Source organism: Chiloscyllium punctatum, unplaced genomic scaffold (genome assembly GCF_047496795.1).
Source record: "Chiloscyllium punctatum isolate Juve2018m unplaced genomic scaffold, sChiPun1.3 scaffold_81, whole genome shotgun sequence".
Classification (NCBI taxonomy): domain Eukaryota; kingdom Metazoa; phylum Chordata; class Chondrichthyes; order Orectolobiformes; family Hemiscylliidae; genus Chiloscyllium; species Chiloscyllium punctatum.
This window is the reverse complement of record NW_027309815.1, coordinates 60743-204921: the sequence shown is the minus strand read 5'-3', so window position 1 is coordinate 204921 and position 144179 is coordinate 60743. Positions and strand designations below refer to the sequence as shown.

The 144179-nt window shown below is 42.8% G+C and overlaps 1 long non-coding RNA gene, 1 other non-coding gene and 1 pseudogene across 12 annotated transcripts; 1 reads left to right on the top strand and 2 right to left on the bottom strand.

The window, feature by feature from the left end:
• Positions 1 to 64929: 64929 nt before the first annotated feature.
• On the top strand, positions 64930 to 65112 carry LOC140471417 (U2 spliceosomal RNA). The gene has a single exon (XR_011957019.1). It is a non-coding gene; the product is annotated as a U2 spliceosomal RNA (small nuclear RNA).
• Positions 65113 to 73734: 8622 nt separating this feature from the next.
• Positions 73735 to 129309, bottom strand: LOC140471414 (uncharacterized). 11 transcript variants are annotated; one of them, XR_011957009.1, is made up of 10 exons: positions 129245 to 129295; positions 128499 to 128606; positions 125681 to 125763; positions 123479 to 123580; positions 122438 to 122524; positions 118603 to 118707; positions 113925 to 114078; positions 101550 to 101656; positions 81247 to 81316; positions 73735 to 79049 (listed from the first exon to the last, which is right to left on the bottom strand). It is a non-coding gene; the product is annotated as an uncharacterized lncRNA (long non-coding RNA). The 11 variants fall into 11 exon arrangements; XR_011957012.1 differs by lacking the exon at positions 128499 to 128606 and having other exon boundaries at positions 129245 to 129309; XR_011957008.1 differs by lacking the exon at positions 123479 to 123580.
• An 8926-nt stretch (positions 129310 to 138235) lies between these two features.
• Positions 138236 to 141352, bottom strand: LOC140471416 (cyclic AMP-responsive element-binding protein 1 pseudogene; annotated as a pseudogene).
• Positions 141353 to 144179: the final 2827 nt, after the last annotated feature.

Genomic DNA, 144179 nt, shown 5'->3' with positions numbered 1-144179 from the left:
CAGAAAGATTAAAGTAGATGTGGAGAAAAGCGGTTTAGGCCGGCGGGTGTTGGAATTTGGAACACACAGTCTGTAAGTGTAAGAGAGGCAGCAACCCTTATAACCTGAAGGAAAATGCAGATGAGAATATGTTCTGCCAAGGCATCTTCGAGAAGGTAAGGCTATGGGCTAAACCATTCGGGTCATTAAGCAGTTGCTTTTGACAAATGCAACCACAAAAGGCTGAAGTGTCTCCTTTGAAACTGTTGTCCTTGCTGGTATAGTGGTTCGTGTCGCCGTATGTTATGCGGGAGTTAGGAGCTCAATTCCTGGCTGGGGCACTGGAAATGTTTTAAAACTGTCGCTCGGTTTCCAAGTGCGGGTTATTAATGCCTGTCCTTCCATTCTCCATGGGCAATGTCACAGGAAGGACAGTGCTGTCTGAATCAGTGTGGGGAAGGTCTGCAGCTCCCGGCGAGACAGAGTGTCAATAAAAGTACAAGCACGTGACTTCCGCAACCTGCACCTTGTGTCTGTACTGGAATCTGAACCATTTAATAGATAGAAGAAGGAAGCTGAGGAAGAAAAAGGGTAAACCAATTCAGATGTGAGTACAGAAACATTTTCCGCAGCATCTTGAGGAAAACTGACAAATGGCCCCGAGAAAGAGTTTGTCTTTTTGAAAAGTTAGTTCACAGAGATGCTTTTTGTTCCACTCAAGCCCTTAAGAAATTGAATAACAATTTAACTAAGACTTGAAATTTTCGAACACACCAGTCGATGAATCACGTGCTGGAAACTGTGTTTACAAGCCAGATGTTTGATAACTGATGATGATGCAATAGGCTGAAGGACCATTCGCCATGCTTTTAAAAACTCAATAACTGTCATTTTTCAACTGAACAAAATAGGCAAAAACAAAGTCATCAAGAAAAGTTCCAAGCATTGTATATGTCATCCTTGGTGCGAACGTGCTGAAATTCAGCTGTCTCACTGCTATTTCCCAATGTTGATTTCCAGTCAGGGAAAAAAAAATTGTTGTTCCTTATGGAAATCTTAAATTGAACATGATTTCCTGACATCACAAAACAGCAAAATTAGCAGTTCTGTCAGAGTCAGTGAGAATTGCATATCGGAGATGAAATCAAATGCGAAGAAGCGCTGAAATCAGTTGGACTGGGGTATGCAAATTTGAAAATCACACAACACCAGGTTATAGTCCAACAGGTTTAATTGGAAGTACTAGTTTTTGGACCACTGCTCATTCATCAGGTGATTGTGGAGTCCACAGTTGTAAGACACAGAATTTATAGCATATGTTTACAGTGTGATGTAACTGAAATTGTACATTGAAAAATGGCTTGATTGTTTGCTAAGTCTCCAATCTGTTACAATGACAATGTTAGCTTCACTTCTTTCACATGAAAAGTGCAAAACCTTTTTAGTTTAATGTTTAATTCTCAGGTGAAGTTTAACAACTGGTGTCTGCGCACCCCCCCCCCCCCACCTCCACCCCCGTGCTGCTGTCTGTTCCATAATGTTTAGACTGATTCTAGATAATAAAAATGAGTTCCCAGAGACATACATGGATCCATGCAGTTTTTGAGCAAAGTACAATGTAAATCTGCAAGTACAAATTCACCCCGCAGACGTGTGTGTGTGCGTGTGTGTGTAGGACGGTCTCTGTTTGTAGATAGGGCAATGGGACCACGTGTACAGTGAAATGAACCCAATGATCATGGGTACCGAATTTAGCTATCAGTCTCTGTCGGGGCACTTTTAGCTGCTGCCTGTTCCGAAGACCGCCTTGGAGGATTGTCACCCGAAGATCCGAGGTCGAATGTCCTGGATCACTGAAGTGCTCTCCAACTGAGAAGGGGCACACCTGTCTGTTGATTAATGCGTAGCGCCCATTCCCTTGTTGTAGCCTCCGTTCAGCTTCACCAATGTACCATGCCTTAAGGCATTCTTGCCTGCAGCGTGTTGTTTTTTTTTAGATTAGCGTCAGTCTAAACATTATGGCATGGACGCAGCACACAGGGACTAACACCTTCAACATATTATCTGTGCTGACACTAATTGGTAAAGTCCACCTGAGAATGTAACTGTTAAAAGAAAGTTTTTCGATTTACATAAGAAAGAAATGAACCAAACATAGTCATTCTAACAGATGGAAAACTTAACAAGCAATCAAGGTATTTTTCCAATGTATAATTTCAGTGACATTACACTGTAACCTTTCGCTATAAATTCTGTACCTTACCACTGTGTACTCCACAGCCACCTGATGAAGGAGCAGCTCTCCAAACGATATTGCTTCCATTAAACCTGTTGGACTGTGACCTGGTGTTGTGCGATTTTTAACTTTGTATTAGAATGCGGATCTCACAATTGATATAGAGATGAAGAAGCATTTATTCTCTCAGACAGTTCTGCATCAGTGGACTTTCTTTTAGCAGAAGGCTGTTGAGGAAGTGTCATTAGGTGTAATGAGGCTGAGATCGGCAGATCTTCAAACAGAAAAGACATCAAGCGTTATGGGGAAAGGCAAGAAAGTGCAGTTCAAGGTTATCAGATCAGATATGAAACCATTTAATAGAGGAGTAGACTTGATGGTCTGAATGATGTCTGTCTGTTCCTAAAATTGTTGGCCTTAATATGAAGCTGCAAAACCGACCTGAGTAAAACGTGCCAAATTTTAAAAAAAGTGTGGGCCCCCAGAGCACTGAACCGAGGTGAAATGTCCAAAAAAACCACACACAAAGGGCAGACAATATTGGGTAATTGCTCCGTAGTGATCAGTATACCAAGGTAAACAGGAAAACCGATATTCAGTATCTACGTTGAACCTGGCTCCACGGGGCATGTAGTTAACTCTCACAAACCACTATTCCCCTTCCGTTTTCCTGACGCCCCCTCCGTTCTTGTTTGAAACTGATTGAATGTCAGGCAATTGCCGATGACATTGCTGATGGGGAACTGTAGCATATAGAACATAGACCATTACAGCGCAGTACAGGCCCTTCGGCCCTCGATGTTGCGCCGCACTGTCATTCTAATCTGAAGCCCATCCCATCTACACTATTCCATGTACGTCCATATGCCTCTCCCATGACGACTTAAATGCACTTAATCTTGGCGAATCTACCACGGTTGCAGGCAAAGCATTCCATGCCCTAACTACTCTCTGAGTAAAGAAACTACCTCTGACATCTGTCTTATACCTATCTCCCCTCACTTTAAAGTTGTGGTCCTCGTGCTTGCCGTCCCCATACTTGGAAAAAGACTCTCCCTGTCCACCCTATCTAAACCTCTGATTATCTTGTATGTCTCCATTAAGTCACCTCTCTCCAACGAGGACAGCCTCAAGGCCCTCAGTCTTTCCTCGTAATGCATTCCTTCCGTACCAGGCAACATGCTAGAAAATCCCCTCTGCACCCTTTCCAAAGCGTCAACATTCTTCTTATAATGCGGTGACCAGAACTGTTCACAATACTTCAAATGTGGCCGTACCAGATCTTTGTACAGCTGCAGTATAACCTTCTGATTCCAGAACTCAATCCCTCTATTAATAAAGCCAAAACACTGTTTTCCTTCTTAACAACCCTGTCAATCTGGGTGGCAACTTTCAGGGATCTGTGTACATTGACACCGAGATCTCTCTGCTCATCTGCACTCCCAAGAATCTTACCATTAGCCCAGTACTTTGCATTCTGATTACTCCGTCCAAAGTGTATCACCTCACACTTGTCCACATTAAACTCAATTTGCCACCTCTCAGCCCAGCTCTGCATCCTATCTATGTCTATTTGCAACCTACTACATCTTTCGTCACGATCCACAACTCTACCGACCATAGTGTTGTCCGCAAATTTACTAACCCACCCTTCTAAGCTGTCATCCAGATCATTTATAAAAATGACGAATAGCAGTGGACCCAACATCGACCCTTGCGGAAAGCCGCTAGTGACTGGACACCAAGATGAACATATTGCATCAACTACAACACTCTGTTTTCTTTCAGCGAGACAATTACTGATTCAAACTGCTATGTCTCCCACAATCCCATTCCTCCGCATTTTGTATAATAGCCTACTGGGGGAACCTTATCGAACACCTTGCTGTATTCCATATACAGCAAATCAACCTATTTACTCTCATCCACCTGTTTGGTCACTTTGTCAAAAAACTCATAAGATTCGTTAAGCACGGCCTACCCTTTACAAAACCGTGCTGACTGTCCCTGATCAGATTATTATTTTCTAGATGATTATAAATCCTATCTCTGATAACCTTTTCCAAAGCTTTACCAACAAGTGAAGTGAGACTTACTGGTCTGTATATACCAGGATTGTCTCTACTACCCTTCTTGAACAAGGGAACCACATTTGCAATCATCCAGTACTCAGGCACTATTCCTGTAGACAATGATGATATCTAGATCAATGGCACAGGCTCGGCAATCCCCTTCCTTGCTTCCCACAAGATCCTAGGATAGATCCCATCTGGCCCAGAGGACCTGTCTATTTTCACACTCTGCAGTATTTCTAATACCTCTTCCTTGTGAACCTCAATATCTTCGAATCTAGATGCAAGTATCTCTGTATCTTCCTAGCCAATAGTTTCATTTTATATCGTGAACACTGTCGAAAAATATTTATTTAGTGTTACCCATGTCTTCTCTGACTCCACATACAACTTCCCACCATTTTTCTTGATTGGCCCTCATTTAACTCTCGTCATTCTTTTATTCCTGACATACCTATGGAAAGCCTTAGGGTTAACCCAGATCCAATCCGCCAACAAAGTCTAATGTCTCCTCCTGGCTCTCATGTCTCCTCCTGGCTCTTCTGAGCTCTCCTATTTTGTCATGCAGTGAAACGATTCTGTCTGCTGCACAACATCATTCTGCTTCGAAATATCAGGCAGCATTTCATATTGATTCCTGTAAAGGTTACCCTTTAACAAGCCGTGACAGTGAAATCACTGAATCGTCATCACTATACTACCAGGGAAGATTTCTGTTAAAATCACCCTGGACACCATGAGATTCGCTATTCTATTCTCCCATCCTTCTCTGCGTGATCCCCTCGGCCCTATTCCGGTCTTGTTGGTTGGTTTACAATACTGAGGCTATCCAATCATCTTTGCATTTCAGTTTTTAAAGGATGAGACCTTCTCTCTGAGCTGGCAATGTGCTTGCTCAGTGGCGATGACACTGTCCTTGTAAACTAGAAAAGTGCTTCAAATAGGCCATTCCTGTTTTTCATTCCAAGAACTTGAGGCAAACCGTTCAGCAGGACAGGAAATAGCGGGAGTGAGCAGTGATCAAGTTTGGCAGCAAGAACGAGGTGAGGCAGTATAAACTACAGAGTGATGGGGAAACAATGGGCAAGGAACACTGGGATTGGCGGGGCTGAATGCTTCCTTTCTTTGCTGTAACCAGACATTGGTGTTGAACTCTGAAATGGGACAACATCAGACAAGTCTGTGAAATCTTACATTCTCCTTGTTTTCTCCCGAGGCCTGCGTCACACTTGGGGAAATGTGTCTGCGTGCTTCAGTCTATGGGTAAAAATGGGGTTCAGTTGCATCTCAAACTTTAATCCCATTTATTGTGTTTTACGAGATTAAAACGTTCCAGAGAAATTAGCATTCAGGTGAAACGTCAGAGTTCACAAGGTTACAGACCAAGTGCTGGGAAATGAGGTGAAGGGGCCCATTTCTGTGCTGTAAACACTCGATAATTCAATCGCTTTTGAGGGGAAACATATCTGCAGTGATATAATTCCAAAAACTGTGTTATGAAGAAACGGTGCAACTGCTTCTGCCATCACCCCTGGTGATCTAGTGGTTAGTATTCAGCGCTTTAACTGAGTGGCCTGGGTTTCATTACCGTTCAGGAAATCAGGACCTCTTGTTCCTGATGCAGCGAGAGCAGCTCTACCAGGAATCTGTTTCATGCCTTAGATCAGTCAATACCCCAGCTCATCAAAGAAGGGAAAAGTGCCTTCCCTCTCTGTGCACAGTCGGACAGTTAATCCTCCATTCTCCTCTGATTCCACTTCCCAAAGAGTTTCAAAATATTGTCAAAACTGAGTCTCAGCTATTTCTTTTCTGCCTTTTGATGCATAGGAGCTGCAGCGATTGACTGCGGTGGTTTCTGAAAATGAAACGTACCTATGTGCAATGTATTGGGCTATTCCAGGATTGCCTTCTCTGACAACGGTGGGACATGGCTGATGTTGTCTATGATATGGAAGTGCCAGTGTTTGAGTTGAATAGACAAAGTTAAAAATTAAACAATATCAGGGCAGAGTCCAGCAGGTTTATTTGGAAGCACGAGCTTTCGGAGAGCCGCTCCTTCATCAAGTGGGTGTTTTTCTGCAGAAACTTGGTGCGTGTGTCAATATGCGCGATCTTTTGGAAGATCATCTGGACTTTAACCGACCGTTCGTGGTGTCGACGGTACCCATGACTTGGAGGTGTTGGTGTTGGACTGGGGTGGATACATTTAATAATCACACAAAGAAATTTTAGATTCCAACAGTTGACAAACACCTGATGACGAAGCAGTGCATGGAACACTGATGCTTCCAAATACGTCTGTTCAATACCATCTGGTGCTGTGTGATTTTTACTCTGATAGCATTTGGCAATGTTTAACTGATCGAAGACAGTGAAAGAATTTTCGCTCGTGAAGATGAAAATTTCAAATATTATCCACCTCAGCATTACAAAAATGATTAGGTTGGATGTGTGATGAATCTCCACAGTGCGCTTGCGCAAAGTAAAAGTCGAACTGACAACCGCCTGATCCGTAGCCAGCTATACGAATGGTTGTACCACTGGCCAGATGCACAGCTGAGATTTTACACGCTACAGAGCTGTGGTGTTAACAAGGACACGAGCAATAACAGTAACAGTCACAAGGTGAACAAAGAGCAAAGATAATCACCATCATTGATTCACTTCAAATTGTCCTCAAAAAACGACCATTCACAATCTGATCAGCCAATCAATGAGGTCACTGCTGATCTTGGAAATTGCAACTGACTTTGCTGCGTTTTCACCATAATTTGAGGTAAACTCCAGCCTAATCATAACATCGCATATTCCCATTAATTTTCAGATTCAGATTACGTTAATGACCTGTCCGTATTTGCAGGAAATGAATGAAAATGTCCTTCCGGTAATGTAATCCAGTGCAGAGTCGGCCAGAAAAGAAAAGACAAAGACATGAAACATCACTCCCATTTCTCTCTGTACCAATGCGTTTTCCTGAGTTGAATATTTTCAGGACTTGTCTTTACTATCTAAAGAGTTAATTATTTTCCCGGGAAAGATTCTTCGTAAATCAATTAACATCTGAGGTGTTGAAACATATTTTACTTCAGATTAAAATAGTTGAATATCTTTTCCCCCAGCCTAATGTCCCAATCCTCCCTCCTCTTCCATGTAAATACAAGCTTTGCCAGGTGATGTTGGAGCTCCCAACCTGACGTTCCAATGCTCCTTGCTGCTCCATGTCAATAGAAGCGGCTCTACTTGAATTTGGAGCTCCCACTCTGATGTCCCAATGCTCCCAGCTGCTACATGTCCTTAAACGCTGGTCCTTGTGAGGTTGGAGCTCCCAGTCTGATGTCCCAATGTTCCCTCCTCCATGTCAATAGAAGTCCAGTTGAGGTTGGATCTATCACTCTGATGTCCCAATGCTCCCTGACGCTACATGTCATTAAAAGCTGATCCAGGTGAGAGTGGAGCTCCCAGATGGATCTCGCAAAGCTCCCTGCTCCATGCTAACTGAAGCTGCTCCAAATGAGGATGGATCTTGCATTCGGATGTGCCAATGCTCCCTGCTGCTCCATGTCAACAGAAGCTGCTCCAGGTGTGGTTCGAACTCCCAGCCTGATGTCACAATGCTCCCTGGTCCACGTCAAAAGACGCTGCTCCAGATGAAGTGGGAGCTCCCATCCCTGGCAGCTCACATACTTCTATACCATCATAGAAATACTGCCCACTGAACATTTCTACCACTGGAGCCATTGGTGGAATATCTGCATCATGAGAACCTAATATTATTTTTAGTCACCACCGAATCATTATTTCCAAAAGTCATTCTTTCTTAAACCATAGTTAGCATGTGCATACTGCAGTCAAGCCGAAGTAAGATAATGGTGCTAATTGATGTTAGCTTAATAAAAATTACATCCTATTTTTCATGTTGAGTAACTGCGACTTAGCAAGGACAATGTTTATATTGAAATCACACTTTTATTCCAGGTGAGAGAATGTGGTTTGCATTATTTAAAATGAACTTGTTCACTGTGTAAAATGATCAAATAGATCTCAATGTCAAAACAAAATTGGTAACGTTGTCATCCATCTTGAAATGTGGTGTCTTCTTCTTTCAACCAGATGGGTATTATAACGAAAAGTCTATTAATGATATGCGTATAAAGACACTTTAAATCGCAAGGTTTATGAAGGTTTGTAGCTCAGGTTAAGGTTTAAGGTTTAGGTTTGTTCACTGAGCTGTAGGTTTGATATCCAGACGTTTCATTATCTGGCTCCGTAACATCATCAGTGGCGACCTCCAAGTAAAGCGAAGCTGTTGTCTCTTGCTTTCTATTTATATCTTTCTCCTGGATGGGGTTCCTGGGGTTTGTGGTGATGTCATTTCCTGTTCTTTTTCTGCGGGGTTGATGGCATTTAGATCTATGTGTTTGTTTATGGCGTTGTGGTTGGAGTGCCAGGCCTCTGGGAATTCTCTGGCATGTCTTTGCTTAGATTGTCCCAGGATCAATGTGTTGCCACGTCGAAACGGACTACCAAAAATCCATAAACGAGGAGCCCCCCCTCAGACCCATAGTCTCTTTACCCGGAACACCAACTTACAGACGGGCCAAAGAACTACACGCAAGACTGAAATGCCGCATAGAAGAGTCACAGCACTCCATCCACTCCACCCAGGAATTCCTAAAAATCATCAAAAAAACCAAAATAGAGGAAGAAGAAGCAATGATCTCATTCGACATAACAGCACTGTTCACCTCCATCAACATCAACCTGGCAAAGGAAACACTTACCACACTTTTAGAAGAGACCATCACAGACGCAACAACAACCATCAATCACATTACCAACGAAAACATAATGAAGCTCGTGGACCTGTACCTCACCACCGACTTCATTTTCAACAATATATCTACAAACAAACCAATGGCACACCCATGAGATCTCCGGTATCAGGATTCATAGCAGAGGCGGTAATGCAAAGACTAGAACAAACAGCCCTACCAACTATCAAACCAAAAATCTGGGTCCGCTATGTAGATGACACCTTTGTCATCACAAAACAAAATAGTAACGACATTTAACATCATCAACAACACCCTCACAGGCAAGAAGTTCACCAAGGAGGAAGAAACCAGAAACAACCTCGCATTCTTGGACGTCACAGTAGAAAGAAAGGACAACGGAGAACTACAAACCTGCGCATACAGAAAACCGACAAACACTGACCAAATACTTAACTACACCAGCAACCATCCCAACACATACAAACGAAGCTGTATCAGAACACTATTCCAATGAGCCACCACACACTGCAGCACAGACGAACTTCGAAAAACAGAGGAGAACCACTTATTCAACGTATTCGAGAAGAATAGATACTCAAAAAATACAGTCCGCAGATTCCTCAAGAACAAATCACGACAAGCAGACCAAACACAGTCAGAAACCCTAACCACCTTACCATACATCAAAGAAGTTTCAGAAATGACAGCCAGACTACTAAGACCCCTCGGAATCCTAGTAGTACACAAACCCACCAACACTCTCAAACAAAAACTAACAAACTTAAAAGACACACTTCAACCCGTGGACAAAACCAACGTCATCTACAAAGTTACATGCAAGCACTGCCACGAACACTACGTAAGACAAACAGGAAGAAAGTTAGCCACCAGGATACACGAACACCAGCTAGCCACAAAAAGACAAGACTCCTTCGTAGTCCTACATACGGATTAAAAATATCACTATTTCGACTGGGACAACACATCTATCCTGGAACAGGCTAAGCAAAGACACGCCAGAGAATCCCTAGAGGCCTGGCACTCCAACAACAATGCCATAAACAAACACTTAGATCTAGATGCCATCTATCAACCCCTCAGAAAACGAACAGGAAATAACATCACCACAAACCCCAGGAACCCAATCGAGGACAAAAATATAAATAGAAAGCAGGAGACAACAGCTTCGCTTCACTTGGAGGTCGCCACTGATGATGATGTTACCTAGCCAAGTAAAGAAACGTCTGGATATCAAAGCTACAGCTCAGCGAGCAAAACAACACCCTACATTTTAAATCATTTTTCATGTTTATGTTGCATGAATCTGCGGTTATTGATCCACAGTTTAGTTTCACTCCCTATTGGTAACATGCTGATTTCTCCAGTTGTTCATAGTTCAATGTGATGCATCCAGTGTGTGCATAACGAGAGGGAGCTTGCTTCCCACATCTTGTGTTTATCTGTGCCTTATGATCAGCATTCATCAATGGCGAGAGCAAGAGGCAAGGGCGAGACCAACGTGTAAGTCTCTCCGTGCCCATGCACGGCACCCACAGCGGCAATTCTCCACTGTGCATTTACAGCCAGTTCTCAGTGCCCCTACACCCACGCCCTGCCCCTTTTGAAGTATCGCCATCATTTTGTGCTGTCTCGCTGTGGTCTTCTCACCAGGATGAATTACTTCGACTCAACCTCCTCCAGATTTCATCTGACAAAACATTCATTAAGAATCCCTTTGCATAAACATTCACTTCGCAGCTCTCGGTATTTGATTTTCCTGGATGCCTTTCATACAAAAAAACGTTCACAGCAACTTGACATGAAAAATACAATCACGCTCTTTTTCATTATCCCAATGCAACCTAGATTTCAATGCAGTTTAGTCAACAGGCTCAAACTATGCTTTGAGATTTTGTAATAGCATTGATACATATAAACTGACCATTGGAGTCCCGATTTCAATTCAACAGCTGTGGTCTTTGGAGAACAGTCAATGACAGCGGGATTTGAACCCACGTGTGCAGAGCACAATGGACGAGCAGTCCATTGCCTTAACCTCGCGGTCATCTCGTCACTGACACGAGGTTGCTGATGAACTTATGAATAATTGAATTGCGTAAATTATGCAGAGCAGCAGATATTTCTCCCTGATGTTGGTGAAATGATAAATAACACAGTACAGTTCCAAGACAATGGTCTGATCTCTGGGTTTTGAGGCAAGTGCACTCCCATTGTCACACTCTGCACACAGTGATCTGAACAAAAATGAGGAAATGAATATGTAACAAGGTCTGTTGAATTCTGTGAAGATATGAAGTCAACGGAATGAAGAACCCGAGACAGCAGGAGGTTTTCTTTCAATAAAGCGTTGGATAGAGCTCTTAAGGATAGTGGAATCAAGGGTTATGGGACTAAGGCAGGAACAGGATACAGATTGAGGATGTTCAGCCATGATCATAATGAATGGTGGTGCTGGCTCGAATGGCAGAATGGCCTACTCCTGCACCTGCTGTGTATTGTCTATTAAATTGCCTGTGAGGAATTGTTTTCCAGACTGGAGGAGTGTGCATAGTGCTCAATGTCATTATTCGGAACACCTAACTTCCACTCAGATGTTTTTGACACGCACTTTTGTACAGAACAGACAATTTCAAAATCCAAAATAAGGCTAAACTGACAATTGAAGTCAACAATGCAAAAACCTTGATCTGTATCATTTTCCTGGGCCATCGACACCAAGACACTGTATGATCACAGCAACACAGTGAGCAAGTGTCAGAAGGAAAATGAGTGCAGTGCCAGAGCGCATGATGGGAGCAGCAGGTGACAGACGGGGAAGTGCATATCCCACAACAGGAACACTTCCCAAACAGCGGACTGTGGTGGAAGAATTCGGGGTGGGGGGGGGGGGTTACACTTTGGAATTTGATGCCAGAGACACAATGGAGATCTGTCATTGAGTCTGTTAAGATGAGGATTTTAAAATTTCTACAGATGCAAAACAAAATAAAAAGCTCATGGTTTATTGAAGGCAAAATATGAAATTGTACATTTCATCAATCTACCCATCTTTACAATGAGTACCTCACCACTTTCCTCACGCGGGGACAGAACCACTGGTGAAGATGATCATATAATCCCCGTTACTAGCCACAGAATCAGAGAAAGTCAGATTCCCAAACGTTAAAGTAAAACCAGGAATGTGGAGGTAAGCATTAATGTGTTGCTCCTGTGCTGAAGGTGACCAGTGCACGGTATCTCTGTTCCAGTATAGTTGGCTGTGCTGTGCCGAAGTTTTAAGTTTGAGTCTCACATGGAGCAGCTTCAATTTGTCGTCGTGTTGAGGGATACAGACAGAAGGTGATATTGAGCAAAGCCAAGTTTATGGGAAAATACCCGTGTTTGTGGCTTGAGAAACGACATTTTCTGGATAATGACTACTTGATCTACAAACATACTGCAAGTATCTAAACTTGAAGAAACGTAGGTGGAGAAAGAGCCAAAGGTGATTTTTCAGCAGATGGATAACGTTCCCCATGTGCACTGCTTTAAATTCTGGGAAAATAGATGTTGAACTGGTTTCATGTTATAGAGTTTGTTGCAAACTCACATAGGTTATTGCAATAATAAAAAAAAAGAAATCACATAGGACCGTTTGAATATTGTATCGAACTGAATTTTGGTCTGAGCATACTTTATCTTAAGTGGCGTGCTGCAGAGAAGTACAGAGGGTTAATAATACAAAAGGACAGAGTCTTCTTGGCGGATTTCTTGGGTGGAGTTAAGAATGTACGAAATATACATAACATCATGTGAATGTGGTCAAATCTTTAAAGTAGGTGTTGCCTCTCCAAGTGACGATTCAATTCCTACTCATTAGGATATAACTTCCGTCTGCAGTTATTTTAGGACATGAGCTCCATTTACAGAGATTCATCTTGAATAATACGCCAAAGCTTACCAATCCATGAACTTGTTATACTCAGTCTTATTCAGTTGTACGTGTTCATCAAATGTCTTTGTATCTGAAGTCAACAAATTCGAAATTGTTACGCAACCAAACTGACTTTCACTCAATGGTAAATTCTCTCCTTGTACGTTTGTTCGTGTATCTTTTAAAACACTCTGAAGTCAGCTTCTACGTTTTATTTCTGTAAAGCCGTTCACGATTGAAATAACTCTATTGAGTGGAAGAAACTCTCATCCAAACTTTTCTTAATCATTCACTAATGGTTTTGAAGCTCTGATGAAAGTTCTTGATTCACTCGAAAGAGGGACTTTCCCCAATTTACTCATTCAAACCTTGGGTTATGTGAAAATCTCATTTGTTTTAATCAAATTTGCGTGTTTTTGCTCCAGCATTTCCGAATCTCGTGAATAAACTCCTTCATTCTTTCTATCATCCCGATGAAACCGGTTGTATCTTTTCTGATAATTTTATGTCTCAGTAAACAACGTCACTTGGCTTTCTAATATCTTGCTATCTAGGAAACAGCGTCTGGATCCAAGCAAAATCCAAGGAAATGACGTCGTCCTTGGAAGGAATACCTTGTCCTTGATTTATTCCGAGTCGGAACTGTCTCAGAATGAACCAGAAAACATGAAATTCCCGTCACATTCACACGCACATTTCGTCTTGACGCATAATTTCTTCAGGCAGTTTCTCTCTCACGTGAAGAAGTATATATGGAGAGAGAAGTGAAGGTGATGTTTTAGCTCGATGGTCTTTCTCATATCGCTGAACCTGAACTGGGTAAAATTCCCGGAAATGCAGTTCTTTCGTTTCATTTTATTAATTTTGCTGCAACTTCACTCTGTTCATTCCAATGATCGGAAGTGAATTGGATTTATGTGATTGGAACGTTAAATGTTGCATTCAATTTTGCTCCGAATTTATTTCAGCTTAAAGAAAATACTCATAAGAAAAACAGAAGGTTGAACTACAAAACAAGATGGCAGTTTTGATGCTCAGTTACTTTGGCAGATTTCAGTGCATATCAAATGAATCCAACATCATGGCGATCGTCCTCCCATCTTTAAGACATGGGATTAAAGCAGGAAATCGATCTCTAAGAGACGGGTCACTTCCTATTCATTATGGAATAGCTTTCCTTGACAATATACCAAATCTGCTCAGTTCCATTTATAATGCTTCATGTGGAATATTAATAGAAATCTTTCAAAACTCTGAGGTTTTTTAGTGAATCTTACTTAGCAGCATTCGTTTCCGATATTTCTTTGCATCTGAAGTCGTCCAAATAAGACATTGTTTCCTCGCACCTTCTACCCCCTACACCCTCCTTTACACTTTTACCTGGCCACAGGCTGTCTCTCTCCTGGTGAAACTCACTGCTTCTGTGTCTCTAAATGTGCCTTTCCAAATATTTTGGAAACGGATTGTCTGAGTGACAGAAATTCTGCTCCCATCATTTATTTGTCCTACATCGATGGTTTTGAAATCTTGACTTGCAGAAATTTATGAACTTGAAAGAGTGAATTTACCACCTATTTACTCTCTCCAAACCTCAAATACTCTGGAAAACTTCCATTCGGTTTTCCTTGCTTTAGTTTCAAATTTTCCAAACCACAAATAAATAAAACTCCATCCCCACTAAACGCCATCAGCATCGTCTCCAATGTCTTAGCGGCCCAGTAAACGCTGGCAGTGTCCTCTCTGATAGAATCACAGATTCCCTCCAATGCAGAAAGTACAATTAAGCCAATCGAGTCTGTAGGGGCACTCTGAACAGCACCTCAACCAGACCTAGCTCTCGTCTCTATCCCCGCAGGTTTCTGGCTTGTGATTTCAAATAAACTGCTGGAATAAAATCTGACATCGTGTGACTGCTGACCTTATCACTGCGTTAACCATGGCTACATAACTTAACTTACTGAATTCACTCCATGTACACATCAGCGCAGTTTAACATGGCCAATCCACCTAACCTACAGACTTAACAGCAGTGAGAACCACTGAGCAAACGTACCATCTCATTGAACACTGTCTGTATCATGTGTAATGGCTTTACACACTGGTAACTCCGCCCAGTGAAAGCAAGCTGCGCCCACCAACCCGAATTCAATGCATCCAAACGCGGTTCTACGCTGTATAACCTCAGTAGTTCTGCTGGAAATGTTTCTGCACTCAGATCTGAATGGGTTTACTCTGTTTTCTTCCTCAGATTCCTGCTTTAATTAAACACATCAGTCAGGAACAACTCTATATAATGGTTTTCATTGCAACACAAACACAATGTGCAGTTGGCTGAAGTTACGTGTTTGCACTTTCACTGACACTCTCTCTCCCCAGGAGCTGCAGTCCTTCCCCAGCTGATTCAGACAGCACTGTCCTTCCTGTGACATGTCCCATCGAGAATGGAAGGCCAAGCATTAATAACCTTCATTGGTGAACAGAGCGACAGGTTTCAAACCTTTACGATGCCCCCAGCGGAGAATTGAGCACAATGACAGGCGGGGACACTAACGACGATACTGTGGAGGACAACAACATCGAAGGAGACCCTTCAGCCTGTTATGGCCACACTTGTCCAACACAACTGCTTAACGACCTGAATCAAGTTTTTCATGATTTAGCACATAGTCTTATATGTTTTACCATCACAAATTCACATCTCTTTTTTTTCAGGTTAGAAGGATTTCCGCCTCTCTGACCCTTTCCGAAAATCTATTCAAACTTTTCTGCCTTTTCCCGAAATCTCTTGGCCCCAGTGTTCGATCCCTCCATCAATAAGAAACGCTTCTTTCAGTCTATCCTATCCATATCCCTCATTATTTTGTACATCTCAGTCATGTCTTCTCCAATCTCCTCTGCTCGGCGACAAACAACCCCAGTTTGTCCAATCTCTCCTCACAACTGAAACTCTTCAGCCCAGACAATATCCCAGTAAATCACTCCTGCATTATTCCCAGTGTGATCACATCCATGCTCTTCTGTGAGTTGCAGGACTGCACACAGTAAGCTAGCTGGAACCGAATGAACATTTTTTTTAACGATTCTGTTACAGTATGAGGGCGTCGCTGGCTCGGCAGTATTTATTACTTTCCCTAATTGCACAGCGGGTAGTTGAGATTCAACCATATTGTAGTAAGTCTGGAGTCACATGGAGGCCCGAACAGGTAAGAATGGCTGTTTCATTCCTTAAATGACGTCAGACGGTTTTGTTTTTTTCAACAGTTGGCTATAGATTTACAGGAGTTATTAGATTCGTGTTTCCAGATATTTACTGAATCCAAATTCTACCACCTAGCATGGTCAGAGTCAAACCCGAGTCCGTGGTGTCTGAATAAACAGTACAGTGGCCAGTGGTAATAGCGCTCGGCCATTGTCGAAAAGCAGTGAAACTGATCTTATCCAGTGAAGTCGCTTTTCCCCAATACTGTCCTGTGCCATTTTCCTGAGCTTGACCGCACCCCGAACACACCCCACCCCACCCCACAATAATATCTGGTCCATATCAGTAAAAGCTGCTACATGAGTATTGATCTCACAACAGTGGTAACCAAATGGATTAAATGGTCTGTAGGTCCCGGTGGTGGGTTGTGGCACGTTCACCCAGCAACAGTGACTGCAGCCACACAGACTGATCAGTATCAACGTGAGAGTCAGTGTTAGAATCTGCAGTGCCTTAATGAAATAGGAAATGACTCCACAAACACATGATGAAAGAGCAGAACTCCGAAAACTAGTGCTTCAATTAAACCTGTAAGATATTAACCTGGTATTGGGTGATTTTTAACTTTGTACTCCATAGTCCCACACTGCCATCCCTAAATTAATGAAATGAGGGTTTGGGATGGAAAGTTTGGTTCGTGATCGTAGGAGGGAAGAAACCTCTGAGAACGGGTGGATTTGAATTCAGATGCACAGAAATGTGAGCGAGCAGAACTTGAAGGAAAACAGTCATCACTTTGGAGAGAATTACCATGTTAAAGTAACTGATTCCTTTGTGTTTCACAAAAGACTGGAACAAATAGAGCAATTTCTGCTGTGACTCGGATTCGAACTCAGGTCGCTGCTGCCACAACGCAGAATACTAACCACTATACGATCATTGCACCCCACAGATGAGCACGCAACGTAGTAGTAATAAGTACAGTAGCATAGGAAATGTTAGGCAGAGCACCAAATGCACAATATCAATGCTTAGCGAACAGTGGCAGATATGCGGGAACTCAGAATGAGCTGACCGTTTAACTTCAGTGCCCCAAGTGGCTGTGGTGATTCCATCATTAATATGCTGAAGGCTGAGATAAATTGATTTCTCTAAAACATCAAAGACTCCGGAGACAGTGTAGCTTTTGTTGGAATGTACGCTGCAATAGCAATGCAGTTTAACATCGGCTCTTTCACCAGCTTCCCACAGAAGTCAGTAACCACTGCTGCCACAGAGTCCCAATTCCCAGCCCTAGAATAAGAGGAGCTGAGTGGCGCAGTCACGAAGATCCAATTTGAAATCGGGATGGGAATGAGGTCGCATAGATACTCAATGGCTCAAGTAACACAACCGGTGAATGCATGGCATTTCTATGACGGTTGAGAGGCGCAAGCAATTCAGAGGTTGGGAGTGCTCCTGGTCAAAGGCGGGGCAGAAGGCAAAATTTGTTTCCTTTTATAATAACATAGCAATCGACAGTGCATCTTGCTGAGATAACTGAGTGCCACAACTGGAGCGAGGGCGGCTGGTTTGAAATTTGATTTTACTTCACTTTCACCCACTTCCCTGGAATAAATTGCTTTCACCATTTTTTATTTCCAATTGTTTGATATCTTCCTGCAGTCTGCGACTTTCTTCCTCATGGTTAATTGCATGATTAACTGTTGCATGATCTGCACACTGCTAAATAACGGCCAGTACAAGTAAATATGAATCATTGATCTATATGAGAAAACAGTGGAACTCACTGCAGGCATGCTGCGTAGGTTTACAGGCGACATCAGTATTGTCGACAATGAGGAAGATTATCTAAGATTCAAAAGGATCTTCATCCAATGAGTCGTTGGACTGAAAAAAAATGTGACATGGAGTTCAATCTGGATAAGTGGAAGGTATTCCATTTTGGTACAGCAAAAAGAGTAGGGCTTTACGTCGTGTTGGAGAACACGGAAGCTAGTGATGCAGGTACATAATTCCATGTAGTTTGCATCACATACAGACAGGATGGTTCAAAGACATTTAACTTACTTCCCTTCATTGCTTAGTCTTTTGTATACACTAGTTGGGACGTGGTTTAAGTTTTTCAGGACATTGATGAGGCCTCTTCTGGAATATTATGTCCAGTTCTGGTAGCCCAGTTGTAGGAATGATATTATTCAGCTGGTGCAGGTTCAGAAAAGGTATACACGCATATTGCCGTGTATGGAATGTTTGAGTTCTAATGAAAAGCTGGATAGGCTGAGACTATTTTAAGATTTGATATCGGGGTGCTGGAAAACCACAACAGGTAAGGCAGCATCTGAGGAGCAGGAGAATCAACTTTTCGCGCAAGTGTCACTCATCAGGCTCTTGCCCGAAACATCGATTCTCAAGCTCCTCAAATGCTGCCTGACCTGCTGTGCTTTCCCAGCACAACAATCTCGATTCTGATCTCTTATCTGCAGTTCTCACGTTCTCCTCGTTGCGACTGTTTTCACTCCAGGTTCGGGGTTTGAGCGGCGACCTGACAGAAGTTTATGAGAGGGAAGTTAGAGTTGACGATAGCGGCCTTTTCCCAGGAGGGGAATTTCAAGACGAGAGGGCATATGTTCAAGATGGAGAGAGATTTTAAAAAAAAGACATGTGAGGCATTTTTCTAGAGAAGGTGTTTTACATGCGCAATTAACTTGCTGAGGAAGTGATGGATTTCTGTGGTTGTAATCCTTTCAAATTGTGTCCACACAGGTACAAATTCCGTTTTCCATGTTGTGAATGTGTTTTCATTATTTCTCATTCACCCACAGGGTGTGAGTATGACTGGTCTGGACAACATTTATTCTTCGCCCCTCGTTCGTTGCTGTCTGGCTGCACCACAAACCCGGGTGGGATCTCAGCCTCGGGTGTCTGTCTGTGGGCAGTCTGCACATTCTCTGTGTGTTTGTGTTTTTATTTCTCCCTCTGACCAAAGATGTGCCAGTTACAGGGATCAACAATGGGAAATGCAGGCTTATGGAACAGGGAATAGCCGTGGGGTCTGGTGGGATGCGCTTCGGATGGACCATGTGGACTGGAAGGGCCGACTAGCCTGCTTCCCCACATGACGGGGATTTCTGAATTAAGGGTCAGCTCATGTTTTTTTCTGGTCCTGGAGTCTCTCGTAGGCAGGACTGGGTGAAGATTGTAGATGTCCTACATAAGGAACATGAATGAATGGGATTGCAGGAAATTAAAGTCATGATCTCTGTTCCTGTCGTCAGGCTTGCATTCCAGGTTTTATTCGTCGAACTTAAACATCACCCATTTCCGTGTCCCAACCCCCAAGGATGACGAGTTTAAGATATCACCCCAACACCACCTTCTCCAGTTTGAAGTCTTGACTGTGTGGAAGAAACTGATACTGAGCTGATGCAAGAAAATGCAGCTGCCACCGCCAGTGTCGGAAACACAGATCCAAATAGCAAAATCATCTTTTAAACCCACCACTGCAAAGTTAAGGGCTCAACACGCTCCAGTTCTGCCACTCAGCTGTCTTAGCAAGATGCACTGTAGATCCCTATGAGAATATAAACGGGGAAAAACCATTCCCTTGATCAGGAGCATTCTCAATCTAGGAATTTCTTCCATCTCTATACCATCATAAAAGGACTGCACGCTCACCTATTGCATCACTGGAGCGAGAGAGTAACTCCGTGACACATTCCCATCCCATTTCCGTTTGGATCTGGGCGGCTGTGCTGCAGTTTCTCTGATTCCGAGGCTGGGAACTGGGATTGTGTGTGATTATCTGCAACACTGATTACAACTTTAGGAAGCTGGTGAAGTCGCCGATGTTATGCTAAACTCCTATTGAAGCATACATTTCAACAATATCCTGTACTGTCCCCTGAGTCTTTGATGTTTTGTCAAAATCTATCAATCTCAGTTTTCAACATTCTCATTAAAGGGATCTCCACAGCCTCTGAGGACATCCAACTGCAAGATTCAGGCCATTTTCAGTTCCCACATGTCTGTCACTGTTCGCTGAGGACTGATATTGTACATTTGCTGTTCTTCCGAACATTTCCTCTGCTAGTATACATATTGCTGCTTGCAAGCATCCTGTTCTGTGGTTACTGTGATCGTGGTTGTCGGTATCTTGCATTGTGACCACAGCAACCTCGATTTGAAACCAAATCACGGCACTAAGTGTTCTCTCCGTTGTCCTTTTTGTGACACACGTTAATAAATTAATTGTTTTACCTTCAAGTTCCGCTCTCTCGCATCTCTGCGTTTCATATATCAGAATTCAAACACACCCGTTGTCAGAGATTCCGGTCCTTCCCACGATCATTAAACCTCCTTTCCGTCCGTCCCCCCATTTCTCTGAGGCAATGCCCAATCTATCACCCTCTTTCACATTCATACTGTTCTGTCTGTGCTGCTGCTGTGGTTACTGTTGTTGGGTGAACGTGCCCCAATACCACCATCGGGACCTCCAAACAAATCGATCCATTTGGATACCGTGGTTGTGAAATCAATCCCCATGTAGCAGCTTTTACTGACATAGGCCAGATACAATTGTAGCGTCAGGCTCATGGAAGATACCCAGGGCAGTTTTGGTGAAAAGACATTTCATTGGAAAAGATTAGCTTTTATGGCTTTCTGCGTTGGTCTTGTGATAATTTCATAGGACTGATAATCCAGAGACCGAGGTAATAGTCTGGGTACCGGGGCTTGTATCCCACTATGCCATGATCGTCAAATTTGGATTCAAAAAATATCTGCAAGGAAGAATCTAATGACTACTATAGATCCATTGACAATTGTTGAAAACAAAATCTGTTTCACTGATGTCATTTCGGGATTGAATTTGCTATCCTTACTTGGTCTGGGCTGCATGTGACTTCAGACTCATAGCAATATGGTTGAGTCTCAACTGTCCTCTGGGCAATTCGGAATGGGTAATACATTCTGCTTAGCCAGAATCGCCCTCATACTAATACTGAAATTTTGAAACAAATACTCATTAGGCTCAAGCAAGAGTGTTGTGTGCAGTTTTGCAAGTCATATTATAGCAGGGATGTGATCACACTGAGAGAATTGCAGGAGATATTTCCCGGGATATTGTTTGGGCTGAAGAGTTTCAGTTGTGAAGAAAGACAGGACAGAGTGGAGTGTTTGTCGCAGTGTAAAGGAGATGTAGAGGAGACATGATTTGGTTAGGGTATGGACAGGGTTCACTGAACGAGTTTCCCACTGATAGAGGGATCGATCAGTCAGGGCCAGAGACTTAAGGAGAAAGACAGAAAACTTTGAGAAGATGTGCGAAAAAGCTTTATCAGCCAGTGGAAGGTTGGAATTTGGAATACACTGTCTGCATTTTTCAGAGTGGCAGAAACCCTTACAACCTGAATAAATATTCAGATGTGAACTTTTGATGCCAAGACATATAAGGCTGTGAGGTAAACTTTCTAAAATGGGATTCAGTTCATTAGGCAGTTGTTTTTGACAAGTGTGGCCACATTTGGTTGAAGGGCGTCCTTTGACACTCTTGTCCTCTGTAGTATAATGGTTAGTGTCCCCGCCTGTCACAGGGCTCAATTTTTCGCTGGGGACAGTGTAAACGTTTTAAAATTGTCACTCCATTCCCAAGGGCGGGTATGGATACCTGTCCTTCCATTCTCGATGGGGCATATCACACGAAGGACAGTGCTGCCTGAATAAAGGTGGGGAGGACTGCAGCTCTCAGGGAGGCAGAGTGTAAGTGAACGGCCAAACACGTGACTTCTGCAAACTACACCTTGTGACTGTGTTGGAATGAAAAGCACTTGACAGACTTGTTCTGGATTGAATTATTTACTAGAAGCAGGAAGCTGAGTAAGAAACAACATAAACGCATTCAAATATGAGTGCAGAAACATTTCCCGCAGCACGAATTAGATTGTAAAGGACAGAGTAGCATTTCGATACATTGAATTTGGGTTCTTTTGTTTTGATGAGGCTGTTACCAGGGTATAAAGCCATTTTAAAAAGATACAGCAGTTGTTCACTATGATGGAACGTTGTCTCAGTAATTTGCACTGCTGTTCAGTGGGACGGTTAGGTTGATTGACAAAGTTCAATTGTCGTCTCCTGTCCAGGGAGTGAATTAAGTAAGTTAGGTGAATTAGCCATGGGTAACGTGGGGACAGGTTCAGACGTCACTGGCCGACAGCTTATAGTCCAACAGGTTTATTTGAAATCACAAGGGGGAGGGCTCACTCTTCCTCAGGTGAAATATACGGGAATAGGGAGGGGAGCTTGGTCTGGGTGAGATGACCTTCAGAGAGTCGACACCGGCTCGATTGAGTGAAATGCCCTTTCTGCACTGTAGGATTCTGTGATTCTATGAATAGATAATGTTGGTGTTTACTGGGGTGTAAAGCCATTAGATAAGATGCTGACGGGGTGTACTGAGGATGAGATTTTATTCACTTGTCTTCTTGGAAAATTGAGAACAGTTATCCCTGAACCAAGGAAGACTTAGTGGGTTTTTTTCCAGTTATGAAATGCTTGGACAGAGTAAATGGGTGGAAAATTCCCTCTTACAAGTAATTAAACTTCTAGATGTCAGGCATTCAAATACTTTGAATAAAACCTTTGAAGGACAAAGAAATGATGAGAACAGAATCGCTGTCACTCGGAGAATCTGTTTTTCAAAATATTTGAAATGGCACATTTGGTGACATACAAGGAATAAATTTCACAAGAAGAGAGACAGCGTGTGGCTCGGTAAAGGTGCAGAGGTGGATTGTAGTCGGTCGGAAGTTGCGGGAAACAATGTCTAAGTTGGTTGACTTTAAATGTAAAGACATTTCGTGAAGATGTGCAGCTGAATAAGATTCGATTCCAAAACTCTAAGTTTAGAAAGATTTGGCATAATATTCCACTTCAAGCATTGTAAATGGAACTGAGTGGATTTTTTTTATTGCGTTGGGAAGATATTGCATAATGAATAGGAAGTGACCAGTTGCTTGGAGATCGACTTTGTGCTTTAATCACATGCGTTCAAGATGTGAGGACAAACACCATGATGTTTGGTCCATTTAATACTCGGTGAAATCTGCCAAAGTAACGAGCAACAAAACTGCACTTTAACCCTTTGCTTTTCTAAGAAGTATTCTCCTTAAGCTGAAATAAAGTCGGAGCAAATTTGAATACAACATTAATCGTTCCAATGAGATAAATCTAATTCACTTCCGATATTACAATGAACATTGTCAGGTTGCAGCAAAATAAAAATGAAACGAGCAAACAGCGTTTCTTGCGATTTAATCCAATTCAGGTTCGCCATATCAGAAAGACCATTGAACCACAACATCGCCTTTATTTACCTCTCCATGGCTGCTTCTTCACGTGAGAGAGGAAGTCACTGAAGAAATTATGAGTCAAATGAAGGTGAGAATATGACGTAAAAGTCTTGTTCTCTGTTTGATTCTGACACAGTTCAGACTCAGAATGTATCAATGACAGCTATTCATTCTGACCAGCATGGCTATTTATTGAAATTTGCTGTCATTATAATTCTAGTGAAAGCAGAAACAGAATGGTGTGGATTCGATTCCGCTCTGGAAATTTCTCATCCATGACTTTCACTACATGTAACCTGATGAGGTCACATGTCACTGCTTTACAAAATGTGCTGAGGAGACCGAGCGAGTATGGTGGTGGGTTATTATACTGTTGTGCTCCACATTCACGGATTCGAGTCACACTCTGGTTGCTAACTTCACAAACCGCTCCAGCAGTTTTCCTTTGCACGTCACACTGGGTCAAGAATCTTGTTCTTGCCCTTCGCTGCACGGGAGATTGACGAGCAATCGGTGCCACATTAAAGTCGAAATGAAGAGCGAGAGCAGTCATTCTATTCAATTGTGCATTAAATTGTTGTAATAAGAAAGAACGCAATTAAAAAAAGGGTAAGAAGTGATGGAATTAAAATAGTGCGTGGCATGGTGGCACAGTGGTCAGCACTGCTGCCTCACAGCGCCAGAGTTCTGGGTTCAATTCCCACCTCAGGCGACTGACTGTGTGGAGTTTGCACGTTCTCCCCATGTCCGTGTGGGTTTCCTCCGGGTGCTCTGGTTTCCTCCCACAGTCCAAAGATGTGCAGGCCAGGTGAATTGGCCATGCTAAATTGTCAGTAGTGCTAGGTAAGGGGTAAATGTAGGGAGTATGGGTGGGTTCTGCTTCGGTGGGGCGGTGTGGGCTTGTTGGGCCGAAGGGCCTCTTTCCACACTATAAGTAATCTAATCTAAAATCACATACATGCTAGGTGCTGCACTTTGGGAAAGCGGCACTGATACACATAATGGTAAGGTCCGAGGGTGTGTTGCTGAACAAAGAGACCTTGGAGTGCAGGTTCGTAGTAGGTAGATAAGATAGTGAAGAAGACGTTTGGTATGCTTTCCTTTTTTGGTCAGTGTGTTGAGTATAGGAGTTGGGAGGTCATGTTGCGGCTGTACAGGACATTGGTTAGACCACTGTTGGAATATTGCAAGCAATTCTGGTCTCCTTCCTATCGGAAAGATGTTATGAAACTTGGAAGGGTTCAGAAAGATTTACAAGAATGTTTCCAGGGTTGGACTTTGAGGTATAGGAAGAGGCTGAACAGGCTGGGGCTGTTATCCCTTGAGCATCGAAGGCTGAGGGGGTGACCTTATTGCGGTTTACAAAATTATGAGGAGCATGGACATGATAAATAGACGAAGTCTTTTCCCTGGATCGGGGAGTTCTGGACGAGAGGGCATAGTTTTAGTTTGAGAGGGGAATGATTAAAAAAGAGACCCAAGGGACAACTTTTTCACACAGTGGGTGGTACGTGAATGGAATGATGATGTGGTGGAGGCTGGTACAATTGCAACATTTAAGAGGCATGTGAATAGGAAGGGTTTGGAGGAATATGGGCCAGTTGCTGGTAGGTGGGACTAGATTGGGTTGGGATATCTGCTCGGCATGGACAAGTTAGACAGCAGGTTCTGTTTCCATGCTGCATATATCAATGACTGTATGATTCTATGCCATGGACCCTGAGGTTCGGGGCGATTCAAGCATTTGTATTCTGAATGTCACTGTTTTTGTTTGCAAATAAAAGGTTTACTCCTTGAAAAATTCCCCGCATCTCCTGGTGATTGTTGACATTTTCTCCAACAACCACAACTTTGGGTGCAGTAAAATTGTGGCGACTGCAGCTCTGTGGCGCAATAAAAAGCGTGTCAGATTGCTACAAATTTGGTACCTTTGCTATTCAAAGTTTGTGGGTTGAACCTCACCAGAATTGGAGGTTAGTTCAGTTTTCAGCTGAATCATTGATTGTTGTGCTGATTCATCGCCAATTCCTGTCGTCTGGAGTTCTCGTCCCTGCTACTGACTAGAGGAAATTCCTTGCCTTCTTGGTTGTGAGTTTTTACGGAGTCATGATCGGACCGAAATCAGATGCTCACCCGCAAAACCTGCAAACTTCGTTAAGAAACCCACTGTCTGTAAACACATTTCCCTCTCAAAGTTGCACAGAAATTGTCGATTGCTTAAATGTCTTTATCCCATTGTGTGACAGGTTGTTGTGGATGAGCTGGGTAAAGACATTGACGTGTTTGGTCAGCCATGATGATATCAAACGGATAGTAGGACACGTGTTTGGACAAGCCTCCTACTGTTCCTCTCTTTCTGTGCTGTTTCTTACAGAGGGTTTTCAAAATTAACATGATGAGGGCAATGTGAATCGACACTACGGAATATCAAGGTGCTCCCCTTTACCCCACCGCTCTCACAGCCAGAACAGACAGCTGCTATTGTTGCTTTAGATCAGACAGTGAAGGATTCTCTCAGGCGCTCTGTCAGACTGCATGCTCCTCCACACAGGTTTCCAACTGGGTACATGGAGCAAGCAAACGTGTGGATATTGGGATTCAGGGACAGATTTCCACTCTGCTAGGCTGCAGTTCTGGTCACATGAATTTCTGACATGCTGAGTCTTTCTGTGCATTCTACCTACTTTACGATTTAAACTGTAATTGAATTTTTGTTATTGCATAACATTCTAACATCTTCAATGTTCATGCAAACTGTGCAACGTGTTCTTGGATGTAGGAATGGTGAAGATTTAAATGAATGCAATATGTTTCATGTTACCTTTATGAACTTTCAGAAGGAAGTTGGTGATGTTTCGTTGATTCGAATTCTGTGCCGATTGAAGCTGATCGAATAAAAAGCCCTGCGACAGCGGCAATGTAACATTGTTTGTAAACAACGCAGGAACCAGTGGAAACCCATTTTTCGATGTAGTCTATTTTTCACATTTTTTGTGTCCCTTTTGTATCCTTTTCGTGAACCTGATGCTTCAATAATCACAGATTCATGTCAGTTTCACCTTGTCTGCCTTAGGTTTAATTTCAGAACAAGACGGTTCAGGGAAATGAAGCAGGGTGAGTGACTGAGGTACCAGTGGGCAGCACATCACCACCAAAGCTCCCACAGTGTTGTGGTTCAGTGGTTAGTACTGCAGCCTCAACAGGGTCCAAATTTCAATTCCAGCCTCGGTGGACTGTTTGTGTCGAGTTTGCACATTCTCCCCGTGTCTGCATGGGTTTTCTCCGGGTGTTCCAGTTTCCTCCCACAGTCCAAAGATTGTGCAGGTCAGGTGAGTTGGTGCATTTGTCAGAGGGGAAATGGTTCTGGTTGCGTTACTCTTCGGAGGGTTGATGTGGACTTTTGGGTCCGAAGGGTCTGTTTCCATACTGTAGGGAATCTAATCATCACAGCAGAACTAGAGCAGTTGAGTTAAACTTCTCCAGGTACGTGTAGGTCACGTGACAGTTTCGCTGTCTGCGGCAACAGTCGCGCAATTGGTCAGAGCCGAATACTTAAAGGTGCATAACATGCCAAGGTTTTATGTTCAATGCTTATCTAAAGATGCTGTTACTGACATTGACCAGGGATTATTGAAACATCGGACTGAAGCGCAGTTGAAAACAATGTTGAGTAAAGTAGCACTTATTTGAAAAGTCCAGTTTCTGACGTGGGGAAAAGATTTGCCTTTGTTAAACATGCCAATTATTAACAGAATATCTGCAAATATTCCCCCAGTGAATATCCATCTGTTGATAGAGAAACAGAGGATAAGTTTCAGCTTAATAACTTTCCTCAAATTGCTGACCCAGCACTGGAATACATCCTGGGAAAGTCTGTATAAATCGTTTCATATCATTCAATTTCCTGCAAGCTGCACAGCTCATTCAATCAATCGAAAGTATTAGATTTATCTCTTTGTTGAGTTTGCCTGTTGTCAGTAAACTTGGTAAAGGATCTGGGCAAGTAGTTTTGCTGTAGGGAGGAACAAAGGGTCCATCTGGAATAAGGTTGAGTCTTGACGCAGGATTTTTCAAGCGGAGACTCACTCCCCTTTCGGTTGATTATGACCAAATGTTCAAGCCAACAGATGGCAACGATAATGATGTTTTACATCGACAGGCCAAATGTTGCTCACTAGAGGCACCACAGTATTACAGATCAGGTGAGTGGGGGAGATGATGATCCTTGTGGAAACTTGAGAAAGTGCGAAAATTTATCCCACGCTGTTGATCTCACTTTTCTCATAAACCAAGTTAGTCAGTGGACTGAGCTAACCGACTTCCATTTAATGTAGAGCTAAACCAAACAGCTCAGTGCATTTACAGTATATAATATTTCATGTTGAATGAGTTGCTGCACCTTCCAACTCCACCAGCTCTTCTCATCCTTAACATTTTCAGTTGCAGATGTTATGCAATTTCTTTCCTATGAATGTTAACCAATTCGATAATGTTTCCATTTTTCATCCCCATCCAGGCAGCCCAGAATCACTGCCACTGTTTAATTCTCCCTGTGTCTGCGTGGGTTTCCTCTGGATGCTCCGGTATCCTCCCACAGTCCAAAAATGTGCCGGTTAGGTGAATTCGCTGTGTTAAATTGCCCGCAGTGTTAGGAGCAGGGGTACATGTAGCGGAATGGGTCTGGGTGGATTGCGCTTCGGCAGGTCAGTGTGGACTTGTTGGGCCGAAGGACCTGTTTTCAAACTGCAAGTAATCTAATTTAATTTATCTAATTCACTTCTTGTCTGCCTGCACACGCTTTTCAAATATTCTTGAATAAGCTCCTAAAATGATTCTATTTCCGAAAATTCATCTCCGAATTCAATAACTGTCAGAATAAAAAATGCCTACTCTAAATTTCTTGATTGTGCCCCGATGGGTTTGAAGTTCTAACCTCTAGTTTCCACTCACCTAAACGAGGAAATTTCCCTCGTATTTACTCTTAACAACTTCATATCAGCTGGATAACCTCTTTTCGGATACAATTAAGTCTTTCCTGATTTCTCCCGCATTATTCCTTATCTATGCCACCATCCCATTAAACCACTTCTTTTCGTTTCTAGTGGCTTTATCTCCAAGTAAACCTCATTTCCATCGTTTCTAATGACATGGCATCATGGCCGCATCATTCCGAACATCTTTAAAGTCCATTAAACACTGCCCGTGTCTTTCATCAAGTCTTTATATCGCTGTATATTTCAACGTGAGAAAGGATGCTGGGTCTAATTCAATGCATGAAAACTCACCACTAAGCTATGCAATCTTGTTGCCGACACAGGAAAGGTGGAAGCAATTTCAATTACAGCTGAATCGATTGGTTGCAACAGAATCGGGTCAAATCCCAGTCCCATACATGACTGTTGTCCTTATGATAATTTGTTCTCTCCGTGTGCTGAAGTTACACAGTGAGGGATCAATTGCTATTGCCAGACATACATAAGGGGGTGAGTATGAAATGCTGAAGTTGTGAGATCAGAGTAGTTTTTATTGACATAGACCATTCACTGTTCGATTCTCAGTCTTAGGAATTAGACAGAGCGCGATTTTGAGCAAAATTTGAGCAGGGAAGTTCCCCCCATGATGTAACACCAAATTATGTGGTTACTTTGTTGTTTACCTCATTTGTGTGTTTTGCCTCATTGAGGATTTTGAAGTTATCCCCTCTACACAAAAGTTCCATGCTTTTGCACCATTATACAAAAGATGTAGTACAATAACACCCAAAGCTGTTTCAGTCTACTTGTACAGATATTGACCCCTGGAAACAGCACTATGAACTCTCCTCGAGTCTGGAAAATAAGTTGCTGCATTCCCATTCTTATGGCTCTTTTCATTACATCGGCTTCTGTTCTTCACGGAATCCGATTCAGCAGATCTTGTGACTGAGTCATTACTTGGTATGTGTTCAGATCATGTGAGCAGAATATCACAGTCCATAACCCAGAAGTCAGACCATACTCAGGGAACCGTACTCTGCTCTAGATCATTTCATGAACACCAGGAAGAAATATCTATGACCTTCAAAATTTACTCACCTGTTTTTCAGAAGCAAGATAAACAATTCCAGGTTTCGGCTTTTGTTATCACACAGACCATGGGTGTAAAGGTTGGAACCAGTTGAGTCTGTCCGCTCGCCCACATCCATTTTCTCCCCAGAAAGTTAGTGGGACAGTCCAAAGATGTGCAGATCAGGTGAATTGGCCATGCTAAATTGCCCACAGTGTTAGTTAAGGGTTAGATGGAGGTGTATGGGTGGGTTGCGCTTCGGCGGGGCGGTGTGGACTTGTTGGGCCGAAGGGCCTGTTTCCACACGGTAAGTAATCTAATCTAATCTTTAAAAAAAGTGTTAAAGATGATGGTCTGAATCAGAGTCTTCGAAAAAGAAGAATCTCTTTATCCATTGATTTCTGGTTTATGGGCCCGCTGGGCCTCTGTGTTAGCGCTGATCACAGTGTTCAGCTTTTTTGTAGCAAGTACCTTCGAGGATGTCATCACAGGATATTCTCTGTAACTGTATGATACTCTACCAATAGAGACAGCTCGATCAATGGAGGCAGCTCAGTCTGCTGGGATGGGATAATTTCTGCAGTGCGTCCTGCGGATCAGATACAGTGCATTTTATCATTCAGATCATACAGAGTGTGAGCGCTTGAAAAGGTCAAGCGAGGTTTCCCCACAGGAGTATATTGTAGGTGGAACAATACCAGCGGCACCACCCTAACCCAGGAAAGACCTGTATCAGAAGTCCATTTGGCAAGTTTACTTTTCAGACTCTGGTCACCATGCTCCACGAACCCTGCAGCTTGTGGGAAATAAGCACAAAACAGTTGGTGGTGGATCCCAAAATGAGAGCATAATTCCTCATTTATATCTCCAATAAAATGGGGGTGGGGGGCATTGTCAGAAGGTAGACAAAATCCAATACCAAAGCAGGTAATAATCTCCTTGAGTAAAATATTTGCAACAGTTTTAGCACTAACATTGGAAGTGGGGTAAGCTTCAACCCATCAAGGAAAAGAAATCGACAATGACCAAAACATACTTATAGTGCTGACACCTTTGCAACTCAATGACGTCTTTAAACATCTTTTACAGTTGGCATTAAGTAGTCAGAGATCGACTCACCCTTGTCAAAGAACATAGAACATAGAAGGTACAGCACAGAACAAACCCTTTCACCCACGATGTTGTGCGGAGATTCAATCCTAATGTAAATATAGTAACAACCTACACACCCCTCAACTCACTGCTATCCATGTGCAAGTCGAGAAGTCGCTTAAATGTCCTCGATAACTCTGCTTCTACCACAACCACTGGTCACGCATTCCATGCATTCACAGCACTCTGTATATTTAAAAAAAACTACTTCTGACATCTCCTTTACACCTTCCTCCTAATATCTTCAAACTATGTGTGTGTTTTTCTGTATATATCTGCTTAATGACAGGAGACAGACTGGTGGTGGTCGAAAGTTGTGTGTGTGTGTATTTCTGTGTATATCTGTTTAATGCCAGGATAACAGGGTGGTGGTGGAGTGTTGTCTGTGTGTGTTTTTTTTTCTGTGTCTGTCTGTTTAATACTGGTGTTAGGGTGGTGGTACAGGGATGTGTATGTTTTTTCTGTAAGTATCTGCTTAATGACAGGAGACAGACTAGTGGTGGTGGAGGGTTGTGTGTGTGTGTTTCTCTGTATATCTGATTAATTGCAGGAAACAGGGTGGCGGTGGAGCGTTCTGTATGTATGTGTGTTTCTGTGTATATCTGTTTAAGGGCAGGAGTCAGGGTGATGGTAGAGGGATGTGTGCGTGTTTGTGTGTATATCTGTTTTAAGGGCTGGAGAGAGTGTGGTGGTGGAGGGTTGTGTGTGTGTGTTTCTGTGTATATCTGATAATCAGCAGGAAACGGGGTGGTGATCGAGGGATGTGTGTGCGTATGTGTTTGTGTATATAACTGCTTAAAGGCAGGAGACAGATGGTGGTGGAGAGTATAGTGTCTGTATTCCTGTATCGATGCGCTTACTGGCAGGAGACAAGGTGGTGGTGGAGGGTTGTGTATGCATGTGCGTTATTGCGTATATCCGTTTAAGGTCAGTAAGCAGGGTGCTCATAGAACATAGAACATAGATCATTACAGCGCAGTACAGGCCCTTCGGCCCTCAATGTTGCGTTGACCTGTCATACCAATCTGAAGCTCATCTAACCTACACGATTCCATGTACGTCCATCTGCTTGTCCAATGACGACTTAAATGTACTTAAAGTTAGCGAATCAACTACTGTTGCAGGCAAAGCATTCCATACCCTTACTACTCTCTGAGTAAAGAAACTACGTCTGATATCTGTCCTATATCTGTCACGTCTCAATTTAAAGCTATGCCCCTCGTGTTCGACGTCACCGTACTTGGAAAAAGGCTCTCCCTGTCCACCCTATCTAACCCTCTGATTATCTTATATGTCTCTATTGAGTCACATGTCAAACTTCTTCTCTCCAACGAAAACAGCCTCAAGTCCCTCAGACTTTCCTCGGAAGACCTTGTCTCCATACCAGGCAAGACCCTAGTAAATCTCTTCTGCACCCTTTCCAAAGCTTTCACATACTTCTTATAATGCGGTGACCAGAACTGTACACAATTCTCCAAGTGCGACCTCACCAGAGTTTTGTACAGATGTAGCATAACCTCATGGTTCCAGAACTCGATCCCTATATTAATGTCTTCTTAACAACACAGTCAACCTGGGTGGCAACTTTCAATGATCTGTGTACCTTGACACCGAGATCTCTTTGCTCATCTACACTACCAAGAATCTAATCATAAGGCCAGTACTTTGAATTCCTGTTCCTCTGATCAAAGTGCATCACGTCACACTTGTCCACATTAAACTCCATTTGCCACCTCTCAGCGCAGCTCTGCATCTTATCTATATCTCTCTGTAACATACAACATCTTTCGTCACTATCCACAACTCCACCGACCTTAGTGTTGTCTGCGAATTTACTAACCCACCCTTCTACTCACTCATCCAGGTCGTTTATAAAAATGATGAACAGCAGTGGACCTAACACCGACCCTTGCGGCACATCACTACTAACTGGATTCCAGGATGAACATTTCCCATCAACCACCACCCTCTGTCTTCTTTCAGCAAGACAATTACTGATCCAAAATGCTATATCTCCCACAATCCCATTCCTCCAAATTTTGAACAATAGCCGACTGTGGGGAACCTTATCAAATCCGTTGCTGATATCCATATACACCACATCAACCGGTTTACTCTCATCTACCTGTTTGGTCACCTTCTCAAAGAACTCAATATGGTTTGTGAGGCACGACATAACCTTCACAAGACCGTGCTGACTATCCATTATCAAATTATTATTTTCTAGATGATTGTAAATCCTATCTCTTATAAACTTTTCCAACACTTTACCAACAACTGAAGTAAGGCTCACTGGTCTATAATTACCAGAGTTGTCTCTACTCCCCTGCTTGAACAGAGGAATCACATTTGCTATCCTCCAGTCTTCTGGCACTGTTCCTGTAGACAATGAAGATTGAAAGATCAATGCTAAAGGCTCGGCAACCTCCTCCCTGGATTCCCAGAGGATCCCAAGCTAAATCCCATCTGGCCCAGTGGACTTATCTATTTTCAAACTCTGCAGGATTTCTAATACCTCTTCCTTGTGAACCTCAATCCAACCTAGTCTAGTAGCCTGTATCTCAGTATTCTCCTCGACAACATTGTCATTTTCTAGAGTGAATACTGTCGAAAAATATTCATTTGGTGCTTCCTCTAACTCCTCCGACTCCTCAAACAACTTCCCATTAATATCCTTGATTGTCCCTAATCTTACTCTTGTCATTCTTTTATTCTTTAAATACTTATAGAAAGCCTTATTGTTTACCCTGATCCTATCAGCCAACAACTTCTCATGTCTCCTCCTGGCTCTTCTGAGCTCTCTCTTTAGGTCTTTCCTGGCTACCTTGTAACCCTCAAGTGCCCTAACTGAGCCTTCACATCCCATCCTAACATAAGCCTCCCTCTTCCTCTTGACCAGAGATTCCACTTCCTTTGTAAACCACGGCTCCCACGCTCTACAGCTTCCTCCCTGCCTGACAGGTACATAATTATGTAGGACACTCAGGAGCTTTTCCTTGAATAAGCTTCACATTTCTCATGTGCCCATCCCCTGCCGGTTCCTTCACCATCCTATACTTCCTAAATTTTGCCTAATCGCATCGTAACTGCCGCTCCCTCAGCTATAAATTTCGTGGAAGGTTTTGTGTGTGTGTATATCTCCATGTATATCTGTTTGATGACAGGAGACAGGGTGGTCAAGGAGATTTGAATGAGTGTGTGTGTGTGTGTGTGCGCATGTGTGTGTGTTTGTCTGTGTGTGTGTGTGTGTAATGTTTCCGTGTATATGTGCTTACTGGCACGAGACAGTTTGATGTGTGTGTGTGTCTTTGTGTATATCTGTCCAATGGCAGGAAGCAGGGTGTTCATGGAGGTGTGTGTGTGTGTGTGTGTGTGTGTGTGTGTGTGTGTGTGTATGTGAGTTTATGCATATATCTTTTTCATGGCAGGAGACAGGGTGGGGGTAGAGGGTAGGTTGTCTGTGATTCTGTGTCTATGTGCTTACTGGTAGGAGACAGGGTGGTGATGGAGGGGTGTGTGTGTGTGTTTCTGTGTATATCTGTTTAATGTCAGGAGACAGAGTATTGGTGGGGGGGATGTTTGTCCATGTGTGTTTTATTTCCTGTGTATGTATGGTTAATGGTAGGTGTTAGGAGGTGGTGCAGAGTTGTGTGTGTTTTTCTGTATATATCTGCTTCATTACAGGAGACAGGCTGGTGGTGGTGGAAGATTATGCATGTGTTTCTGTGTAAAATCGATTAATTGCAGGAAACATTGCGGTGTTGGAGGGTTGTGCATGTGTTTCCGTGTATATTTATTTAATGGTAGGAGGCAGGGTGGTCGTGGAGGTTGTGTGTGTGCGTGTTTCTGTGTGTATCTGATTAACGGCAGGAAACAGGGTAGTGGTTGAGGGATGTGTGTGCGTTTCTGTGTATATCTGTTTAAGGGCTGTGCGTGTGTGTTTCTGTGTATATCTGATTAACGGCAGGAAGCAGGGGAGTGGTTGAGGGATGTATGTGTGTTTGTGTGTATATCTGCTTAAAGGCAGGAGACAGGGTGGTGGTGCAGGGTTGTGCGTTGGTTTCGGTGTCTACCTGTTTAATGTCAGGAGGCAGGGTAGTCATATTGGTTTGTGTGCGTGTGTGTTAATGTGTATATCTATTTAAGGGCTAGGGACAGGGTGGTGGTGGAGGGTGCTATGTGTGTTTCTGTGTATAACTGTTTAATGGCAGGTGGCATGTTGGTGGTGGAGGGTTGTGTGCGTGTGTTTCTGCGTATATGTGCTTAATGGCAGGAGACATGATGGTGTGTGTGTTTCTCTGTATACCTGTTCAATGGCAGGAGACAGGATGGTCATGGAGGGTTGTGTGTGTTTCTGCGTATCTCTATTCAATGGCAGGAGACACGGTGGTGTTATAGGGTAGAGTGTCTATGTTTCTGTGTCTGTGTACTTAGTGGCAGGTGACAGATGGTGGTGGAGGGTTGTGTATGTTTCTGTGTCTATCAGTTTAAGGTTAGTAGACAGGGTGTTCGTAGAAGATTGTATGTTTGTTTCTGTGTATATCTGTTTGATGGCAGGTGACAGGGTGGTGGTGGAGGGTTGTATGTGTTTGTTTCTGAGTATATCTGTTTCATGGCAGGCGATGTGGTGCTTGAGGGTTGTGCGTGTGTTTCTGCTTAATGGCAGGCAACAACATGCTGGTCGGGGGTTTTGTGTGAGTTTGTGTGTGTTTGTGTGTGTGTGTTTCTGAGAATATCTGTTTAATGGCATAAAACAATGTGGTGGTCAACAGTTGTGTATTTGTGCATTTCTACGTATATCTGTTTAGTTACAGGGGATAGTGTTGTGGTGGAGGGTTGAGTGTGTGTGTGTGTGTGTGTGTGTGTGTGTGTGTGTGTGTGTGTGTGTGTGTGTGTGTGTGTGTGTGTGTGTGTGTGTGTGTGTGTGTGTGTGTGTATACACATATATATAAATGTTTAATTGCGTGGGTTCGAATCTCACCACTGCCATTTCTGCTGATCAACTCCAACGCGGCAGCATTGTTAAAGTGTTGTTTTGGTCCCCACAGCATGTTGATGTTGAAAACAAAAGGAAAATTGACTTGCTTTAGAGAATTAACTGTGGTGTGGGATAGAGCCAAATACTTCAAAGAGTCTCTGCTGTCAGGATCGTGTTCGCCAGCCACGCGGAAAATCGCAAACACCTCTGCTGTTCCAGGCAAGTTGAGCTTTTACTGGAAACGAATGGAGACTGTTATTTCATTGCTGTTGTGAAACAAAGTCCTGCAGTGACTTGACTCGTCGTTATTTGGTTTTCTGGCCAATGAGAAAATCGTTCCAATGAATTTCGATGTGATATGTTATTGAATTTCTCCCATTTCCTTCATTTCCGTCCTGGAGACATCGGAATGGAAAGGTAATCTAATCGAGACTGTGATTGGTGAAATTCACTTTTTATGGCCCATTCTTATTATGTTCTTTCTTTCTCTCTTTACAGCATTGTCTGGGAAGTGATGGTGCACTAAGACTGCAGTATGTTTGGAAGAGTAGTTTGGAATTGCCCTGTTGTTAGTTGTGAGATTAGTTTATAAATCATGCCCTCGGACTGTCTCACATTTTGCATTCATGCATCTCTGTGTCTGAAAATGCATTAGGTTTGCCAGCTTTGTATGTGTTCCGTGTTAAATGCTTTCTGTTTTGAGATTCGCTCATTACATTACGAATTAACAGGGTTTCTGAGGTAACTTCCAGCTGAAAAAATCCTTAACTGTGGATCTGGGAAAATTTCAGAGTATGGTCAGTCGGAGCAAAAGTAAGAAAGTCGTTCCTTTCTGCAGTGTTTCGCAATACTACCTTTCCCGTGAGCAGTCGAACACACTAAAGGATTGTGCCACAGACTGCGATGGCAAGCTCCACTAAAAAGTAATCCTTTAAAGCCGGTGTAAGCAACACAACGTTATTGGGGTACACCGCTTGGAAACAAATACTTCGGGATATCTCGAGCATGCTCACCACATAGCCAAATTTAAACAAGTCCAGTTCCCCAGTATTTGGCCCCAAACCCTCGAAACCCATCCTATCCAGAAAATGATCCGATTACCTTTGCAATTTTCTGAGCCTCCTCCGCTTCCTCTGGTAGCTCATTCCATACACGCACAACCTTCTGTGTGGGAAATGTGCCTCAGGTCCTTTGTCAATTTCAGCCCACTCACCTTAAACCTATACTCTCGAGTTTTCAACTCACCCCAACTTGGGTAAAACACGTAAATACTCAGTTTCCAACCCTTCCATTAGATCATGTCGCAGCCGTTACACTGCAGGGAAAGTCGTCCCAGCCTATTCCACCTCGCCCTACGGTCCAAACACTGACGACATCCTTGTCTATATTTTGTCATCAATTTCACGTGTCTTTTTTTTACGTTTTCAAGATGTCAATTACGCTGGGAAACAACGAGCTATTGGAAACGAATAATGGCTTCAACTTTCAGTGCTGGATGCCACAAAGCTGCAGCAGGAACGGCAGAGGCTTGTTTCTGTAGTGTAGTGATCATCACGTTCGCCACACACGCGAAAGGTCCCCAGTACGAAACTGGGTAGAAACTGCTTTGTTCTTCAACTGCAGCCTAGACAAGCACAGAGCTTTCTTGCTTGCTTTCCCATCTGCAAACCTGCCTTCGAAGTTGCTTGAACAAATCTGCTCTCGTAGTGAAGTGCAATGTAATTCCATTAACTTACAGTGCAAAGCATTGTAAAGTTTTTCTCCAACCTGGTTCTGATCATATGCCATTCTGTTTGAGAGTGTATTTACCGCCTTCTGATCCTTCCACGAAAAGCAGTACCGCATTTGCATTCCTTGCGCAGGCGGCCCGGTTCAAAGACAGGGAAGAAGCTGATGCGCTGGTGTCACAGCGCACCACGGATTCCCCAACTAGTCTGTCTGTCAAATGCATCCCAAAGTCGTCTCTGAAAAACCTCATTTGGAAGCTGTCTGTCGTTATTCAACGTGCGAGAGTTGGTACCAGATTCCTAAATCATGTTTTGGAGCAGTTCGCACGTTCGTGGCTCATTCAATCAGCAACAGCAATGAAAGAAATTACACTCTCAGAGGAACCTCTGGACCTGTGCTTTCATAGCGTCGCTAGTATCAAGGTGCGCCCCGAGATCTAAGCCACGTTGGAACTGAAACGGAGGAGTCGACAGAGAGGCGACAGAATGACATCGCATCCATTTGGTTTTCTTTAAATCACTGAGGAGCAGGAAAATGTAAACGGGGAGGGCGAGTGGGGAAGTGAGGCAGTTGCAGCTCTGGTGAAATTCATTCTTTGCGATTCACTCAGCAACCAGAGACGTGACGGTGACTCAGGCGTGAGAGCTCTTCACATCGAGAACAAAAAGCAATCAAGGGCAGTTAGCACCTCTTCCGGAGTGGGGGTGGGGTGAGGTAATTACCTTTTGACTTCTGTTACTATGTTCAGAAACTGCCTTTTGGATTGAGGTGAACAGAAACTGCATTTCTAAAAAGCACCATGGAACTTGTTAAACTTTATTGAGTCGCTTTTTCTCATCGATTCCCACTCAGGTTTCCAACTCAGTTGGTATCCATGTGGCTCGTGTCCAGGAGTGAACATCTCTGCAGCAAATTGCACTGTTAAGGTAAAAGGCAAGGAAAGTGGCATCTCGAACTGGCTCCGAGGTCAGACCTTCCTCACAATGTAATCTGTCGTTCTCGGATTTTTTTTTATATTTCAAAAATATACTTTATTCATAAATGATTTGATGGTCTGTACATTTGGTCATGTCATACATATGTTCACATTTACAAACACAGATTCGACTTTATTCTTGTCCTTTACAATCCTGTGCATTTTTTCAATCTTGTATATATACAAATATTTGGCTGAGGCATCAGCAGAGCCCAAAAAACGTCTGTATGGGCCCCCTGTTCTTCTTTAGGCAGGCCGATCTTACACGGTGGTCTTTCCCCACCGCGCCTTGGCGGCAGCTGCCCCAAGCTTCAGCGCGTCCCTCAACACGTAGTCTTGGACAGAATGTGCCAGTCTGCAACACTCGGTCGGGGTCAACTCCTTCAGCTGGAAGATCAACAGGTTTCGGACCGCCCAGACAGCGTCCTTCACCGAGTTGATGATCCTCCAGGCGCAGTTAATGTTCGTCTCGGTGTGAGTCCCGGGGAACAGGCCGTAGAGCACGGAGTCCCGCGTCACGGCGCTGCTGGGGACGAACCTCGACAAGCACCACTGCATTCCTCTCCAGACTTCCTCTGCATAGGCACATTCCAGAAGGAGGTGTGTGACAGTCTCGTCCCCCCCGCAGCCACTTCGAGGGCAGCGTGCGGTGCGGCAGAGAGTCCGGGCGTGCATAAAGGATCTCACAGGCAGAGCCCTTCTCACCACCAGCCAAGCCACGTCTTGGTGCTTGTTGGAAAGTTCTGGCGATGAGGCATTCTGCCAAATGGCTTTGACAGTCTGCTCAGGGAACCGCTCGACAGGATCCGCCCTCTCCTTTTCCCGAAGGGTCTCAAGGACGCTACGTGCTGACCACTTCCTGATGGACTTGTGGTCAAAGGTGTTTTTCCTTATAAATTTCTCCACGAAGGACAGGTGATACGGAACGGTCCAACTACTCGGAGCGTTCCGCGGCAGCGAGGCCAGGCCCATCCTTCGCAACACTGGGGACAGGTAGAACCTCAGTAAGTAGTGACACTTGGTGTTTGCGTACCGGGGATCCACGCACAGCTTGATGCAGCCACACACAAAGGTGGCCATCAGGGTGAGGGTGGCATTGGGCGTGTTTTTTCCCCCATTGCACCGGTCTTTGTACATAGAGTCTCTTCGGACCCGGTCCATCTTTGATCTCCAAATGAATTGGAAGATGGCCCGGGTGACTGCGGCGGCACAGGTCCTGGGGATAGGCCAGACCTGTGCCACATATAGCAATACTGAGAGGACCTCACACCTGATGACCAGGTTTTTTCCCGCGATAGAGAGCGACCGTTGCCCCCATCTGCCTAGTTTCTGTCTCATCTTCCTGATCCGCTCCTCCCAAGTCTTGGCGCACGCCCCAGCCCCCCCGAACCAAATACCCAGCACCTTCAGGTGGTCAGTCCTGACGGTGAAGGGGATAGAGGATTGGTCGGCCCAGTTCCCGAAGAGCATGGCCTCGCTCTTGCCTCGGTTTACCTTGGCCCCCGAGCCCCGTTCGAACTGGTCACAGATGCACACGAGTCTGTGCACGGACAGCGGATCCGAGCAGAAAACAGCGACGTCATCCATGTACAGGGAGGCCTTAACCTGCAGGCCCCCGCTGCCAGGAATAGTCACCCCTCTCAGGCTCGCATCCTTCCTGATGGATTCGGCAAATGGCTCTATGCAACACACAAACAAGGCGGGTGAGAGAGGGCATCCCTGCCTGACTCCAGATCTTACAGGGAAGCTATCTGATTCCCATCCATTGATTGAGACTGCGCTGACAATGTTGGTGTAGAGCAGTCTGATCCAATTTCCAATTCCCTCCCCAAAGCACATTTTGGAGAGGACATCCCTCATATATGTATGCGATATCCTGTCAAAGGCTTTCTCCTGGTCCAGGCTGATGAGGCAGGTGTCCACCCCCCTGTCCTGCACGTAGGCGATCGTATCCCTGAGGAGTGCAAGACTCTCAGAGATCTTCCTGCCCGGTACAGCACAGGTTTGGTCCGGGTGGATCACCGATCCCAGAGCAGACCTGACCCAGTTGGCGATGACCTTTGACAAGATTTTGTAGTCTGCATTTAACAGTGAGATCGGTCTCCAATTTCTAATTTCCTCCCTCTCCCCCTTCCGTTTGTAGACGAGGGTGATGATGCCTTTCCTCATGGATTCACTCATGGTACCTGCCCGGAGCATACTGACATACACCTCCAGCAGGTCCTGGTCGATCAAGTCCCAAAGAGCGGAATAAACCTCGACCGGTAAGCCATCGCTTCCGGGAGTTTTATTCTTTCCGAAGGACTCGAGGGCCTTGGTCAGCTCATCCAGAGATAGCGGCTGGTCCAGCCTCTCTCGTGTTCTGTCGTCTAGGACCTCCGTGATAGAGGACAGGAACGACTGGGAGGCCGCACTGTCGGTCGGCTTCGAGTCATACAGGCTGGCGTAGAAGGATTTGCTGATCCTCATGACGTCAGCCTGAGATGACGTTACCGAGCAATCTTCTTTCTTCAGGCTGCTGAGCACGGAGCTCTCTTTGTGCACCTTCTGGAAGAAGAAACGCGAGCACGTCTCGTCCTGCTCCACCGAGCGGACCCTGGACCGGAAGATTATCCTGGAGGCCTCCGAGGCAAAGAGCGAGGCTTGCTGGCCCTTCACCTCCTTGAGGTCCTCCGTGACATCGACCCCCATCGTCTGCAGCAGGAGCAGGTTCTGCATACTTTCCTGGAGCTGGGACAGTTTTCCCCGCCTCTCTCTCGCCTCCTGGACACCTTTGAGGATAAAGAACCTCTTGATGTTCCCTTTTACCGTTTCCCACCAGTCCGCTGGAGACTCAAAGAGAGGCTTCACGGTTCTGCAACCTGCGTAATCCCTCTTGAGCTCTTCGATGTTTCCCGGGGTCAACAGCTTAGTGTTCAGTTTCCACGTTCCCTTGCCCGCCCGCTGTTCGTCCTGTAGGTGACAGTCGGCCAGCAGGAGGCAGTGGTCAGAGAAGAACACCGGCTTGACGTCGGTGGATCTGACCGAGAGCGTTCTCGGATTGTAATGCTACCTCCGGTTTTAGGGTGGATCATTCTTTGGGAACCTTATTCTGCAAAACAGACACAGTGACTGAAACTATGCTACACGGTACGATTTGGGACACGGCCTGCTCAGCTTCGTGCGTTTTTTCTGTAGTCCAGTTTGTTTCGTGTTCCGTGTAAACGTGAAAGTTGTCCTGTTTTGAGCAATGGGTGAAATCATTTAGCAAAGCAAGAATTGAAATTGCAGTAATGTCAAGTAGCTCATGGTAATTTGACCCAATCATAACCGATCATATATTCTCACGCACTCACAGATACATTTGTAGCTGAATACAGTCTGAGAAGATAGACTCAGCTTACCAGTGATTTTTGTCTGGATTGATGGGCTATCGTTATCTGCTGAGAAATTGATATTGTAGACGGGCACATCCCCGCAACTGTGCGAGTCGGATAGGGATCATGGAACCGTTTTCACGTCAGTTTGCAGCTGTTGCTATGCAGGAGCACAATTGGAAGTGCAAGAAAATGGCGCGCTGGGCGTGTTGGTAGCGTGGCCGCGCGGTCTAAATCGCTGAATTATGGCTGCAGTCTCGACAGAGGCATGGGTTCGAATTCCATCACTGCTGTTTCGGCTGAACCAGTCCAATGGCGCTGACCGTTTGGAAGCTGTCTGTCGTTATTCAACGTGCGAGAATTGGCACCAGAGGTCCTAAATCATGTTTTGGAGCAGTTCGTTACCAGAGCTGCAACTGCCTCACTTCCCACTCGCCCTCCCCGTTTGCATTTTCCTGCTCGTCAGTGATTTAAAGAAAACCAAATGGATGCGATGTCTTTCTGTAGTCTTTCTGTAGCCTCTCTGTAGATTCCTCCATTTCACTTCCAACATGGGTTAGATCTCGGGGCGCACCATAATACTAGCAACGCCACGAAAGCACCCCTGTCACCTCAGTGTAATAACAGGCCAATTGTTTGAAAGATCTAAAGATTAACCCACCCAAATACTTTTCCCGATCATATTTCTTCACATTTATTGCTTACTAATACACATATCCCTGTACACAGTGTGCGATTTAGCGTGCCAGCTCACCTAACCTGCACATCTTTGGATTGTGGGAGGACACCACAGCAAAGTCACATAGACTTCGGGAGAACGTGCAAAGTGCCCACTGTCACCCGAGGAGTGAATAAAACGAATGTCCCTGGCGCTGTGAGGCAGCATTGCTAACCGGGTACCATGTAATCTTATGCAATAAGTAAAATCAGTGAACGATACGAAAAAAAAAAGTTTCAAATGAACACTCTCCGACATTGTCAAGGCATGTCAATCTTACATTCAATATGAATAGGTGTATGGAAAACAATAAAAAACAAAATCCCGGCAATTCATGAATAAACTATAATTAAAAATTTAATTTGATCAAAGGTCATAACAATATTTAGACGAATTGCAATTTTTCATGACAAATGTAGGTAATTAGCTGACTAATGAATAATTGGAAGTGGCATATATTTACTGAATGCCGAAGAAAGCGACTTGTTTATCCCCTTGTCACACAGCAGAATAACTGTGTGTGTGTGTGTGTGTGTGTGTGTGTGTGTGTTCGAAATGTTTGAATCCAGCTCTTTCTATCAAAATAAATGATGACTTACGATCACTTCGCCTTGTCACCTTTAAAACCATAACATTCTCAAATATTTTCCAGGCATTTACAACCAGAAGAACTGGTTAATTTCTTTTCATAGGAACCCAAAGAGAATAAGTAGCGGACACAGTGAATTAGTGAGTCAATGCAAGAATTCAACTGAAGACAACATCCCTTCTTTCCAAAATGTTCAAAATTTAAAAAATCAAAATTTATTGCCATTGTTGAATGAAAGAATAGAGATACTAATTCTTTTTCATTTGATTTTGTTGCATGAAACATCCGTAAGTCGTATTATGATTACAAACACAATAAATGTGAGCATTGAAGTCAAATATAATTAATTGAATTCAACTATGTTTCAACAGGTAAAATAAAAATTGATATTTACAATGATTGAGAGATTGTGCACTGCAATATCTTTACAGTGGTTCATGTACTGTGCCGTAAATCCACATTTGCGCAATCTACTAGATTGAATAATCATTATTTTTTATTAAATAAATCAGCAACACTTGAATTATCAAAGTCTGTCAATGCATTCAAGAATAATGAAAAATCTCTTTTTGCAAGTGATTGAGCAATGTCTGGAAATGAACTAGAATTAATTTAGTGAAAAGTAATTACATTTTCCTGAATTTTAAGGCTGACATTACCGTGATGATTCAAATAAGCAATCATCAGATATTTGCAATGACTTTGGATGGGAATTCATTGGTTCCTTTGTGGGGTAGGTGACCTGAAAAATAAAGGCATTTTCATACTGTACTATTAGTACTCAGAAATAATGGATTAAATGTAAATGTGAATCTCATTATACTTGTTCAAAAGACTTTTTTATAAATAATTGTGCCATTATTATCATGGCAATGACTTGATAATGAATGCTCTTTTGAAGAATTAAAATAATTCAATATTACAAAAGCACTTTGCTGTGATGTTGATTGGATATTTATTAAGATCAGTAAACTGAGGAATAAAACATAGTACCTAGCTTTATGGATTGAAGAAAAATGAGCCATTCTGTGATTATTGAGCGAAATTCTTCTTTTTTTAAGTAAAAAATGTACGTAATACAAGAATTGTGAATTTCCATACACCGGATTCCTTGTAGAGATATGTTTCATCAATTTATATGATCAATATTATGATCAATGTTTAAAGATTTGTGTCAGAATTAGGAAGAAAATTCATAAGTCATGAAAGTGAGCTTGAAACTGAACAATGGAGTAAATGACATGTGGCATATATGCGATTTTAATAATATTGTCATTTTTGGACAATGATGAAAAATATTGGAATAGAAATGCAATAAAATCAACATGGTCAAAGCAGTTCTTTTCTTACAATGAAATGAAAACAATAATCATTTTGTAGCACGCATGATTTGAAATAGCAGATTTTTAACATGACATATATAGTGAAGACTAACCCTTTTGAAAAATGTCGGAACTTCACAAATTTAAAATGCAGTATTTGTTCAATTTGTAATAAAAATGGTTATAATTTGAATTGTCTCTTGTACACACACAATAAAAAAGGAGCTTAAAGATTGTTAGATTGACAAAAATTTGCTTCCCAACGTTATTGCCGTATAGTCAATATCTGTGATAAAGTAGAATTATTGGTTTAAACAATATAAATCAACATTAACGACTGAACTGAAATATAACACATCAATTGCATTAACTGCATAGAATAGTAAATAAATGCTTACTGTTGTCATTTGTCCCAGGAACAATAAGATACTTACTCAGGTTATTCCACTGAATAGTAATCAGCTGAATATCTTTGTGTCGCTTTATGTGCACTGTTTTGTGTGAACATTGATTTCAATAAACTTAGATATTTACATGAATTCAGAACAGACTGATAACTGGGTGTGAAAGATCTTATTTAAGATTAGACAATTTTTATGATTCACTAGGTTTGCTGAACAAAACACAGTTAAGTCATCATGCAATAAACTGGATTAGAGAGAAATATGCAAATTCAATTTCAAATGGATGGACTCGGATATTTTCACAACATTTCAATCTTACATTCAATATAAATAGATGAATGGAAAACAAAAAACAAATTTCAGACAACTCATAAACAGATCAATAACTAAAAATTGATATATAGTAGGAAGTTGCATTTGTTTATTTAACTGAAGAAGAACTTGATTTTTTCCTCATATTTATACCTTTGAAGCATCAAGTTCTATGTGCAGTCTGAACTCAGCTCTTCAGAACAAACGAAAATCAAGGAATATCTGTACTTTGCATATTTCATCTTTGTGAGTGCAACATTATCAAATATTTTGCAAAGAACATTGATTGAGTGGAATTAGATACATTCTGGTATTCGCAGAATGAAGAAAATATATAGCAGATACTGTGATTATTGGAATGAACAACAAATGAAAACATATCTAATGTTGAATTGAAAGGCAATTCATTCGATTCTTAGATATTTTCTTATCAACATTCAGAGCTGCTCTGGCACAGCTCTGTGCAAGGTGGGAATTGAAATTGTACCCTCGGGTCTGGTAACAGAGACACGACCAGAGTTGCACAAGATTCCTTCATAACATTCCCAAACAGGCTGGGCAGGGCTGAAAAGTAATCAGATGTTTATTGTGATAATTGGATTGGAATTAAATGGTTGGATACTGTGTGTAATCTACTGAAAATTCAGTAGTAATTTACAATAATGATGGGAGTTAACAAATGTCTTAATTAAACATGATTTTATGATCACTTGTGGAACGATAGCTTGACAGGATTATGTGATTAGTGTGCATTATATACAAAAAATCAATTTAATTATTCTATATGGTCAGAAGTTTCTCATTTTCTGAAATGCAAATTAAAATGTTTTTGATCTACACGTAAATTGGAACAAAATTATGAATTGGGCAATCAATGTGCCTAATCATCTGAAGACAACTTTCATTCTTTCTGAAAATGTATGATTTCTAACAAGTCACCATTTCCTGTGATTGTTTAATGAAATAAGATAGATGCCAACCCTTTTTTGTATGCATCAAAAAATTCATGGGGATTTGAATGATTTTGCACATGAAAAATATTCAATTGTTATTGTGAATAAAAACACAATAAATATTAACATTACAGTGATTTCCAATCAAATCAATTCAAAAGTGTTTCCAAGTTTAAAATGAAAAGCAATATTCAGAGTGATTGAGAGATTGTACATTGCAATGTCCTTGCATTAGTTATTATATGGAAACATAGTTTCACAATTACACCCCTTACCGAATTGAACAATTATTAGGTATTGGCAACAAATCGATTTGAAAACTTTTATTAATGAATTTAAGAATGATGAGGTATCTCCTCTTCCTATTCCACTGAGTAATGTTCAGAAACGAAGAGAAATATTGCAGTGTAAATTAACTGGTGTTCTCTCAATTCCAATTGCTGAAAAGACTGTGATCTTTCAAATAAGCAAAAGTCAGATATTTACAAATGATGTTGCAATGGCAATTATTGGTCTTTTGTGGGTATATTGGCCTGATCGAACAGGTTTTAATATTGTAGCACTCACACTAAGAAATATGAAAGATATTAAAAGCAAATTGTTCTTGTTATCAAGCCTAAGTTAAAGTATTGCGTAATTATTGTATTTGATCATTGTTTCTAAAATCCTGATAGATAAATTGACTTAATATTTTGAATACACTTTGCACTGATGACGATTGTATATTCATTAAGATTAATAAACTGAAAATTAAAATATAAAACGTGACTTTAATAATTTAATAAAACTCAGCAACGATTGAACACAGTTCAATTATTTTTGGTCGGTTCTTGTCTATTTTATTAATGTAACCTTTATCATGATAAATGTTTAGACAAATGTCAGAACTAGGAAGAAAATTATTAGGCCGGGAAAGTGAGCATTATTATGAACAACACATCGGGTTAATGATATTTGGTACAGGAAGTCATTTTGTCGCAAATGACTAATAATTGTGTGATTATTGTTCACTGACAACTAATGTTGGAAGAAAATGAAACTATCTCAAAATGAAATTAAAATAAATATCATTTTGGTGGTCACATGATTTGAAAAATGTCTTTACTTTAACTTAATGTGACATTTGAGCTGATAAATCGTTCTTCCCCCCCTCCCCCCACACACCCAGTGTAGTCTTTTCAATAATTTAAAATTTAGTATTAGTTGAAGTAAATAACAAATAGATGTACCTACATTGTTTTTTTGCACACGAAAAAAGTAAAACAATTTTAACATGAAAATGATATCGCTCTGCAAGTAATAATTTCACAGATAATAAGTGTTTGTATTGAATTTAAATGTCACCATAGCTGTAGGAGTGACTTCCCCTGACAGGGAATGAAGACTCAGGAGATCGGCAGTACTCAGGCAAGTGGAAAATGTTTACACATGCTGAAATCAGTTAATGAAGGGATCATCCCCCGAGGCCAAGTTCGGCAGGGAGGTCCATGACACACTGTAACGTTTACAGTAAAAAAACAGTATTTTTACACACTTTCTGTATTACAATGGCCACATGCAACGTGGTTACAGTCCTTCCCTCCTTATACTGACACCCGATCCTGTAGAAAACCTAATCTTAGATGGACATCGCTATGGATAGCCCCAGCTTCCTCTTGCTTCATGGAGTTTCCAGGTGCTATAATCGCCTGCCTTGGGATCTCTCTGTGCATTTTATTTCCGCAGATTACAAAATTAATGGCTGCAGTCCTATGGGCCTCTCACTCTGCCTTATTCACTATTCTCAAGAGTATGTAATTAGAAACTTCTTAAATGTTCTGAGCAACTTTAAAATAGTAACTATTTCTGACAATCAAACTCTGTCTGCTTCCCTGATAGCAGCTGTGGAAGTTAGCTGGGCTCTATCCTACAACTGGTGTTTATTCATTCACTGGGGCAATCATTCTTTCATTAATGAAGTCAGGGTTGGTCATTTTTCTGTATGCTGGCATTCTCTTATCACTATCTGGAATATGACTGTCTGGAATGGCATACTTATGGAATTGGAGTAGGATTGTGCAAAATGTTCTTTTTTTCCATTAAGACTGTAAAAGACTGTTAGTCTTGTTAATCTACTCTCCACTATTTGTGTTTTAATTCCAAGGCAGGCTGCTGAGGGCATCCCTACAGCAGCAAATCAACAAGGATTTCAGCATTAAAATAAAAATCAACATTCGCTACCATTAGGAAACAGTACCATGCTATATGCTTAGGTCACTGAGACTTATTTCCAGACTTAAAGCCGATTATACCGGATTTGATCAATGATTAAATATTAGATATATGTAACAATTAGTGTTAAAACTGGTCACTGCAAACAAAAAAATGTTTAGAAATGTCATATTGCTATCTGTTACATGTAGAATTGAATATTAATTATTGGAGTCTAAAACAATCAGGCGTATCTTCATTTGTAAGACCGAATATTAATCCAATGATTTCTGTGAGCATTCACATTAGAATATATCAGATATTTCCTGTCAGTGTTGGATGATGAATCATTGCTTGGTTTGTGGTTGTGTTGACCTGGAATAAAAGATCCATTTTTCTTTGTAAAATTGGCACTACAAAATAGTGACTTAAATTGAAATATGAATCTCACGATATTTGTTACAATACCTAAACTGAATTACTGTGTGATTGTTGAACTAATAATGAATTGGTAATCTATTTTAGAACACTGACACATTAAGGTGATTCAATATTTCCAAGCGGGTTTGCTGTGATATGGATTACATAATAATTAGTATCAGTGAACTGAGCATTAGAATGCTGGCATGATGTTTTGGAAAATACATTCGATATGCAGTCATTATTAATCATTCAACATTCTCAGATACTCCTGCAATCTGTACTTGCTGACTCAGCTTTTCTTCTGTAGAAATACAATATATAATCCATGCAAATTTTCTTGTCATCAATATTCACACATTTGTGTAAGCATTACAAAGAAAATAATTAGACAAGGAACACGGGAATTATAGCAAAAAACAGCAGCATTTACAGAGGAAATTTTTAAACATTGTCTCTGACTAAATACATGAAAAAGTTTAATGGGGATTTGTTACAATGTGCTGAGCCGCAATTACATTTTTATCATGATGACTGAGGAACCCTATCAGAAAACTCGCCGAGATTTAGGAATTCCTTTACCTCAAAACATGCTACTTTCAGCATCCTTCATCGTAAACAATGAAGTGTGATTATTGGGCTGGCGAAGATGTAGTGTGTAAATTATAAGAAGGTATCTTGTATATATTTGAGATGTTGTGAAAGCGTGATGTTTGCTGTGGCTATTCATCTTGAGAACAATACAATATTGACAAAAGATTTTGCACTGAACAGTAGTTCGGTGCCCTTGAATACCATCGTGTGGCTTTATGTGCAGTGATTACTTTTATTTCAAGAGCTTTGAGATATTTTCCATGATTTGTAAAATGATTAATAATTTTGTGACAAACGTCCACATGTGGTTATGAGCTGGATTTAAAGAATCCAATGTGTTGGTGTGAAAACCCTTCATTGTTGACATTTGCAAGCGAGGTGTATAATGCTCAGGCACTGGCTGGAAGTCAAGGTGGAAGAAAATCTGATTCATCCTGGAGCAGATTGATTCTAGCTGCTGTTTGACTGAGTTTAACTAATTTTGTATTTGTCCCGATTTCGCTGCCTGTCGGTGAATTTAGAACGTCCAATTTCAGTCCAAGGGTCACTTCACATCACTGGAGAGTTAAAATATAATTCACATATTGTGATAACAATGAATTTTCAATTAAAATTTGTGTTTTCACAAACAAAACGATTGGATGTTTTCCGGGAATTAAAAATGACATTGATTAAATATTTATTAAAATTGATAAACTGAGAATTATAATCTAGTTGCAGGAATGTTAAGCTGTTAAACCCACAGACTTAGGACTGTTTTGATTTGGAGTGATTTGGAGGCGACAGTGTTGGACTGGGCTGTACAAAGTTAAAAATCAAACACCACCACGGCTATCGTCCAACAGGATTATTTTGCTGAACTAGCTCTCAGAGCGCTGCTCCATCATCAGGCGGAAGCTAGTGCTTCCAAATAAACCTGTTGGACTATAGCCTGGTGTTGAGTAATTCTTAACTTTGTTTTTTAGAAGGAATGTTTTCTTTTATTCAAATATACAGGCTGTTCAAGAATTCTATCTAGCCTTCTGTGATTTTCTTTTAGAGACCACTCATGTATAATTCATACAATTTTCACTGAAATCAGTATTTCAAATTTCCATCAGATTTAAGATGAAAATGAGTACCAAGTAATGAGTACTTCCACGAATGGAAAATACAATAAATTCAATTTACAGAGGCAAGATTCAAGTTCGATCTGAATAAGCAAATAAACACTTTGAATGGAAAATATCTGAAAACGTTTACATTTAAATTTGGACGAAGTCAAATTACTTCTTTTTGAAATACATGGCCTGAAAACTTTTTTGAAAATATGAACAAATCAGGACTATCAACATGTCTTGCTGTCAGTGTCGTCGGCCAATTGTCATAAAGAATAAATACCACTTTCAGCAACAAGTATCATGTGTAATTACTGAATTGAAAAGTAAGTTGATAGCTCTTGTATTTGTTCGCAAAATGATAACCAGATGTTTACTGTGGTTATTGCGCTCAGTAACAATATGATCAAGATCAATGGCTGTTAGAATCATTGGCCACTCGTAAATAAGAACAGACACTGCTTTGAGCAACAAGTATCATGAATAATTACTGAACAGAAATTTCAGAGACACCCATTGTATTTATTGGAGGGAATGATGACCAGACGCTTACTGTGGTGATTAATCTCAGGAACAATAAGACAATTACTCAGATGATTTCCTGAACAGTAATTAGATGGTCATGAAGACCATTGTGTGGCTTTATGTATCGTGCTTTGTGTGAGCATTGATTTCAATAACATTGTGATAGTATACAAATGTGCAGCTGAGGTGACTTGGCCATGCTAAATTGCCCATAATGTTCACGGATGTTTAGGTTAGGTGTATTAGATTTTGTTAGAGTGGTGCTGGAAAAGCACAGCAATGCATGCAGTATCAGAGGAACAGTAAAATCGACGTTTTGGGAAAAAGCCCTTAATTAGGAATGCAGCCTGTATTCCTGATGAAGGGCTTTTGTCCAAAACATCGATTTTAATGTTCCTCGCATGCTGCCTGAACTGCTGTGCTTTTCCAGCACCACTCTAATCTAAACTCTGGTTTCCAGTATCTGCAGTCATTGTTTTTACCTAGGTTAGGTGTATTAGTCAGGGGAAATGTCGAGTAATCGAGCAAAGGAGTGTCTGGGTGGGTTAATCTTTGGATGGTCAGTGTGGACTGTTGGGCCAAATGGCCTGTTTCAACATTGTAGGGATTCTATGACTCTATGATTCTATGATTTTTGGATTAAATTGATAGGTGAGTGCTAAAGATACTACTTAAAGTCAACAAAATCTTTAAGTTTAGCAAGGTACTTTGAAGCCATCATGCATGAAGTGAGATACGTGAGTGAGAGAGAGAGAGACAGAGAAATTAATGTTCAAATGAAAACACGCTAATAGTTTCACAGCATATCAATCTTACATTCAATATGAAAAGGTGAATGGAAAATAAAAACAAATTCCTGACAATTCATGAATGACTAATAATTAGAACTTTAATTTGATCAATGCACATACCAGTATTTAGATGAATTGCAATGTTTAGTTACAAATGTAGGTGATCAGCTGACCAATGAATAAAATGAAGTTGCATTTGGTTATTTTGCTGAAGAGGAATTTCGACTGTTAATATTTTCCTTTTTATAATTTCCGAACTGCTCTGACACATCTCCGCTGAAGGTGGAAATTGAAATCATTCCTCCTGATGTTGTCATAGAGAAACTGTCAGAGCTCCACAAAAACCCGTCATAATGTTACCATCCGGGAAGGGCAAGTGTATAGTCATATATTTACGGCGGCAACTCAAATGAAAATTAATCAGATGTTTCTTGTAATTATTTGAATGGGAATTAATTGCGTATGTCCTGTGTGTAATGAACTGACAAACCGAATTAGTAATTTACAGTAATGATGTAACAAAGCAATAATGACTTTAATTAAATATGAATCTCGTGATTATTCATGATAAGAAAAAACCGAATCATTTGATCAGTGTACACTGATGAACGAAACTTAATCAATCAAATAGTTCTATATGTTCAATGCTTTTTATCACAGAATGAAAAGAAAATTAATATGCCTTTGCAACATAAATGATTAGGAAAATAAATGAGAATTTTAAATGATTTTGTTCCATGAAAAGTGATTAACTTGTATTTTGTTTATAGATACAGTAAATGTTAACATTGAAGTTAAACATAATTAAATCAATTCAACTGTTTCCACGGTCAAAATAAAAATTGATATTCACAATGCCCACTGCAAAATCTTTACTTTATTTAATTTATGAGCCATAATTTCGTAGTAATACTTTGAACTATATTGAACAATGATTAGATAATAGCAACAATTGAATTGCCAAAATAATATCATTTCATTTAAGAATACTGAGAAATTTCAGTTAATTATTTCACTGAGCAATGTGGAGAAACGACCTGGAGTCATTCTAATGAAAAGTAATTACAGTTCTCTGAACGCTTCAGGCTGAGATTACCACGATCATTCAAATGAGCAATTGTCATATATTTACAATGAGGCATCGAATGGGAAGTCATTGGTTCCATTATGGGATCGTTCACCTAAACAGTAAATTGATTTTTAAGTTGGAGTGTTCGTTCGAAGAAACAATTGATGGAATTAAAATGCGAATCGCACTATATTTGTTAGAAAGACTAACTCCAATAACTGTGCAAATTACTGTCATGGCAGTGACTGGAAAATTACGTTGTAATCTAAAAAAAAGATTCAATATTTTAAAAGCACTTTGTTGTGATGATGATTGGGTATTCATTTAGTTCAGTAAACTGAAAAATATAATATGGTAGCTAGCTTTATGATTCACAAAAATGAGCCATTCAGTGATTATTCAGCAGAATTGCTTTTGGTTAAAAAATGCAGGATTACAAGAATTACATGTTTCCATCCATTGGTTTGCTTATTGAGATGTAGCTTTAATTTACAACTTTTTGTTCATGGCCAATGTTTAGACATTCATGTCAGACGTATGAAATAAATAAGTAGATAGTGAAAGTGCACATTGCAGTGAACATAAGATACAGGGATCTTCCATAATTTTGTGATTATTGCACATCGACAAATAACTCGAGAGTAAAAAATAATTAGAAATCAACATGGAAAGCAGTTTTTTTTTCTTATAAGAAATTGAAAGAAATCCTTATGCATTGCACATGGTTTGAAAACACATCAGTCACCAAAACACCAAGGTCATAAAAATCATCGGTTTAAGACAATAAGACCCGTAATGAAGAGTATTCTGCTCAATGGTATTTAGAGGACCTTGAACATCTTCATGTCGTTCTTGCAGAGAAAACTCTTTCATTCAACAGTTCTCATTGAGCACAAACAGCCAAGTTTCTGGTATTGAGATGGGGTATGTCAGGTTTCAAGAGTGGCAGGTTTATGGGGTATGTAAGGTTTATGGGTGGCACGGTGGCACAGTGGTTAGCACTGCTGCCTCACAGCGCCAGAGACCTGGGTTCAATTCCTGCCACAGGCAACTCTCTGTGTGGAGTTTGCACATTCTCCCCGTGTCTGTGTGGGTTTCCTCCGGGTGTTCCGGTTTCCTCCCACACTGCAAAGATGTGCAGTTCAGGTGAATTGGCCATGCTAAATTGCCTTATTATTAGGTAAGGGGTAGATGTAGGGGTATGGGTGGGTTTGCTCTTCGGCGGGGCGGTGTGGACTTGTTGGGTCAGTTTCCACACTGTAAGTAATCTAATCTAAAAAGAGATTGATTGTGTTCAGACACTCTCTAGTCCGAGGCACAGACGGACGTTTCTGTGGCCAGCAACAAAAAATCATAATTATGTGTTGCCTCCCTGGTGCAGGATCAAGGATGTCTCCGAGAGGGTGCAGAATATTCTCTCAGGGGAGAGGGATCAGCAGGAGGTCATTGTACACATTGGAACAATAGGAAGGAAAAAGGATGATTTTCTGAAGGGAGAAAATAGAGTGTTAGACAGGAATTTAAAAAGGAGGTCTTCGAGAGTAATAATATCTGGATTACTCACGGTGTTACAAGCTAGTGAGGACAGGAATAGGAGGATAGAGCAGATGAATGCATGGCTGAGCAGCTGGTATAGATGGCAACCAGTTTCTAGTGGAGTGCCACAGTCCTGGGACAACATATTAATAATGACTTGGGTGAGGGAAGTGAATGTACTGTCACCAAGTTTGTAAATCAGTAGGGAGGCAAGTGGGGAGAATGTCAGTGTCTGCAGAACATTCTAGATAGGTTAAATGTGTGGGTGAAAACTTGGCATGTGGAATATAAGGAGGAGAAAGTCAGGAAAAATGGAAGAGTTTAATATTATTTAAATGGAGAAATACTGCAGATAGCTACAGAACAGAGGGATTTGGAATTCCACATCTGTGAATCAGAAAAAGCTGACATTGGAGTTCAGTGAGTAATAGAGAAGGTAAATGGAATGGTGGAACCAAAATCTGCAATTGCTGGAAAAACGCAGTACTGAAGAAGAGTCATTGGACCCAAAATATTAACTCTGTTTTCTCTCCACAAATGCTGCCAGACTTGCTGAGTTACTCAGTCAATTTCTGAATTTGTTTCTGATTTCCAGCAATCACAGTTCTTTGGATGTATTTTTTAACACATTGCTGGTTTTTATTTCAACGGGAATACAGTACAGCCTTCATCCTTTCAAAAGAGTCTCACAATCTGCTAAGCAGACCACTTTTTGCTTGTTTAGTTTACAAATTTGTTAAAGGCAAGATATCCAGCGAAAATTATGCACAAATTTCCAGTAAGCTCACACATTCCTGAACATTTACCAATTTGTCATTTAGTTTTAGGAAAAAATGAATTCTATTAAAGTCTTCACTTTTGCTGTCCTTGGCAATATCTGTGAATATGTGTGTGTGACTGCCTGCTTGTGCATGTTTGTTTGGGATATGTGTGTCTTTGTGTGTGTGTATGGGTGTCTGTCTGTGTATATGTATGTGTTTCTGAGTGTCTCAATATAGCGATAGGAGGTATATTTAGTAAGTTTGCAAATTACACCAAAATTGGAGGTGTCCTTCGAAGTGGAAATAATTGTCGGTTTGGAAGGTGTTGTCGAAGGATTTTTGGGAAACGTTTGCAGTGCACCTTGATTCAACTCAGCATCGGTGGTGGATGGAGTAGATGTTTGTAAGGCGGGTACAATTACAACACTTGAAAAGCATCTGGATTCAGATGCTGATAACTGGGACTAGGTTTATCCAAGTTATCTGATGGATGCCAGCCACTTAAACAAAGTGTCTATTTCCGTGCTGTACAACTCCACGACTCTGTGAATCTTGATTTGCAATTCTAATGTAGCAAATTGCAATTCGAGTATTTGGAGTCAAAGCCAAATCACTTGTTGCTGATTCACTCGATCGAACTTCAGGTCCACCATGGTTCTGTTAATTTCAATTGACGGGGTTGGCAGAGTTTAATGGTTTGGAGATCAGAGTTGACAAAATACAAGATGGATGGATTAGTCTAAGGATTTCCGTTCAGAACAGTCGCCTAATATTTCCAGGCAGTGATAGTACTCGATCAGAATTAGAACCCGTTTCAATTGTTTGCCTTGATTTGCCTTGTGGAGAGGCAGGAATTGTTACCATTAACAGCTCAGTTTGTTTATACCAGAGAATGGAACAGCACAAACTCCAGGCAATTGCATATATCAAGTTAAAAATCACACAACACCAGGTTATAGTCCAACAGAATTAAACCTGTTGGACTATAACCTGGTGTTGTGTGATTTTTAACTTTGTACACCCCAGTCCAACACCAGCATCTCCAAATCATGGCATAGATACATGATGGCGGGGAGTTGAGGTTAATTATTTTTGAACGAATGTCACATTTCATCAAGGTAAGTACGTAAATCCCTACCATCTTCATTCAGTAGTTACTATTGGCTGTGCACTGCCTGAGGGGGCACTGGAGCCGGATTCAATCATCGGGAAAAGCATGGTGAGTGGGACTAGGGAAGGAGCCCATACAGAGTGACAGCTGACGCAGACAATGAGAGGCTGCAGTACATCCCTCTGTGCTGCACCATTCCCTGTGTCCAGCTCTGTTCCAGTGGGTTGCTGCAATCTCATTGATACTCTGTCAGAGACACACTACCGGCTTGTTAGTGACGTACACTCGGCCCCAGCGTAGCTGATTGGTACATTGCTGGTCATCTACATTCACTATCAAACAGTTTCATAGAAAAGATTAAATGAATTCACCTGGACAAACGGATCGTTTACTCTGGTCAGAAGATCTGGAAATGACTAGGCAGCAATGAAACTGTCAGCCGTGAGCTATAGGTCTTTGTTCACAGTCAGGCTGATGGTAAATGTAGGAAGCGGCTGGGTCCTAAGGTAGTCAGGGAGACGACAAGTATCGCTTCTCAGCCTTTTGGCTAAGATCATGTGCAGTTCTGTTCTTGTTTGCTTCTCGGCCTTTTGGCTCGGAATATGTGTCGTTCCTGAGGACCAGAGGAAGAGATTCTGCTCGAGTGTTGGAGGTTCGACGCAGCAGAAGCGTGCTGGCGGGGGAAAAACTGCGGGGGTCGTGTTGCGAGTCGTCGGAGCTGCTGGAGACCATCGCTGGATCGTGATTGGACGTTGGAGGATCGTTTGGTTGTGCTGACCTGCTCTTGGTGGATCTTCATGCTGGCTTCGGCCTAACGCCAATTCAGGGACCAGCCAACCTCTGAGCTATGGCCTCAGCAGCCACTCGCCGCCCGGGCCAGGGCATTCGGAACACAGTCAGGGTGACTGTGAAGAAGGTGGAGGAGCACACACCGGTGGATCGGACGGTGTTTGTGAAGAAAGTTCTGCTGGAGTGTTGCGGCCTTGCAGCCGCAGACGTGTACTGCCTGCAGGATTTCCCTGGGGCAGGCTACTTCGATGTGACCTTCAGGAGCGTGAAGCAGTGCGAACAGCTCCTGAAGGTCTTCAAGGAGAAGGAAGGGGAGCCGCTGTTCTCCATCTTGTCGGCGACCCCATTGTGTGTGCTTCCTGCACAGAGGAACCGGGTTGTTACAATCCATATGTACAACCCCTACGTTCCAGCGGCTGATGTCCTGACCTTCCTGGGAAGGTACGTCCAAGTCGAGGGAGAAGCCACCGATGTGATCGACCCCTTTGGGATCTGGACCAGTAAGAGGCAGGTCAAGGTAACTCTGAGGGCCGATGACAGTGGGAACATCCTCCACCCACCCTCGAGCTTCGCAATCGGAGGGAGCAGAGGCTACCTGACATATGCAGGGCAGCCCAAAGTGTGCCGAACCTGCGGGAAGTCGGGACACGTGGCGGTGGATTGCAAAGTGACCATCTGCAGGAACTGCAAACAGGAGGGTCACTTGACAAAGGACTGTCGGGAGGAAAAGAGCTGCAACCTGTGCGGGGAGGCGGGCCACATGTACAAGGCCTGCCCAAGACGAGGAGCCGCCACCTACGCACAGATGGCCGGAGGTGGCAACACGAGCCGCGGACCGACAAAGTCTAACGAGGTACCGCGAATCAGCAAAGGAACGGTACCTGGAGGCACCCAGAAGGAAGGGAAAGTTGTAGAGGAGCAGGCAGCAGACAGCGGGGAGATGCAGCAGCCGACCCAAGCTCCTGCAGAACAGACGGAGGAAATGGAAGAGGAGGGATCAAAGGAGGCAGAGCAGTGGATTATCGTCAAAAACAGGAAAAGGAAACCTCTCGAGGGCCCCAAAGCCACCAAGCGAAGGGGGAAGAGACACCTCCAAGAGGAGGATACAGGCAGCTCCTCCGAGGGTGAGGACGGGCGCAAGAAGGGTCGCCTCCGGAGGAAGAGGCAGAGCGCCGTGGGGAGAAAGGAGGGCAACACCGCCCAAGAAGGAAAAGACGATCCCTCTGAGGGGATGGGTGAAGGCCTCCCCCTACCCGGTGAGAACCAAGGGGTACCCACCGGCCCACAGCTCCAGGGAACTGGGAGCAGCGTCCCAGTGACAGCCCTGCTGTCAGATGGAGAACGGGGCGATGAGGACCCTGGGTCCGACACGATGACACCAGAGCGGGGAAATGACTCCAGCGTGGAGCCGGACAACTACCTCAGCCCTGGGAAGGTCCAGCAGTTTGCTGTCACCACGGGGATGCACGCAGCTAACCCACTGGAGCAAGACCAGAAGAAAATGGACACTGGTAACCCCGCAAACTGTTAAAAATGGGGTTTAAAATTGCCAGCGTAAATGTACGTAGCATTAAAGCGGCTACGCGATGTGTTTCAACGCTGGCCTTCCTGGCCAACGTCAAAGCCGATATCCTGTTTCTGCAGGAGTGTGGGATACCGCACCTCAGCAGTTACAGGAGATGGTCGAGCTTGTGGGCCCACGGGCCGTCAGTGTGGTCGGGGGGCAACGATAGCCGCGCCTCCGGCCTGGGTATCCTGTTGCGGGGAGGCAACTTCACCATCTCCGAGGTTAAGGAGGTGGTGGGCGGGCGCCTCCTCGTCGCGGATGTTAAATACAGAAACGCTCCCGTGAGACTAATCAACGTGTACGCCCCAGTGGGTAAGAGTGAACGGTTGGCCGTCCTGCAACAGCTTCCACTGCTGCTGGCTACGTCCAGGCCGGTCATTCTGGCCGGAGACTTCAACTGCCTCATTGATGCTGATGGACGATCCGGCGGGGGGGACAGTAAACCGGACGCTACGTCCAGGGCCCTGATGGAAACGGTCAAGGATGCCAAGCTACACGACGTCTTCAGCGCCCCTGCAGACGGAGCGCAGCGTAGATACACCTGGTCACGGGCAGACGGGTCTATCCGCTCAAGGATAGATTACCTGTTTGTGTCCCGAACGCTCTCGGTCAGATCCACCGACGTCAAGCCGGTGTTCTTCTCTGACCACTGCCTCCTGCTGGCCGACTGTCACCTACAGGACGAACAGCGGGCGGGCAAGGGAACGTGGAAACTGAACACTAAGCTGTTGACCCCGGGAAACATCGAAGAGCTCAAGAGGGATTACGCAGGTTGGAGAACCGTGAAGCCCCTCTTTGAGTCTCCAGCGGACTGGTGGGAAACGGTAAAAGGGAACATCAAGAGGTTCTTTCTCCTCAAAGGTGTCCAGGAAGCGAGAGAGAGGCGGGGAAAACTGTCCCAGCTCCAGGAAAGTATGCAGAACCTGCTCCTGCTGCAGACGATGGGGGTGGATGTCACGGAGGACCTCAAGGAGGTGAAGGGCCAGCAAGCCTCGCTCTTTGCCTCGGAGGCCTCCAGGATAATCTTCCGGTCCAGGGTCCGCTCGGTGGAGCAGGACGAGACGTGCTCACGTTTCTTCTTCCAGAAGGTGCACAAAGAGAGCTCCGTGCTCAGCAGCCTGAAGAAAGAAGATGGCTCGGTAACGTCATCTCAGGCTGACGTCATGAGGATCAGCAAATCCTTCTACGCCAGCCTGTATGACTCGAAGCCGACCGACAGCGCGGCCTCCCAGTCGTTCCTGTCCTCTATCACGGAGGTCCTAGATGACGGAACACGAGAGAGGCTGGACCAGCCGCTATCTCTGGATGAACTGACCAAGGCCCTCGAGTCCTTCGAAAAGAATAAAACTCCCGGAAGCGACGGCTTACCGGTCGAGGTTTATTCCGCTCTTTGGGACTTGATCGGCCAGGACCTGCTGGAGGTGTATGTCAGTATGCTCCGGGCAGGTACCATGAGTGAATCCATGAGGAAAGGCATCATCACCCTCGTCTACAAGCGGAAGGGGGAGAGGGAGGAAATTAGAAATTGGAGACCGATCTCACTGTTAAATGCAGACTACAAAATCCTGTCAAAGGTCATCGCCAACCGGGTCAGGTCTGCTCTGGGATCGGTGATCCACCCGGACCAAACCTGTGCTGTACCGGGCAGGAAGATCTCTGAGAGTCTCGCACTCCTCAGGGATACGATCGCCTACGTGCAGGACAGGGGGGTGGACACCTGCCTCATCAGCCTGGACCAGGAGAAAGCCTTTGACAGGATATCGCATACATATATGAGGGATGTCCTCTCCAAAATGGGCTTTGGGGAGGGAATCGGAAATTGGATCAGACTGCTCTACACCAACATTGTCAGTGCAGTCTCAATCAATGGGTGGGAATCAGATAGCTTCCCTGTAAGATCTGGAGTCAGGCAGGGATGCCCCCTCTCACCCGCCTTGTTTGTGTGTTGCATAGAGCCATTTGCCGAATCCATCAGGAAGGATGCGAGCCTGAGAGGGGTGACTATTCCTGGCAGCGGGGGCCTACAGGTTAAGGCCTCCCTGTACATGGATGACGTCGCTGTTTTCTGCTCGGATCCGCTGTCCGTGCACAGACTCGTGTGCATCTGCGACCAGTTCGAACGGGCCTCGGGGGCCAAGGTAAACCGAGGCAAGAGCGAGGCCATGCTCTTCGGGAACTGGGCCGACCAATCCTCTATCCCCTTCACCGTCAGGACTGACCACCTGAAGGTGCTGGGTATTTGGTTCGGGGGGGCTGGGGCGTGCGCCAAGACCTGGGAGGAGCGGATCAGGAAGATGAGACAGAAACTAGGCAGATGGGGGCAACGGTCGCTCTCCATCGCGGGAAAAAACCTGGTCATCAGGTGTGAGGTCCTCTCAGTATTGCTATATGTGGCACAGGTCTGGCCTATCCCCAGGACCTGTGCCGCCGCAGTCACCCGGGCCATCTTCCAATTCATTTGGAGATCAAAGATGGACCGGGTCCGAAGAGACTCAATGTACAAAGACCGGTGCAATGGGGGAAAAAACACGCCCAATGCCACCCTCACCCTGATGGCCACCTTTGTGTGTGGCTGCATCAAGCTGTGCGTGGATCCCCGGTACGCAAACACCAAGTGTCACTACTTACTGAGGTTCTACCTGTCCCCGGTGTTGCGAAGGATGGGCCTGGCCTCGCTGCCGCGGAACGCTCCGAGTAGTTGGACCGTTCCGTATCACCTGTCCTTCGTGGAGAAATTTATGAGGAAAAACACCTTTGACCACAAGTCCATCAGGAAGTGGTCAGCACGTAGCGTCCTTGAGACCCTTCGGGAAAAGGAGAGGGCGGATCCTGTCGAGCGGTTCCCTGAGCAGACTGTCAAAGCCATTTGGCAGAATGCCTCATCGCCAGAACTTTCCAACAAGCACCAAGACGTGGCTTGGCTGGTGGTGAGAAGGGCTCTGCCTGTGAGATCCTTTATGCACGCCCGGACTCTCTGCCGCACCGCACGCTGCCCTCGAAGTGGCTGCGGGGAGGACGAGACTGTCACACACCTCCTTCTGGAATGTGCCTATGCAGAGGAAGTCTGGAGAGGAATGCAGTGGTGCTTGTCGAGGTTCGTCCCGAGCAGCGCCGTGACGCGGGACTCCGTGCTCTACGGCCTGTTCCCCGGGACTCACACCGAGACGAACATTAACTGCGCCTGGAGGATCATCAACTCGGTGAAGGACGCTCTCTGGGCGGTCCGAAACCTGTTGATCTTCCAGCTGAAGGAGTTGACCCCGACCGAGTGTTGCAGACTGGCACATTCCAAGGTCCAAGACTACGTGTTGAGGGACGCGCTGAAGCTTGGGGCAGCTGCCGCCAAGGCGCGGTGGGGAAAGACCACCGTGTAAGATCGGCCTGCCGAAAGAAGAACAGGGGGCCCATACAGACGTTTTTTTGGGCTCTGCTGATGCCTCAGCCAAATATATGTATATATACAAGATTGAAAAAATGCACAGGATTGTAAAGGACAAGAATAAAGTCGAATCTGTGTTTGTAAATATGGACATATGTATGGCATGATCCAATGTACAGACCATCAAATCATTTATGAATAAAGTATATTTTTGAAATAAAAAAAAAAAAAGTTCTGTTCTTGTTTGGAAGAGACTCAATGTACAAAGACCGGTGCAATGGGGGAAAAAACACGCCCAATGCCACCCTCACCCTGATGGCCACCTTTGTGTGTGGCTGCATCAAGCTGTGCGTGGATCCCCGGTACGCAAACACCAAGTGTCACTACGTACTGAGGTTCTACCTGTCCCCGGTGTTGCGAAGGATGGGCCTGGCCTCGCTGCCGCGGAACGCTCCGAGTAGTTGGACCGTTCCGTATCACCTGTCCTTCGTGGAGAAATTTATGAGGAAAAACACCTTTGACCACAAGTCCATCAGGAAGTGGTCAGCACGTAGCGTCCTTGAGACCCTTCGGGAAAAGGAGAGGGCGGATCCTGTCGAGCGGTTCCCTGAGCAGACTGTCAAAGCCATTTGGCAGAATGCCTCATCGCCAGAACTTTCCAACAAGCACCAAGACGTGGCTTGGCTGGTGGTGAGAAGGGCTCTGCCTGTGAGATCCTTTATGCACGCCCGGACTCTCTGCCGCACCGCACGCTGCCCTCGAAGTGGCTGCGGGGGGGACGAGACTGTCACACACCTCCTTCTGGAATGTGCCTATGCAGAGGAAGTCTGGAGAGGAATGCAGTGGTGCTTGTCGAGGTTCGTACCGAGCAGCGCCGTGACGCGGGACTCCGTGCTCTACGGCCTGTTCCCCGGGACTCACACCGAGACGAACATTAACTGCGCCTGGAGGATCATCAACTCGGTGAAGGACGCTCTCTGGGCGGTCCGAAACCTGTTGATCTTCCAGCTGAAGGAGTTGACCCCGACCGAGTGTTGCAGACTGGCACATTCCAAGGTCCAAGACTACGTGTTGAGGGACGCGCTGAAGCTTGGGGCAGCTGCCGCCAAGGCGCGGTGGGGAAAGACCACCGTGTAAGATCGGCCTGCCGAAAGAAGAACAGGGGGCCCATACAGACGTTTTTTTGGGCTCTGCTGATGCCTCAGCCAAATATATGTATATATACAAGATTGAAAAAATGCACAGGATTGTAAAGGACAAGAATAAAGTCGAATCTGTGTTTGTAAATATGGACATATGTATGGCATGATCCAATGTACAGACCATCAAATCATTTATGAATAAAGTATATTTTTGAAATAAAAAAAAAGTTCTTGTTTGTGTGTTGCATAGAGCCATTTGCCGAATCCATCAGGAAGGATGCGAGCCTGAGAGGGGTGACTATTCCTGGCAGCGGGGGCCTGCAGGTTAAGGCCTCCCTGTACATGGATGACGTCGCTGTTTTCTGCTCGGATCCGCTGTCCGTGCACAGACTCGTGTGCATCTGCGACCAGTTCGAACGGGCCTCGGGGGCCAAGGTAAACCGAGGCAAGAGCGAGGCCATGCTCTTCGGGAACTGGGCCGACCAATCCTCTATCCCCTTCACCGTCAGGACTGACCACCTGAAGGTGCTGGGTATTTGGTTCGGGGGGGCTGGGGCGTGCGCCAAGACCTGGGAGGAGCGGATCAGGAAGATGAGACAGAAACTAGGCAGATGGGGGCAACGGTCGCTCTCCATCGCGGGAAAAAACCTGGTCATCAGGTGTGAGGTCCTCTCAGTATTGCTATATGTGGCACAGGTCTGGCCTATCCCCAGGACCTGTGCCGCCGCAGTCACCCGGGCCATCTTCCAATTCATTTGGAGATCAAAGATGGACCGGGTCCGAAGAGACTCTATGTACAAAGACCGGTGCAATGGGGGAAAAAACACGCCCAATGCCACCCTCACCCTGATGGCCACCTTTGTGTGTGGCTGCATCAAGCTGTGCGTGGATCCCCAGTACGCAAACACCAAGTGTCACTACGTACTGAGGTTCTACCTGTCCCCGGTGTTGCGAAGGATGGGCCTGGCCTCGCTGCCGCGGAACGCTCCGAGTAGTTGGACCGTTCCGTATCACCTGTCCTTCGTGGAGAAATTTATGAGGAAAAACACCTTTGACCACAAGTCTATCAGGAAGTGGTCAGCACGTAGCGTCCTTGAGACCCTTCGGGAAAAGGAGAGGGCGGATCCTGTCGAGCGGTTCCCTGAGCAGACTGTCAAAGCCATTTGGCAGAATGCCTCATCGCCAGAACTTTCCAACAAGCACCAAGACGTGGCTTGGCTGGTGGTGAGAAGGGCTCTGCCTGTGAGATCCTTTATGCACGCCCGGACTCTCTGCCGCACCGCACGCTGCCCTCGAAGTGGCTGCGGGGGGGACGAGACTGTCACACACCTCCTTCTGGAATGTGCCTATGCAGAGGAAGTCTGGAGAGGAATGCAGTGGTGCTTGTCGAGGTTCGTCCCGAGCAGCGCCGTGACGCGGGACTCCGTGCTCTACGGCCTGTTCCCCGGGACTCACACCGAGACGAACATTAACTGCGCCTGGAGGATCATCAACTCGGTGAAGGACGCTCTCTGGGCGGTCCGAAACCTGTTGATCTTCCAGCTGAAGGAGTTGACCCCGACCGAGTGTTGCAGACTGGCACATTCCAAGGTCCAAGACTACGTGTTGAGGGACGCGCTGAAGCTTGGGGCAGCTGCCGCCAAGGCGCGGTGGGGAAAGACCACCGTGTAAGATCGGCCTGCCGAAAGAAGAACAGGGGGCCCATACAGACGTTTTTTTGGGCTCTGCTGATGCCTCAGCCAAATATATGTATATATACAAGATTGAAAAAATGCACAGGATTGTAAAGGACAAGAATAAAGTCGAATCTGTGTTTGTAAATATGGACATATGTATGGCATGATCCAATGTACAGACCATCAAATCATTTATGAATAAAGTATATTTTTGAAATAAAAAAATAAAAAAATTCTGTTCTTGTCAGTTTTAATATCTGATAAGTCCCTGATTTAGGGACTGAATATTAATCTGATTTTTGCAGGATGAAGTTGTGTCAGGAGCTTGCTCCGATAACTTCGCGCATCATCCCAGTATTGCAGTGTTTCGGGGAATGGTGCACGTCCCCACTAAAAAAGGCGAACAGTAGATTTATTTTTTATATGTTGTATTCTTTATGATCCGAATGCGGAAAGCTTTCGATTAGTCAAGTCAGACTTGCCTTCGTGCTAATCAGCTTGTTCTACCATCCGATTCGTTTGAGTCTTTCTGCGTGTTATGTTCAGCACTCACTCTTAATGTTGTCACTTCATCCCTGGTACATGCTGCCCCTTCCCACCAACTCCAATTCCCAACAACAGAAGTTTTACAAAGTTGCCCACCAGCTCTACCTAATGGCAAACGGCATTTCAGAAAACAAAAGGGAGAACATGAAGCTATTGAAGTAATCAACAGTTCGGATTTTGATGATGATGAGAGTCACTTTGATGTATTAAATGAGAGATTTTAAGAACAATGTGAAGCAAAGATCTGATGTATTTAAGGCACAGAGTCAGAGAGATGTGCAGCACAGAAAAAGATCCTTCAGCCCAACTCGTCCATGGCAACCAGATATCCTAACCTAATTTCGTCCCATTTGCCAGCATTGGTCCATATCCTTCTAAATCCTTCCTGTTCATATATCCAACCAGATGCCCTTTAAATGCTGTAATTTAGTTTAATTTAATTTAAATGCCTCCACCACTTCCTCTGGCATCTCATTCTATACATGCACCACCCTCTGCATGAAAAAGTTGCCCCTTACATCCTGTTGATTTTTTTCTGCCCTCTCATGCTGAACCTATGCCCTCTAGTTCTGAACCCCCCACCGCAGGGAAAAGAACTGCTGACCTCTACATTGGACAGAGCGACTGCTGCTCTCTATATGATACACAGGGACAGCTGTTGTCCATATTATACACAGGTACTGCTGTTCTCCAGATAAGACACAGGAACTGCTGTTCTCTTTCTTATACACAGGTACTGCTGTTCTCTATATTCTACACATGCACTGGTAATAGACAGAGGGATTGCTATTCTCTGTATTATACATAGGGACTCATGTTCTCTATATTAGACACAGGGATTCATGTTCTCTGCATTATACAATGTGACTGCTGTTCTCTGTTTTCACAGGGACTGTTGTTCTCTATGCTATACCCTGCTATTCTCAGGAACTATAGACCGGTGAGCCTGACATCAGTTGTGGGCAAGTTATTGGAGGGATCCTGAGGGATAGGATTTACACACATCCGGTTAAGCAAGGGCTGGTTAGGGATAGTCAATGTGGCTTTGTGCATGGGAAATCATGTCTCACAAGCTGGATTGAGTATTTTGAAGAATCACCAAAGAGGATTGATGAAGGCTTTGACAAGCTCCCTCATGGTGGCCTGGTTAGCAAAATTAGGTCACATGGAATACAGGGAAATCTAGCCATTTTGATACACAACTGGCTTGAAATTAGAAGACAGATGGTGGTGGTGGTGGAGGTTTGTTTTACAGACTGAAGCCCTGTGACCATTGGGGTGCCACAGGGATTGGTGCTGGGTTCACTGCTTTTTGTCATTTATATAAATTATATGAATGTGAGCATAAGAGGTATATTTATTAATTTGCAGATGACACCAAGATTGGAGGTGGAGTGGACAGCGATGAAGGTTACCTCAGAGTATAACAGGATCTTGATCAGATGGGCTGCTGAGCTGAGGAGTGGCAGATGAAGTTTAATTTAGGTAAATGAGAGGTACTGCACTTTAGAAAGGAAAATCAGGACTGGGTTTATACACTTAATGGTAAGGTCCTGGGGAGTGTCCAATGAGACCTTGGAACACGGTTCATAGTTCCTTGAAAGGGGAGTCACAGATGGATATGTTAGTGAAGAAGGTGTTTAGTATGTTTTCCTTTATGGGACAGAGCATTGAATATGGGAGTTGAGAGGTCATATTGCAGCTGTGCAGCACATTGGTTGGGCTACTTTTGGATTATTGTGTTGCATATCAGGCTTTCTTTCTCTTCAAAGCATGTTATGAAACTTGAAAGGGTTAGAAAATACATGGGAACAAATGTTCTCGGCAATATGCACATGATCTGCTCTTCTCTATAATACAGACAGGGACAGCTACTCTCTGTAATACACACGGGGACTTCTGTTTCATATACTCAGAAATTGCTGTTTAGTATAGCATACACAGGGACTGCTGTTCACTGCAGTTTAGAGAATAAGTGCTATTCTGTATAATCTAATATTGCAGGTCAAGCGATGACCCAGTGATGTTATCGTTGGACTGCTAATCCAGAGACCCAGGTAATGTGCTGGGGACCCAGATTCAAATCTTGCCATGGCAGATGATAGAATTTGAATTTCAGAAAATTCTGCAAGTATGAGAGTAATCATGATCATGAATCCATCGCTGATTGTTTGAAGAACCCAACTTATTCTGGAATGGCTTTTAGGGAAGGAAATTGCCATCCTTACCTAGTCTGGTCTCCATGTTTTTCCAGACCCACAGCAATGTGGTGGAATCTGAACTGCTGTTTGCACCACTAGGGATGGCCAATAAATGCTGGCTGAGACAACAACACCCTCATCCCACAAATTAATAAAAAAGATAACATTTAACAAACTGGAACAGAAACGATGTGCCAAACCGCCACCTTCTGCACTGTAACATGACATTGATTACTACTTGAGGTCCTGTGGGATGTAAATTGTGGAATTTATAATTGATAATTTTGTTCAAAAAGTGTGGAGCTAAATAAACATAGCCAGTCAGGCAGCATCTGATGAGAAGAGTCGATGTCTCCAACATAAGCTCTTCCTCAAGACCATCTGTTCCTTTTCCAGCACCACACTTTTTGACACTGATCTCCAGCCTCTGCAGTCCTCACTTTCTCCCAGCATAAATTTTGCTGGTGTAGTTTTTTTCTGTGTCTCTGAACTTCACAGTATTCCTGTAATTGTGGTGATTTCTTAAAAGAACAGTTTCAAAGCTCGGCTGCAGAATGGATGGGTTTTGTGCACTAATGAATGTTTATTAAAGCTAAGCTGTTATGTCTCAAAGTCAAACAAATTTGAACTTTTAGAAAGAGATTCACTGAACTCACCAAATTTCTAGCCACTCTGTTTACGGTGAATTTCTAAGGCAACAAAAAGTGATCAACCTTATCCCAAACTGTAATCCCAGTCTTTCAAGCAAACTATATCAGTAATATTGCTCACGTACAGGTGGCAACCAGTTCTATTGTTTCGAAAACATTGCAAAAGGAGTTGAAATGTGAAAGGTGATGCTGATTGGCTAGCTCATCATTAAAATGGCATTGCAGCAAAAACAGTTAGCCGTCAATCTTAATTCTCAGACCCGATAGGTGGACTCTGATTGGTCGGGGTGTCAGCATGGGGATACAGCAGTGGTTGGTTGTCTCCATGATGCATTTCTTATCGAATAAGTGCAATGTCTGTAAAAATTCTGTTTGCCTACATGAACCAGGGTCCTGCGGAATTATATTTGTTGCTTCTAACGCATGCGCAGATGCACCCAGCTGTTGATCTTGCGTGTTTGAAGGTGGTAACCTGCCGAATGATGCCAATGATAGAAATTGTTCTCACGGTTCACTGCACCCACCAAGTCTGGGTTCCCCATGACATGTAAAATCGATGTCCCTTTTCTGTCCTATCATATCTGTTACTGAATCTGCACAGCCTGAATTGGCTGAATACTTTGTGAAACTATTATAATCATATCTAAATGAGTTTTCCACATGCACAGTGAAGGAGTCCCTCATGATTACGAAGACCACATGAGAGCTACGTTCTGAGAGTGACAACATGCCCACGTGCTCTTTCAACATTGCCAGCTTATTATTATTACAGTTCAAATAAGCCATTGAAATTCAGACATACCACTTGTGTCTGATTCAGTGTTCACCAAACATCATCTCTTTTTTCCTTTCTGGTGGCATCATGGCTTCCTGGTTAACACAGCACCAGGGTTCTGGGTTCAATTCCAGCCTTGGGTAAATGTCTGTGTAAATATTGTCCCCCGTGTCTCTTTGGATACTCTCCCCAGGTCTGCATGGGTTTCCTCCTACAATCCAAAGATGTGCTGGTTAGGTGAATTGGCTGTGCTAAATTGCCCATAGTGTTCAAGGTTAGGTGCATTAGTCTGGGATAAATGTAGACTAATAGGAGAATGGGTCTGGGTGGCTTACTGTCTGGAGGATCGGTGTGGACTTCTTAAGCCTATGGGCCTGTTTCCACGTTGTTGGGAGTCTATGATACACATGAACTGAGCACCTTGTGCAGTTGACTTCAGTTCCAATAACAACGTGTCTGACCAAATAGATAGTGTTGCCATGGGATATTCTCGAGGGAAAACTCTTCCTAACATCTTTATTGGTAACCATGCAAAACACATCTCTGATGGCATGATACCTAGCCTCTATCCATTTGCATATCTTCAACATGTAGATGACATGTTTGCGACATTTGAATCTGCATTAAAGAGTTTCTTTATAAAGCTCGATGATCGCCACCTGATGCTAAAATTCACCACTGAAATGGAGTACCCTTTCCTTGATACATTCATTGCGAAATCAGCCAAATTGTTTTTAAACTCCAATAACTGAAAGCCAACATTCACTGGTCAGCATACTTGTTAGGATTCCTACAGGCCCCAAGATCAACTTGTGGGGACCGTCATGAATATAGTCCTCACCATCCTCTCACTGTGTGGACTTGATACTGAGATAGAGCCGATCAAAACTGGTTCTTGTAATAACAGATTCCCAGATGAAACCATCACTCGTTGTACATCATAAAATCTCATGAAAAGGCCTGTCTCCACCACTTTGACACTTTGCAGTGCCTTATCAGGTCATTATCTGGGAAAGGAAATGTCATAGAATCATAGAGTCATCGAGTCTGACAGCATAAAGACAGCACCTTCGGCCCATACTGGTCTAGGATAACCAGAAGATAGAACATGGAGCATTACAGCACATGCCCTTTATGGAACTGCTCGGCTAATACAGGAAGTTACACTCACAGAATATGGAGCATTGCAGTGCAGTACAGGCCTTTATGCTACCCCTTGTCTTACACCAGACATTAGACGAATACAACATAGAACATTACAGCGCAGTACATGCCCTATATGGAACCGCTCAGCTAATACAGGAAGTTAGATTCAAAGAACATGGAGCATTATCACGAAGTACAGGCCCTTCGTGGAACTGCTCGGCTAATAAAGGATGTTTGACAAATACAACATACAAGATTGCAGTGCAGTACAGGCCCAATATGGAACTGCTCGGCTGATACAGGGAGTTAGATTCATAGAACATGTAGCGTTACAGCGCAATACAGGCCCTTCGTGGAACCGCTCGGCTAAAAAAGGAAGTTAGTCTCAGAGAACATAGAACATTACACCGCAGTACAGGCCCAATATGGAACTGCTCGGATAATACAGGGAGTAAGAATCATAGAAAATGGACCATTACAACTCAGTACAGACCGTTTATGCAATCACATGGCTAATAAGGGGACGACCGAGGCTTGTTTCTGTAGTGTAGTGGTCATCACGTTCGCCTCACACGCGAAAAGTCCCCAGTTCGAATTTGGGCAGAAACTGCTTTGTTCTTCAACGGCAGCCTTTTACATGGACAAGAACGGAGCTTTCTTACTTGCTTTCCCATGTGCAAACCTTCCCTTCGAATTTGCTTGAACAAATCTGCTCTCGTTGTGAAATGTAATGCAATTCCATTTACTTACAGTGCAAAACATTGGCGCTGGATTAAGGCTCCCGCCTCGACAGAGGCGTGGGTTCGAATCCCACCGCTGCTGTTTCTGCTGAACAGCTCCAAAGGCACAGCTTGTTAAAATGCTGTTTCAATCCCTGCTGCATTTCTGTTGAAAACAGAAGAAAAATGGATTTGCTTCCCGGGGAATTGACTGCGGTGTGGGAAAGTGCCGAATTTTCCAAAGTGTCTGTGCTGTCGTGATCGTGTTCGCCTCCCGCGCGGAAAATCGCCAGCGGCTCTACTGTTGCTTTCAGTTCCAGGCAAGTTGAGCTTTTACTGGAACCGAATGGAGACTGTTATTTCATCGCTGTTGCGAAACAGAGTCCTACGGTGAGTCGACTCGTCGTTATTTGGTTTTCTGGCCAATGAGAAAATCGTTCCAATCTATTTCGATGTCATATGTTATTGAATTTCTCCCACTTCCTTCATTTCCGTCCTGGAGTCATCGGAAGGGAAAGGTAATCTAATCGAGACTGTGATTGGTGAAATTCACTTTTTATGGCCCATTCTTATTATGTTCTTTCTTTGTCTCTTTGCAGCATTGTCTGGGAAGTGGTGGTGCACTCAGGCTCCAGTATGTTTGAAAGAGTAGTTTGGAATTGCCCTGTTGTTAGTTGTGTGATTACTTTATGGCTCATGCCCCCGGACTGTCTCACATTTAGCATTCATGCTCGCTGTGTCTGAAAATGCATTTGGTTTTCCAGTTTTGTTTGTGTTCCGTGTTAAATGCTTTCTGTTTTGCGATTCGCTCAATCCATTACGAATTAACAGGGTTTCTGAGGTAACTTCCAGCTGCAAAAATCCTTAACTGAGAATCTGGGAAACTTTCACGGAGTATGGTCAGTCGGAGCAAAATTAAGGGTGTCATTCGTTTCTGCAGTGTTTCACAATACTACCTTTCCCGTGAGCAGTCGAACAGACTAAATGATTTTGCCACAGACTGCGACGGTAAGCTCCGCAAAAACGTAATTCTTTAAAGCAGGTGTAAGCAACACAACGTTATTGGGGTACACCACGTGGATACAGATACTTCGGTGTATCTCGTCCATGCTCAGCACATAGCCAAAATTAAACAAGTTCCATTAAACAACGAGCTCATGGAAACAGAAAGGTGAAAGGTAGAATGGCTTCAACTTTCAGTGCTGGATGCCACTGAGCCGCAGGGCGGGGGGCGACCGAGGCTTGTTTCTGTAGTGTAGTGGTCATCACGTTCGCTGTACACGCGAAAGGTCCCCAGTCCGAAACTGGGCAGAAACTGCTTTGCTCTTCAACTGCAGCCTTTGACAGACAAGAACGGAGCTTTCTTGCTTGCTTTCCCATGTGCAAACCTGCTTTCGAGTTTGCTTGAATAAATCTTCTCTCGTAGTGCAATGCAATGCAATTCCATTTTCCATTTACTAACAGTGCAAAGCATTGTAAAGTTTTTCTCCAACCTGGTTCTGATCATATGCCATTCTGTTTGAGAGTGTAGTTACCCCCTTCTGATCTGTCCAAGAAAAGCATTACCGCATTTGCATTCCTTGCGCAGGCGGCCCGGTTCAAAGGCAGGGAAGAAGCTGATGTGCTGGTGTCACAGCGCACCACGGATTCCTGAACTTGTCTGTCTGTCAAATGTACCCCAAAGTCGTCTGTGAAAGACCTCATTTGGAAGGTGTCTGTCGTTATTCAACTTGCGAGAATTGGCACCAGAGGTTCTGAATCATATTTTGGAGCAGTTCGCACGTTAGTGGCTCATTCAATCAGCAACAGCAATGAAAGAAATTACACTCTCAGAAGGACCGTTGGACTTTCACCACAGCTGCAACTTCCTCACTTCCCCACTCGCCCTCGCCGTTTACATTTTCCTGCTCGTCAGTGATTTAAAGAAACTCAAATGGATGCGATGTCATTCTGCAGCCTCTCTGGAGATTCCTCCGTTTCAGTTCCAACATGGCTTATATCTCGGGCTGCACCTTAATACTAGCGATGCCACGAAAGCATCCCTGTTACCTCAGTGCGATAACAGGCCATTTGTTTGAATAAAATGACCCTCCAAAGAGTAACCCACCCAAACACTTTTTCCAATCATATTTCTTCATATTTACTGCTGACTAATACACATATCCCTGAACACAATGTGCATTTTAGCATGGCCAGCTCACCTAACCTGCACATGTTTGGATTGTGGGAGGACACCACAGCAAAGTCACATAGACTTGGGGAGACCGTGCAAAGTCCCCACAGTCCCCCGAGGAGAGAATCAAACCAATGTCCCTGGCGCTGTGAGCCAGTATTGCTAACCACTGAGGTACCATGTAATCTTTTGCAATAAGTAAAATCAGTGAAAGATACGTCAAAAACAAGTTTCAAATGAACACTCTCCGGCATTGTCAAAGAATGTCAATCTTGCATTCAATACGAATAGGTGTAATGAAAATAAAAAATACAAAATCCCGCCAATTCATGAATAAACAATAATTAAAAGTTTAATTTGATCAAAGTTCATAACAATGTTTCGACGAATTGCAATTTTTAATGACAAATGTAGGTAATTAGCTGACTAATGAATAATTGGAAGTGGCATATATTTACTTAATGCCGAAGAAAGCGACTTGTTTTCCCTCTTGTTACACAGCAGAATAACAATGTGTGTGTGTGTGTGTGTGTGTGTGTGTGTGTGTGTGTATGTGTGTGTCTGTGTTCGAAATGTTTGAATCAAGCTGTTTCTAACAAAATAACTGATGACTTACGAGCACTTAGTCTTGTCAGCTTTAAAACCACAACATTTGTCAAATATTTTCCAGGAAATTACAACCAGAATAACTAGTTAACTTCTTTTCATAGGAACCCAAAGAGAATAAGTAGCGGACACTGTGAATTAGTTGAGTCATTGCAAGAATTCAACTGAAGACAACATCCCTTCTTTCCAAAATGTTCAAAATTTAAAAAATGAAAATTTATTGCCATTGTTGAATGAAAGAATAGAGATGTTAATTCTTTTTCATTTGATTTTGTTGCATGAAACATCCGTAAGCTGTATTATGATTACAAACACAATAAATGTGAGCATTGAAGTCAAATATAATCAATTGAATTCAACTATGTTTCAACAGATAAAATAAAAATTGATATTTACAATGATTGAGAGATTGTGCACTGCAATACATTTGCAGTGGTTCATATACTGTGCCGTAAATCCACATTTGCGCGACCTACTAGATTGAATAATTATTATTTTTATTCTAAATCAGCAACAATTGAATTATCAAAGTCTGTCAATGCATTAAAGAATAATGAATAATCTCTTTTTGCAAGTGATTGAGCAATGTCTGGAAATGAACTGGAATTAATTCAGTTAAAAGTAATTACATTTTCCTGAATTTTAAGACTGAGATGACCGTGATCATTCAAATGAGCAAACATCAGATACTTGCAATGACGTTGGATGGGAAGTCATTGGTTCCTTTGTGGGGTAGGTGACCTGAAAAATAAAGGCATTTTCATACTGTACTATTAGTACTCAGAAATAATGGATTAAATCTAAATGTGAATCTCATTGTATGTGTTCAAAAGACTTATTTAAAAATAATTGTGCCATTATTGTAATGGCAATGACTTGATAATGAATGCTGTATTTTGAAGAATTAAAATGAATCAATATTTCAAAACCATTTTGCTGTGATGTTGATTGGATATTTATTAAGATCAGTAAATTGAGGCATAAAACATTGTACCTAGCTTTATGGATTGAAGAAAAATGAGCCATTCAGTGATTATTGAGCAAAATTCTTTTTTTAAGTAAAAAATGTACGTAATACAAGAATTGTGAATTTCCATTAGACGGATTCCTTGTAGAGATATGTTACATCAATTAAATGATCAATATTATGATCAATGTTGAAAGATTTGTGTCAGAATTAGGAAGAGAATTCGTAAGTCATGAAAGTGAGCTTGAAACTGAACAATGTAGTCAATGACATGTAGCGTATATGTGATTTTAATAATATTGTCATTTTTGTACAATGATGAATAATGTTGGAATAGAAATGCCAAAAAAATCAACATGGTCAAAGCAGTTCTTTTCTCACAATGAAATGAAAACAATAATCATTTTGTAGCACTCATTATTTGAAATAGCAGGTTTTTAAATGTGACATATACAGTGAAGGCTAACCCTTTTGCAAAAATGTGGGAAGTTCACAAATTTAAAATGCAGTATTTGTTCAATTTGTAATAAAAATGGTTATAATTTGAATTGTCTCTTGTACACACACAACAAAAAAGGAGCTTAAAGATTGTTAGATTGACAAAGATTTGCTTTACAACATTATTGTAGTATAGTCAATATCTGTGATAAAGTAGAATTATTGGTTTAAACAATATAAATCAACATTAACGACTGAGCTGAAATATAGCACCTCAATTGCATTAACTGCATAGAATAGTAAATAAATGTTTATTGTTGTCATTTGTCCTAGGAACAATAAGATACTTACTCAGGTTATTCCACTGAATAGTAATCAGCTGATGATGAATATCTTTGTGTCGCTTTATGTGCACTGTTTTGTGTGAACATTGATTTCAATAAATTTAGATATTTACATGAATTAGGAACAGACTGATAACTGGGTGTGAAAGATCTTATTTAAGATTAGACAATTTTTCGGAATTCAGGAGGTTTGCTGAACAAAACACTGTTAAGTCATCATGCAATAAACTGGATTAGAGAGAAATATGCAAATTCAATTTTCAAATGAATGCACTCGGATATTTTCAGAACATTTCAATCGTACATTCAATATAAATAGATGAATGGAAAACTAAAAACAAATTTCAGACAACTCATAAACAGATCAATAACTAAAAATTGATATATAGTAGGAAGTGGCATTTGTTTATTTAACTGAAGAATAACTTAATTTTTTTCTAATATTTATACCTTTGAAGCATCAAGTTCTATCTTTACTTTGCATATTTCATCTTTGTGAATGCAACATTATCAAATATTTTGCAAAGAATATTGATTGAGTGTAATTAGATACATTCTGTTATTAGCGGACTGAAGAATATATATAGCAGATACTGTGATTATTGGAATGAACAACAAATGAAAACATATCTCATGTTGAATTGAAAGGCAATTCATTCGATTCTTAGATATTTTCTTCTCAACATTCAGAGCTGCTCTGGCACAGCTCTGTGCAAGGTGGGAATTGAAATTGGTCTGGTAACAGAGACACGACCAGACAACTCTGGTCTGGTAACAGATACACGACCAGAGTTGCACTAGATTCCTTCATAACATTCCCAACCAGGCTGGGCAGGGCTGAAAACTAATCAGATGTTTATTGCGATAATTGGATTGGAATTAAATGGTTGGATACTGTGTACAATCTTCTGAAAATTCAGTAGTAATTTACAATAATGATGGGAGTTAACAAATGTCTTAATTTAACATGATTTTTATGATCACTTGTGGAACGACAACTTGACAGAATTGTGTGATTACTGTGCATTATAAATAAAAATGAATATAATTATTCTATATGTTCATAAGTTCCACATTTTCAGAAATGCAAATTACAATGCTTTTGATCTACACGTAAATTGGAACAAAATGATGAATTGGTCAATCAATGTGCCTATTCAGCTGAAGACAACTTTCATTCTTTCTAAAATACACGATTTCTAAGTCACCATTTCCTGTGGTTGTTTAATGAAAGAAGAGAGATGCCAACCCTTTTTTGTGTGCTTCAAAAAAATTCATGGGGATTTCAATGATTTTGCACGTGAAAAATATTCAATTGTTATTGTGATTAAAAACACAATAAATGTTAACATTGAAGTGATTTCTAATCAAATCAATTCAAAAGTGTTTCCAAGTTTAAAATGAAAAGCAATATTTAGAATGATTGAGTGATTGTGCATTGCAATGTCCTTGCATTAGTTATTATATGAAAACATAGTTCCACATGTACACCCCTTACCGAATTGAACAATTATTAGGTTTTGGCAACAAATCGATTTGAAATATTTTATTAATGAATTTAAGAATAATGAGGTATCTCCTCTTACTATTCCACTGAGTAATGTTCAGAAATGAAGAGAAATATTGCAGTGTAAATTAACTGGTGTTCTCTGAATTTCAATGGCTGAGAAGACTGTGATCTTTCAAATGAGCAAAAGTCAGATACTTACAAATGATGTTGCAATGGCAATTATTGGTCTTTTGTGGGCGTATTGGCCTTATCAAACAAGTTTTAATGTTGTAGCACTCACACTAAGAAATATGGAAGGTATTAAAAGCACATTGTACTTGTTATAAAGCCTAAGTTAAAGTATTGCGTAATTATTGTAATTGATAATTGTTTCTAAAATCCTGATAGATAAATTGACTTAATATTTTGAATGCACTTTGCTCTGATGTCGATTGTCTATTCATTAAGATAAATAAACTGAAAATTAAAATATAAAACGTGGCTTTAATAATTAAAAAATCTCAGCAACAATTGAACATCGTTCAACTTTTTTTTGGTTGGTTCATGTCTATTTTATTAATGTAACTTTTATCATGATAAATGTTTAGATAAATGTCAGCACTAGGAAGAAAATAATGAGGATGGGAAAGTGGGTATTATTATGCACTAAACATAGAGTCAATGACATTTGGTACAGGAAGTCATTTTGTAGCAAAAAAAAACTAATAATTGTGTGATTATTGTTCATTGACAACTAATGTTGGAAGAAAATAAAACTACCTCAAAATGAAATTAAAATAAATATCATTTTGGAGGTCACATGATTTGAAAAATGGAAATTGTCACTTAATGTGACATTTGAGCTGAAGAATCGTTCTTCCCCCCGCCACCCCCATGTGTAGTCCTGTCAATAATTTAAAATTTAGTATAAGTTGAACTAAATAACAAATGGATGTTCCTCCATTGTTTTCTTGAAAACAAAAATTTAAAAAATTAACATGAAAATGATATCGCTCTGCAAGGAATAATTTCACAGATAATAAGTGTTTGTATTGAATTTAAATGTCACCATAGCTGTAGGAGTGATTTCCCCTGACAGGGAATGAAGACTGAGGAGATAGGCCGAACTCAGGCAAGTGGAAGATGTTTACTCATGCTGCAATCAGTTAATGCAGGGATCATCCCCCCGAGGCCAATCTAGGAAGGGAGGTCCATGACACACTGTGTACAGTAAAAAGCAGTATTTTTACACACCTTCTGTATTACAATGTCCACATGCAATGTGGTTACAGTCGTTCCATCATGATACAGACACCCAATCCTGTGGAACACCTAATCTTGGATGAACATCAATATGGATAGCCCGAATTTCCTATTGGTTCATGGTGTTTTACAGGTGCTATAATCTCCAGGCCTTGGGATCTCTGTGCATTTTATTTCCTCACATTACAAAATTAATTTCTGCAGTCCTTTGGGCCTCTCACTTTGCCTTATTTACAATTCTCAAGAATATGTAATTAGAAAAGTTTTAAATGTTCTGAGCAATTTTAAAATAGTAACTATTTCTGACAATCAAACCCTGCCTGTTTCCCTGACAGCCGCTGTGGAAGTTAGCTGGGCTCTATCCTGCAGTTGGTGTTTATTCATTCACTGGGACAATTATTCTTTCATTAATGAAAGTCAGGGTTGGTCATTTTTCTGTGTGCCTGCATTCTCTTATCACTATCTGGAATATGACTGTCTGGAATTGCATGCTTATGGACTTGGAGTAGGATTGTACAAAATGTTCTTTTTTTAACTTAAGACTGAAACACACTGTTGGTCTTATTTATCTCCCCTCCACCATTTTGTGTTTTAATTCCAAGGCAGGCTGCTCAGGGCTTCCCTACAGCAGCAAATCAATAAGGATTTCAGCATTAAAATAAAAATCAACATTCGCTACCATTAGGAAACTGTACCATGCAATATGCTTACGTCACTGAGACTTAATTCCACACTTAAAGCCGACTATACTGATTTGATCAATGATTACATATTAGATATAAGTAACAATTAGTGTTAAAACTAGTCACTGTAAACTTAAAATGATTAGAAATGTCATATTACAATCCGCAACATGTAGAATTGGAGTCGAAAACAATCAGATGTATCTTCATTTGTAAGGCTGAATATGAATCCAATGATTTCTGTGAACATTCAAATGAGAAGATATCAGATATTTCCTGTCAGTGTTGGATGAGGGATCATTGCTTGGTTTGTGGTTGTGTTGACCTGGAATAAAAGATAATTTTTTCTTAGTAAAATTGGCACTATGAAATAATGATTTAAATTGAAATGTGAATCTCACGATATTTGTTACAAAACCTAAATTAAATTACTGTGTGATTGTTGGACTAACAATGAATTGGTAATCTATTTTAGAACACTGACACATTAAGTGATTCAATATTTCCAAACGGGTTTGCTGTGATATGGTACTAAGCACATATGCTCTTACTTAAAAATTAAAATCATGGAAATGAAAGAAAGATAAATACACATACCATGCGCTTATTGTAAATTCATGCAAAATACAACTGTGGAATATGTTTAAAGCAGTTTTTCCTGAAATGAAAAGATAACTAGAATGATTAGCAGCAGGATGTAATCGCAATAAAAAATCATTCAATGTGACTATTCAGCTGCAGGCAGCTCCCCTTCCTTACACATATGTATAACTTCCAACAATTCAAAATTTACTCTGATAAAGAAAAGAACATACGCATGTAAATTCTTTTTTCTTGTTGACAAAAAAGTCACAAATTTGAATTTTTTTAGCTTTAAAAAATTCAACTATTACTGTGATCAGAAATACAATAAAACTTCATGTTGAAGAAAAATCAAATCAAATCAAAATACACATCGATATTCACAATAATTGGGAGAGTGAAAACAATATCTTTCCATCAGTTAATGTACTGAGCCATAATTCCACTGTTATATCCCTTACTGGATTGATCAATTATTAGATATTAATAACTAAATTATTAATATGCTATCATTGAACTGAATATTAATGAGAAATCTCATTAATGTTTGAACGAGCAATGTGTCAACATAAACAGTAATTATTAGTGAAATGTCTAAGATATCTCTTTATAAATGAGGCTGAGATTACTTTGATTGTTGAAACGAGTAGCATTCAGATATTTATAATGAGCATTGGCTGCAAATCAATGCTTTTTGGTGTAGACCTGAAAGATTTTGTTATTGTAGTATAGGCAGTAAGAAATTATGATGTGCATCGCACCTTACTGAATATTTTCAAGTTTTCTAACAGGTTTCTGGTCCAATCTTCAGTTTAACAAGGGTAATTTTGGGTCAGAACATCAATAACTGCAAACAATTTAAACACATCTCCATCAAAGTTACTAATCTGATAATTCAGAACAAATATAAAAAAATTACCTCTGTAAATTTAATTGACTATATTTTTAGATTATAGTCAAGTTCGTTATCTACTTATTTCCTTCCTATTTCTGACACCAGTGGCTAAATATTGATTAGATTAAATGTCATATGAGATAGACATTAGCTTTCTCTCAAAGATCTGTACAGCACAGGAATGGGCCATTTGGCCCATAATGTTGTGCTGAACATAATGCAAAAGAAACTCATCCCTTCTGCCTACCCTTGGTTCATATCCTTCCAAATTATCGAAATGAACATTAAAGAGCCTTAATGTATCTGCTTCCACCACCAACCCTGGAAGTCCATTCCAGACAGCAATCACTCCCTGTGTACAAAACAAATTGCCCCTTACATGCCCCTTGAACTTTCCCTCCTAACCTTAAACACATGTCACGTAGTTTTTGACGCTTCAACTCTGGGAAAAACTTTCTGACCGTCAACCCTATCTACGTATCTAATGATTGTACAGACTTCCATCAAGTCTTCCCCCAGTCTCCGCCACTTCACAAAAAAGCAATCTGAATTTTTCTCGCCTCTCCAAATCCAGGCAGCATCCTGGTAAATGCCCTCTGTACCCTCTCCAAAGCATCCATACCCTTCCTGGAACATGGCGAACAAAAGTGAATACAATACTTTAAGTATGCCTTAACCAAAGTGTTAAAATGTTACAACATGACTTCCTGACTCTTGTAACCAGTTCCCTGACCAATAAAGGCAAGCATGCCATTTGCCTTCCTAACCACCTAATTACTTGCATGGTCACTTTCAGGGAGCCATGGTCTTGAACGTCAAGATCCCTTTGAATAATAAAGCTGTTAGGGTCCTGCCATTAACTATCTACTTTTTTTTAACATTTGAGCTTCCAAAGTGAAACACCTCACACTTGTATGGATTAAACTTCACCTTTAATTACTCTGCCCATATCTGCAATTTCTCTTTTTCCTGCTGCATTTGACAACACTCTACACTGTCCCCAACTGCACTGAACGTTATATCATCTGCAAACTTATTAACTCACCCAATTAGATTTTAATCCATGTCACTTCTATATAATTGCATCGCAAACAGAAGGGTTCCAGTACAGATCCCTGTGGAAAAAAGACAGAAAATGAGGGAAATGCAGAATTCTTGAAGAAATGAGGTTTTTTCAATGACAGAATAATTCTGATGAATAATCTTCTAAAGTGAGATTTTTTTAAAAATTAACCCAATATTTTAATTCATTATCCAGTACAAACTGCTTTGAAAATATTGTATCATCTTAAGTGTTGCATTCTCACATTAAATATTATTTAATTGTCATTTCAATTATCACACCATCATGAGATTTACATTTTCGTTCAATCCATTATTTATTAAGGCCAGTATCATAATGAAACATTGACATTCTTTTCAGGTCAACACACCTGCAATCAACCAAAGTTCTCTCACCCAACACTCATTTTAACTCTCTCATTCTCTTTTATTTGAATTCTCGTATTAATGGAAGGATCATTAATCAGTCTTATCAATTAAGAAATTGCTAACTATTTTTCACATAAATATTTAATTTTTTTCCAACATATTGCACAATTACATTGCAATAGGGGTTTTCTCATCATTCTTAAATTTGTTATCAGCCATTTTAAAACTAATTATTACCAAAATCTAACCGGTAATCATTGTTGAAATCCAATATCTCCAGCTGTATATGTGGAACTATGTCTCAGTACATCAACTGATACAAACAATATTGCACTCTACAATCTCTTAATCTTAGCAAAAATAATTTTAAGTGTGGAATCTTAGCTGGATTGAATTGGTTGTAAGAAAAAGTGCAGTCTGAAGAAAGGTCACTGGGCCCAACTCTCTCCACAGATGCTGCCAGACCTGCTGAGTTATTTTCCAGCAATTACTGAGTTTGTTTGTGATTTCCAGCATCCACAGTTTTGTTTACAATCTTGTATTGATTGTATTTCACTTCAATTCTAACATTGTTACAGTTCTGATTATTACAATAAGAGCTAAGTATTTTTCATGTTAAGCATTATTTAAATTACACGTGTTCCTTGTGTAAATAAACCAGAATTAACAAATGTTTGTTCTATGCTTTTACAATAAATCTTGAATTCTTTGAAATCACATTTTTTTGAAAATGAGGGAAGTTGTCCATCGCTGAGTAGTCACATTGAATGACTAATGCTTTATTTCCAATTCATGTGCATTAAAAAGCAGGTTAATTTTAACTTATGCACATGAATAACTGCTTCAAACAAATTGACTGACTTGATTATCATGAGATTTATGTTTATTTAAGACCATTGTTGCTTCGTTCCATCATTATTAGAAATTACTAATTCTTTTTATCCATTACACAATGGAACTGTCTAATACAATCCTAGTCCAATTATAACAATAAATATCTGAGCAGTTTTCCCTGTGAATAAACACAGTAAGTATGTGATTATAGTCCTGCCCTTCCTGCATGGGAATATTATGGTAATGTGTGTACTAGTAGACCAGGAGCCATGGGTTCAATTCCCACCTTCAACAGAGATGTGTCAAAACACCTCAGAGTTGATTAGAAAATATCTAAGTGTCGACTGAATTGCTTTTCAACCAACATTGTCTCAACTTGTAACTGTTGTTCATTATAATGATCACAACATCTTGAATTTATTTGCTTCACATCACTGATTAAAGTATGAATTGGGCTTGGACTGCTTTAGTACCTGAGAAGTAAATTATTTATTAACACTAAATAGTCACGAGATTATGCAAATTCCTTTTTCTATCAAATGTCATGGACTGTATCTTGTGGTCACTCTCATATTCACTTTCATTATCTTTTTATTTTCTTCTTAATTCAGACACAAATGTTTGAACACCGATAAAGTATGAATAAAGTATTATGCTGCTTCTAAATACCTCTCAACTTTTAATAACTTCGCAGTCTTAAAAATTATTTACACCGTAGAATCTTTAAGGTGAGGAGGAAAGATTTAAAAGGGGTCTGAGGGGCAACTTTTCCACACTGTTTTTCACATATTGGGATGAGCTGTGAGAGGAAGGGCAGTGGCTGGTACAATTACAACATCTAAAAGACTTTTGGACAGTTTATTGGATAGAAAACGTCCAAAGGGGTATGGGAGAAACACAGGGAAATGGGACTAGTTTAGTTTAGGAAACTTGGCCGGAATGCCAAGTTAGGCTGAATGGCCTGTTTCCGTGCTGTATCAGTCTAGCATTCTACAATTCAAACTTCACTGTGATTGGTCAAGGAAAGAACAAACGGGTGTTAATTCTATTTTGTATCCATAAAAAAGTGAGATGAATTTTAAATAATTTTGTCACATGAAATAGTTTGCTCTTATTGTGATTAGAAATACAATGAATGTGAGCATTGAAGTGAAATATAATTTAATCAATTCAACTGTGTTTCCATGGTTAAAATAAAAATTGATATTCACAATCATTGTGAGTTTGTACATTGCAATATCTTCACATTACTTCATGTACTGAGCCATTGTTACACATTTATACCCCCTACTGAACTGAACAATAATTAGATAGAGCAACACTTAGATTTTCGAAAATCTATCAGTACACTTGTAAGAAGGAGAAATTTAATTTTGCTACATGACTGTGCAATGTGCAGACATGAACAGGAATTATTGCAGTGAAAAGTCGTTCCAGTTTTCTGAATTCATAAGGCTGAGATTACTGTGATTATTCAAAACAGCAAAAGTCAGTTTACAAAGCGTTTTGCATGCAAAATGATTGGTTCCATTGTGGGATAGTTAACCTGAAAACAATCGCATTGTTTCAATGGATTAAATTAAAATATGGATTAAAATAATATATGGATCTGACGAAACACATTAGAAAGACAAACAAATTATTCTGCAATTATTATAAGGATAGTGAATTCCTAATAAATGTTGTATTCTGAACAAATAAATTGACTCAATATTTTAAAATCACTTTGCTCTGATGTTGATTAGACGTACATTAAGATCGGTAAACTGAAGACTGAAATATAATACTTAGATTGATGGATTGAGGACAATAAATGAGCCATTCAATAGTTATTGAAGAGAATTATTTTTTGTCAAAATGCAGACAATACAGAAGTAATGTATTTCATTCAATTAGTTTACATGTCGAAACATGCTATGTGATTTTAATTTATGTAATTTTATACTGATCGATGTTCAAACATTTGTGTCTGAATTAAGAAGAAAATAAAAAGATAATGAAAGTGAATAGGAGAGTGACCATAAGATACAGTCCGTGACATTAGATAGAAAAAGGAATTTGCATAATCTCGTGACTATTTAGTGTTAATAAATAATTTACTTCTCAGGTACTGAAGCAGTCCAAGTCCAAGTACAACAAGATCTGGACAATATCCAGGCTTGGGCTTACAGGAGGCAAGTAACATACATGCCACACAAATGCAGGCTATCACATATAAGACATAACCTAACCACCATCCCTTGACATTCGATGGTGTTACCATGACTGAACACCCACTATCAACATTATCCTGTGAATAATCATTGATCAGGAACGGAATTGGTCTCACCACATAAACACAGTGGCTACAACAGTAATTCAACTCCTGGCTCCTGAAATCCTGTCCAAACGCTACTAGGCACAAGTCAGGAGTGTGATGGAATACTCCCACTTGCCTGGATGAGTGCAGCCCTAACAACACTCAAGAAACTTGATACCATCGGAATAAAGCAGCCCGCTTGATTGGCACTGCTGCTACTGAACATCAGTGGTGGTGAGGGTAGATGTTTGTGGATGTCCTAGCTACAATCTCTGCCTCTTCTTATTAACAAAGATAAAAGAATCTTACATTGCTCAACTTTCTCATCAAAACCGAGTACAGTATTCACCCAAGCCCTCTTTTATACCAACCAGCAGCATTTCCACCACCAATAGCAGCTTCTCTTAAAATATTTTGTCAGTAACTTGTAATTAACTGGTTACTACAATTACAACTGAAAATGTGTTGCTGGAAAAGCACAGGTCAGGCAGTATCAAAGGACCAGGTGAATTGACGTTTCGGGCATAAGCCCTTCTTCAGGAAGGTCCTGAAGAAGCAGTGAACCACATTTTGAAATGATCTTTCTGAACATAATATAGATCAGGTTAAAACTGAAGTCGGTGTCTTACACAACTTGCTGAAAGGACACAGACAGTAGAATCTGAGGTGATCATGAGGATGTGGAGGTGAATGTGGGAGACAAGCTGGGACTGTATTGGAGTAGTCACTGTGAGAGGGAAAAAATGCTGGATGCAGGGTTTCAGCAGCTGATGGACTGACGCTCAGGTGAGCCATCGGAAACTGAGCAAGTGACCACCATCTAATAGGACAGAGAAACTGATCCATCAGCCTGAAACTGACTGACCACGTGGCTGACAGTGACTCCAACACAAGTGAATGGAAACATTGCTCAGAGCCTGTTTCTGTAACATTCAACACAACCAGGAAATGGAAAGTGAATAATGAGCTGAAAACAAGGCCACTGCTCTGTTAGAGTCAAAATCATTCAATGTTCAGTTATTGGACATTATTGACTCTCAGAATATTCTAACCTGCAGAATCACAGTAAAAGGGGAAAGTAAACAACATTTTTGGCAAAGACAGAATGAGCCAACTGCTTGTATAAAAACAGCTCAGAACAAATGTGCTGAATCCTCCACAAACTGACAATCACAGGTACCATCAGTTTATAGATAGACAATGAAATTCTTCAGAAAAACCCTTCCCTGTTTATGGTGTGTGGTAGAAAACATTCTCAGTGAGAACTGCCACTTATTTCCTTTGAAAAGAATCTCTGTTTCCCCTCAGAAAAGCAGGTGTGCCCCAAACTTACAGACTGTCTTACAGACAAAGGAAACCTGATCAGGGACTCGCAGGTTAATTAAGTTATGAGTGACAGTCCATTGCACACAACAAGAGCTTAGACCACAACAGATTCTAGTGAAACCAACAATGCAATGAAAAAGATGAATTAGTCTTAATAATCATGCAGCCTCTCTCAATCAAATAATCCCAGTCAACTTCTAAACATTTTAAAACTATTAATACCAATGTATACATATTTATTTACTTTCCTAATTTCCTCCAAAAAATATATGACTATTCTCTTTAAAATATATTTTAAATGGTCAATTCATAATCACAATTCAGTTCCAATTATTCTTAGTGCAAAACAACTAGCAAACTAAAATAGTTTTCACGTCAATAATGACACTGGAAACTTTGTTATGTAGTTTACCCATATTTCCAAATATTGTTTTGGTTCATTATTCCAGTGAAGCTAAAATTCAAGTCTATTTATTTTCTCTGATATCCTTCCATTACTTTATTCCCTAATAACAATGCCCATGGTGTTATAGGTGACAAACATTAAATAAAATTGAATTTTCAATGCAAGAACTTGTACAAATAATCACATATTATTCAGTTCATTCATTATCGTTGATTATGAGGGTTATTTTCACTGTATGATCATGTTAAATTCACTTAAATAATCAGAGTAGAATTTTCACCTTTAAAGATATGTAAAGTGAATGTCAAATTATTAATATTTCAAGTAAAACCAAATTCACATTTTGCTCTGTGTTATTCCAGGAATGACAGGATGTGTTGAATTATTATGGGAAACAGGAACAAGTGAAGGTGGTGGCTCTCTGACGTGAGGCCAGGTGGTAGTAACAGTGGGGGGAGGTACCTCGTGCCCCGCTCTCCTCAGAAGGCAGTGAGGATGGTGACACTGACTGGAACGGGTTAGATGACAAAGCATCCACATATGGACAGAGGGACGACAATGGGTGGGATGACCCACCGCCCTATAAGGCCCAGAAGGCCGTGTCTGTGGCACCACTGGGCATCAAAGGTCAACTTGGACAGACAGTAGGGAGCAACAAAGGGAACTGACAGAAACCAAACATGAACCGTTCACCTGCTGAATAACAGATGTTGGTGTGTTAACACCCAGCCTGATAGAGAAATGGTAATAACGGACCTTATTGGGACAATATGGATGAATTAGTTGAGGTACAGTCTCACCGATGATGGTGTTAGGCCAAAATCCTTTATGCCAAGATGCCCGGACGTGTACAGCAGAACCTGTCTCTGCAATGAGTGGGTGAGGGTTTGAGCCCCCCCCAGTGCACAGCCGATGAGTGCCTCCAGGCATTCACAGATATTACAGGGATACACTGGGGAGGGGACAGACTGAATGGGCTAAAATAACCTTGGTGTCTCAGGGAACCAAGGGTAATATCGAGGATCATACAGAGAGGAAGCCTGAGGTGTGTAAGGACCACGGGGGATTACCAAACCCCAACCTGTGATGATGAAATAGGTTTGATGTATTTAACAGATGACATGGGACCCTATTTAACTGTAATTATAAACGTGGGACTGCCAGTGGGAGATCATTCTAATCACATTCTGAATTGGGCCATGAGAGCTGAGACAAACTCAGAAACACAGGGAGGGTAGTACAGTACAGGGAGGGTACTGCAGTACAGGGAGGGTAACCAGACCCACAATGTTACAAGGGAAGCAGGAAAGGGCACATAGACAAGGAACGTAGGCAGAGAGAGGGAGATAGATGTTCACATTGTGTGTGTGCCTGTGTTCACGTAGGCACATGAATATTCATTGACGCTGTGTTTGGGAACCAGCAGAACAAATATTAATAAAAGGAGCATCTATATCAGTTACCGAAACGGATTTGCCCCTCACCCCTCAATTACTAAAATGAGAGCAGTTGGAGAGGGAATCAAGGAAGCTGGATGAAATAAATCTGTCCCAATGCAGATCATCGATATGGCAAAATATATTCAGATATGGGAGTGTGAAACTGAGGAAGGGACCATTCTGGAAGTTGCCATTTTAGAACAGTTCAGAGCAACTATTGATGTAGAGGCACAAACTCTAATATGGGTACAATCTGGCCAGGCCCAGGACAGGAAGCAAAGGAGAGGCGACATCTCCAGAGTAGTTACCTTGCAGGGAGACTGGAACAGTCACAGAATCTGGGGAGTTATAGCTAGGACCCAAACAGCAGGGCGGGTAACTCAAACAGGAATGTGGGTTATTATCTGTAGATCCTGTAAAGATCGAGGGCCCTCTCACTCCCCACCCAAACTGGATCCCATTAAAGCTGGGGCTGAGAAGGCAATAATTGTGACAGTAACAGATTGAGAGAAGCAGGGAATAGTCAGACCAACAGTATCCCAGACTAACTCACATAAGCCGGACAGCTCATCCCACCTCACTATTGATTAGACCTCCCTCAGTAAATCTGCCACTAAAGAGTATCCTACAGTAGTGAACCACACCACTTTATTTAATGGATTAAAAATGCAACAGGATACAGTCTCAGCCCTTGATATTGTGAATGGGTTACTGTGGACCTAGAACGGTCAGAATAAGCTAGTATTTACTGTCTGAGGAAAGCAGTAGACCTGGATCCAGTTACCTCAGGGACCTCATAATATTCCAGTATATCCCACCTATATATGGCTGATGGAGTGCATCGATTTAATCTTACCAACACCTCATTGCCTCAGTTGGTGAGAAAGAACATATCCGGATATTACATAGAGTATTGGGTCAGGTCAGGCAGGCCGGGCTTAAAATTAACCCACAGAGCGTGGGAAGGTAGGGAGAGATGTACCTGGGACATCACATCAGGAAGATCAAATCAGGAACGGAGGGGGACAATCCCAGTGAAACGAAAGACCATGATTTCAAAACTATCCACCCGCACACTGTGAAGGGGATAATTATTGGAGGACTTTTTTGGAGAATTACCCAGAAATGGCAGAACCATCACGAGCCCTGACAGAAGCGCGGACATTAGCCAGGTGTCAGGCAGTCAGCATATACACAGAGAGACAGCATGCCTTTGGTATAGTTCATGACCAAGTGATAGCCTGGGCTCGGTGAGGGTAAATCACCCTGTCTGTGGGCACGTAGAGCATGAAGGACAGGTCAGAGAGTTAGTGGAAGCAGCTAACTTTCCCAGTGAAGCAGCAATAATGAGAATTAGAGCTCACAAGGTAGTCAAAACCCCACACCAATGGGGCAGTAAGTTTGTGGATAAGGCAGGTGAATAGACAATAGACAATAGGTGCAGGAGTAGGCCCTTCTGCCCTTCGAGACAGCACCACCATTCATTATGATGATGGCTGATCATCCTCAATTAGTAACCTGCTCCTGCCTTATCCCCATAACCCTTGATTCCACTATCCTTAATCACTCTATCCAATTCTTTCTTGAAAGTACCCAGAGACTTGGCCTCCACAGCCTTCTGGGGCAGAGCATTCCATATACCCACCATCTCTGGGTGAAGAAGTTTCTCCACAACTCTGTTCTAAGTGGCCTACCCCTTATTTTTAAAATTTGTCCTCTGGTTCAGGACTCACCCATCAGCAGAAACTTGCTTCCTGCCTCCAGAGTGTCCAATCCTTTAATAATCTTATATGTGAAATACTGACTGAAATAGTGCAGACATTTGAGGAGATGGCAATGGCCGTAGCTACAGAAGTGAGAGAGGAAGGTTTAAAGATATTCCCAGAAACAGTCCCACAACAGCAGAAACAGGAATGGGAAAAGGGTGGGGCAGTAATAGGACACGTCAGAGTCTGGATGATCCAGCAGTGCCACTACACTGTATAAGACAAACATTATTAAAAACATATCATGGGCTGGCCCATATTGGGGAGGATAAAATGCAATATCAGATGATCCACTACAATCCTTGCCTGGAACAGGGAGAAATACAGCAAGGTTTTGTCGAAGGTGTGTAGTCTGTTCACAGTGTGAGCCAGGGAAAGCAATAAAATGGAGGCAGCAGCAGGGACCCAGGGGCCCATGGGAACAATTACAGATGGATTTTACACACACACCCAATCCCAGGGAAGGAAGTCCTGCTGGGTTTTAGTAAATAGGTTTACTCAATGGGTGGAAGCATTCCCCTGCAGATTCTGACCAAGGGACAAATGTTACAGGGAACATAGCTCTTTAGCTATGTGCCCTGTTTGGTACTGAACAGAAATCCCATCCCCCATACCACCCCCAGAGCTCTGGGACAGTAGAAGGAATGACGCAGACACTGAAAGCTAGTCTGACTAAGGCTCTCTCAGAGACAGGACAGCGATGGGTTAGAGTACTATTTAGCAGCCTAATAAAACTGAGGACAACCCCAGCAAAGGGGACGGGACAGTCCCCCTTTGAATTAGTGACTGGATGGACTATGCAGATACCACAGGGTATGGTAGTGGGAGGGCCGGAGATGTGTGGTAGTGGGAGGGCTGGAGATGTGTGGTAGTGGGAGGGCTGGAGATGTGTGGTAGTGGGAGGGCCGGAGATGTGTGGTAGTGGGAGGGCCGGAGATGTGTGGTAGTGGGAGGGCCGGAGATGTGTGGTAGTGGGAGGGCCGGAGATGTGTGGTAGTGGGAGGGCCGGAGATGTGCAATGACAAGGATAGGGTTAAACCATTTGTGAAAGAACTGGCAAAGCAGCCGCATGAGCTGAGAGAATCAGAGACTGGGAAAGGAAACATGGAAATATCCGAGCTGACATTCCAAACTCTGGAGTTCAGGTCAGGGGGATCGTATGAAGTAAACACATCAAAATGCTGGACTTATCTGGGGGAGCCAGAGAGGGACCTTTCCCATCCTGTATTAGTAAGGAGCTCTGAATAAACATTGGTCGTGGTGCTCAGCACAGAACTCAAGGCTCCTCTTTGATATTTCTTCCAGTAACAGTTGTGTAGGGGTATGTTGCTGGCTGGAGGTCTGTGACCAGTGCCTCTGTTCCACAAGGGTCAGAGCTGGGACATCTGTTGCTTGTAATATATATAAATGAAAAGTTTGAAAATGTAAACGTTTTAATTAGCAAGTTTGTAGATGGCACAAACTGTTGAAGTTGTGAATCGTGAAGAATGATGTCAAAGGATACAGCAAGAAAGAGATGAGTCAGAAAGTTTTGTGGGGAAATTGCAGATATATTTTAATTCAGACAAGTGTGAGGTGATGCATTTTGGAAGACACAAAGCAAGAGGAATTTGTACAATAAACGGAAGGGTCCTGAGCAACACTGATATACAGAGGGATCTTCAGTTGCAAGCTGAAAGATCCCTGAAAGTGGTGAAGGAGGTGAATGGCAGGCTTGCCTTCTTTAGTCAGGGGAGTGATAATAAAACTATGATCAGGCCACCTTTCGGGGATTGTGTGCCGTTTTGATCACCACATTATAGGAAGAAGGTGAAGGCTTTTGGGAAGGTGGAAACAGGTTTACCAGGATGTTGCCTGGATTGGGAGAGGTTAGAAAATCTTGGATTGTTCTCTTTGGAAAGTCAATGTCTGTGGGGTGACCCAACTGGCACAGAGTTTGTAAACCATGGTTTACCACAGAAATTGTATCTCTTGTTAAAAAGAAGAAAGAGGCTTATGTGTTGATGAGGCAAAATGGTACAGATGAAGCAATAGAGAGTTACAGATCAGCTAGGAAGGATTTAAAGAGAGTTAAGAAAAGCAAAGGGAGGACACGAGCAGTTTTTAGCAAACAGAATTAAGGGTAACCCTGAAATTGACTGCGGTTAAAGTACTGCCCACATTTCTGATCCCCTTATTCCAGGGTTGATGTGATCACACCAGAGAGGGTACAGAGGAGATTGATCAGAATGTTTCTACAATTGGAAAATATCTGCTCTGCGGAGAGATTGGATAGTCTGGGGATGATTTCTGAGGAGGATGAGGTGACATTTAATTGAAGTGATAAAATGCTGAGGAATCCAGATCGAGTGGATAGGAAGGAGCTATTCATTAACTGACAGGTCAGAAACTGGAGGATTTAGATTGAAACTAATTCCCAGAAAGAAGGGGAGAGGAGAATTCATTTCACTCAGAGATGGTGGAGCAGGAACTCATTGATGGACTGGCAGAGGCAGTAACCAGCATCACATTAGAATAAAAGGACATGGATGTAACTGAGATGCTGGAACATGCAGGGCTGCGGACTAAAGTCTGCAGAATGGGATCATTGTGATTGATTTAACATTTCTCCAGAATATTAAAGTCAAGTCCAATTTGAGAATTTATGAACATCATCCGACCTGAATTCCAAATGTCAGAATAAATTTATCAGAAAGTTCAGCACTTGGCCTATCCTGCATGTGTTGGCTGTAATAGAATGACCCAGGCTTTACAGCGTTATGTACTCACCAATGAGAGCAGCAATTTCAGACTGTGTACTCTGCCCTCTATGTTGTTATAATCTGTTTTTTCAATGTATTTCTTTCAGAGCTGCTCACCTTGTTTCCTGGTTTCTTTCCCAGCCCTAAATCCATTCCCCATGGCCTTGAGGGACTACCATTTCTGCAATTTAATTTCTCCTGCCTTCCCCCGTGTGACAGACTGTCTTTTTGTCCTTGTCTCACCCCCACCTTGCACACAACTTGTTACATTTCTGATGGTTCCCAGACCTCTGTGACTTCACTGCGCATCCTGGGTCAGGGGCACAAATTGTGAATTCTCTTCCTCATGAGATAATTGGAAATCTGTCTGGCTGCAATTTCCCCCAGATTTTATTTTGTAAATAAAAGAGGATTTGCGTCAGAGTCAAGTATTTGTGAGCCTTCATCCACAATCCTGAGCACTTAGACATAATATGTGACCCTCCCACAGATGTGCAGGTTTGATGGATTGGCTGTGCTAACATGGCCTGTAGTGTGTAGGTAAGGTGGGTTGTGTTAGCCATGCTAAATGTGGGGTTATGGAGGTAGGGTGGGACAGCAGGTCATTGCAGACTCAATGGACCGAATAGTCTCTTTGTGCGCCTAAGGGATTCTGTAATTCTAACTAGTTGTGATTGTTGTCACATTTTCCTAAGTCCAGGTTCATTCATCTCAGGTACACATGCTACCTTTTGTGTTTCTGTGTGTGCCCGTAGTGTTAGGTAAGGGGTAAATGTAGGGGTATGGGTGGGTTGCGCTTCGGCGGGTCGGTGTGGACTTGTCCACAGTCTCCATGATTGTGCAGATTCAGTGGATCAGCCATGGGAAATGCAGTGTTAAAAGGATGGAGTGCTCCAGGTGGGATGCTCTTTGGATGGTTGGTGGGGTTTGATGGGCCAATGCTCTCCTGCCACACTGTTGAGATTCTATTCTATGATTGAGGATAAAGGCTATTCTATGATTGAGGATAAAGCAGGGTGTTCTTGGAGAGGCGGTAATAACTGGAAAGCTGAATCCAAAAATCACCACCTTCACCAAAGGAGATTTTCGGAAAATGACAGATAGTCAGGTGGATTAGCATTCCAATCTTAGATAGTGAGGAAGCGTGTAGGAGATAATGATTTTGCAATTTTAAACTGAGGGGAGACAGTGATTTATGGTTTTAGATTGCGTCGTACATTCGCAGTGTGAATATCCATCCTGTACTTTATTACAAAGCCAAGGTCACTGACAATGAAAATCAAAACACCCAGGAAACATCGCCTCACCACGTAATCTGATAAAAGAATTCTGATAAGTCTGGTTGAATTTAGAACAAAGATGAAAAGTTGGAAGATTAAATCCAATCCCAAGATCCAGTGCTTAAACAAAAGGAGACGACAATAGGATGAGGCAGGAGTTGGCTAATGTAGACTGGAAACAAAGACTTTATGGTGGGAAAGTTGACGGACAGTGCGGGAATATCAAAGAAATTTTTTGAAGTGCTCAGCAAAAGTATATATCAGGGAAAAGGAAGGACTTTAGGAAAAAAGGAATAATCTGCCATGGGTGGCTCAGGAAATAAGGGAGTCTATCAAACTGAAATAGAATGCATACAGATTGGCAATGACCATGGAGATTAGAAAAACTTTAAAGATCAACAGAAAGCGAGATGGGATTGGGGGAGAAAAGTGATTAATAGCTATCCCCAGGGCTGGAATAACAGTTTATACTGCTAGAGGGGAACATGATGTTTGGGGAACATATGGCCTCTAATTGTTGAAGCACTTAACTGTTACCATAGAGATAATCCTAAGCAAGTTAAAAATCACAGCACACTCCAAAAGCTTGTACTTCCAAATAAACCTGTTGGACTATAACCTGGTGATGTGTGGTTTTTAAACTTTGTCCACCCCACCACCAGCTCCTCCACATCAGAATCCTGACAGACAGCCCCACTGAAACTGAAGTGCCTATCACATACTTGAGGGAGCCACAGGGGCATGGGGGAGGGGTGTGTGGTTTAACCACAAAGTGCTGAACTGAACTAGACTTTCTAACTGCCGTTGCCATGGAGATAATACTGAGAGACAGTCTCTATTCAAAGTCCCAAACCACAAAGGTATAAGAGTGGGAGCTGTACATTGGACAGGTGGGGAGTTACTTGATGCTGCCTGAAGGTGTTTTGCTTGTACACTATCCAGGTAACTGCCATGTCTCATCAATAAAGTCTCAAAGAAGACCTCTCAGAGTTCTGTGCCTAGTTATTCCTATCCAGCAGGGTTCAGGAATATGAGCACACAGCAGTCAGTCTTCACAGTGGAGGATACGAAGAACATGCCAGTAATTGATAAGGAGACTGAGGAAGGTGAGGACCTAGATAATAACCATTATCATGAAAGAGTTAGAGCTGGGCAAGCTAATGTAGCTAAAGGTAGACAAGTCTCATTGCCCTGATGGGATACATCCCAGGATACCAACAGAGTTAGTGGGAGAAATAGCAAATGCACTTAGAGTCATAGAGTCTGACAGCAGAGACAGGCCCTTTGGCCCATGCTGACCAGAAAGTCCATCCACGCTAACTCCATTTCCCTGCACTTGGCCCATTTGCTTCTGACCCTTTCCTATCCATGTATTTGTCCAAATGTCTTTTACCTGTTGTGAGTGTTCCTGCCTGAACCATTTCCACTGGCAGCTCATTCCATATACATACCACCCTCTGTGTAAAACAGTTGCCCCTCAGCTTCCCTTTTATTCTTTCTCCTCTAACCTTCAACTGATCCAATCAAGCCGTCCAATCCTTGAGTTCCTGGGAAAAAGACTGAGTGCATTCACCTTATCCATGCCTCTCATGGTCTTATACACTTCTAGAAAAGAATCCCCTCAGTTTCCTCTGCTCCAAACATAAAATCCTCCCTTGTCCAACCTCTCCCTATAACTCAGACCCCTGAGCCCTGGTAACATCCTTGTAAATTGTTCTGCACTTTTTACAGTTTAATAACTGAAACCTCCATTACATCCATCATATTTCCAGTGTTTCCCTGCGGGGCTGGAACCGACGGGACAATGCCAATGGATTACAATCCATGATCGAGAATGAACCCCTTTACAACAATCCCGTTTTCATAGTGTTCCCCATGGTGCAGGTATCCTTGTGTCTTTCTGGTTGCATGGTTAATTAAAGACTTGTCCTTTTACAAAGCAAAGTTGTGGCTTCATTGTTCCTGGGAAATGTGCCATGATTTTTCAGACTTTCAAAAACAAATGAAATCTCTCTCCACACTCACCACGCTGACATGGACTTGGCTGTGTCTCAGTACTTTTCCAGTCACATTGAGATTTGAAATATTTGCCCACGGACAGAATGCACACCTTTCCATCCAGATGAAAAGGCCAATGATATTCAGATCGGCACGGATCAAGTAACTATCAGATTTGACCATGAAGTTCAATTTGTATTTCTCATCCGCAAATCCACCCTTTCAGTACCATACAACAGAGCACACAAGTTACCACTGTTAATACAGGATGGAAATTCATAAGACAATTGTAGTATTAAACTGTAGTTTTCTTGTTTCCCCCAAAGCTTTAAACCTCAGTCTCACAATTTCTCTCTTCTGTGAACTGAAATCCAAACCAATCCCCCCACTCCTTTCCTCCACACCCAGTTCTCACACACTCTCTCTTCGAATCCAGTTTCCTAGCTCCTGATGAGAACCATCCTGCATACACAGCTTCCTGCACACTCTGGCCAAGACCCATCTTACTAAAATGAGCCAAATTAGAATTCTAATTGCAGGCCCATCCTTGTCCCTTTCCATAACAACCCTGAATCTTCACAAAAGAGTTCTAATAACTTTCTGCAAAACGCTGCCCCACTGATAGTCTGATCACATATCAGGGTAGCAAGAGAGGGGCCATTCCCCTGGGTCCTGCTCCTAGAGGGATGAAGCTGCTAATGATAGATTAATCCCTCACACCCACAGCCTCCTTCCCAGGCACTGACCTATACTGTGCATAATCCCACAATTGCCAGCACTGCACCCATGCACTTGTCTCCCCTCCTACAGCACGAGCTCCCGATCATACAGGAGTCCAGGTGATTGACAGCAGCTGCTGCCCAATATATCAGAATCCCTACAGTATGGAAACAGGCCCTTCGGCCAAACAAGTCTATACCGACCCTGCAAACAGTAACTTACACAGACCTATGCCCCCTAACTAATTTAATCAATACTATGGGCAATTTCGAATGGCCAATTCACCTGCCCTGCACATCTTTAGATTGTGGGAGGATGCACAAACCCCACACAGACAGTCGCCCGTGGCCGGAATCGAACCCGGGTACCTGGTGCTGTGAGGCAGCAGTGCCAACCACTGAGCTGTCTCTATAGGGTGGAGGGGGCGGGGCTGGAGGACTGGGACAACGAGATTGTAAACAATGAATGAATGTGGTGAACACTGGGGGATGGACAGGTCAGTGAGGGACAGGAGCAGTGCAGCAGCAGGAGGGGATCCTGGACAAACTGAGCAATGGGAGAGTCTGACAGGAGAGAAACTACAGGAAGGTTCTGTTTGGAGGCTCAGGCAGGGACAGCTGGGAGACAGTATGGCCTGGTGGCTTGGGCAGGTTTACTAATCAGCCTCTTCAAAGATGCTGTTACTCAACTCTGAGCCTGATCCTCCTGATCCAGAGGTAAGGACACGTACACTATTTCCTGGTGGGCAAGGGATACAGGGACTGCCTTTCAAAAGGAACTCCCCTGTGTTGGTGACATGAACAAGACTCAATACAGACTCACTGAGAAAATGCTGGCGTCCTTGAACTTCATCCAGAATATTAACACCTATAACTGGGCAACGCAGACCCCAATGTACAGAGTTAAATCCTGGATACCAATAACAGCTTTGTGCATGGGAAATCATATCTCATGAATTTGACTCAGTTTTTTTGAAGAAGTAACAAAGAGGATTGCTGAGGTCAGAGCATGGACATGATCTACATGGACTTCAGTAACGTGTTTGACAAGGTTCCTCATGGGAGACTGGTCAGCAAGGTTAGATCACATGGAGTACAGAACTGGCCCGAAGGTAGAAGGAAGAGGGGGCTTTTCAGGCTGGAGGCCTGTGACCAGTGGAGTCTCACAAGGATCGGGGCAGGATCCACTACTTTTCGCCATTTATATCCATGATTTGGATGTGAACATAAGAGGTATTGTAAGTAAGTTTGCAGATGACACCAAAATGGGAGATGTAGTAGCAGGGAAAAAGATTACCTCAGAGTACAAGAGGATCTGGATCAGATGGGTGAATGGGCTGAGGAGTTCAGTTTAGAAAAATGCGAGCTGCTGCATTTTGAAAAAGCAAACTTTAGCAGGACTTATACAGTTAATAGTAAGTTCCTGGTGAGTGCTGCTAAACAAAGAGTCCTTGGAGTGCAGGTTCATAGTTCCTTGACAGTAGAGTAGCAAGTTGATAGGATAGTGAAGGCGGCAGTTGGTCTGCCTGTCTTTATCAGTCAGAGCATTGAGTATAGGGGTTAGGATGACATATTGTGACTGTAGAGGACATTGCAAAAGTTGCCGAATCAATATTCCATTTAATTCTGTTCTCCTTCCTATCAGGTGGATGTTCTTAAACTTTAAAGAGGTCAGAAAAGAATTATAGCATGTTGCCAGGGTTGGATAGGCTGTTTTCCCTGGAGCGGCAGAGGCTGAATGGTGACCTAAAGAGATTTTTAAAATCAGGCTGGGCATGGATCGCGTAAATAGACAAGATATTTGCCCTGCAGTGGGGGAGTACAGAACTAGGGGACTGGGAAGGAGGGTCGGCAGACAGAGGGTGGTTGGATCGAGAAGGGTGGGTCAGAAATGGGTGGGGAAAGAGAGGGGGGGGATAGAAAGGGGTGGCACAGAGATAGATGGGGACAGAAAGTGGGTTTAGAGAGGAGGGGAACAGACAGGGGGAAGGGGGGGGGGGGGGGCAGAGACCAACAGAGGTAGGGGGAGAGACAGACAGACAGGGGGGAGAAAGAGAACAGACTGTTGGGGGGTGGGGAGACAGAGCGTGGGGAACAGACAGAGTGGGGGGAGGGGGAGAAACAGAGTGGAAAGATGGAGAGTCATTTTGTAGATCTAAAACTCAACCCAGTTCCTGTTTTCTCATCCTGACCTTAATTCCCTCCGAAGAGCTCAGAACAACTGCTTAGTTCTTGGAAAGTAGAGTTTCAGAGAGATCAGGTGCTGAACATGGCATTTGGGACACTAACATTGAATGGAATGCGCTGACCAATAAATGGACTCTGGTTCGATTCCACTGTCTGTGCGGTGTTTGCACATTCTCCCTGTGTGTCTGCGTGGGCTTCCTCTGGGTGCTCTTAATTTCCTCCCACAATCCAAAGACACGCAGGTTAGCTGGATGAGCTTTGGGTAATGGTAGGGTACAGAGTTAGGGTGGAATGCTGTTCCGATGGTTGGTATGGTCCCATGGGCCGAAAGGCCTGCTTCCACACTGTAGGGATTCTGTCACTGAGTATAGGGGTTAGGAGGGCACGTTGTGGCTGAGTAGGGCATTGGGGAGGCCAGTTTTAGAATATTACATTCAATTGTGGTCTCCCTGATTTCAGAAAGATGTTACCAGAATAGGACTCAACCTCTGAATGACAAGTTCCTGGGAAGTGTTGACAGACAAAAAGACCATGCAGTGTGGGTTGACAGTTCCTTGAAAGTGTGGTTGAAGGTAGACAGGTCAGTGAAGGTGGTGTGCGGTATGCTAGCTGGTATTGGGCAGTGCATTGAGTATAGGAGTTGGGAGATCATGGTTCGGTTGTACGGTTTATTGGCTCGGCCACTTTTGGAATCCCCAGACTGCTTTCAATTCCAGTCTCCCTGTTATAGGAAAGATGTTGGGAAACTTGCAAGAGTTCAGAATGGTTTTACTAGGGTGTTGCAAGTATTGGAACACGTGAACCATAGGGAGAGGCTGAATCGGCTGAGGCTATTTCCCTGCAGCACTGGACACTTTAGGTGGCTTTATTGAATTTTATAAAGTTATGAGGAGCAATGATAGGGTGACTAGCCATGGTTTCTTTTTTCCTCAGGGTAGGGGAGACCAAACAAATGTGAATCTTTTTTCCAAGGTGGAAATGACAAATTCTATAAGAGAGATGGCAAGTTTCAAGGATATGAAAACCGAAACAACTGAAGATGCTGTAAACCAGGAAGAGAAACAGAAGTTTCTGGAAAAGGTCAGCAGGTCTAGCAACATCTGTGAAAAGAAATTAGAGTTAACGTATCTGAGGAAGGGTGACCAGACCCGAAACTTTAACTGATTTTTCTTCACAGATGCTGCATGATCTTCTGCGCATTTCCAACAACATCTGTGCAAGTTTAAAGGGAGTTGTTTGGAGTATATACCTGAGAGGAACTTTATAAAGTGCGAGTCAGACCACATCTGGAGTAATGACAGAAGGTTTGGTCCCTTTATTTAAGGAAATACATCATTTCATCAGAGGCATTTCACAGAAGATTGACTGGGATGAACCCTGGTTTGCAGGGATTATTTTTTAAGAAAAGGCTGAAGACGTTGGGACTTTACTCACTGGATTTGGGAAGAATGAGAGGGGATCTCATTGTAACATGTAGGATTCTTAAGGAGTTTGACAGGGTAAATACTGAGAGGATGTTTCTCATCATGAGGGAGTCTGGAACCAGATTCTGGGTCAGTCACAGAATCACGGATTCTGTTTTGGATTCGTCAAGTTTAAGGCAACACCGACACAGGTCAGGGGTTTCATAAGCAATGGAGCTGGGGTGAGGTGGAGAGAAGCAACATTTTAAGAGATTGTAATTCCTGGTGTTTGTGATTGTGTAGATGTCTGATCAGAAGGTCACCTTGGGGTCAGATATGAGAGCAATATTGTCAAGAGTGTGGTTCTGCCTCAGACAGTTCCCAGGGAGAGTGAGGGGCTCAGCAGTAAGGGAAAGTGATTTGTAATAGCAACTGAAGGCAATGGGTTTAACCATTGCAATGTTCCGTTGCAGGAAATTGCAGCCAATCGCGTAGTGGGAGTGTGATGAGCAGTTTGATAACTGAGTAATGGAGAGGGATGATGGCGAGGGATAGCTGGGCATTGTCAGTGTACATGTGAAACCTAACACGGTGCTTTTGGACAATGTCACCTCCTGGCAGTATGTAGGTGAGAAACAGGAGGGACCGAGGAGAGATCCTTAAGGGACACCAAATACAAGGAATTCAGAAAGGAAAGGGAGAGTCAGGATGGAGTAGGTTTTTGCAACAACGGTGGGGTCAAATATTAGTTTGTAGCAGAATGGGAGAGAAGGACATAACCCGAAAAGACAGACAGATAGAACAAGGAACAATATCTGTGAACTGGGGAGGGGGAGTGATGAGGAGGAGGAGGAGCAGCCCGACTCCAAAAGCACTATTCCTACATTAGTGACATCACCCAACTCCACCCTAGTCTCAGCTCATTTACTGAAATACTCGTCCATCCCTGTGTTATCTCCAGACTTCATGATCCAAACACACTCCTGGCCAGCCTCCCACATTCAACTTCCATGTAATCTCAAGAGTATCTAAAACCCTACTGCCCAAGCGCTCACTTGTACCAAAACTTGTTGATTCATCAAAAGGCTCCTATTAACAAGCAACAATTTAAAATTCTCACCCTTGATGTAATTCCTGGCTGTGAACATCCCTGTCTCCCTGAACCACACAATCTGTGAGACCTCGACAACTCATTTTCTTTCAGACTCCCAACGATATGTTTAATCAATGCTTCACCTGTCTAGCTGTTTCTACCGTTGCCAAGGCAACACGGTATGGAATTCCCACCCTAACCCCCTCAGACCTGCTTTCCTCCTTTAAGGTATTCCTGAAAACCTGCTTATTTGGCAATTCTTTTGATCACCTGACCTAATATCTCCAGCTGTGGCCTTATGTCACAAGTTCTCAATCATATGTCTGTGGAATTATAAACATGATAAAAAAAACAACTGTTGTTGATTTGCACACATTTTGTCAATTCTTCACTGTCGCTGAGTGAATAATCTATAACAGCTCTTACCCAAACACATTGTAGGAGCACCTTCACCACACGAACTGTAGCTGTACAAGGAAGTCAAACATCACCTTCTCCACAGGCAATCGGGCTTTAGCACTGATCACTGGTATCTGTGGACGGAGAAACACATAGTTGATATTTCAGGGAGTGCAAAATGCATTATCGGGAGGGAAAATGGTGCAGAATTTGGGATTTTTTAATTTGTGTTTTACTACGTGCACCAAGTTCTGTAAAACCTCTCATCCCATACCATGAAAATTTCCTCCTCTTCCTGGTCAATATGTTTTTCCTTCCCCCTGCCCTGCACCTTCACACATTTCCAATGCCTTGGTCACAACAACACTGTGCTGTCAGTGAAGTTTATCACGTGGTTGAGTATTACCCCGCCCCTCATTCATTCTGATTGGTTGAAGGACCAACGAGCACCTCTAGCCACAGTTCCCCCACTCTTATTGGTCCTGCGCTGATATCAATAATCCGAAGCCCACTGTGGGCTGGAGCATGCTCAGTGCTTCCTGCTTTTACTGCTGTTCATCAGGTATGAGAGAGAGAGGGCTCATCCCTGTTTCTCCTGAGGTCAGACAATAACAACAACTACCTGCATTGTATGGAGCCTTTCACATTGACAAATCTCCTCAAATGCTTCACGAATGATGGAAACGTTGATTAAAGAGAACGATTTTTAGATACATCTTTAAGGCGGAGAGAGGGAGTTAGGGAGGATATTCCAAAGGTTCGTGTCCTCGGCAGCTTCAATCGTGGAGTGATATAGGTGGGGAACAGCTCACAATGGAGACAGCTAGTGGCTAACCATAAGTTGGATTAGTGGTGCTGGAAGAGCACAGCAGAACAGGCAGCATCCAACGAGCAGCGAACGTCGATTTCGCTGCTCGTTGGATGCTGCCTGAACTGCTGTGCTCTTCCAGCACCACTAATCCACTATTTGCTTTCCAGCATCTGCAGTCATTGTGTTTACTTCATTGATGCTAACCATAAGTTAACAACCTCATGTCGTAGCCCCCTACCCCACACACCAGTTTTCACAGTCTGCCATTACACACTACCTATAGTTAGCCACTAACAGTCTCCATTAACAGCTAATCATCCTCCCCCAGACAGATTGTTATCCACTCCTTTACCCAACCGTTCTTCTCACTCTATCCCCACCTATCGTTTACTCCTTTTATCCTCCCCCCACACTAACTTCTGCACTAAAACTGACTTGTTTTCTCAGTAATATCTGTCCTGAGGAAGGGACACTGGGTCTGAAACTTTATCTGATTTCTCATCACAGATGCTGCCAGACCTGCTGAGCTTTTCCAGAACCTCCTGGTTGTTGTTTCTGATTTACATCTTCTGCAGTTCTTTTGGTTTTAATTTACCGGGAGTTTGTAATTCAGGTCCCACAGCCTCTGTCCCAGTCTCTGCTGTCTCTCCCAACCCCAAACAGTGACACGGCATCTGCACAGCTCATGGACAGGCGCTGTCTTGCTGGCCACACCCCTCATTCACTCCCATTGGCTGCAGGACCACACAACCTCTCCTATTGGTCTGGAGCTGTCGTTAATTAAGCTGGCGCCGATTGAGAGTGGTTGGTTCCTCCCTGTCTCTGCCCTGGGATGAGCTCCATCATTCACAGTGAATGGGGTTGTATCACAGAGCACAGGGGCTGGGGGCTATTCAGCCCATTGGGGCTGTATTCTCTCCCTCTGGAGATGCTGCAAGTCGGTCCCAAGTCCCCTCCCATGTGCCCACGGCCCCCCAAATCTTACCTTAAAAAGTAAAATTCCAAGTCTGTTTCAGAATACCTGCTGAATCTGTGTCGTTCAGACTGTTCCAGATGCTCAGAACTTACTGAGGAAAATAGTATTCACATTTTCACCTTGTATTATTTGCCAATTACTTGAAAGTAGTTACTAAAAATTGTAACAGTGCTAACAATTCCTCTCTCTCTCTGCAAATTCAAGACCTTGGAACCAAATCTGCACCAGGTCGAAATCACTGCTTCACCTTCTCAGCTCCAAGGATATTTATGTTTGCTTCAGCTAGCTCGCCACAAAATAGAGGAATGCATCTTAATTTATTAGGATCAAAGAAACAGACCTTCGGTCCAATTCGTCCATGCCAACGAGGAATCCTAAACGAATGGATTCCCATTTACCAGCTATTGGCCTGTATCCATCAAAACCCTTCCTATTCATGGACCCAATTGGAAGCCTTTTAAATGTTGTGATTTTTCAGCCTTCACGACTTCATCTGGTAACCCCTCCCATACACACACCACACTCAGCTTGAAAACGTTGCCTTTTAGATCCCTTTTAAATGTTTCCCCTCTCAATTTAAACCCAGGTGCTCTAGTTTTGGACCCACCTAACCTGAGGAAATAGGACCCCGGCTGCTCACCTTATTCACACCCCTCGTGATTTTATATATCTCCATGAAGTCACCTCTCAGTCTTTGACTCTCCAGAGAAAATAGCCCCAGCCTATTCAGCCTCTCCCTGTCGGCCAAATCCTCCAATCTTGGCAACGTTTTTGTAAATCTTGTCCAAACCTTTTCAAGTTTCACAACATCCTTCCCAGAACAGGAAAATTCAAACTGAAAACAGAATTCCAGAAGTGGCTTAACCAATGTCCTGTCCAGCCACAATATGACATCCCAGCTTCTGTATTCAATGCATTGACCAATAACGGAGAGCATTAATGGAGTCCCATTTGCCAGCGGTTCACCCTTATCCCTCTAAATCGTTCCTCTTCATGTACCCAATCAAATGCCTTTTAAATGCTGCTGTACTAGACTCCACCCCTTCCTCTGGCAGTTCACTCCATACTTGCAATGCCCTCAACATGAATAAGATGCCCCTTAGATCCCTTTTAAATCTTTTCCCTCTCACCTTAAGCCTGTACCCTCTAGTTCTGGACCCACCGAACTTGGGAAAAAGTCCCTGACTGCTCACCTTATCCATGCCCTTCATGATTTTATAAGATCACCGCTCAGACTCCAACTCTCCAGGGAAAATAGACAGCCTATTCAGCCTTGCCCAATAAGCTCAAACCGTCCAACCCTGGCAAAATCCTTGCAAATGTTTTCTGAACCCTATCAAGTTTCTCAACGTTATTCCGAGAACAGAGAGATTGGAACTGAAAACAGAATTCCAGAAGGGCCTCAATCAGTGCCCTGTCCAGCCACAATATGACGTTACAACAGCTGCATTCAATGCATTGACCAATAACGGGGAGCATACCAAATGCTGCATTCACTCCCTTACCTACCTGTGACTCTACGTTCAAGGAACTAGGAACCTGCACTCAAAGATCTCTTTGTTCAGCAATGTTCCCCAGGACTTTACCATTAAGTGTATAAGTCCTGCCCTGATTTGCCTTTCCAAAATACAACAGCTCACATTTATCTAAATTGAACTCCGTCTGCCATTCCTTGCTCCACTGGCCCATCTGATCAAGATCCTGTTGTATTCTGAACTAACCTTCTTTATTCTACACATCCAATTTTGGTGTCTTCTGTAAACCTACTAACCATACCTCATATATTCACATTCAAGTCATTTATTTAAGGGCCCAATATCCATCCTTGCAGCACATTGCTGCTCACAGGCCTCCAGTCCGCAAAGCAACCCTCCATCATCATCCTCTGTCTCCTACCTTCAAGGCAGTTTTGTAATGGCTTGCTCTCCCTGCATTCCATGTTATCTAACCCTGCGAACCAGTCTGCTTTGTGGAACCTTGTTGAATGTCCATATAAACAATGTTCACCGCCTGGCTTAATCAATTTTCTTTGTCACTTCAAAACACTCACTCAAGTTAGTGAGACCCAACTGTGCATGTACAAAGCCACATTGACTCTCCCTGATCATTCCTTACCTTTCCAAACACATGGATATCCTGTCCCTCAGAATCCCTTCCAACAACTTGCCTGCCACTGACTTCAGGCTCACTGTTCTCTTGTTCCATGGCATCTCCTTACCACGTTTTTAAAAATAATGGCACCTCACCTGTCGCTATCAATGATACAAATACCTCAGGAGAGGCCCAACAATCACTTCCCTAGATTTCCAGAAAGTTCCAGGATACACCTGATCAGGTTCCAGGGCTTTATCCACCTTGATGCGATTTAAGACATCCAGTACCACCACCTCTGTAACATGGACACTTTTCAAGTTACCAGTGTTTATTTCTCCAAACTCTCGAGCTTCATATACTTCACCAATAAAAATGACGTGAAATATTTGCATATCTTTTGCACCCCCTGTGGTTCCATAGACAGCCTTGTTCAAAACCATACCCTGAGCCCATCTGCCTGACCTGTCAGGTCTCTTGCACTGAAATAAATGCAGTGTAACTGGTCCATCGCACCTCATTCTGTGACTTGCTCTTGCCTGCCTTGACAGTCTGACCTGTGAACAGTACCAGCCTCAGACTCACCTCTTTTCTCACTATCCCTTTAGGATTACCCCGACTCCCTCACTGGTTTAATGCCTCCCGAGTGGCACTAGCAAATCTCCCTGCTCGTCAGGACCCCATGCTTTCACCTTCCTACGCCATTGGTACCAATGTACAATGACCTCCCACTGGTTATTTTCCCTTTTGAGAATATTCTGCTCCCTCAGAGACATCCTTGACACTGGCACCAGGGCGGCACCACCCCATTCTGATGTCTCACTGTCAGCTGCAGAAACGGCAGACTGTGCCCCTGACTAGAGAGTCCCCTCTCACCATCGATCGTGTGGAACTGGATATACTTCACATTATGTTAGAAGCCAGTCTCAGTACCAGTAACTTGGCTGTCAGTGCTACATTCCCCTGAAAGTGTATTACCACCTACATTTTCCAAAACCGTATACTTGTCTGAGATGGGGATAGCCACAGGAGACTCCTGCAGTACCAACCTACCCCTCCTAGTTTTCCTGGAGGTAACCCATCTACCTGACTGTATCTGCAGTATCCTGCATTCCTGAGACTGCCAGCTATCACACCGCCCACCCCACCCCCGGCTCCTGTCAATTCTTCACTGCCTTTAATCACTCCTCCACCAATCCATACGTTCCAATAGGATTTGCAATCACACTTCCTGCAGACAATTATCAGGATCATTGAAACTCTCCCTAATCTCCCTCATCTGACAGGAACAGCACGCCACTCTACAACAGGCCATCTCTCCGCCTTAACAATCGACAGACCAAGACAAAGGCACAGTCTTACTGCTCGAAAAATACTGCCCGAGAATAACTTAATGCTTACGTTTTATATCTTAAACATTTAATCAAGAGACCCTAAGACATTAAAAAGAAATAGTCACCTGACTCACGATTGTAGATTTAATAAAATAAAACCGACTAAGATTGATATTTGAAGAGACTGAAACTCACTGAGCTGATCCCCGGCTCTGAGTATTTCCAAGGGTGAGGTCTCTCTGAGGGCAGCTGTGAAATGTCACTGTTTCTCTTCTCTGCCCACTCCATTTCCAGAGAGGTTTTTAACTTCACAACAAGTCAGCTCAGAGAGGTCACTGCTTGGTTTTATTCACTGGGGGTTGCCCTTGCTGCCCAGACCAGTATTTATTGGCCACCTTTACTTGTCTTGGAGAAAGTGGTGGTTAACCGCCTCCCTGAAATGCTGCAGTCCATGTAAACCACAGTGATGTTTGGACAACAATCCCCCTCTGGCCCCACAACCCTCCCTGTCTCTGTAATCCCCCTCCAGCCTCACCACCCTCCCTGTCTCTGTAATCTCCCTCCGGCTTCAGAAATTACATGGCCGTGGCTTAAGGTTTTTATTTGGATTCATTTTTGTTTAATAACCCACCCCCCCCCGAAAAATAAGTGAAATATTTCGCCCTCAAACAAATTTCTGTTGATTGACCTTTTGGAGAGGCTGACACATGGACGTTGCAGTATTTTATCTCACATTGTACACGTAGAATGATGGAACTTTATTTTAAACATTGCTAAAAAGGGAGGCAATGGCTTAATGGTATTCCTGCCAGATGAGTGATATGTACAGTGTTCCGAGGATTAGGGATAGAATCCCAACATGGCTGATGGCAGCATCGGAATTCAATACAATCTAGAATGAAAAGGCGAATGATGACCATGAAACTATTGTCGATTGTTAGTAACCCATCTGGTTTACTAATGTCCTGTAGGGAAGGAAACGGTCATTCTCACCTGGTCTGGCCTACATGTGACTCCAGACCCACAGCAATGTGGTTAACTCTCAACTGCCCTCAGGAAAAAAATACTTTAAAAACTGTTAAAAAAATACTCCGCAGGTATCACTTAAAAACTGGCTGCTCCCATTGGGACTGTGAATTTCTGAAAGGCCTGAACTAAAACTGAGTTTCAGCTTCACCTTCTCCCTGTCTCACCCCACTCTGTTTACACCCAACTCCAAAACACTCTCATTGAGCCAAGCAGCCCTCACAGTGCAGCCCTGTCATTTTCATTGTCTGCTCACACCTACACTGCCCTCAGCCTCCTGTACTGTTCCAATGCATCTCAATGGGAGCTCAGGGACAGCACCTCATCTTTCAATTCAGCCCTTTGTAACCCCAGAGTCAACATGGACCTCAGCAGTTTCGGAATGAACAGACAGTTGTCAGAAGCTGGAACATTCCACCTGAAAAGGTAATGGAATTTTAGTCCAAAAGGATTTTTAATGGGAAGTTTACAGGTAATTAAAAATATGAAGTTTACAGGTTAACATCATGAAGTGGGTGATTGGGTCTAAATCTGAGAGTTCTTACAAAGAGACGAGGTGTAATTTGGATAAATCTGTGCTCCCTCTCAGGCTTATATCTCCTTCCTCAGCTGTAGGGCCCAGAACACAGCAGATACCCAAAGGGTGACCCAATCATGAATTTGTACATCTTTCTTCTTAACAAAAATATTGGAGATATCTTCCCACAAACAGAGCAGAGAAACCTTTCTCCTTCCACAGTTAAATGCCAATAACATTCAGATCCTGATGACCCCATTGACTGTAAAAACTTGCTTTTGAGATCCCAGCCCCAATTATTCTCATTTAATATCCTATGAAATGAATTCACAAAACAAAACTCAGTCAGTACAGGAAGAATATAAAGACACACTTTTTTCTTGGTATGTGCTTGATGTGTAAATGCCTCTTTTCAAGTTGCACGCCCCCCCCCCACCACCCGAGGAAGGTGACATGCACATGCGCCTCACTATACCTTACCCCCAATAAAAATGGCGGCCATATCCCAGGACCTTTCACAGCCTGAGGGCCGCAGCCACTTTCCCATCTGCTGCAAACGGGGGATTAAGAGTTTCTAGTTCAGACTTTCAAACCGCACAGAGTGTAATTAAAACTTTCCAGTCGAAAGTGACTCATTATCTCCGTCTCCAAGGCCACTCTCCCCTTCCCTGTTTGTGTCTCCCACATTCACCGACGGCCGAGTTACGTGGCACTGCATCAGCAGAGTTACTGGTGACGTGTCATACCACTGGCCACGCCCCTCATTCACTCCCATTGTTTGGATGACCAACTAGTTGCACTTGGTCCACCAGTCCCACCACCTTTTCCTATTGGTCCGAAGCTGCCATCAATCAGCTGCACCCCATTGTGAGGTCAGTGGTGGGATCCTCCCCCTGTCTGAATCAAACCCCGAAGGTGTATGGATGGTGTCAATCAGGAACAACAAGCAGAAGGTGCTGGGAAAGCTCAGCAGGTCTGGCAGCATCTGGGAACAAAAATCTGTCCAGTGGCCCTTCCTCAGAACCGATGGAGCTGGGAAAATTAGAATTCTGACGCTGTGGAAACAGGCCATTTGGCCCAAAAGGTCCACAGCGTCCCTCCGAAGGGTATCCCACCCAGACCCATTCACCTACCCTATTACTGTATATTTCTCCTGACTAATGCACCTAACCTACACATCCCTGAGCATTATGGGAAATTTAGCTTGGCCAATTCAACTAACCTGCAGATCATAGGGGTTAAAGAGTAAATAATAGGCAGGGACAGAACCCAAAGAGAGACTCGAACATTTGGAAAGACAAAGGAGTGGATTACCATCTGGCTTGGGGGGGGGGGTGCATAGCTGTTAATGGAGGGGACAGGAACCTGTGTCTGGCAGCATCTCAGTGGAGGTGGCGGAAATGGCGACTGATGATCTACGTTCTGCTGCAAAAACAGACCCCGAGCTTCCAGCTGCCTGCCACTTTAACACACGAGCCTGTTCCCTGGCCAACATCTCTGTCTCATGCTTACTGCAGTGTTCCAGTGAGGCCAGAACATACCAAATGGCCCCATATTTCAAGGAGTGCAATTTCCCCTCCCATGTGGTCAATACCATCCACTATATCTCCTCCACTTCCTGCACCTCTGCCTTTGAAACCCACACCTCCAATTGCAACAAGGATAGAACACCCCCCCCCCCACCCCAAGTCCTTACCTTCCACCCAGATACAACACATCATCCTCTGCCATTTCCACCAGCAACAATCAGACCGCACCACCAGATTCTTAAGGGGTTTGACAGAATAAATACTGATGTGTCTGAGGGTAAATACTGAAAGGGGAGTCTGAAACCAGATTCTGAGCCAGTCACAGAATCAAGGGTTCTGCTTTGGATTCGTCAAGTTTAAAGGTAACACAGACATGGGTAAGGGTTTTTAGTAGCAATGGAGCTAGGGTGAAGAGGAGATAAGCAACGGTTTAGAGATTGGAATTCCTGGTGTTTGGGATTGTGTAGATGTCTAATAAGAAGGTCAGCTTCGCGTCAGATATAACAGCAACATTGTGAAGAGTCTAGTTCTGCTGCATAATTCCCAGTGAGAGGGAGAGGTTCAGCAGTTAGGAAAAGGAATTTGTAAGGCAATGGGTTTAACTGTGACAATGTTTCATTGGAGGAAATTGCACCTAATCAAGTAGTGGGAATGTGGTAAGTAATTTGATAACTGAGTAACAGTGGAGTAATGGAGAGGGATGATGGGGAGGGAGAGTTGGGCAACATCAGTGTACATGTTAAACCCAACATGGTGCTTTTGCACAATATCACCTCCTGACAGTATGTAGGCAAGATACAGGAGGGGCCAAGGATAGATCCATGAGGGACACCAAATGCATGGAATTCAGAAAGGAAAGGGAGTGTGGAGATGGAGCAGGATTTTCCAACAAACGTGAGGTCAAATATCAGTTTTTCACAGAATGGGAGAGAAGGACCATAACCAGAAAAGACAGAACAAGGAACAATGTCTGTGAATAGGTGAAGGGGACTGATGAGGTGGAGGAGAAAAGAGAGTTGGAAAGTCTATGGTTTAGTGAGATTAGGGTAAAGGGTCAAGAGGAGCTCTGATAAGGCTTGACAGGAGATGAGATTGGAGAAAAATGTAGGTTTGGACAAAAACCAGGAACACCACGTGAGGGGGGGGGGGGGGGGGGAAGCAGCAGATCGGATTATCTCAGTCTTAGTGACAGAGAACCTCCATGTGCTCCAAACTCTTGTTGTTGGAGAGAAGGATGGAGGAGACAGGATGATGGACAGTGTTTCACAAAGAAACCAAACCTGGGTAAGTGATATTTAAAGTGAGTGAACAAACCTAATGTATTTAAATTTTATCCAAAATATTAAAACAAACAACTGAAGTCCTGGTTCGAATCCCATCTTGGCAGATGGTGGAATCTGAATTCAAGAAAAAATAACTGGAATTAGGAATCTCCTGATCTCCATGGAAACATTGTCAATGGCAGAAAAAACCCTCCCAACCTGACAGTGGCCCAGCCAGCTACTCACTGTATTAATCACTGCAAAGTCTTAACAAAGGAATGAAACTGGATGGACCACTCGTCATCTAAGAAGGCACTAGAAAATACAACCACAGAATCAGCCCTCTCAATGGTGCAATGTCCTCCAGACTAACATCTGGAGTTTGGTGCCAAATTGTGCCGAGCTGTCTCACAGACCAATCAAGGAACAGCCTGACATACTCATACTCATGAAATCAACCCTTACAGACAATGACCAGACACCACCATCACCATCCCAAGAGATTGAGATTGTAGTGATGGAAAAACACAACAGGTCAGGCAACATCCGAGGAGAAGGAGAATCGATGTTTCGAGCCTAAGCCAGTTATCAACCTGACCTGCTGTGCTTTTCCAGCACCAGACTCTTGACTCTGACCTCCAGCATCTGCAGTCTTCACTTTCTCCTGAAATCTCTGGATATGTCCTGCCCCACCAGCAGGACAGACCAGGCAGAGGTCATGGCACAAGACAGGGAGGATTTGCCCTTGGAGTACTCAGCATGGACTCCGGACACCAGGAAATCTCATGGCTCCTGCTGATTACCACGTACTGTCCTCCCTTGGCTGATGGATCAGTTCTTCTTCATGTTGAACAACATTTGAAGGAAGCACTGAGGAAGTAAAATGGTGTCAAACGTACTCTGGGTACAGGATTTCAATGTCCACTATCGAGACGAGCTCTGCAACAGAATTACTGACTGAGGTGGTCAGGTCCTAAAGGGTATAGCTGCTCAACTGAGTCTACAGCGGGTGGTGAGGGAACCAACAAGAGGGAAAAACAAGAGTGATCTCATTGTTATGAATTGACCAGCTGCAGATCCATCTGTCCATGACAGTATCAGTACGAGCGACCATCACACATTCCTTTTGGAAACACAAGTCTTAGCTTAAGGTTGAGAAAAACCTCCATCGCGTTGAGTGGCACTATCACCGTTCTAAATGGGACAGACTCTGAAGAGATGTAGGATCTCAAACTCGGTATCTCTGAGGCACTGTGGGACATCAACAGCAGCAGAACTGTACTCCAGCACAATCTGTAATCTCATGGGTTTGCAAATCCCGCTCTCACCCATCACAATGGACAGGAAAGGAGGGCATGCCATGAGCAGCACCAGGCAGACTTAAAAATGAAGTGCCAACCTGGTGAATCTACCAAACAGGACCATCTGCATTTCAAACAGCATCAGCAGCAAGCAACAGAGCTAAGTGATCCTACATCCAGTGGAACCGATCGGAGCTCTGCAGTTCTGCCACACCCAGTTGTGAACGGTGATGGACAATTAAACAACTCACTGAAGGAAGCATCACAGATATCCCCACCCTGACTGATGGAGGGGCCTCACACACCCATGCACCAGATAAGACAACAGCATTTGCAGCAATCTGCATCCAGAAGTGCAAAGTGGGATGATCCATCTCAGCCTTCTCCAGTGGTTTCTAACATCACAGATGTGAGTTTAAGCCAGTTCGGTTGAGTTTGAATAACATCAAGAAATGGTTAAGTCGTGCAAAGGCTATGGGCCCTGCAAATATTCTGGCAATAACACTGATGGTTTGTGCTCCTGAACTTGCCACCCACCAAGCCAAGTACCGCTCCAGCACTGGCATCGACCAACAATGTGGAACATTGCCCAGGGATGTTCAACACAAAAACACAGGGCAATACAACCCAGCCAATTTCCATCTATCAGTCCACACTCGACCAGCAGTAAAGTGATGGAAAATGTTATCAACAGGGCTATCAAGCAGCAGCTGCTCAGCAACAGCCAGCTGAGTGACACTCATTTTAGGCTCCACCAGGACCACTCAGCTCCAGATTGTGTTACCGCCCTGATTCACAACCTGACAACCAGCTGAATCCCAGAGGTGAGGTGAGGGTGACAGCCCAGTCCCACTCTAAGGCCACTAAGCTGATTCCACCCTTGTCTCAGCTCATATACTCTCATCCACCTTGTGTTATCTCCAGACTTCATTATCCAAACATACTCCTGGCCAGCTTCCCACATTCAACCTCCCTGTAATCTCAAGAAAAACTAAATCTCTATTGCCCAAGTACTCCCTTGTACCAGAACTTGTTGATCCATCAAAAGGCTGCTATTCATAATCAAGAACATAGAGCTACAGCGATGTATAGCTTGGAAACAGACCCTTCAATCCAACCCGTCCATGCCGACCAGATATTCCAACCCAATCTAGTCTCACCTGCCAGCATCCGGCCCACATCCCTCAATTTAAAATTCTCACCCTTGATTTAATTCCTGGTTGTGATCATCCCTAGCTCACTGCGTCACACACCCTTTGAGACCTCGACAACCCATTCTGTTCAAGACTCCCAATGATCTGTTAATTCATTACTTCACCAGTGTGGCTGCTTTCACAGTTGCCAAAGCAACACGTTCTGAAATTCACAGCCAAAACCTCTCAGGTCTGCTTTCCTCCTTTAAGACATTTCTCAAAACCTGCTTATTTGACAACGCTTTTGGTCACCTGACCTAATATCACCATCTCTGGCCTGATGTTTAAAATTCGAAATAATATTTTTGTGGAATTATAAGCATGACAATAAAAATATGAACTGTTGTTGATTTGGACATTACCTTCAGATCTTTACTGTTGCTGAATGAATACTCTGTAATGTCTCTTAACCAACCACATTGTGGGAGCACCTTCACCACACAAACTGCAGCTGTACAAGAAAGTCAAACATCACCCTCTCCCAGGCAACAGGGCTTTGGCATTTATCACTAGTATCTGTGGAAGGAGAAACACAGTTGATGTTTCAAGGAGTGCAAAATGGATTACAGGGAATGAAAATGGTGCAGAATGAGATAGTCAGAAATGGAAGGAAGATACACTTGCTTATTGGAAAAAGGAATTCTCGACCATTAAAGATTTTACGGAAAATATTGATAAGCAGCACATGGTCAGGGGCTGGGCGGCAGTGAAAAATTAACTTACAAAAATGTCTGTAACAATAATAGTAAAAAACCAAACAGACCAAAAATACACCCATTGTTCAAGATTGAGGAAGCTAGATATTGACAAAGTGGTCATGAGGGAACCCAGAGATGAAGCAGAGCAGTATAAGCTGTTACGATCCCACAGTCATAGAGATGTATAGCACCGACACAGACCCTTCGGTCTAACTCATCCTTGCCAAACAGGTATCCGAACCTAGTCTATTCCCATTTGCCGGCACTTGGCCTATATCCCTGTAAACGCTTCCTAAACATATCATATGTCTAGTTAGATGCCTTTAACATGTTTTAATTGTACTAGCCTCCATCACTTCCTCTGGCAGCTCATTCCACCCACTGCATGAAAGAGTTGTCCTTTAGGCCCCTTTGAAATTTTCTCCGTTCACCCTAAAGCAATGCCCTCTAATTCTGGACACCACCACTCCAGGGAAAACACCTTGTTCATTTACTCTATTCATGCCCCTCATGATTGTATAAATCTCTATAACATCACTGCTCAGCCTATGGCACTCCAGGGAAAACAGCCCCAGCCTTTTATGCCTCACCCTGTAGCTCAAATCCTCCAACCCTAACAACATCCTTGTAAGTCTTTTATGAAACCTTTCAAGTTTCACAGCACCCTTCTGATAGGAGGTAGGCCAGAATTGCACACAATATTCCAAAAGTGACCTAACGAATGTCCTGTATAGTAACATGACCTCCCACATCCTATACTCAATGCTCGAATCAATAAAGGAAAATATACTAAACACCTTCTTCAGCATCCTATCCTTGACTTGCAAGGACTATGAACCTTCAGTCCAAGGTCTCTTTGTTCCGCAAACATCTCCAGGGCCTTGTCATTCAGTGTATAAGTCCTGCCCTGATTTGGTTTTCCAAAATGCAGCACCTCACATTTATCTAAATTATACCCCATCTGACCAATATCTCATTGTAATCTGAGGTAACGTTCTTGATTATCCACAACACCTCCAATTTTGTATGACCTGCAAACTCATTTACGATACCAAATCATTTAAATGAATGACGAAACAAATCCAGAAATAAACATCCATTTCTCTGAGATTGAATGTGCTCTGTGTAAATCCTGCCCAATGACTCTGTACCAGAGAAAGGCTGCACATGCGCCTGGCTGCACCTTGCCCCCTAAAAAACTGGTGGCTCCGCATGTTTCCAGTGAATTCTTGCCCCAAATAAAGATGGTGGCGCGCACCCATGCCTGCAGCCACACAGAGGCAATTCCCCGTTTACTGAAAACACAAGACTGTGATGTTCAAATTTGTGTTTTCCGATGTGCACATTTTGTTTGTAAAACCTCTCCGCTCATACAGAATCTCTCTCACCTCCTGCGGTTCCACAGACAGCCTTGATTTGCGGTTACCTATTATCTGCCTGGTTACTCATTTGTCCTTAGTGTATTTGTACAATCACCTTTGATTCTCCTGGGGGGGGGGGGGGGGGGGGGGGGGTGGAGAATAACAAATAGACTCGTGAAAATTCACTAAAAGTTGGTGGATTCTGGAATGGTTTTGACAGACTGGAAGCTGCAAATGTGGTGCCACTAATTTTCAAAAGGACCCGTTAGCTTAATATCTGTAGTGGAGAAAATGCTTGAACCTCTCAAGGAAGTAGTGGTGAGATATCTGGGTAGAAATTGTCTCATTGAGCAGACACAGCATGGATTCAGGAAAGACAGGTCATGTAGAACACATTTACTGGAATTATTTGAGGATACGACGAGTGCGTTGGACAAGGTGGACTCGGTGGATGTGGTGTACCTGGATTTCCAGAAGGTATCCGATAAGTTGCCACACAAAAAGCTGCTGAATAAGGTAAAGATGCACAGCATTATTGGTAATGTATTATCATAGATACAGGATCGGTTAACCAGCAAAAAATAAAGAATGGGGATAAATGGGTGTTTGGATTAGTGTTGGCACTACAACTGTTTGCAATTTACACAAATGTTTTGGAGTTGAGGACCAAGTGTCCGGTGTCAGAGTTCACATTTGATACAAAGATGAGGTAGAGCAATGTCTGCAGAGGCCACTGTCAGTCTGCACAGGGATACAGATAGGTTAAGTGAATGATCTGGCAGATGGAGTTCAATGTTGGGAAATGTGAGGTCATCCATTTTGGTCGTACGAACAGAAAACTGGATGATGAAATGGTGAAATCTTGCAGCATTGTGCTGTGCAGAGAGAGCTGGGTGGCCTTGTGCATGAATCTCAGGAAGTTGGTTTGCAGGTGCAGCAGGTAATTATGGCAGTGAAGGGAATATTGTCCTTCATTGCTAGAGGTATGGTTATGTTGCAGCTGTACAGGATGCTGGTGAGGCCACACCTGGAGTACTGTGTCCAGGTTTGGTCCCCTTACATTAGCAAGGATGCACTGGCACAGGAGGTTCACTAGTTTGAGTTGGGAGTTGAGAGGGTTGGTGTATGTGGAGAGATTGAGAAAACTGGTTCTATAGTCATTGTAATTTAGAGGAATGGGAGGTTGGATAGGAAAAAATAAAATTATGAAGAGAGTAGATAAGATAGAAGCAGGGAGGCTATTTCCACTGGGGTCGGTTCAAACTACAGAGCATTACCTCAAAATAAGGGGGAGCAGATTTAGGACTGAGTTCAGGAGGAGCTTCTTCAGCTAAAGGGTTGTGAATCTGTGGAATTCCCTGCCGAGTGCAGCATTTGACGTTATCAACTTGAATGCTTTTAAGGCAAAATGTAGATTTGTGAACAGGAAAGGAATTAAGGGTTATGGTGAGAGAGCAGGAATGTGGAGCTGAGGCCATGAAAAGATCAGCCCTGATCTTATTGAATGGCAGAGCAGGCTGGAGGGGCCAGATGAACGTTCTTGCCTTGTGCCATCAAAATTGGCCTTTGTCCAATTCAGAACCTTAACTTTTCGATCTGGTCTATTATTTTCTGTAAATATTTTAAAAATAGAATTATCAGAGAATCCCAACAGTGTGGAAACAGGTCATTCAGCCCATCACATTGATACTGACCCTGAAAGCCTCTTAACCTGCCCCTGTAACATTGCATTTCCCAGAGCCTGCACATCCCTGAACATTACGGGCAATTCAGCCTGGATAATCCACCCAACCTGCACATCTTTGGACTGTGGGAGGAAACCAGAGGGCCCAGACGAAATCCATGCAGAAAACCCCAATAAGGTGATCATCCCATTCTCATTTCCCAGTTCCACCTAAATAACTTCACTGACCATACTCCCAGGAATATCCTCCCTAAGCAAAAACATAATGCTATTTCGAATCAAAAATGCCACTCCCCCTCCTCTCTTGTCCCCCTTCCTATCCTTGCTATAGCATCTATACCTTGGAACATTAAGCTGCCAGGCCTATCCATCCCTGAGTGATGCCTCTGTAATTGCTATAATATCCCAGTGCCATGTTCAAAACCACACCCTGAGCTCATCTGCTTTCCCTGTCAGGCATCTTCTATTGAAGTAAATGCAGTGCAACTGCTCAGTCCGTCTTCATTCTGTTCCTTGCCCTTGCCTGCCTTGACTATTTGACTTCTGAACTGTACCAGCCTCAGACATACCTCTATTCTCACTACCTTCTTGGGTTTATACCCACTCCCTCACTGGTTTAATGCCTCCCGAGTATCACCAGCCAGTCTCCCTGCCTAGATATTAGACACCTTCCAATTGAGGTACAATCCATCCTTCTTATGCAGGTCAACTCTACTCCAGAGGAGATCATAATGATCCAAAAAACGTGAATCCTTTTCCCCTGCACCAGCTCCTTAGCCACCGATCCAGCACCACCTCCTCCTCTGTAATATGGACATTTTTCAAGATGACACCATTTATTTCCCCACATTCTATATCTCCCATGTACTTCTTCACAGTAAACACTAATGCAAAATACTTGTTTCCTATCTCACCCATCGCCTGCAGCTCCACACAATGGCTGCCTTGCTGATCTTTGAGGGTCTCTATTTTCTCCCTAGTTAGCCTTTTTTTTTCCATGTATTTACAAAAGCCCTTCGGATTATCCTTAACCCTATTTGCCAAAGCTATCTCACGGCCCTTTTTTGACTCCTGATTTCTCTTTTAATTATACTCCTACTGCCTTTATACTCAAAAAATTTTTTTGATTGGAATAAATGCAAAATATTCTTGACAAAACAAACGAGGGCAGGACTTACACTCAATAAAAGTAGAGCCTTGAGTAGTGATATGGGAACAAAGCGACCGAGGGCTTCAGGTCTTTGAAATTTGTGTTACATGTAGACAGAGTGGTTAAGAAAGTGCTTAGCACACTTACCTTCATCGTTCAGACCTTTGAGTCCAGGAGTTGGGACGTTATGTTGAGGATGTACAGGACGTTGGGGAGGCCTCTTCTGGAATACTCTGTCCAGTTCTGGTTGTGCTGTTATAGGAAGGATATTAAATTGGAGCAGGTTCAGAAGAGATTTACCAGGATGTTGCCATGAATGGAGGGATTGTGTTCTAAGGAGAGGCTGGATAGGCTGGGAATTTTTTTCACTGGCGTGCACGAGGTTGAGGGGTCACCTTATTACAGGTTGACAAAATCAGAAAGTGTTTTGCTGGGGGGGAGGGGGGGGATTCAAAACTGTGCTGCATTCATTTTGAGAAGAAATTAGAAAGATTTCAGAAAAGACATTAGGGTTTTTAAAAAAATTATACATGTGAAATGAACTTCCAGAGGAAGTGGTAGCTGTGAATACAATTACAATATTTAAAAGACATTCAGATAAGTACATAACTAGGAAATATTTGGATGGATGTGGACCAAGCGGAGGCAGGTACAATTAGTTCAGTTTGGAATTATGGTCGGCATGGACTGGTTGGACCACAGGGCCTGTTTCCTTGCTGTATAACATTATGACTCTAATCCTCACTAACTCTAAATTCCTCCATCCTCAACTCTCCCGATCACTGTCACTTCATCCAGCCTCACAACTCTTCCTTATTTATATAATTCTTCACCAGCCACAGAACGCTCCCTATCTCATGTCCTCCAGTTTCTCAGATCTCTGCGATATGTGCCTTTCTTTAGTTCCAGCCTTGAGGATGCCCTCATTCACTCCGATTGGTTGGAGGACAAACTGGTACGAACTGGTCCTCCAGTACTGCCCTCTGCCCCCTATTGGCCTGCACTGATATCAATCATTCGGGGCCCATTGTGAGGTGAGTGGTGGGATCCTCCCTCTCTCTGCCCTGGGATGAGCTTCAACATTCACAGTCAATGGGGGCAGTATCACAGAGCACAGGGGCTGGGGCTATTCAGCCCATTTGGGATGTACCCTCTTCCTCTGGAGATGCTGCAAATCTGTCCCAATTCCCTTCCCCTTTGCCCATAGCCCCCCAAATCTTCCCTTAAAAAGTAAAATTCCAAATCTGTTTATGAATAACTGCTGAGTCTGTGTCCAGCTGCCATTCAGACTGTTCCAGATACTCAGAACTTACTGAATAAAATAATGTTCACATATTCACATTATTTGCCAATTACCTGAAAACAGTTACTAAAATTGTGACATTGTTAACAATTCCCCTCACTCTGCAGATTAGATATCCTAGAAACAAATTTGCACCTGGTCAAAATCACTGCTTAACCTTCTCAGCTCCAAGGACAATTATCTGTGCTTCTGCTACCTCTCCACAAAAGAGGAACACATCTTATTTTCATTTATTAGTGTCATAGAGATGTACAGCACAGAAACAGACCTTTGGTCCAATTTGTCCATGACAACGAGGAATCCTCAACAAACGGAGTCCCATTTGCCAGCTATTGGTCCGTATCATTGGAAACTCTTCCTATTCACGTACCCAATCGGATGCCTTTCAAATGTTGTAATTGTATCAGCCTCCACTACTTCATCCGGCAGCTCATTCCACACATACACCACACACAGCTTGAAAACTTTGCCCCTTCGATCCATTTTAAATCCTTGCCCTCTCAACTTTAGTCCATGTGATCTTGTTTTGAACCCACCTAACTGGGGGGAAAAGACCCTGGCTGTTCACCTTATCCATGCCCTTCATGACTTTATCGATCTCCATGAAGTCACCTCTCAGTCTTTGCCTCTCCAGGGAAATTAACCCTGGCCTATTCACCCTCTCCCTGTAGCCCAAATCCTCCAACCCGAGCAAAGTCTTTGAAAATCTTGTCTGAACTCTTTCAAGATTCACAACATCCTTTCCAGAACAGGGAATTTCGAACTTAAAACATAATTCCTGAAATGGCTTAATCAATGTCCTGTCCAACCAGAATTTGACGTCCCAGCTTCTGAACTCAATGCATTGACCAATAAATATAAGCAGAACAAACACCACCTTCACTAGTCTGCCTACCTTCGACTCTACTTTCAAGGAACAATGAACCTGCACTCCATGGTCTCTATGTTCAGCAACATTCCCAAGGACTTTACCATTAAGTGTACAAGTCCTGCCCTGACTTGCCTTTCCAAAATCCAACAGCTTACATTTGTCTAAATTGAGCCCAGTCTGCCATTCCTCGCTCCAATGGCCCATCTGGTCAAGAGCCTGTTGCATTCTGAACTAACCTGCTTCATTGTCCACTACACCTCCAATTTTGGTGTCTTCTGTAAACCCACTGATCATATCTCATACATTCACATCCAAGTCATTTATTTAAGGACCTAATACCCATTCCTACAGGACAATGCTGCTCACAGGCCTCCAGTCCGCAAAGCAACCCTCCATCACCACCCTCTGCCTCCTACCTTCAAGCCAGTTTTGTATCCAAATGGCTAGTTCTCCCAACATTCCATGTTATCTAACTTTGCTAACCAGTCTGCTATGTGGAACATCGTTCAGTGTCCATATAGACAACGTCCACAGTCTGCCTTCATTAATCATCTTTGTCACATCTTCAAAGAAACTCAATCAAGTTAGAGAGAGAGAATTTCCCACACACAAAGCCATGTTGACGAGCCCTAATCAATCCTCGTCTTTCCAGATACATGTAAATCCAGTCCCTCAGAATCCCTTCCAACAACTTACCTACCACGGACGTTAGGTTGACTGTTCTCTTGTTCCCTGGCCTTTCCTTACCACCTTTTTAAAATAATGGCACCCATCTTCCAGCACCTCACCTGTCACAAACAATGATATAAATACCTTAGGGAGGGGCACTGCCAACACCTTCCTAGCTTTCCACAAATTTCTGGAATACACCTGATCAGGTCCCAGGGATTTATCCACCTTGCTACTGTTTAAGACATCCAGTACTTCCTCCTCTGTAATATAGACACTTTTCAAATTATCACTATTTATTTCTCCAAACTCTCTAGAATAGAATAGCATAGTATTTCTCCCACCTCCTGTTGCTCCATAGATGGTCTTGTTGATCTTTAAGGGGTCCTATTCTGTGTCTGGTTATTATTTTATCCTTAAATTATTTGTAGAATCTCTTTGGATTCTCCTTAAACTATGTCCTAGAGATATTTCAAGTCCCCTTTTTGCTCTCCTGATTACCCTCGAGTATATTCCTGTAAAAATGTGATCCTGCACTCTCAATTCCGCCGCCTCTGCCATATCTGCTCCCAGGAGAAGCAATTCCACTCCAGGACATCCCAGAAAGGTTTCCTCTTTCAAGGACCGCATTTCCCTCCCACTTGATCAACAATGCACTCCAACGCATATCCTCCACTTCCTGTACCTCCAACTTCCCCCCCCCCCCACCCCTCCAACAACAATAAGAATATAATCCCCCACTCCTCACCTGCCACCCACTAATCTCCAGTAACCTCTGCTATGTCCGCTACCTACAGTCAGACCCCACCACCAGGGATATATCTCCCTCCCCAGCCCTTTCTATCTTCCACAGAGACCATGGGATCTTTGGTGCTGATGTGCTGCCCCACGGATACCTCAGTCACTCACCCTGCCAAATGACCGAGTGAGATTATCACTAGATGGATAATCCAGACACCCAGATAATGTTCTGGGGCCCAGGGTTTGGATCCCATCACAGCAGACAGTGGACTGTGAATTCAATAAAAATTTGGAATTAAGAATCTATTAAAGACCATGAATCCATTGTTGATTATTGCGAAAAGCAAAACTCATCAGATTCACTAATATCCTTCAGGCAAGGAATCTGCCATCCTTACCTGGTCTGGCCTACATGTGACTCCAGACCCACAGCAATGTGGTTGACTCTTTACTGCCCTTTGGGCCCAGCCAGTGACACCCTCATCCTGTGAATGAATAGCAAAGAAGGTCAAGTCTTGGAAACAACCATACTGTTCTTACGGATAAGTGATCTCTTAGTAAATTTGCTTCTCAACTCCCTGCTGACTATTGGGGAAGGGGGGGGGGGGGGTCAATAGTACCATCCCAATAAGGAGATCATCCCTTTCTTATTTCTCAGTTCCACCTGTATAACCTGCCTGGATGTACTCCCAGGAATACCCTCTTGAAGCCCAGCTGTAATGTTATCCCTTATCAAATATACCTCTCCCCCTGCTCTGTTGCCCCCTTTCTATCTTTGCTATAGCATCTATACAGTGGAACATTAAGCTGCTGGTCCTATCCATCATTAAGTCATGCCTCTGTAATTGCTATAATATCCCAGTGCGATGTTCAAAACCATACCCTGAGCTCCTCTGCCCGACCTATCAGGCCTCCTCCATTGAAATAAATGCAGTGAAACTGCTCATTCTGTGCCTTGCCCTTGTCTGCCTTGACTGTTTGACGTCTGAACTGTACCAGCGTCAGACTGAGCTCTTCCCTCACTCTCTCTCTAGGTTTACCCACATTCCTTCACTGGGTTAATGCCTCCTGAATAGCACTAGCCACTGTTCCCTTCCAGTGCCAGTACAATCCATCCTTCTGATGGAGGGCAATTCTACCCCACAAGAGATTCCAATGATCCAATAATGTGAACTCTTCTATTCCTATGTCATTGATACCAATAAACAACAGCCTCTCCTCAAAATGGTTATTCTCCCCTTTAAGAATATTGTGCTCCCTCTCTGAGGCATCCTTATACAAAAATTACACATTCGAATAATAAGCCTTACACTCATCAGGTCAGCATAAAAGGATTACATGACACATTGAAGGTTTGGGGAGACCTTTTGAGAGAATGCGATGATTCAAAGGAGAATCTTAAAGCAGCAAATGGGATTGATCTGGAACACAATACTCACACACACAATGCGAATATCCATGTCCTGATATACTGAGTAATTCAATTAGAGTTTAGCAGAATATTTACTGAGATTACCATCTGAATGTCCACCTGTAATATCCTGTAATACAAGTTTATAAAATCTATCACTATCAGTTCAAGTTAGAAACTCACACCATCCCCTCCTCGTGGCCCAGGATTACTGTACATATTACCCTTGAGGACATCAGCAGTCAACTCAGAGGGAAATCTGTGGGTTTCTAGGAGATTCCAACTTGAGATCTCATGTGACTGAACACAGCAGTTCTTTGACACATTGGAGAAAATCATCCAAGCATCAGGGAGATATGGGGAACAAGAATGACTTTCTTTTCTTTCATTCCGTGCTGCCGCTCTGCCTCATCAATAAGACACGGGTGTGAAAGGCTAATGCCTAACGATGGGCACGTTGTCTCCATCCTGACCAATGGGTAGGAAGATCCTCCCAATCACTCCAAAGCGTATCCCTAAAAAGATAGCAACTCTGTCTGCTTCCCACTGCCCAGTGCTCCCAGTAAATGTTTGGAAGAATGGGAAGGGGGGATATCTCCTAGAAAAGGCATAACTGTAGAGGTCTAAGAGGGTTATGAAAATAGAGAGATGCACAGGAGAAAGAGGCAACAAATTGCCAGATGGGGTGTAACTTGGGAAAAATAGGAAATTGATCATTTTGGAGGAGATAATAAAAGAACAAAGTACTATTTAAATGGTGGAAACTGTAGAAAGCTGCACAACAAAGGGACCAGGGGTAATTGTTCAGGAAACACAGAAAGCTACCACACAGTTACAATAGGGAATCAGGAAGGGGAATCGAATGTTTTGTTTCAAAGTTTTTCAGTATTAGAGTTTGGAGTCTCTACCTGAGAGTAATGTGTGGAAGTGCTGGTGAGACCACCATATCTGCAGTAATGAGAGCAGTTTTGGTCCCTTTAGATAAGGAAATGTGTCACGTTATTGGAGGCATTTCAGGGAAGATTCAATGAGATGATCCCTGGTTTGGAGGGATTATCTTTTAAATAAAGGCTGAAAAGGTTGGGACTCTACTCACTGGATTTTGGAGAAAGAGAGGTGATCTCATTGAGACAGATGGGATTCTGAAGGGGTTTGACAGGATAAATACAGAGGGGATGTGTCTGAGGGTAAATACTGAGAGGGGAGTCTGAAACCAGATTATGAGTCACGGAATCAAGGGTTCTGTTTTGGATTCAAGTTTAAGGTGACACAGACGCGGGTAAGGGGTTTCAGTAGCAATGGAGCTGGGGTGAGGCGGAGAAAAGCAACGTTTAAGAGATTGGAATTCCTGGTGTTGTGATTGTGTGGATGTCTGATCAGAAGGTCACCTTGAGGTCAGATATAACAGCAATATTGTGAAGAGTGTCGTTCTGCCTCAGAGAGTTCCCAGTGGGTGGGAGGGGCTCAGCAGAAAGGTAAAGGTAAGGCAATGGGTTTAACCATGACAATGTTTCATTGGAGGAAACTGCAGCTAATTCAGTAGTGGGAATGTGATAAGCAGTTTGATAACTGAGTAACAGTGGAGTAATGGAGAGGGATGATGGGGAGGGCGAGCTGGGCATCGTCCGTGTACATGTCAAACCTAACACAGTGTTTTTGGATGATATCACCTCCTGGCACAATGTACGTGAGATACAGGAGAGACCAAGGATAGATCGTTAAGGGACACCAAATGCAAGGAATTCAGAAAGGAAAAGGAGAGTGGAGATGGAGCAGGATTTTCCAACAATGGTGAGGTCAAATATTAGTTTTTCACAGAATGGGAGAGAAGGACATAACCAAAAAAAGACCAACAGACAGAACAAGGAACAATATCTATGAATTGGCAAAGGGGAGTGATGAGGCGGCAGCAGAGGAAAGAGAGTTGGAAAGGGAGTTTAGCGAGATTAGGGTAAAGGGTCAAGGTGAGCTCTGATAAGGCTTGACAAGACACTGGAGAAAGATGTAGGTTTCGGACAAAAACCAGGAACACCACGTGAGGCAGTTTGACTCAGTGGGCTAGTGGGAGGGAGAGAAGCAGCAGATCGGATTATCTCAGTCTTAGTGACAGAGAAACTCCATGTGCTCCTCACTCGTTGTTGGAGGGGAGGATGGAGGAGACAGGATGATGGGCAGTGTTTCACAAAGAAACAAAACCAGGGTTAGTGATATTTAAAATGAGTGAACAAACCTGATGTATTTAGGTTTTATCCAGAATATTAAAACAAACGACTGAAGTCCTGATTCGAATCCCATCTTGGCAGATGGTGGAATCTGAATTCAAGAAAAAAAAACAACGTATTAGGAATCTCCTGATCTCCATGAAACCATTGTCAATGGCGAAACAAATCCTGCCAACCTGACAGCGGCCCAGCCAGCTACTCACTGTACTGATCACTGCAAAGTCTCAACACAGGAATGAAACTGGATGGACCAGTTGGCAACTAACACAGCACCAGAAAATACAACCACAGAATCAGCCCTCTCGACGGTGCAACGTCCTCCTCACTAACATATGGTTTTTGGTGCCAAAATGTGCCGAGCTGTCTCACAGACTAGTCAAGGTACAGCCTGACATAGTCATACACATGGAATCATCCCTGACAAAGATAACCAGACACCACCATCACCATCCCTAGATATCGAGAGTGTGGTGCTGGAAAAGCACAACAGTCAGGCAGCATCCGAGGAGAAGGAGAATCGACGTTTCGAGCCTAAGCCCTTCATCAGCCTGACCTGTTGCGCTTTTCCAGCACCAGACTCTTGACTCTGATCTCCAGCATCTGCAGTCTTCACTTTCTCCTGAAATCTCTGGATATGTCCTGTCCCACTGGCAGGACAGACCAGGCAGAGGTGGTGGCACAGTGGTGTACAGACAGGGAGGATTTGCCCTGGGAGTATACAGCATTGACTCCGGAGACCAGGAAATCTCATGGCTCCTGCTGATTACCACGTCCCGTCCTCTCTTGGCTGATGGATCAGTTCTGCTTCATGTTGAACAACATTTGGAGGAAGCACTGAGGCAATAAAATGCAGTCAAACGTACTCTGGGTACAGGATTTCTATATCCACAATCGAGACTAGCTCTGCAACAGAATTACTGACTGAGCTGCAGGTCCTAAAGGATATAGCTGCTCAACTGAGTCTGCAGCGGGTGGGGAGGGAACCAACAAGAGAGAAAAACAAGAGTGATCTCATTGTTATGAATTGACCAGCGGCAGATACATCTGGCCATGACAGTATCAGTAAGCGCGACCATCACACATTCCTTTTGGAGACACAAGACTTGGCTTAAAGTTGAGAAAAACCTCCATTGTGTTGAATGACACTATCACCGTTCTAAATGGGACAGACTTCGAAGAGATGGACGATCTCAAACTGGGTTTCTCTGAGGCACTATTGGACATCAACAGCAGCAGAACTGTAATCTGTAATCTCATGGCTTTGTAAATCCTGCACTCACCCATCACAATGTACAGGAAAGGAGGGCATGCCATGAGCAGCACCAGGCAGACCTAAAAATGAAGTGCCAACCTGTTGAAGCTATCAAACAGGACTATCTGCACATCAAACAGCATCAGCAGCAAATGATAGAGCTAAGTGATCCTACATCCAATGGAACAGATCAGAGCTCTGCAATTCTGCCACACCCAGTTGTGAACGGTGATGGACAATTAAACAACTCACTGGAGGAAGCATCACAGATATCCCCACCCTTACTGATGGAGGGGCCTCACACACCCATGCACCAGATAAGATGACAGCATTTGCAGCAATCTTCAGCCAGAAGTGCAAAGTGGGATGATCCATCTCAGCCTTCTCCAGTGGTTTCTAACATCACAGATGTGAATTTTCAGCCAGTTCGATTCAGTTTGAATAACATCAAGAAATGGTTAAGTAGTGCAATGGTTACGGGCCCTGCAAATATTCTGGCAATAATACTGATGGCTTGTGCTCCAGAACTTGCCACCCACCAAGTCACGTACCCCTCCAGCACTGGCACCTATCTACAATGTGGAACATTGCCCAGGGATGTTCAACACAAAAACACAGGGCAATCCAACCCAGCCAATTTCCCTCTATCAGTCCACACTCGATCAGCAGTAAAGTGATGAAAGTAGTCATCAACAGGGCAACCAAGCAGCAGCTGCTCAGCCACAGCCAGCTGAGCGACACTCATTTAGGCTCCACCAGGGCCACTCAGTTCCCGATTGTGTTACCGCCCTGATTCACAATCTGGCCACCAGCTGAATCCCAGAGGCGAGGTGAGGGTGACAGCCCAGTCCCACTCCAAGATCACTAATTCTAGCTGATTCCACCCTCATCTCAGCTCATTTACTAAAACTCTCATCCACCTTGTGTTATCTCCAGACTTCATTTTCCAAACACACTCAGGGCCAGCTTCCCACATTCAACCTCACTGTAATATCAAGAAAGTCTAAATTTCTGCTTGTTGATTTATCAAAAGGCTCCTAATTATAATCAACATACAGCCATAGAGAGGTACTGCAAGGAAACAGACCCTTCGGTCCAACCCATCCATGCCGACCAGATACCCCAACCCAATCTAGTCTCACCTGGCCAATATCCCTCAATTTAAAATTCTCACCCTTGATTTAATTCCTGGCTGTGATAATCCCTAGCTCCCTGCACCACACACACTTTGAGACCTCGACAACCTATTTTCTTCGAGACTCCCAACCATTTGTTAATTCATTACTTCACCTGTGTGGCTGTTTCTACAGTTGCTGAAGCAGCATGGTCTGAAATTTGCAGCCAAAACCTCTCAGGTCTGCTTTCCACCTTTAAGACATCCCTCAAAATCTGCTTTTTGACAGTGCTTTTGGTCACCTGACCTAATATCTCCATCTCTGGCGTAATGTCTAAAGTTCTCAATAACATTTTTGTGAAATTATAAGCATGATAATAAAAATACAAACTGTTGTTGATTTGGACATTATTTTCAAATCATCACTGTTGCTGAGTGAATAATCGATAATGCCACTTACCCAACCACATTGTAAGGAGCACCTTCACCACACAAACTGCAGCTGTACAAGAAAGTCAAACATCACCCTCTCCACAAGCAACAGGGCTTTGGCATTAATCACTGGTTTCTGTGGAAGGAGAAACACAGTTGATGTTTCAGGGAGAGCAAAATGGATTACAGGGAATGAAAATGGTACAGAATTTGATATTCAGAAATGGAAGGAAAATACACTTGCTTGTTGGAAAAAAGAATTCTTGACTGTCAAAAGTATTCAAGAAAAAAGTAATCTGATAATAGAGCAGTACATGGTCAGGGGCTGGGCTGCAGTGAAAAACTCATTTACAAAGGGTCTATAAAAGTAATAATACAGGAGTAAACAGACCAAAAATACACCCATGGTTCGAGATTGAGGAAGCTAGATCTGACAAAGTGGTTATGAGGGAGCCCAGAGGTGAATCAGAGCAGTATTGGCTGCTATGATCCCAATGACTCTGTACTAGACAAAAGGCTGCACATGCGCCTGGCTGCACCTTGCCCCCTACAAAGATGGCGGCTCCGAACGTGTCCAGTGAATCGTTGTCCCGAATAAAGATGGCGGCGCTCACTCAGACCTGCAGCCGCGCTGAGGCAACTCTCTATTTACTGCAAACACGGGACTGGGACGTTCAAATTTATGTTTTCCGTCGTGCACAATTTGTTTGTAAAACTTCTCCGCTCATAGCAACACAGTTTTTATCCCATTTCCCTGTTTATTTCTTTCCTTACCGTATCCTTTCTCTCCATAACTTCCCGAGCATTCATTACAGCGACTCTGCGCCGCGCGCAAGGGTGATCACATGGTTTAGATTAGCTCCGCCCTTCATTCACTTTGATTGGTTGGAGGACCAACCTCCCCTAGGTCCTCCAGATCCGCCCACCGACCTTTCATTGGTCCAGTACTGACATCAATCACCCGCGGGTCATTTGTTGGCTAGAGCATGCGCAGTGCGTCCTGCTTAACTAATATGTTGGGTAATGTAATGGGAGAGTTTACTGAGGGTCAGAATTCCCTTTGTGTGAGCTCTGCAGTAGATTTCCTTTATTCATGGAGGGAATTGCCTTCCTACTCATGACTGTATAGCTGTAATTGATGAATCAATGCCATCTGAATCAGTACATAAACAACTCATTTTCACTGCTTTTCACAACATCTTCTTTAGCACATTGTATCACACTCTTCTTTGAAAACAAAAAAAACATGAAACGGAGCCTCAAGGAGCAGGCGTAGGGCATTCATTCCCTTCAGCTTGTTCCCCCATTCTATCAGATCATGGCTTGGCCAACCCAGACCTCAACACTTCTTTTATGCTTGATCCGCATAGCCCTCAACTGCTCAATATTTCAAAAGTATATCTGCCCTCTTTTAAAATAATTTGAGATAGAATCACAGATTCCCTACTATGTGGAAACAGGCCCTTCAGCCCAACAAGCCAGAACAACCCTCCAAAGAGTAACCCAACCATTCCCCTCCCACATTTAACTTTCACAAGTTTTTGGGCGAGAAAATTCTAGCCATTATCTGAGAAAAAAAATCTTTACTTTTCCTAAAATGAATGTTCCCTTATGTAATGTCCCCTGGTTTGAGACTTCACTGGTGCTAAAAGATCTAGTCAACATCTACCCTGTCAAGCTCCTCAGAATCTTGTTTCCATAAGATCACTTCTGCTTATCTATTCTTGATAGGCCAACCCTTTCGTCCTCAAAGCAGCTAAGTGAATCTTTTTTGAATGGTCTCCGATGTTAGTTTATTCTTTATTAAATATGGGAGCTAACATTGTATACAGTACTCCAAGTGAGGACTCAGCAACAGCCAGTGTGGTTAACCAATCCTCAGTCCATACTAATACATTACGCTGATACCATGAGCTCCTAAATTGTGCAATTAACTTTTATGTAGCACCTTATCATTTACATTTTTAAAATCCAAATACAGAGCATCATTGGATTGCCCTTTTTCAGTCCTGCTTGTTCTCTCCTCAATGAACTGTCATAAATTTGTCAAATATAGTTTCTCTTTCACAAAACCCAGTCTACCATGTTTAATGATAAGCTTTTCTAAATATCCTGCAATTTCTTTCTTTAATATTTGACTCTGTAGATTATTTCAGTAAATGTGCTAAGTACGATTCCCCTCTCTTAAATCCATGCAGACTCTGTCCAATCCTGTCTCTGTTCAGTAAGAAATTTGACTGTTCTCCAATATAGTTAGTAAATGTATCTGTATTTATTTTTAAAAACTGATTACTTACAAATGCTGGACCCATGCAATATCAATGAATTAGTGACTCTGAATTGGGGTTATAATTTTTTTTGTTAGTTCCTTTTCATACTGTGTTATGCAGACAGCACCAAGTGATCACTCTTAATTGTGAGGAACTTTGAAAATAATATATTTTAAAAATGACATCCCAAAATGCTGCCTCATTAGTGTGCAAGGAGGATTTGCATTCAATAGTTTGCAGATGAAATTGAACAGATTTTTGCTGCATTTTGGCCAGACTGCAGGTTACACCAAAGTGGCAACTCTGTTGTCAAATTCTTACTTGACACTGCCCGAGGCGATACTGATGGGACTTCACTTTGCCATTCTTGTTCACCAGCTTTATTTCCAGGTTTAATCGTGTAATCATTCTAGAGCTTGTAATTTTAGACAACTTCTCTTTTAGGAACATATGTAAGTATCATACTGAAATGTTGCACTGAATGGTACCAAATCTGAAATTAGTCTCTAATCTGACCCTTCTACAAATGTATTGGCATAAGTCTATGCCAGTTATTTTTCTGAAGCCTATGATTCCTGATGAAGGGCTTATGACCGAAACATCAACTCTCCTGCTTCTCGGATGCTGCCTGACTTGCTGTGCTTTTCCAGCATGACACTTTCCGACTCTAATGTCCAGCTTCTTTGGTCATCACTTTCTCCTTTGATCAACAAAAATTATTCTTGGTTTAATCTTCTCAAAAGTGCAATAGGAACCAATTCATGAAATTCAGATATCGCACATTTACCTTAACTATGTGAAGTCTAAATTATTCTAGTAATTGAAACCGTGCTGACAAACTTGTGCAGTATCAGTGCCTCACCTTTACAGTGTTCCCAGATATCACGCAGCTGCAGTATTTTGTTTTGCACTCAGCTATATGATGTTCTCACTTGTTTCTTTGTGAAAGATTACAAAATTAACTTGGATGAATGAACTTATGATTTCTTTAACCAATGTTGGGAGAAAATAATGTCAGTATTTCAAGTGCTGATAAAGTAAAATAAACTGATAATCAGTAGAAAGGGTTTAAGATGGATATGGAACAAATGCTGACAAATGGGACTAGATTAATTTTGGATATCTGGTCAGCATGGTCAAGTTGGACTGAAGGGTCAGATTTTGTGTTGTACAACTGCGACTTCATTCTCACAATTATTCAAGAAGTTAAATACTTCGAGGAGGAAAAGGAGAATTTATGCAGAGAATGCACTTGAAATGATGATTGAGGTATATCAAACTCACATTGTTTCATGACCTTTTCCTCTGGGTTCTTCAATGAACAAACTTGTTTTGTTATCTGAATAAATATGTATCATGTGATTTGTTCGCACAAAATATTTCATTAGGATCTGGTGAACTATTAAGAAGTGTTCACGTTTAAAATTTAGGTAGCGTGATTGTTAAGCAAGAAAAGGTTGGCGTTTTACTCCCACTGAATCATTGCTCTATAAAAGGTAACAAGCTTTTTATCTGTTCTGGGCACTGAATATATGGAAGTCAATTCTGAAGGAAAAAATCCTCGTCGGTAATGTTCCCACATATGTGGAGTAATTGCTTCTGGTCACTCTTCAGGTTATAGAGGCTCAGAAAGAAATGAGTTGGCCAAAGTTAGGAACATCATTTGGATGGACTATGCTCATTGGGGAAACTTGCAGGATCTGTAGAAGGAACACGTGTTTCAGAGTGTATGCAATAAACCTGAACATTGTTATTTTTTTCACAGAGTTTGTGACCCGACTGGAGCAGCAATGAAGCTCGTATTGTTTTTTAAATTTCCGAGCTTGCCAAATTATTGTTGGTAAATGCAGGTGACTTTATCAAAGCACATTTCACACTCCCCAGCCAGGAATTTGGTCCCAATTCTGTCAGTCCATCCATTCCTATGGATAACAGGTATTTTAAATGTGAGCACTCCATTTAACTATTTGAATTGAATACTTCAGTGGTTACATCCTCTTGGATTCTTAATTTCAAATTACTCAATGTGATTTTTTGTCCCCCCTGAATTTGCCAAGCACTGGGCAGTTCTGGAATATTGTAAAACATTTACAATAGATGCATTTACACTATTGAAGGCAACCTGGCAGATTTGAATACCATTCAGGTAGTCAACAACAATACATAAGTAACTTTATGAATTGCTTACTGTACACCAACAACACAAGCCAAGTATTAGTGAGACCACAGATTGTCTCCCAAGGATTCCCAAATCTAAACAGTGCATTCCAGATATGCTCACTAACACCATCTGGGAGCAGTCTCCCAAAGTGCTCCCAGAACTTAGAAAGCACATACACTACCCTCCAAAGATAAATCTGCTGTCACAGGCTTCACTCTTATTGAATACAATGGCATTCATTATCCAGTTCTTTAACGTGACAAATGAGCTTACAAACAATTTATAAAATACTTTAAATCCTGAAGAAATGTGATGTCAGCCCTTTGTAGAAGTGAATGGAAAGTGTGATGTTTGCTTGAACGTTGGCTCTATGTATCAGACTGATCTGAACCTTTAGCAAGATGTGGGATGTTTCCCACACACTTTGTTTAAAAAAGGAAAGATTATGCTCTGAGATTTAAATGTTCGATCAGGCTTAATAAAAACCCTTCCAAAAATTGAGTTTGACTTCAGCTCCTTTAAAGAGACATGCTCTTGGCCTTCAATTTTGTGACATGTGATCATTCTTTGGTAAAGGTGGCTGTGTGTAACACTGCAGGATGTTGTGCTGAAGTGCCTCATTGGGTGGAGGAGCTTTATTACTGGTGTAACTTGGCTAATTTTGAGATGGAATATTATTGTGAGTTAAATCTTGTTTTTAAACCGAGACGTGCTTGTGTAACTCAAGTGTAGAAACTATGCTCATGTTTGCAATGAACCTTTCACTTTTGGAGATTAGTATTTTTCCAATCTGTTTTGTAAATAAAGTTCACTATAGAAAGCACAGTGCTGGAGAACATCAGGTCCAGCAGCATCTCTGAGGGGAATAAAACAGTGTAAGCTCCAAGTCTCATGACCTTTTGTCCGTTCAGATGAAGAGTCAGTGAACTTCAAATGTAACATTTTTTTCACTTCACAGATACCCTCAGAACTGCTGAGTTTCTCCAGCACTTTGTTTCTGTGGTTGAGATCTCCAGCACGTACAGTTTATTTTTTTTTTATAGATCCTGTGATTTGACTTGGGGAGCGAGGGGCTGCAACTGTGACCAACGAGGATAAAACTCCCTAACCACGGAAAACAAACTGGTTTTTTATATTTTGCAAAACACGACTGTAAATAAGAAATGCAACTTTACTAAGTGTAAGAAGGCATACCACCTGCCTTGTCTCAAACTTGCTACTCATCTTTGAGGACTAACCTGTCAGAATTGTGTTTGCTCCCTTCCTTTGAGATCACAGTCCACAAATGTCCCAGTTCCAATTCCTGGGCCGGGCCCGGTTACCACATTGCAGTGGGTTGGGGAGCTTTGTGTCAGCCTGAAGTTTTTGTTAAGAGCAACATTGCAGGTTGAAGTTGACGGTTTTGCCTAATATTGTGTAATCAAACTTGGAGGAAATCCTTCCGAATGTATTGATTAACTGGGCTGAGCTTGTTTACATGCAGCCCTGTTAGTAGTGCTGTAATATTCTCAATTAATAATCACACAACACCAGGTTATAGTCCATCAGGTTTATTTGGAAGCACACTAGCTTTCAGAGCACCGCTCCTTCATCAGGTGATTGTGGAGGGCACAATTCTAAGGCACGGAATTGGTAGCAAACATTTACAGTGTGATGTAACTGAAATTATCCATTGAAAAATACTTGATTGTCTGTTCAGTCTTTCATTTGTTCGAATACCATGATAGTTTCACTTCTTTCATGTGTAAATTACAAATCCTTTTTTTTTTAAAGTTGCATTCCTGACAGTGGCCCACCAAATCACTCATTGTATTAGTCACTGCACAGACTCAACAAAGAAATGAAACTGGATGGACCACATTGTATTTTCTCGTGCACTGGAAAATACAACCACACAATCAGCCCTCTTGACCCTGCAACTTCTGTCTCACTGTGGTCCAACAGCAGCAGCAGAACTGTACTCCAGCCCAATCTGAAATCTCATGGCCTGGTATATCCCCCACTCAACCATTAACATCAAGTCAGGGGAATCAACCCTGGTTCAATGGAGAGTTCCGCAGGGCATGCCAGGAGCAATACCAGGCATACCTAAAAATGTGGTGCCAACCTGGTGAAGCTACAGTGCAAGCAACACCAAATAGAACTATGTGATCAAACAACCAATGGATCAGATCTGAGTTCTGCCACACCTAGTCAGGAATGGTGATGGACAATTAAACAACTCACTGCAGGAAGCATCACAATATCCCTACCCTTACTAATGGAGGAGCCTCACACATTCATGCAACAGATAAGACAACAGCATTTGCAGCAATCTTCAGCCAGCAGTGCCAAGTGGATGAGCCTTCTCTATTGGTCCCTGACTTCACAGATGTGAATTGAAGTGGTTGAAAACTCATTTCAAATCAGATCAAGAAATTGACAAGTAGTGTAAAGGCTATGGGCCCTGCCGCATTGTGGCAATAATACTGATGGCTGTGCTCCAGAACTTGCTGTAAATGTGTAGCTGGAAAAGCACAGCAGGTCAGGCAGCATCCAAGGAGGAGGAGAATCGATGTTTTGGGCATGAGCCCTTCTTCAGGAATGAGTTCCTGAATGCTGCCTGACCTGCTGCTCTTTTCCAGCAACACATTTTCAGCTCTGATCTCCAGCACCTGCAGTCCTCACTTTCTCCTCCAGAACTTGCTGCCCACCAAGACAAGTTGTGCTCCAGCACTGGCATCTGGGAAACATTTCCAAATGTCAGTAGTGTTGTTCAACACAAAAACGCAGGACACATTCAACCCAGCCAATTTCCCTCCATCAGTCCACACTCCCTCAGCAGTGAAGTGTTGGAAGTTGTCATCGATAGTGCTGTCAAGCACATGCTCACAATAACCTGCTCAGTGACACCCAGTTTGGGTTCTGCCAGGGCCAATCAGCTTCTGAGCTTGTAACAGACTTGATTCACAAACTGACAAACAGCTGAATACCACAGCTGAGGGAAACAGCACAGTCCCACTCCAAGACCACTATTTCGACTTCATTGATATCACCTGACCTCACCACAGTCCTAGCTCATTTACTGAAACTCTCTTTCATTATCTAAACCCACTCCTGACCAGCATCCCACAATCACCCTCCCTATAATCTTCAGAATATTGAGAACTCTACCGCCCAAGTGTTCACTTGTACCAGAACTTGCTGATCCATCAAAATGCTCCCATTTATAAGCAACAGCAATTTACTTTCACACCCTTGACTTAATTCCTGGCTGTAATCATTCCTATCTTCCTGCACCACACACCCTTTCACATCTCAACAACTCATTTTAGTTCAGACTCTCAATGATGTGTTTATTTTTGGGTTCAGCTGTGTGACTGTTTCTATAGATTCCAAGGCAAAATGGTCTGGAATTCCTACCATCTAAGATCTGCTTTCTTCCTTGAAGTCATTCCTGAAAAATTGCTTATTTGGTAATGGTTTTGGTCACCGGATATAATATTCTCCATCTGTGGTCTTATGTCAAAAGTTCTCAATATTTTTGTGAAATTAAAAATGTGTTGATTTGTACAGATATCTTCTACTCTTCACTATCTCTGAGTGAATAATCTGTAATATCTCCTACCCAACCACGTCGTGGGAGCACCTTCACCATACAAACTGCAGCAGTACAAATAAGTCAAACATCACCTTCTCAACAGGCAAGAGAGCTTTGGCCTTGATCACTGGTATCTGTGGAAGGAGAAATACACATGATGTTTCAGGGAGTGCAATATGAATTATAGGGAATGAAAATGGTGCAGAATTTGACTGTCAGAAATGGAAGGAAAATCCACTCACTTATTGGAAAAAAGAACTCTTGACTGTCAAAGATATTGTGGAAAAAATAACCTGATAATGGGGCATATGGTCAGGAGCCGGGCAGCAGTGGACAATTCATTTACAAAGAGGTCTGTGAACGTAATAGTAAAATACTACACAGAACAAAAATACACACGAGAGACTAAGGAAGCTAACAAACAAGTGGACATCAAAGAGCCCAGAGATGAATCAGAGCAATGTTCACTTTTATGATCCCACAGTCAGAGATGTCTAGCACAGAAACAGACTCTTCAGTCCAACCCATCTGTGCCAACCAAGTATTCTAACCTAACGTATTCGCATTTGCCAGCACTTGGCCAACATCCCTCTGAACACTTCCTATTCAAATGCCTTTGAAATGTTACAATTTTAGTTGCCCTTTAGGCTCCTTTTAAATTCCCCCCCACCCCCCATCCTAAACCTCTATCCTCTAGTTCTATGCTCCACCAACCCTTGTCTAGTTACGGTATCCATATCTCACGATTTTTGTAAGCTTCTAAAACATCACACCTCAGCCTATAACACTGCAGCGAAAATGGCCCCAGCCTATCATGCCTCTCCCTGCAACTCAAATCCTCCAACGCTGGCAACATCCTTGAAAATCAATTCTCAAACCTTTCAAGTTTCAGTGCCTCCTTCTGAAAGGAGGGAGACCAGAACCGCACACAATATTCCAAAAGTGACCTAACCAATGTCCTGTCCAGCTCCTTTACTCAATGCTCTGACCAATAATGGGAAGCATACGAAATGCCTTTTTCGCTATCCTATCGACCTGCGACGCTACTTTCAAGGAACTATGAACCTGCATTCCAAGGTCTCTTTGTTCAGCAAGACTCTCCATGACCTTACAATTCAATGTGTGAGTCCTGCTCTGATTTGCTTTTCTAAAATGCAGCACCTCACATTTATCTAAATTAAACCCTATCTGCCACTCCTAGCCCACTGTTCCATCCGATCAATATCCCATTGTACTCTGAAATACCCGTTATCACTGTCCACAATACCTCCAATTTTGGTGTCACCTGCAAACTTACTAACTATACCGCCTCTGTTCACATCGAAATCATTTAAACGAATGACAAAACAAATCCAGAAAAAGATCCATTTCTCTGTGTGTGAATATGCTCTGTGTCAATCCTTTCCTTTGTCTCTCTACCAGAGAAGGCTGCACATGCGTCCCGCTGAACTTTGCCCCCTACAAAGCTGGCGGCTGCACGAGTCCAGTTAATCGTTGCCCCGAATAAAGATGGTGGCGCTTACTCGAGTCAATCGCGAGATGAGGCATTGTCCCGTTTACTGCAAAAACGGGACTAAGTTTCAAATTTTTATTTTCCGATGTGCACCAAATGACTATGAACCCTCTCAACCCATACCAACACCATTTCCCTCCCGCTTGCTGCTGTTTATTTCTATCTTTACCAACGGCTCTCCGTCCACACATCCCGAACCGATTGCGAGGATGATCACGTGGTATAGTCTAGTCCCGCCCCCTCATTCATCCTGATTGATCGGAGGACCAACTGCCTCGCAGGTCCTCCAGCGCTGTCTCTGCCTTTCCATTGGTCCGCCTCTGACATCAATCACCCGGGGCCCATTGTTGGCTGGAACATGCGGATTGCTTCGTGGCTTTTGTTGCTGTTCATGAATTACAAGAGTTAAAAATGACACAACACCATCTCAAAACCACCTGATGAAGAACCAGCAAATCTAGTGCTTCCAAAGAATATTGTTGACCAATAACCTGGTGTTCTGTGAATTTTACTTTTGTCCATCCCAATCCAACACCTCCAAGTCACGAATGAGGGAGAGATAACGTAAGAAGTAGGAACAGTAGAAGGCCGTCCTGCCCTTCGAGCCTGCTCTACCATTCAATAAGATCATGGCTGATCATTTCGTGGACACAGAACCATTTACCTACGTTCTCACCGTGTCCATTAATTAATTACGTTTTTAAAAATCTAACGTAGCTTTAAAAACGTTTTCTGAACTAGCATCAACTACTTCCCTGGGCAATGAATTCCATAGAGGTCAAGAAGTTCCAGCTCAATTCAGTCTTAAATTTGCTGCCTCTAATTTTGAGGTGATGCCCTCTTGTCCTGGCTTCACCTGCCAATCGAAACATCTCTCTACTTCTGTTTTATCCATTGCATTAATTATTTTATATGTTTTCCATTCTTCTGAATTCTGATGAATATAATCCCAATCTACTCAGTCTCTCTTAAACTAAACCCCTCAACTCCGGAATCAACCTAGTTAACCTCCTCTGCACCACTTCTAGTGTCGGTACATCCTTTCTCAAGTAAGAAGACAAAAACTACATGCAGTACTCCAGGTGTGGCCTCACCAGCACTCAAATACAGCTGGAACATAACCTCTGCCTTTAAACACATTCCTTTCAGCAACGAAGGACAAAATTCCATTTGCTTTCTGAACTGATTGTTGTACCTGGTGACCAACCTTCATGCAGAAGGATGCTCAGGTCACTCTGCAAAGCAAATGATGCAACTTTTTAAACATTCAAGTTATTTTATTTTTAAATGTTACTACAAAAAAAGAGTATAAATTTTATATTTACAATCATTCTACTTAATTTGACAGACCATTACCCACTCAATGTATCTACGTTGCTCTGCAAAGTTTCACAGTCCTCCGCTCACTTTGTCCTGCTAATCATCTTAGTGTCACATGCAAACTTTGACACCCTACATGTAGTTCCAACTCCAAATCATCTGTATCAGTTGTAAATAATTGCAGTCCCAACACTGATTCCTGAGGCACACGACTTGTCAATGATTGTCAGCCAGAATAATACTCATTTGTCCCCAACGGTTTGCTTCCTATTAGTTTACCAATCTTCTATCCATGCTAATATTCTACCGCTAATGCCATGCACCCTTATATTGTGCAACAGCTTCTTGCACAGCACCTTGTTGATGGTCTTTTGGAAATCCAGGTACACCACATCCACTGGGTCCCCGTTGTCCACCTTGCTTGAAATGTCTTCATAGAATTCCAAAAGATTGGTCAAGCATGACCTGCCCTTCATGAACCCATACTGCATCTGTACAATGGGACAATTTCTATTGAAATTCTCTGTTATTTCTTCCTTGATAATAGACCCAAGCATCTTTCCCACTACAGAGAATAAACTAACTGGTATATAATTCCCCACTTTTTGTCCACCTCCTTTTTAAAACAGTGGTGTAACTTTTGCTGTTTTCCAGTCTGCTGGGACTGCCACAGAGTCCAGTGAATTTTAGAAGATTACTGCCAGTGCATTTGCTATTTTTCCTGGCATCTCTTTTCGTACCCTGGGAGGCATTCCATCAGGGTCAGAAGACTTTTCTATCATTAGCTCAATTACCTCCAAACAGTCTAAAACTAGCTGTTCCATAATAATGATAGTTTCCAAATCCTCACCTACCTTTGTCTCTTTGCTAGTTACTGGAAAGATATTAGCATCCTCCACTGTGATATCCCATAACTAAATGCTTCTTCTCATTTTCCAAAGGACCAACATTTAATTTAGCCACTCTTTTCTCATTATATATATTTATATAAACTTTTGCTCTCTGTCTTTATAGTCTGTGCTAGTTTATTTTTCTCATGTTCTATATTAGTTTTCTTTATAGCTCTTTTGTGGCTTTCAGTTGACCTTTAACGTTTTCCCAGTTCTAGTTTCACGCTGTTTTTGGCCACTTTGTACACCTTCTCTTTCAATTTGATTTTCCAGAATAGCAACCCGATTCTACAAGCATTTCACATACTCTTTCTTCTTGCGACGGCACTCTCGAGCTGCTTCCCTGTTTTTCATGAGGCAGATTTCACATTTATGAGTGGTTTCTTCAGCATTCTGGGACTGGCTTTGCAGGACTGGTGAAGATGCCATAACCATTCCCTGGCCAGCAGTGGAGTTAGGAGTTGTACGGATCTTATAGTTTTGGACATCTTCAGCAGCACCTCGTACAAGCACTTGGCTGCCTGGCACAGAAGGGCTTATGCCCGAAACGTCGATTCTCCTGTTCCTTGGATGCTACCTGACCTGCTGCGCTTTTCCAGCAACACATTTTCAACAAAGATTTGCTGTCCATCAGGGCTTGTGCATACAGTACAATGGCTGCTCCAACCTTGGCTGTAGCTGCGTTGGTCGTTGTTAGTGTCTGCAGTCCTTGCACTCCATCTGAACCATTGTTGGCCAGCTGAATTACTCCCCCGCTGTGTGATAGCAATGTATTGACTGCTGATAGTCTGATAGATGGGTGTCTGCATCGTCATTGTAGTAACAGTTGAGACAGACTCTTCTTCTGATTTTTCCTCATCAATTTCTTGGCATACCGGGGGATCAGAAGAAAGTTCATTCAGGATTTTCCTGAATGAAGGCCGTCTCGATAGAATTTCTCTATGTTTCTGAGAGTCAGTCATGCTATCCACAGATTCCTGGGAGTCCTCACATTCAGATATAGTAGAGATCTGAACAGTCTGAACTTGAGGGGACTGTATGACTGAGGACTGAGCTGCTTCGATAACTCCTTGCACTTTAACAGTCTGCCCATTCAGCAAATGCACTGAAGTTACTGCTGGACATGTCGTTGATTGGATCCCAGGCATGGTTACCTGCGTGGTCATGTTATATATTAATTATTCGGATAAAGGGACTTGGGGCATTCTAGCGAAGTTTGCCAATGATACGAAGTTAGGTGGACAGGCAGGTAGTACTGAGGAAGTGGGGAGGCTGCAGAATGATCTAGACAGTTTGGGAGAGTGGTCCAGGAAATGGCTGATGAAATTCAATGTGAGCAAATGCGAGGTCTTGCACTTTGGAAAAAAAGAATACAAGCATGGACTACCTTGTAAACGGTGAGAAAATTCATAAAGCCAAAGTACAAAGGGATCTGGGAGTGCTTGTCGAGGCTTCTCTAAAGGTAAACATGCAGGTTGAGTCCATGATTAAGAAAGCGAATGCAATGTTGTCATTTATCTCAAGAGGGTTGGAATACAAAAGCAGCGATGCGCTACTGAGACTTTACAAAGCTCTGGTTCGGCGCCATTTGGTGTACTGTGTCCAGTTTTGGTCCCCATACCTCAGGAAGGACATACTGGCACTGGAGCATGTCCAGCAGAGATTCACATGGATGATCCCTGGAATGGGAGGTCTAACATACGAGGAAAGGCTGAGGATCCTGGGATTATATTCATTGGAGTTTAGAAGGTTAAGGGGAGATCTAATAGAAACTTTCAAGATAATACATGTTTTGGAAAGGGTGGATGCTAGGAAATTGTTTCCGTTAGGTGAGGAGATTAGGACTGGTGGGCACAACCTTACAATTAGCGGGGGTAAATTCAGAACAGAAATGCGGAGACATTTCTTCAGCCAGAGAGTTGTGGGCCTGTGGAATTCATTGACATGGAGTGCAGTGGATACTGGGATGCTAAATGTCTTCAAGGCAGAGATTGATATATTCTTGATGTCACAAGGAATTAAGGGCTATGGGGAGAATGCGGGTGAGTGGAGTTGAAATGCCCATCAGCCATGATTAAATGGCGGAGTGGACTTGATGGGCCAAATGGCCTTACTTCCACTCCTATGTCTGATGTTCTTCGGGTCTAATTAGATCACTTTCCTTAGATACCCATTGCCGAGTATACCTTTTCATCCAGTCCTTCCGTTTCACTGGAATATATCTTTGCTGAGCACTTTGTAAATTGTCTTTGAAAATCTTCCACTGCTCATCAACTTCCCACCATAAATTTTTTGTTTACAGTCTACTTTATCCAGATTCTCTCTCATTCAATTGTAGTTCCAGGTGTTCAAGCACAGGACTCAGTTATTAGATTTTATCTTCACACTCTCCATCGGTATTCTAATTCAACCATACGGTGATCGCTTCTTCCCAGGGGATCCCTAACTCTGAAGTCATTAATTATTCCTGCCTCATTGCACAGGGGCCAGATCTTGGATAGCTTGCTCCCTTGTCAGTTCCATTTCATACTGTTCAATAAAACTATCATGAATACACTTAGTGAACTCCTCAAGGCTACCTTGACTGAGCTGGTTTGACCAATCTACATGTAGATTAAAATCACCTACGATAATAGCTGTACCATTTGTACAGGCATTAGTTATTTATTTGTTTATTGCCCATGCCAATGTGATGTAATTATTTGGTGGCCTATACATTGCACCTATCGGTGACTTTCTTGTTAGAATTTTGACTGCATCATTCCTGTTTCTCCTAATGTATGGCAATACCAACAACTACTTGCATTGTATGGAATCTTTTACAATGGCAAATCTCCTAAGGTGCTTCATGGATGATCAAAACATTGATTAAAGAGAATGTTTTTAAAATACATCTTAAAAGGAAGATAGAGAAGGTTAGGGAGGCTATTCCACAGACTTCTGCCCTTGACAGCTCCAACTGTGGAATGATACAGGTGGGGTGGGTTGGAAAGGGAACGTGCAAAGGGGAAATGGATAAGTGCAAGCAGTGCATAAAGTCTTAAGGATAGAGGAGGTTCCAGACCGAGTCTGTCATGGAGTTTGAAGCACTGCAACAGGTACATGTATGTCATGACTATAGTGTTAAAAGAGATTTCTGCTGTCTTAAACAGAGTGACGGATCTTGTGTTGTGAGCTTATGAAATGACAGTGATCTCTAACAAACACGTACGAGGTAGAGTTAGGGCAGTAATGAGATGCTGCAGCAGGAGGGGAACAGGTAACTCCATACAAAACCCTACTCTTTCTCACCCATTTTAAACTCCAAAACCGAGTGAGTTCTAGAAAAGCACCTTTATATCCCACTACAACACTTTACCCCACAATCGTGGTATATGTGCACAAGGAGGAGTGGTACAGACTGTATTGGGACTCTGAAACACTTGGTAAAGACTAAAATCATCTGACTATTGAGAACACCACCACATTGTATGGGTTTTCTATTGTTTTTACTCGGTTCCTGACTTCCCTTATTTTCCCTCACGAACCTGTTCAAAGTTGTTTTTACACACACCTGCACTACCTGTGAATTGAACGCCGGTCTCTCGGTCCAAGATTCGGGATATTTTCCCTGCATCACAAGGCATCGACTCCAACTTCCCTTGTCCCTTAATGTTTCTGTTGCTTAACTGCTGAGTCGCGCCTGAATCACCTCTGCTTTTGGAAGGAAGGGGCGGAACTGGAGGACCGAGCAGAGTGAGTGAGATTAGATTAGATTAGATTACTTACAGTGTGGAAACAGGCCCTTCGGCCCAACAAATCCACACCGCCCCGCCGAAGCGCATCCCACCCATGCCCCTACATCTACCCCTTACCTGACGGAGCGGGGCCAATGCATTCTCGGGAGTGAACGCTTCAGGATTGGTCAGAAGGCAAACTGCTTTGCAGGATTGATCATTGTCACGGCATAGCGGAGCATTAAACACCTCTCATAAA